The 144,179-nt window shown below is 45.3% G+C and overlaps 1 protein-coding gene and 1 long non-coding RNA gene across 2 annotated transcripts; one reads left to right on the forward strand and one right to left on the reverse strand.

The window, feature by feature from the left end:
• The first annotated feature begins 8,234 nt into the window (after nt 1–8,234).
• LOC139538934 (uncharacterized) lies at nt 8,235–9,354 on the forward strand. The gene is made up of 2 exons (XR_011667830.1): nt 8,235–8,497; nt 8,717–9,354. It is a non-coding gene; the product is annotated as an uncharacterized lncRNA (long non-coding RNA).
• On the reverse strand, nt 8,926–93,969 carry LOC139538933 (integrin alpha-V-like). Its single transcript, XM_071341518.1, has 30 exons — nt 93,353–93,969; nt 90,956–91,086; nt 72,136–72,227; nt 68,373–68,487; nt 68,098–68,159; nt 67,328–67,373; nt 60,383–60,505; nt 59,970–60,014; nt 57,626–57,669; nt 55,247–55,303; nt 52,627–52,679; nt 49,081–49,286; nt 47,502–47,693; nt 45,293–45,338; nt 44,063–44,170; nt 42,805–42,860; nt 40,769–40,923; nt 32,191–32,328; nt 28,746–28,813; nt 27,990–28,137; nt 24,611–24,703; nt 24,158–24,237; nt 23,274–23,354; nt 19,229–19,334; nt 18,365–18,523; nt 17,403–17,531; nt 17,054–17,167; nt 13,290–13,400; nt 12,941–13,060; nt 8,926–12,299 (listed from the first exon to the last, which is right to left on the reverse strand). Exons 1-30 carry the CDS (start codon nt 93,514–93,516, stop codon nt 12,201–12,203), a joined length of 3,141 nt encoding a protein of 1,046 aa, XP_071197619.1. The 5' UTR covers nt 93,517–93,969; the 3' UTR covers nt 8,926–12,200.
• Nucleotides 93,970–144,179: the final 50,210 nt, after the last annotated feature.

Genomic DNA, 144,179 nt, shown 5'->3' on the forward strand with positions numbered 1-144,179 from the left:
TGAGTATAGAACTCTGATTCATCATGCAGATAGCTGAGTATAGAACTCTGATTCATCATGCAGATAGCTGAGTATAGAACTCTGATTCATCATGCAGATAGCTGAGTATAGAACTCTGATTCATCACGCAGATAGCTGAGTATAGAACTCTGATTCATCACGCAGATAGCTGAGTATAGAACTCTGATTCATCATGCAGATAGCTGAGCATAGAACTCTGATTCATCATGCAGATAGCTGAGCATAGAACTCTGATTCATCATGCAGATAGCTGAGCATAGAACTCTGATTCATCATGCAGATAGCTGAGTATAGAACTCTGATTCACCATGCAGATAGCTGAGCATAGAACTCTGATTCATCATGCAGATAGCTGAGTATAGAACTCTGATTCATCATGCAGATAGCTGAGCATAGAACTCTGATTCATCATGCAGATAGCTGAGCATAGAACTCTGATTCATCATGCAGATAGCTGAGCATAGAACTCTGATTCATCATGCAGATAGCTGAGTATAGAACTCTGATTCACCATGCAGATAGCTGAGCATAGAACTCTGATTCATCATGCAGATAGCTGAGTATAGAACTCTGATTCATCATGCAGATAGCTGAGCATAGAACTCTGATTCATCATGCAGATAGCTGAGCATAGAACTCTGATTCATCATGCAGATAGCTGAGCATAGAACTCTGATTCATCATGCAGATAGCTGAGTATAGAACTCTGATTCACCATGCAGATAGCTGAGCATAGAACTCTGATTCATCATGCAGATAGCTGAGTATAGAACTCTGATTCATCATGCAGATAGCTGAGCATAGAACTCTGATTCATCATGCAGATAGCTGAGCATAGAACTCTGATTCATCATGCAGATAGCTGAGTATAGAACTCTGATTCACCATGCAGATAGCTGAGCATAGAACTCTGATTCATCATGCAGATAGCTGAGTATAGAACTCTGATTCATCATGCAGATAGCTGAGCATAGAACTCTGATTCATCATGCAGATAGCTGAGCATAGAACTCTGATTCATCATGCAGATAGCTGAGCATAGAACTCTGATTCATCATGCAGATAGCTGAGTATAGAACTCTGATTCATCATGCAGATAGCTGAGTATAGAACTCTGATTCATCATGCAGATAGCTGAGTATAGAACTCTGATTCATCATGCAGATAGCTGAGTATAGAACTCTAATTCATCATGCAGATAGCTGAGCATAGAACTCTGATTCATCACGCAGATAGCTGAGCATAGAACTCTGACTTATAATGCAGATAGTTGAGCATAGAACTCTGATTCATCACGCAGATAGCTGAGCATAGAACTCTGACTTATAATGCAGATAGTTGAGCATAGAACTCTGATTCATCATGCAGATAGCTGAGCATAGAACTCTGATTCATCATGCAGATAGCTGAGCATAGAACTCTGATTCATCACGCAGATAGCTGAGCATAGAACTCTGACTTATAATGCAGATAGTTGAGCATAGAACTCTGATTCATAATGCAGATAGCTGAGCATAGAACTCTGATTCATCACGCAGATAGCTGAGCATAGAACTCTGACTTATAATGCAGATAGTTGAGCATAGAACTCTGATTCATCATGTAGATAGCTGAGTATAGAACTCTGATTCATCATGCAGATAGCTGAGTATAGAACTCTGATTCATCATGCAGATAGCTGAGCATAGAACTCTGATTCATCATGCAGATAGCTGAGCATAGAACTCTGATTCACCATGTAGATAGCTGAGCATAGAACTCTGATTCATCATGCAGATAGCTGAGTATAGAACTCTGATTCATCATGCAGATAGCTGAGTATAGAACTCTGATTCATCATGCAGATAGCTGAGTATAGAACTCTGATTCATCATGCAGATAGCTGAGCATAGAACTCTTGATTCATAATGCAGATAGCTGAGCATAGAACTCTGATTCATCATGCAGATAGCTGAGTATAGAACTCTGATTCATCACGCAGATAGCTGAGTATAGAACTCTGATTCATCATGCAGATAGCTGAGTATAGAACTCTGATTCATCATGCAGATAGCTGAGCATAGAACTCTTGATTCATAATGCAGATAGCTGAGCATAGAACTCTGATTCATCATGCAGATAGCTGAGTATAGAACTCTGATTCATCACGCAGATAGCTGAGTATAGAACTCTGATTCATCATGCAGATAGCTGAGTATAGAACTCTGATTCATCACGCAGATAGCTGAGTATAGAACTCTGATTCATCACGCAGATAGCTGAGTATAGAACTCTGATTCATCATGCAGATAGCTGAGTATAGAACTCTGATTCATCATGCAGATAGCTGAGCATAGAACTCTGATTCATCATGCAGATAGCTGAGTATAGAACTCTGATTCATCATGCAGATAGCTGAGTATAGAACTCTGATTCACCATGCAGATAGCTGAGTATAGAACTCTGATTCATAATGCAGATAGCTGAGTATAGAACTCTGATTCATCATGCAGATAGCTGAGTATAGAACTCTGATTCATCATGCAGATAGCTGAGTATAGAACTCTGATTCATCATGCAGATAGCTGAGTATAGAACTCTGATTCATCATGCAGATAGCTGAGCATAGAACTCTGATTCATCATGCAGATAGCTGAGTATAGAACTGATTCATCATGCAGATAGTTGAGCATAGAACTCTGATTCATCATGCAGATAGCTGAGCATAGAACTCTGATTCATCATGCAGATAGCTGAGCATAGAACTCTGATTCATCATGCAGATAGCTGAGTATAGAACTCTGATTCATCATGCAGATAGCTGAGTATAGAACTCTGATTCATCATGCAGATAGCTGAGCATAGAACTCTGATTCATCATGCAGATAGCTGAACATAGAACTCTGATTCATCATGCAGATAGCTGAGCATAGAACTCTGATTCATCATGCAGATAGCTGAGCATAGAACTCTGATTCATCATGCAGATAGCTGAACATAGAACTCTGATTCATCATGCAGATAGCTGAACATAGAACTCTGATTCATAATGCAGATAGTTGAGCATAGAACTCTGATTCACCATGCAGATAGCTGAGCATAGAACTCTGATTCATCATGCAGATAGCTGAGCATAGAACTCTGATTCATCATGCAGATAGTTGAACATAGAACTCTGATTCATCATGCAGATAGCTGAACATAGAACTCTGATTCACCATGCAGATAGCTGAGTATAGAACTCTGATTCATAATGCAGATAGCTGAGCATAGAACTCTGATTCATCATGCAGATAGCTGAGTATAGAACTCTGATTCATAATGCAGATAGCTGAGCATAGAACTCTGATTCATCATGCAGATAGCTGAGCATAGAACTCTGATTCATCATGCAGATAGCTGAGCATAGAACTCTTGATTCATCATGCAGATAGCTGAGCATAGAACTCTTGATTCATCATGCAGATAGCTGAGCATAGAACTCTGATTCATCATGCAGATAGCTGAGCATAGAACTCTGATTCATCATGCAGATAGCTGAACATAGAACTCTGATTCATCATGCAGATAGCTGAGTATAGAACTGTGATTCATCATGCAGATAGCTGAACATAGAACTCTGATTCATCATGCAGATAGCTGAACATAGAACTCTGACTTATAATGCAGATAGCTGAACATAGAACTCTGATTCATCATGCAGATAGCTGAGTATAGAACTCTGATTCATCATGCAGATAGCTGAGTATAGAACTCTGATTCATCATGCAGATAGCTGAGTATAGAACTCTGATTCATCATGCAGATAGCTGAGCATAGAACTCTGATTCATCATGCAGATAGCTGAGTATAGAACTCTGATTCATCATGCAGATAGCTGAGTATAGAACTCTGATTCATCATGCAGATAGCTGAGCATAGAACTCTGATTCATCATGCAGATAGCTGAGTATAGAACTCTGATTCATCATGCAGATAGCTGAACATAGAACTCTGATTCATCATGCAGATAGCTGAACATAGAACTCTGACTTATAATGCAGATAGCTGAACATAGAACTCTGACTTATAATGCAGATAGCTGAACATAGAACTCTGATTCATCATGCAGATAGCTGAACATAGAACTCTGACTTATAATGCAGATAGCTGAACATAGAACTCTGACTTATAATGCAGATAGCTGAACATAGAACTCTGATTCATCATGCAGATAGCTGAGTATAGAACTCTGATTCATCATGCAGATAGCTGAGTATAGAACTCTGATTCATCATGCAGATAGTTGAGTATAGAACTCTGATTCACCATGCAGATAGCTGAGCATAGAACTCTGATTCACCATGCAGATAGCTGAGCATAGAACTCTGATTCACCATGCAGATAGCTGAGTATAGAACTCTGATTCACCATGCAGATAGCTGAACATAGAACTCTGTAGAGAAACCAGATTTAGACATTGCATATTATTTTCATTTCACGTCATGCTGTTCATAGATGTACATTTCTCGTAGTTACTTATCCTGGCAAACGCGAGTGGGTTTGGACGGTAAACGGGAGTGGGTTTGGACGGTAAACGGAAGTGGGTTTGGATGGTAAACGGGAGTGGGTTTGGACGGTAAATCTCGGTAACTCCGTTCTCTAACAGTGTGAGCTGATCGCAGATATTGCTACAGCAGATAATACTACAGCAGATATTGCTACAGCAGATATTGCTACTGCAGATATTGCTACAGCAGATAATACTACAGCAGATATGACTTTTAATTTGTTTTATGTAACGGGAACATAATCTAATGGGGAATAAAATTATCACAACATGTTCTTATTAAACGTGCTATAAAAATGTCCCTTGATGTTAGAGTAAATCATGGACACTCTTACTGACAGCTGTGGCTGCTTTGTGTGATGTACTGTTGTCTCTACCTTCTTGCCCTTTGTGCTGTTGTCTGTGCCCAATAATGTTTGTACCCTTTTTTTGTGCTGCTACCATGTTGTGTTGCTACCATGTTGTTGTTATGTTGTGTTGCGACCATGCTGTATTGTTGTATTAGGTCTCTCTTTATGTAGTGTTGTCTCTCTTGTCGTGATGTGTGTTTTGTCCTATATTTTTTATTTAATTTATTTTTAACCCAATCCCCGCAGGAGGCCTTTTGGTAGGCCGTCATTGTAAATAGTTAAATAAAGGTTAAATATATATATTTTTTTTTAAATAAGCCTGTCTCTTATGTCCTGTGCAGGATGGTGTGGCCTAGGTGGGCTCCAGTCACTAACGTCTCTACTGTCAGCATCAACACCACTGATGCCCCATCATGTACCCCTCCTCCTTCACCGCCACTGGTCTAGTGCTCTTCACCATCAACCCTCACTTCCTGGATACCGACCCTCAACAGCAGGCATGGCGCTGAGTACAGGGTCTGTGTCTGAACATTTTATCGGTTGTCAAATCTTTGCTTCCTCAAATCCTCTCAACGCCCAATCGGAATAGAAGAGCTAAGGTCCGCATCTCGGGAACTCCTCCTCCCAATGAGCTTTGAGAAGAAGGGCATTGTAAATGATGGGCTAAATTGACATGACATATCTCGTCTGACTTTCATCTCTCACCTGGTGAGGATGAGAGAAAGCTGGGATATATTACTGACCATTATGTATTCATAACTGATTAACTGACAGAGGGAGGCTGAGTAATGAAACCTAAAATTGTAGCCTAAATTTATCATCGCTATGTTATGGATTGAGATATCAGCTGATGTAAGAAGAGCTATATAAATCAATTTGATTTGATCAGTGATTGTTGTAAATTGTGCCATGTATTGACTGGTATATTGTATTGATTGTTGTCTCGGGGTCTGAGGGCTCCATGCTGCTGGTGGAGACCAGGCTTCTCTACTGGGAACTTGCAAGGCACGACTGTTCTCCAGGTACATGGAGCCTAATAAACAGGTGCACACACACCCAGCATTTTCTGCATGCATTTTCATGTCTATTTAAAGGAAAACTATCATCAAAAATAATATTTTGTGGTATTGGTTTCATCAGTCCATTGTTGATATAGCCCCAAAAGCCCCAATGTTTTCAAGACCATATAACTTTCAAAATACAGAAATGGAGACGGTATGATGCATTTTGCCTCACATGATGCTGCGTTGTGACCCACGACCCAACCTATCCATAAACAGACAGAACCAATCAGGGATCCACACTAACATTTACCTGGTGCCACTAAGTATTTTTCAGTTGGTGGCATCAGCCCATGAGTTGGTCGCACCCAATAGAAGAAAAAAAAAATGAGTCCTATCAAATATCTCAGTTGTAAAATAGTTGCTATTGAGCTCAAAATTGAGAGTTCAGAAATACAAATTATACCTACAGAAACTGATAACCATCCAACCTTTATGTCGGATAAAAAAAATGTCACAACTGGCCAAATGTCGACCAAACAAAATACGTTGGACAAAGTGGGATCTTTTTGTGTTGGTAAAATGTGTTATGCGAGAAATGGCTGTGTAAACGCTTTTATGCGCAAATATAACTACAGTACATTCGGAAAGTATTCAGACCCCTTGACTTTTTCCACATTTTGTCACTTTACAGCCTTATTCAAAAACATTTTTTTTACCTCATCAACCTACACGCAACACCCCATAATGACATCACAATACCCCATAATGACATCACAATACCCCATAATGACATCACAATACCCCATAATGACAATGTGAAAACAGGTTTTTAGAAATGTTTGCAAATTTATGAAATATTGTGCTCTGTCATGCACTGTCAACTGTCAGACCTTATCTTGACAGATGTGTGCCTTTCCAAATCATGTCCAATCAATTTAATGTACCACCGGTGGAATCCAATCAAGTTGTAGAAACATCTCAAGGATGATCAATGGAAACAGGATGCACCTGAGCTCAACTTCAAGTCTCATCGTAAAAGGGTCTGTTTTTATTTTTTTTTAATACATTTGCAAACATTTCTAAAAACCTGTTTTTGCTTTGTCATTATGGGGTACTTGATGAGGAAAAACATGTATTTAATCCATTTTATAATAAGGCTGTAACGTAACAAAATGTGGAAAAAGGTAAGGGTCTGAATACTTTCTGAATGCACTGTATATAGTGCATTTATGTCTGTTGTGTCTCTTTCGTTATGTGTCATACCCCAGGCAGACTAGCTGTCGTCATGGTCCGTGCAATTGGGATCTTTGGGACGTCCCTACCCCTTTGAAGTTAACATTTAAAATGGTACGGGTAGGGCTTGTTAGTGTTTAGGGTAGGGACGTCCCTAGGATCCCACATAGCTCTGACCAGTCCGCTTATGGGGATTCTAATCAAATATATATAGTTGACTGAGTATGAAGCTAATGGAAAATCAGATGTCATCCCCATTTCTCTACTTTTATTTCATTTAGTATTCAGTTCCCTGCTCTTTGTTCCGTCTGTCTGCAGCCTAAACACGAGCCTATGCACTAAGTTTATCTGATAACATTATCAGTTCTGTAACGGTTCAGGTCAGTTCCGTACCGGTTCAGGTCAGTTCCGTACCGGTTCAGGTCAGTTATCAGTTCCGTAACGGTTCAGGTCAGTTCCGTAACGGTTCAGGTCAGTTCCGTAACGGTTCAGGTCAGTTCCGTAACGGTTCAGGTCAGTTATCAGTTCCGTAACGGTTCAGGTCAGTTCCGTAACGGTTCAGGTCAGTTATCAGTTCCGTCACGGTTCAGGTCAGTTATCAGTTCCGTAACGGTTCAGATCAGTTCCGTAACGGTTCAGGTCAGTTCCGTAACGGTTCAGGTCAGTTATCAGTTCCGTAACGGTTCAGATCAGTTCCGTAACGGTTCAGGTCAGTTCCGTAATGGCTCAGGTCAGTTCCGTAACGGTTCAGGTCAGTTATCAGTTCCGTAACGGTTCAGGTCAGTTCCGTAACGGTTCAGGTCAGTTCCGTAACGGTTCAGGTCAGTTCCGTAACGGTTCAGGTCAGTTCCGTAACGGTTCAGGTCAGTTCCGTAACGGTTCAGGTCAGTTATCAGTTCCGTAACGGTTCAGGTCAGTTCCGTAACGGTTCAGGTCAGTTATCAGTTCCGTAACGGTTCAGGCCAGTTCCGTAACGGTTCAGGTCAGTTCCGTAACGGTTCAGGTCAGTTATCAGTTCCGTAACGGTTCAGGTCAGTTCCGTAACGGTTCAGGTCAGTTCCGTAACGGTTCAGGTCAGTTCCGTAACGGTTCAGGTCACTTATCATTTCAGATAAAGAGCAGATTTTCTCAGACAGCTAAGTTGTGTTAATAAAACAGGATCAAATGTTTATATTTTAACATTTCATTTATGAAAGAATAAGCTCAACCAGAAACCTGTTTGTTTCTTGTGGGAAAAGAATAACATAATTATCACCGTTGAACAAAAATACCCAAAGAGAAATATGACCGAGGATGGAAGAGGTGGAAGTCTGAATAATGACGGGTCACACCAGTCCATTCTCTGCTCACAGTGAAGTGAGGTGTAGCCTGCCATGGAACATCAAACTAAATGACGGGTCACACCAGTCCATTCTCTGCTCACAGTGAAGTGAGGTGTAGCCTGCCATGGAACATCAAACTAAATGACGGGTCACACCAGTCCATTCTCTGCTCACAGTGAAGTGAGGTGTAGCCTGCCATGGAACATCAAACTAAATGACGGGTCACACCAGTCCATTCTCTGCTCACAGTGAAGTGAGGTGTAGCCTGCCATGGAACATCAAACTAAATGAAGATACATAATAACATCAAAAGGTGAGAAGAAACAGGTGAAGTAGTGAATAAGTGTTACTGTTTGATTGGTTAGTGTGACTCCTGTGTTACTGTTTGATTGGTTAGTGTGACTCCTGTGTTACTGTTTGATTGGTTAGTGTGACTAATATGAACAACAAATGTGATGATCACCCAATATCGGTAAAATCATTCTGGGAAGACATTTTATACAAAACATTTACACAGAAACTTGTGATTTGTCGTACACCTACACACGTAGGAAAATAACATATTACAGTTGAAAACCCTAGTTATATATTAAACTGCCCTATATTTTTATAGAGCAGAAACAACACATCAATTAATTATTCATCAAAGAATTCATATGAATATACAACCCTTCCCATAGTATGTCCTGCTATCAAACACCTTGCAGTAACCATACAAAATTATTTTAACACCAATCATGCCGTGTCTTTAAAGACCTTACAATATTATTATTAAATAACTATCCCTCTGAATTACACCACATATCATAATTGCTGTCTCATATTCACATTGTTGCAGCAATTAATTTAACTGAAAGTCTAGTGCACCAAGGCTACGTCTATACAGGTAGCCCAAGGCTACGTCTATACAGGTAGCCCAAGGCTACGTCTATACAGGTAGCCCAAGGCTACGTCTATACAGGTAGCCCAAGGATACAGGTAGCCCAAGGCTACGTCTATACAGGTAGCCCAAGGCTACGTCTATACAGGTAGCCCAAGGCTACGTCTATACAGGTAGCCCAAGGCTACGTCTATACAGGTAGCCCAAGGCTACGTCTATACAGGTAGCCCAATTCTGATCTTTTGATCAACCACATCAGATCTTTTCACATCAGATGTTTTTCCCGAGCCGATCTGATTGGTCCAAAAAGATCAGAATTGGGCTGCCTATGTCGACACAGCTTCTAAGACGCAGAAAATAAACAGAAGAATAAAAAGGAGAGAGAGAGAGTCTGGAAGTCAAAGATTATATACAACAGCACTTAATCAAACCACTATTTTTCACTCCTCTCGTCCATATCGTACAGTAAGTGTCGTCCAGATGCAACTCTAAACAGCCAGGTGTCCAGGAGGAGTACTGGTACGGCTGATCCTACAATCACCACACTTATTCTGAGATGCTTTGTGAAAACATACAGGACCAAGGCCACGTATCCACAAACCATCTCAGAAAAGGTCATAGGAATCGTATTAGAACCTGGCTTAAAGAACAAAAACTCACAGCTCAGAGTAGGTTTTAGGATGTTAAAGACACTTATCTAGCCAAAAATCAACTCATAAAGTTTATCTCAGCTGGTAATCACGACAGTTTGAGGTTCTGCACAAGGGAAAAAGATGGTGATGACATTGACATGGTTGCAAACGATGGGGAATTAAACAATCGCGACGAGGCATCGGCCGCTGTGAAGGGTAAAGGGTAAAACGTTTATCATTTTCGCCTGACAATCACTTGACTTGCCTAATATGTTGGCAAACAAATCCCCTTTTTTAAAATGTTTTTTTTTTTTTTTACAAATTCAGATATTTTGGATAATGTGTGCATATTGCAATCATACAGTATGATGGTTGTTAAAATAAATATGTTACTATCAACACACTGGCCACTCCCAACAATTCTAAACCGCATCAAGTCACTTCCCGATAACGTTTCCTAAAACGTTTGAAAGGTCTATCATTAATCAGCAAACACATAGAAGCTGTCAGCGCCATCTTTTTTTTTTAACAACGTGATATGACGCTCCAAAGGGATGAACTTGAAATAACATGATGTAGGTTAATGAAATATTCAAAGGAAAAATTTGATTATTTATTAGCACTCTTCCTGGAGAACTACTGTCCTGTAAGTTATCAGTCCAACCCTAATTTAACACACCTGATTCTACTAATTAGCTGCTCATCAAGACCTTAACTTCTGAATCAGAACCGCTAAATTAGGGTTGGACTGAAAACCTACAGGACAGTAGATCTCCAGGAAGAGGGTTGGACTGAAAACCTACAGGACAGTAGATCTCCAGGAAGAGGGTTGGACTGAAAACCTACAGGACAGTAGATCTCCAGGAAGAGGGTTGGACTGATAACCTACAGGACAGTAGATCTCCAGGAAGAGGGTTGGACTGAAGACCTACAGGACAGTAGATCTCCAGGAAGAGGGTTGGACTGATAACCTACAGGACAGTAGATCTCCAGGAAGAGGGTTGGACTGATAACCTACAGGACAGTAGATCTCCAGGAAGAGGGTTGGACTGAAAACCTACAGGACAGTAGATCTCCAGGAAGAGGGTTGGACTGATAACCTCCAGGACAGTAGATCTCCAGGAAGAGGGTTGGACTGATAACCTACAGGACAGTAGATCTCCAGGAAGAGGGTTGGACTGATAACCTACAGGACAGTAGATCTCCAGGAAGAGGGTTGGACTGATAACCTACAGGACAGTAGATCTCCAGGAAGAGGGTTGGACTGATAACCTACAGGACGGTAGATCTCCAGGAAGAGGGTTGGTCTGATAACCTACAGGACAGTAGATCTCCAGGAAGAGGGTTGGACTGATAACCTACAGGACAGTAGATCTCCAGGAAGAGGGTTGGACTGATAACCTACAGGACAGTAGATCTCCAGGAAGAGGGTTGGACTGATAACCTACAGGACAGTAGATCTCCAGGAAGAGGGTTGGGCAGCCCTGGCCTAGTGGCTATAGTTATTTAGTCATATCATGTGAATTAAGCCTCTTGTGAAATCGTTGTCAATAGCGACAGATGTAAGTCTAGATTATTTATGGGTTGATCATAGACATAGCTAAACATTCTTTCAACTCAAAAGTAATTGACTGTCTATGGTGCAGGAACCTGTCTATGGTGCAGAAACCTGTCTATGGTGCAGGAACCTGTCTATGGTGCAGGAACCTGTCTATGGTGCAGGAACCTGTCTATGGTGCAGAAACCTGTCTATGGTGCAGGAACCTGTCTATGGTGCAGAAACCTGTCTATGGTGCAGAAACCTGTCTATGGTGCAGGAACCTGTCTATGGTGCAGGAACCTGTCTATGGTGCAGAAACCTGTCTATGGTGCAGAAACCTGTCTATGGTGCAGGAACCTGTCTATGGTGCAGGAACCTGTCTATGGTGCAGGAACCTGTCTATGGTGCAGAAACCTGTCTATGGTGCAGGAACCTGTCTATGGTGCAGAAACCTGTCTATGGTGCAGGAACCACAGGCTAAGCTGCCTTTTTCTATTATCAAGACACCAACTGGTAACTGTTAACTGGTTAGGACAGCGCATGAGGTCTCCTAAATATCTGCTGGCTAGATGGGACTCTTTTTTTTGTTGTTGTGTGATTTGCAAAATGTTCTACTCGTGAGATACTGTGTAGATGATGGTCCTGGTGTTGCATTGAAGTCTGGAGACCTCCAGGGGGTTGCTGGAGGTCTCAGGCTTCATTGTTCCTGTCGCCAATCTCCTGCGGTGCCAGCTGTTCCTTCTCCGTGTTGTCCTCCTGAGGGGGGCGTACACGCTTGAAGAAACCCAGCTGGAGGGAGGGAGGAGGCACAGACAATTAGGATCATACGTCCTCTAATTCTACTAATCACTTATTCAACTTCTATAGCGCTTTTCATTACAGAAGGAATCTCAAAGCGCTGTTATCTGAACAGGCAGATCCAGTCTACAAAAGGGCTATCGCAACGGCTAAGAAATCCATCCACTCCTTGTCAGGACTTGACAGGTGACAACAAGAAGGTTCAAAAATGACAATTTCTATTAAAAAAAAAAACATTTCAAGAAATTATAAAATAATTTGAAAACCTTGTTTGTAAGCTTTTAAATGATATCAATCTCAACCGTTATATATTTTCCAGTGATGAAAACATGGCTGTCTCATGGTACTTTGGGATACGCAAAAATCTACTTTGAGCCCCTTTTATCTCATAAATGCTTTGGCATTCAGGTCCAAAAAAGCGACTTTCTGAGCACTTCTACAATGGACAAATATGTATGGAAGGTTTTCGTTTCAAATCGAAAGGTGTGTGCTGTCAAAAAAAGGGATAGAATTTAAAACGAATTTACCCTACCAGTGTTTTTAGCTTATGCCTAATTTTCAACACCGACCACTAGATGGATTTTTAATGGAAACAAGAGAGGATAGGAGGCAAGGGAAGGGTTTGGACTCACCTTATACATGATGAAGATCAGGAGAGCCAGCAGCAGCAGTCCTGCCAGCACAGCCAGGGCCACCACCCACCCAGGGACAGGTTCAGGATCAGATTTCACCCAGATCACTGACATACTGACCTAAAGGACACATCACAGGGTTTTACAATACAACACATCTCTATTCAACCAATACACAGGAGAGACACAACGGAAATGACCTATTTGCTGTGGTAGTAGCCAGCCACATAGAACCATATAGGATCCTATGGACTCTGGTCAAAAAAGTAGTGGACTATATATAGAGAGACTGGGGTTCCATTTCAGAGGCAGACCTGGTTCATGTCCGTGATGCCTTCGTGTGACTCACCGTAATAGCGTTGGAGGGCAGCTCAGACACCAGGTTCTTGTTATAAGGCATCTCTATGACGCTGAAGGAAGCAGAGGATCTCACGGTGAACGATCGGTTCTGGCTCTCAGTCTGGATGAAAGAAACACATCATCACAGCTCGATTTTATTACATCAAAAGGTAGCCAACGTACTAGGCTTTTCTTTAAGTTATGGCCCATATAGCTAGCCTGGTGGTGCCAGATCTATTTGAGTTATGGCCCATATAGCTAGCCTGGTGTTGCCAGATCTATTTAAGTTATGGCCCATATAGCTAGCCTGGTGGTGCCAGATCTATTTAAGTTATGGCCCATATAGCTAGCCTGGTGGTGCCAGATCTATTTGAGTTATGGCCCATATAGCTAGCCTGGTGGTGCCAGATCTATTTGAGTTATGGCCCATATAGCTAGCCTGGTGTTGCCAGATCTATTTAAGTTATGGCCCATATAGCTAGCCTGGTGGTGCCAGATCTATTTAAGTTATGGCCCATATAGCTAGCCTGGTGGTGCCATATCTATTTAAGTTATGGCCCATATAGCTAGCCTGGTGGTGCCAGATCTATTTAAGTTATGGCCCATATAGCTAGACTGGTGGTGCCAGATCTATTTAAGTTATGGCCCATATAGCTAGCCTGGTGGTGCCATATCTATTTAAGTTATGGCCCATATAGCTAGACTGGTGGTGCCATATCTATTTAAGTTATGGCCCATATAGCTAGCCTGGTGGTGCCATATCTATTTAAGTTATGGCCCATATAGCTAGCCTGGTGGTGCCATATCTATTTAAGTTATGGCCCATATAGCTAGCCTGGTGGTGCCAGATCTATTTAAGTTATGGCCCATATAGCTAGCCTGGTGGTGCCAGATATATTTAAGTTATGGCCCATATAGCTAGCCTGGTGGTGCCAGATCTATTTAAGTTATGGCCCATATAGCTAGCCTGGTGGTGCCAGATCTATTTAAGTTTTGGCCCATATAGCTAGCCTGGTGGTGCCAGATCTATTTAAGTTATGGCCCATATAGCTAGCCTGGTGGTGCCAGATCTATTTAGGTTATGGCCCATATAGCTAGCCTGGTGGTGCCAGATCTATTTAAGTTATGGCCCATATAGCTAGCCTGGTGTTGCCAGATCTATTTAAGTTATGGCCCATATAGCTAGCCTGGTGGTGCCAGATCTACTTAAGTTATGGCCCATATAGCTAGCCTGGTGGTGCCAGATCTATTTAAGTTATGGCCCATATAGCTAGCCTGGTGGTGCCAGATCTATTTAAGTTATGGCCCATATAGCTAGCCTGGTGGTGCCAGATCTATTTAAGTTATGGCCCATATAGCTAGCCTGGTGGTGCCAGATCTATTTGAGTTATGGCCCATATAGCTAGCCTGGTGGTGCCAGATCTATTTGAGTTATGGCCCATATAGCTAGCCTGGTGGTGCCAGATCTATTTAAGTTATGGCCCATATAGCTAGCCTGGTGGTGCCAGATCTATTTAAGTTATGGCCCATATAGCTAGCCTGGTGGTGCCAGATCTATTTGAGTTATGGCCCATATAGCTAGCCTGGTGGTGCCAGATCTATTTAAGTTATGGCTCATATAGCTAGCCTGGTGGTGCCAGATCTATTTGGGCAGATCCAGTGTGATGCGTCTATAGTGAGCTTACCAAGCATACACTATGCTTCAACCTTGTGTACCAGGCTCTTGTTAATTAGGGCACACCAGTGGCGACCCGTCATTCAGGGTATTTTGGGTTGTCTGCATGTTATTTTGGCATTAATACGTGTCACATATCAGTTTGCAAACAATAAAAATAATTGAGTTAATAAACCCTCCATACAAACATGGTCTCTTTTTGTCTTTCTTGATTCAGGTGTTTCAGCTCTGTGCTTTCTGTGGTGTTGGGGCAGCCAGTGGAAAAGGGTTGGTCATGTTCTCTTGTTGCGCCGTGATTGGCTCAGTGTTCTGTCACTCGTGGGGACACTACGTCACTGCCAAATCTAAGGGTAGACCTCAAATGCAAGCCCCTTTGGGTGCTGCCATAGCGTTACATTAGAAGTGCCCATCCAAGAAGGCTTAAGGTCATTGGCCACAGATAAAATGACGTCAAATCACGTTATATCTATCGTAGCTTTGATTGGACTGATCATGTCAACATCATACTTTCAAAATCTTAGCTAACAAGCTAGACAAGCAGTCATCATCATGAATCAAGTCGACAATCTACTGTCAAATCCTTTTTAATCCTTGTCATATGAAGAGAAGTAATGAAGTGAAATTATAGATAAAACGTGTTGGTGCTCATCGGCCATTGGACATAAACATTACACAACAAGATGGGAATCGCAAATTCAACAATGAGTGGTTAGGAAGGAATCAGTGGCTAACTAAAGAACACTGACGTCATCATGATTCGACCTTGTTTTTTTTGCCGGGTTCCCAGTTGTCGTGAAAGCACCATAAATCCAGAGAACGCCAGACTTTGATGACAACATTTGCCCACGAAGGACCGTCGCACCATCTTCCTGTTCAAGTGAGCAACAAGGTGAGTCCAAAAATGTCTTGTACACTGCTTCATAAATGATGTGGGAGATATGGGAAATATGTATACTGTAGCTAAGAAAGTAATACTAAGTGTATGTTGTGTAGTAAGTTGTTAGTAGCCCATCCTAATAATTTGTTCTATTTTCCCATCTTAATTTCGCCTACTGTTCTGACTTGGTGGTGCACAAGTAGTCTATAACCTGTTTTAGAGAAATTAAATCATTGAATTGTAAGAGCTTTCATTGTCTGCTTGTATGCCCCCTTTATTTATCCTACGGTTCTGACTTGGTGTACAGGGAGAACACTGTGAGAACAGCCCATGTTCTGAATTCTGTCGCTGTACGTTTCAAAAGTGCCGAACAAATAGTTATATTGACAACGTCCGTCCTAGCTCGCTCATTAATGTCTTAATCGAAATTACGGATTGCCTCTTATCCACTTGTCATCCCCTTATGCCATAGTTTGTACATCTCCATTGTCTGTAGAAACCACATTTGTTTAAGCAAGTCAGCAATATCAGCTATGTTTTTTTCTAAAGCCAGTAAATGAGGCTGAATAATCTGTTTCTCTGCCAGACAAGGCTCTGCTGATAGTCAGGTGTAGCAGTGTTAAGGTGTTGGGAATGCTGTTGGGACTCTGCTGTTGGGACAGCTTTATGTAGGCCCTAACAGTTTGTGGGCACCGATTGTCACTGTTATAGTGTAATTCATGTATTGTTTAGTGTTGTTTTGTGGCTTTGCTGGCATGCAGTTTGCCCCACCAAGATTCACATGCTAAAATCGCCCCCGGGGCACACTGTAGCACCATGTCTTGAAATGGAAATCAGAAACTGTATTTCTCATTGGACAGATAGTACCTCCAATGTTTCAGTCCCGTTTGGTGCCTAATGATGCTATGCTTCAACTACAGTAGGTGGAATGTCTCATCTTGAGGAAGGTGGTCACCCCCCCAGTCTTGAGTGAACGTACAATACCACACAGCACAAACACATCTGGGACCACCAGGCGAGTATATAACCTCTAGGGCCCTTAAAACTAAACTCGATACCTCGAAGCCAGTTCCACTGTGTTTTTTATTTCTCCATTGTTCCCCTCTAATCAGGGAGTGATTTCGAGGGTACATTTAATTATCAGGTAGAAAAGAAACCCAGCAGGCTCCAGACCTGGTATGTTAAGAGTGAAAACTCCTGCTCTAGGGGATAACAGACTCACCTTGAGGAAGGTGGCCACTCCCAGTCTGGAGTAGATGTACAAGGTTGTACTCTGACCTCTCTCCAGACGGCCCACCTGACACCGGATCTTCAGGCACTGGGCCTTCGAACAGTCCTGAGTGAGCAGACACACATTCAGAGTGACATTAAAACACACACACACACACAATCCACATGGCTAATGCTATCTGTATGATTACATTAGTACTGTAGCCAACAGGGTTAACGATTCAGGAAGTACATTTCAGACTTTGCAGTTTACTTCCTGAATCAACTGAAATGAAATGGAATTGACCCGAAACCCTGGTGTAAATGACAGTACAGCATTAGCCAGGTAATCACGCCATTACCAGAGTTTCCAGGTCTCCCTCCATCTCTTTCCTCGCCAGCTCTCTGCGGTGAACATGGTTCCTGTTCCTGTCCTCTGTGTTGTCTCCACTGGTGGATGCTGAACCATTTGTCTCTCCTGACAGAGGATTCTAGAACGGACAAATAGATTATTATGTCACCAATAGCAACGTAGGCTCTATCTCAATTGTTTAACGATCTGTTCCCTCATTGTCTCCTCTTGTTCATTTGAACTGACGGAAAATACTGACTGGTGTAACAACGCAGTGGCAGCTTAGTTTATCGCCAGGCTGACGTCCACCTGGTCGCCAGGCTGACGTTCACCTGGTCGCCAGGCTGACGTCCACCTGGTCGCCAGGCTGACGTCCACCTGGTTGCCAGGCTGACGTCCACCTGGTCGCCAGGCTGACGATCACCTGGTCGCCAGGCTGACGATCACCTGGTCGCCAGGCTGACGTTCACATGGTCGCCAGGCTGACGTTTACCTGGTCTCCAGGCTGACGTTCACCTGGTCTCCAGGCTGACGTTCACCTGGTCGCCAGGCTGACGTTCACCTGGTCGCCAGGCTGACGTCCACCTGTTCTCCAGGCTGACGATCACCTGGTCTCCAGGCTGACGTACACCTGGTCTCCAGGCTGACAATCACCTGGTCGCCAGGCTGACGTTCACCTCTTTCAGTGTCACTTCTTTCAGATCAGTGCAATAAATGTGAGGAGCATCGAAGAGGACAGACAGTTTAAACAATTGAAAAAGAGCCAGTGTCTAGGCTGAATGGAAGGGTGAATGGAAGGCTGAATGGAAGGGTGAATGGAAGGCTGAATGGAAGGGTGAATGGAAGGCTGAATGGAAGGGTGAATGGAAGGCTGAATGGAAGGGTGAATGGAAGGCTGAATGGAAGGGTGAATGGAAGGCTGAATGAAATGGTGAATGGAAGGGTGAACGGAAGGGAGAGAATATCACATACTGAGACATTGAGTGGGTTGATCTCCATGTCTGTACTGCAGTTCATGCCTCCGTCCACATCTAGTTTAGTGATGTAGAGCAGAGAGCCGTTGTTGAACCTGTAGGGCCACTCGATGTCCAGCATGGCCTTGCTGAAGGTACTGGGACCTCTGTTACGCAACTGTAATAAGACAGATTATAGTTACCAGTAGTGCTCCAGGCTTCACTGACTTATAATGGTGATTAATGGTATTATGTGAAAGGTCAGCTATGTCCGTTTTTACATTTATCAGTTGACATTAATCTACAGGTAAATTACATGGCGGGTCTAATGTCACGACACGGCGGATCTAATGTCACGACACAGTGGGTCAAATGTCACGACACGGTGGGTCAAATGTCACGACACGGTGGGTCTAATGTCACGACACAGCGGGTCTAATGTCACGACACAGCGGGTCTAATGTCACGACACAGCGGGTCTAATGTCACGACACAGCGGGTCTAATGTCACGACACGCTGGGTCTAATGTCACGACACAATGGGTCTAATGTCACGACACGTCGGGTTTAATGTCACGACACAGCGTGTCTAATGTCACGACACGGCAGGTCTAATGTCACGACACGGCAGGTCTAATGTCACGACACGGCAGGTCTAATGTCACGACACGGCGGGTCTAATGTCACGACACGGCGGGTTTAATGTCATGACACGGCGGGTTTAATGTCATGACACGGTGGGTCTAATGTCATGACATGGAACCCAATATAGTGCATTACTTTTGACCAGCCTATATAGGGAATAGGGTGTCATTTGACCAGCCTATATAGGGAATAGGGTGTAATTTGACCAGCCTATATAGGGAACAGTGTCATGGTTGACCTCATAGATGTGCAGTATTTGTGGACCGATGTCGTCTCCTACGACAGGGTTCTCTTTGGGCTTCCAGTTAGCGATGGGCAGGAAGACCTGGTCAGGAACCGCCACCCTACAGCAGAGGGAAGGGATTGGGGTTCACGACTGGGCTATACATATCTATAAAGTACATTCTGCGTTTCTTCACCTTCTGTTACCGTGAATCAGTAAAGTCCTTACTATATCAGAGATGGTAAGGGACATCAGTACTGTCTTTGCTACTAAACCATTTATCATGGGATACATACATTCCATCAAACTAAACCATTCTGTAACAAACCCTCAGCTCTGAGGCACACACTCAGCTGAAGGTCCCACCTGGGATTTGAGCCGGCAGATATTTACTCATTACCTGCTAATTACCTGCTAATTATAATCTAAATGCAATTTGCACTTTATGATGCATGTTGGTGACCTCCCACCTGCCCATTAGGGTAGGAGGGATGTGTGTTGGTGACCTCCCACCTGCCCATTAGGGTAGGAGGGATGTGTGTTGGTGACCTCCCACCTGCCCATTAAGGTAGCAGACGTGTATGTTGGTGACCTCCCACCACCCCATTAGGGTAGGAGAAGATGTGTGTTGGTGACCTCCCACCACCCCATTAAGGTAGGAGAAGATGTGTGTTGGTGACCTCCCACCTGCCCATTAAGGTAGGAGAAGATGTGTGTTGGTGACCTCCTACCTGCCCATTAAGGTAGGAGAAGATGTGTGTTGGTGACCTCCCACCTGCCCATTAAGGTAGGAAAAGATATGTGTTGGTGACCTCCCACCTGCCCATTAGGGTAGGAGGGATGTGTGTTGGTGACCTCCCACCTGCCCATTAGGGTAGGAGAGGATGTGTGTTGGTGATCTCCCACCTGCCCATTAAGGTAGGAGAAGATGTGTGTTGGTTACCTCCCACCTGCCCATTAAGGTAGGAGAAGATTTGTGTTGGTGACCTCCCACCTGCCCATTAAGGTAGGAGAAGATGTATGTTGGTGACCTCCCACCTGCCCATTAAGGTAGAAGGGATGTGTGTTGGTGACCTCTCACCTGCCCATTAGCGTAGGAGAAGATGTATGTTGGTGACCTCCCACCTGCCCATTAGGGTAGGAGGAATGTGTGTTGGTGACCTCCCACCTGCCCATTAGGGTAGGAGGAATGTGTGTTGGTGACCTCCCACCTGCCCATTAGGGTAGGAGGAATGTGTGTTGGTGACCTCCCACCTGCCCATTAAGGTAGGAGAAGATGTGTGTTGGTGACCTCCCACCTGCCCATTAAGGTAGGAAAAGATGTATGTTGGTGACCTCCCACCTGCCCATTAGGGTAGGAGGGATGTGTGTTGGTGACCTCTCACCTGCCCATTAGGGTAGGAGAAGATGTATGTTGGTGACCTCCCACCTGCCCATTAGGGTAGGAGGAATGTATGTTGGTGACCTCCCACCTGCCCATTAGGGTAGGAGGGATGTGTGTTGGTGACCTCCTACCTGCCCATTAAGGTAGAAGAAGATGCATGTTGGTGATCTCCCACCTGTCCATTAAGGTAGGAGGGATGTGTGTTGGTGACCTCCCACCTGCCCATTAGGGTAGGAGAAGATGTATGTTGGTGACCTCTCACCTGCCCATTAGGGTAGGAGAAGATGTGTGTTGGTGACCTCCCACCTGCCCATTAGGGTAGGAGAAGATGTGTGTTGGTGACCTCCCACCTGCCCATTAGGGTAGGAGAAGATGTATGTTGGTGACCTCCCACCTGCCCATTAGGGTAGGAGAAGATGTGTGTTGGTGACCTCTCATCTGCCCATTAGGGTAGGAGAAGATGTGTGTTGGTGACCTCCCACCTGCCCATTAGGGTAGGAGAAGATGTGTGTTGGTGACCTCCCACCTGCCCATTAGGGTAGGAGAAGATGTGTGTTGGTGACCTCCCACCTGCCCATTAGGGTAGGAGAAGATGTACAGTGAGGGAAAAAAGTATTTGATCCCCTGCTGATTTTGTACGTTTGCCCACTGACAAAGATATTATCAGTCTATAATTTTAATGGTAGGTTTATTTGAACAGTGAGAGACAGAATAACAACAAAAATATCCAGAAAAATGCATGTCAAAAATGTTATAAATTGATTTGCATTTTAATGAGGGAAATAAGTATTTGACCCCTTCTCAATCAAAAAGATTTCTGGCTCCCAGGTGTCTTTCATACAGGTAACGAACGGAGATTAGGAGCACACTCTTAAAGGGAGTGCTCCTAATCTCAGTTTCTTACCTGTATAAAAGATACCTGTCCACAGAAGCAATCAATCAATCAGATTCCAAACTCTCCACCATGGCCAAGACCAAAGAGCTCTCCAAGGATGTCAGGGACAAGATTGTAGACCTACACAAGGCTGGAATGGGCTACAAGACCATCGCCAAGCAGCTTGGTGAGAAGGTGACAACAGTTTCTGTGATTATTCGCAAATGGAAGAAACACAAAAGACCTGTCAATCTCCCTCAGCCTGGGGCTCCATGCAAGATCTCACCTCGTGAAGTTGCAATGATCATGAGAACGGTGAGGAATCAGCCCAGAACTACACAGGAGGATCTTGTCAATGATCTCAAGGCAGCTGGGACCATAGTCATCAAGAAAACAATTGGTAACACACTATGCCGTGAAGGACTGAAATCCTGCAGCGCCCGCAAGGTCCCCCTGCTCAAGAAAGCACATATACATGCCCGTCTGAAGTTTGCCAATGAACATCTGAATGATTCAGAGGACAACTGGGTGAACGTGTTGTGGTCAGATGAGACCAAAATGGAGTTCTTTGGCATCAACCCAACTTGCCGTGTTTGGAGGAGGAGGAATGCTGCCTATGACCCCAAGAAACCATCCCCACCGTCAAACATGGAGGTGGAAACATTATGCTTTGGGGGTGTTTTTCTGCTAAAGGGACAGGACAACTTCACCGCATCAAAGGGACGATGGACGGGGCCATGTACCGTCAAATCTTGGGTGAAAACCTCCTTCCCTCAGCCAGGGTATTGAAAATGGGTCGTGGATGGGTATTCCAGCATGACAATGACCCAAAACACACGGCCAAGGCAACAAAGGAGTGGCTCAAGAAGAAGCACATTAAGGTCCTGGAGTGGCCTAGCCAGTATCCAGACCTTAATCCCATAGAAAATCTGTGGAGGGAGCTGAAGGTTCGAGTTGCCAAACGTCAGCCTCAAAACCTTAATGACTTGAAGAAGATCTGCAAAGAGGAGTGGGACAAAATCCCTCCTGAGATGTGTGCAAACCTGGTGGCCAACTACAAGAAACGTCTGACCTCTGTGATTGCCAACAAGGGTTTTGCCACCAAGTACTAAGTCATGTTTTGCAGAGGGGTCAAATACTTATTTCCCTCATTAAAATGCAAATCAATTCATAACATTTTTGACATGCGTTTGTCTGGATTTTTTTGTTGATATTCTGTCTCTCACTGTTCAAATAAACCTACCATTAAAATTATAGACTGATCATTTCTTTGTCAGTGGGCAAACGTACAAAATCAGCAGGGGATCAAATACTTTTTTCCCTCACTGTATGTTGGTGACCTCCCACCTGCCCATTAGGGTAGGAGAAGATGTGTGTTGGTGACCTCTCATCTGCCCATTAGGGTAGGAGAAGATGTGTGTTGGTGACCTCCCACCTGCCCATTAGGGTAGGAGAAGATGTATGTTGGTGACCTCCCACCTGCCCATTAAGGTAGGAGAAGATGTATGTTGGTGACCTCCCACCACCCCATTAAGGTAGGAGAAGATGTGTGTTGGTGACCTCCCACCGGCCCATTAGGGTAGGAGAAGATGTATGTTGGTGACCTCCCACCACCCCATTAAGGTAGGAGAAGATGTGTGTTGGTGACCTCCCACCTGCCCATTAAGGTAGGAGAAGATGCAGGAGAATATACTAAAGTGAAAAAGCATTCTTTGCACACTTCAAGTAGACGATATTTCTGTACTTAACGACTAAACTTCTGGTCAGTAATGACCTTCGTTGGAGAAGACATGTCAACATACCCTCTGATATCAACATTGGAAAGAACAGCCAGCTGTGTGATGCTGGAGACCAGACTACTGCTGCTGTTGAACTGGTTGGAACTGAAAGACAATATTATATTATTAACTTATACAACAAGACCAGATCGTGAAAACATCAGATAAGCAGTTTACACAGTACAGGTTGATGCTAAAACACAAAATGTCCACAGGGTGGAACCATTGCATTGTATTGTAACTTTTGTCCATGATTTTGAACTGGCTGCTAAAGCCTCATAAGATATAAACAAAAACTCCAGACAATTCCACCACAAGACACATGTGCTCTCAACTATATTCTAAACAATTTAACAATGACTTTGATCAACAGAATATAGTTTTATTTAGAAAGGACCGGCGTGACCTTGGGATAGCGGGAGAGTAAACGAGAGGTATTCCTTCATAACAACAAGGACAGACAAAGGATATAGCTACTCTGTCATTTACATGCTCCTTTCAATCCAACCAGGGAAAACAGAAACACCATGTTTGTTTTTTTTTACATTTGCTCTTGTCAAAGTGGTCCACTATAGGAAGTAGGGTGCAGTTTGGGACACATTTTTAGTCTCACTGTCTGTTACCACAAAGTCAGGACATGTGTGGGAGAAAGTACTGGGAGTCTCTTCTCTAAAAGGATTTTAGTTCAATTAGGTCCTAACTTTATGACCATTCGGCGATGTGTGAGACACCGTTTCATTATTCATACACGTTAGGCTCATTAAGATTTAAAAGTCTCGCGAGAGAGACGTGTATACATACCCCAGTTGTTTAAGAAAATAAAGCACAGGAAAAAGTCATTTTATTTCCAGAAGCCACACCTGTAAGAAAGACTGTGTTCTGAACCCGTTTTGTTACCAGCTCATTACCTCTGTATCTGCAGGTCAAACTTGACAAACGTGTCCTGCTCTGAGAGCTGATGAACACTGAAGCGGAGTCCGGCCAGCACCTAAAGACAACATCACACCATCGGGATCATCACCATTCTGATTGTAAGTCTCGTACTGCGTTTATACAGGCAGCACAATTCTGAAATGTTTTCCAAAAATGTTTTACTTTTGATCAATCAGATCTGATTTTTTGGGGGGGCCCAAAAAATGATCAGATTTGGGCAGCCTGTGTAAACGCACCTTCTGATCAGAATCAGAATCATCTTTATAACACCAAGTACATTCACATGTACCAGGAATTTGAACTGGGGAAATGGTGCTGACTAGGTGTCTAGTCAACCACCAACATAGAAATAGAATCCCTAGAACAGACATCGCCCCCCCATTCAGGTCAACGGGACGGATACCATCTGCATGCTCCCATCCACTCACCTTAGTTCCACCTTTCATGGGGTTCCCCAGGTCACACACCACCACCCTGGTCTGGTTCTCTGTCTTGTAGGCACAGGACAATCTAGACAGAGTCTGCAAGGGAGAAAGCGACAAAATGCATGATACTATGTTAATGTTGATAGCTAGTCACTTTAACTATACCTTCATGTACATATTACCTCAATTACCTCGACTAACCTGTGGCCCCGCACATTGACTCTGTACCGGTACTCCCTGTATATAGCCTCCACATTGACTCTGTACCGGTACTCCCTGTATATAGCCTCCACATTGACTCTGTACCGGTACTCCCTGTATATAGCCTCCACATTGACTCTGTACCGGTACCACCTGTATATAGCCTCCACATTGTCTCTGTACCGGTACTCCCTGTATATAGCCTCCACATTGACTCTGTACCGGTACTCCCTGTATATAGCCTCCACATTGACTCGGTACCGTAATACCCTGTATATAGCCTCCACATTGACTCTGTACCATTACCCCCTGTATATAGCCTCCACATTGACTCTGTACCGTAACACCCTGTATATAGCCTCCACATTGACTCTGTACCGTAACACCCTGTATATAGCCTCCACATTGACTCTGTACCGTAACACCCTGTATATAGTCTCCACATTGACTCTGTACCGGTACCCCCTGTATATAGCCTCCACATTGACTCTGTACCGGTACCCCCTGTATATAGCCTCCACATTGACTCTGTACCGGTACTCCCTGTATATAGCCTCCACATTGACTCTGTACCGTAACACCCTGTATATAGCCTCCACATTGACTCTGTACCGTAACACCCTGTATATAGCCTCCACATTGACTCTGTACCGGTACTCCCTGTATATAGCCTCCACATTGACTCTGTACCGTAACACCCTGTATATAGCCTCCACATTGACTCTGTACCGGTACCCCCTGTATATAGCCTCCACATTGACTCTGTACCGGTACTCCCTGTATATAGCCTCCACATTGACTCTGTACCGGTACCCCCTGTATATAGCCTCTACATTGACTCTGTACCGGTACCACCTGTATATAGCCTCCACATTGACTCTGTACCGTAACACCCTGTATATAGCCTCCACATTGACTCTGTACCGGTACCACCTGTATATAGCCTCCACATTGACTCTGTACCGTAACACCCTGTATATAGCCTCCACATTGACTCTGTACCGGTACCCCCTGTATATAGCCTCCACATTGACTCTGTACCGGTACCCCCTGTATATAGCCTCCACATTGACTCTGTACCGGTACCACCTGTATATAGTCTCCACATTGACTCTGTACAGGTACCCCCTGTATATAGCCTCCACATTGACTCAGTACCGGTACCCCCTGTATATAGCCTCCACATTGACTCTGTACCGGTACCCCCTGTATATAGCCTCCACATTGACTCAGTACCGGTACCCCCTGTATATAGTCTCCACATTGACTCTGTACCGGTACCCCCTGTATATAGCCTCCACATTGACTCAGTACCGGTACCCCCTGTATATAGCCTCCACATTGACTCTGTACAGGTACCCCCTGTATATAGCCTCCACATTGACTCTGTACAGGTACCCCCTGTATATAGCCTCCACATTGACTCTGTACAGGTACCCCCTGTATATAGCCTCCACATTGACTCTGTACAGGTACCACCTGTATATAGCCTCCACATTGACTCATTACCGGTACTCCCTGTAGATAGCCTTCACATTGACTCTGTACAGGTACCCCCTGTATATAGCCTTCACATTGACTCATTACCGGTACTCCCTGTAGATAGCCTTGCTACTGTTATTTTATTGCTGATGTTTAATTACTTGTTACTTTTATTTTATTTATATATTTTTTTACTTTACCCCTTATTTTTCTTAAAACTGCATTGTTGGTTAAAGGCTTGCAATTAAGCGTTTCACTGTAAGGTCTACAACACCTGTTGTATTCGGCCGCACGGGACATTTTTTATTGATTTTAATTTGATTTAACACCTTATGTAATGGATAACCTAGCCACCACTGTACCGGGTGATGCACAGGAAAGTCATACAGAGTCTGGGACGGAGAAATTAATAGGATCTATCAGCTTGACTAATGCAATCCATCGGTTTCATATTTCATTGTCAAAACCCACAAAACTGTTGTATTGTCCTTCCCTTTGGGGTGTGTCCCACACACACCACGATCAGGCAGTGGGAGGACACTCAACACACAGAGGCAAGACAACACTGAGTGAACAAACCATTAGGAACACCTGCTCTTTCCATGACACAGACTGACCAGGTGAATCCAGGTTAAAGCTATGATCCCTTATTGATGTCAATTGTTAAATCCACTTCAATCAGTGTATAATAGAAGGGGAGGAGACGTGTTAAATCATTATTTTTAAGCCTTGAAACAAAATATTTCAGTGCCGTTGAACGGGGTGTGGTAGTAGGTGCCAGGCACACCGGTTTGTGTGGGTCAAGAACGGCAACGTTGCTGGGTTTTTCCATGCTCAACAGTTTCCTGTGTGTGTATCAAGAATGGTTCACCACCCAAAGGACATCCAGACATCTTGACACAACTGTGGGAAGCATTGGAGTCAACATGGGCCAGCATCCCTGTGGAATGCTTTCGACACCTTGTAGAGTCCATGGACCCGACGAATTGAGGCTGTTCTGAGGGCAAAAGGGTATGCTACTCAGTATTAGGAAGGTGTTTCTAATGTGTAATTTACACTGAGTGAAGTTGATGAAAGCTGGTTGGTTAAGTTTCCACCTGACACTGCAGAAAAATCTATTCCATGTTTATATATTCCGATAGACACAGTATGTGTACAGTGCCTGTTAGATATTAAGAGCATCCGGGAATGTGCTTTTGTCCGTTATCGCTGTAAGAGAACGAGTTAGCTAGCATGCTCTAATAGTATGTTATCGCTGTAAGAGAACGAGTTAGCTAGCATGCTCTAATAGTATGTTATCGCTGTAAGAGAACGAGTTAGCTAATATGCTCTAATAGTATGTTATCGCTGTAAGAGAACGAGTTAGCTAGCATTCTCTAATAGTATGTTATCGCTGTAAGAGAACGAGTTAGCTAGCATGCTCTAATTGTAATGGTCGCATTAGCTCCCCCTTGCTAATTCACAGTTATTTCCCTGCTAAAAGACGTATCACGAATCTACAGCCATCAATATATACTGTTGTCCTGCACATCTATTCTGCTTCCTTGTGTCTATCGTCAGAATAAACACCAATCAACTGAGATCGCTGGCTGGACAGTACTTTGGTTTAAAAACAAAACGCAAGAGAGTTACGAAGTACGATCACATCTGGTGCCCGAGACCAGTCTAGTCGTCTTCACTGGCCTCTATTGTATTTTACCTCACTGTTGCGTACGACCCCAGTGAAGTCAGCCTGGGGAGGAAGGAAGACATGTAGCTCTGCCTCGTACGCCCCCTCTCCTCTGTTCTCCGCTGTCACCTCCAGGGTCAAGGGGTTATCATCTCCTATGTAGATCTCCTTCTGGTCACTGGGGAGATCAGAGATCAGATTAACAGACTGATCTCCTTCTGGTCACTGGGGAGATCAGAGATCAGATTAACAGACTGATCTCCTTCTGGTCACTGGGGAGATCAGAGATCAGATTAACAGAATGATCTGCTTCTGGTCACTGGGGAGGTCAGAGATCAGATTGACAGAATGGAGTTAAGACTACGGGAAAGTTTCCATAATTTTGCTATGCCAAAATTCCTAGGTTTGTCAGAAATCGTGGTTAGAGGATTGCCTCCCTGGTTATGATCGCCTGATTACGGGAATCCTCCAATTAGGATTTCAGAAAACCCTGGGAAGATTTCTGGGATTTTGTAACGTTACTCAGTCAGGACAATCTCCTCTGGTCACTGGTAGTAGAAAGAAAACCTTAATGGAAAAGTTAGGACCATCTCACTGATGCCTGATTCACACTAGATGGTCAACCACAACCTTACTGTGCTTTGTCCTTTTCCAACATGATTTCAACAACTACCAGACAACTACCAGACAAAAAACAGCTCGACTTGGCTAGCTGTGATAGGAATGAATGAATGAGGCATGAGATCCTGGAAGAAGAGGTAACTTAACAAGTGACGGAGCACTCACCTCACTACAGACAGCTTGAGGTCTGGCTTGCAGATGTTGTCATCTCCACAGTCCAGTAGGACATGGGCCTGAAAAACATTGTCACAAGCAGACAGTTTGTTTACCCAACAAACGTGTCCCACCTCTCCTACTAACCATGTGACCCACCTCTCCTACTAACCATGTGACCCACCTCTCCTACTAACCATGTGACCCACCTCTCCTACTAACCATGTGACCCACCTCTCCTACTAACCACGTGACCCACCTCTCCTACTAACCACGTGACCCACCTCTCCTACTAACCATGTGACCCACCTCTCCTACTAACCATGTGACCCACCTCTCCTACTAACCACGTGACCCACCTCTCCTACTAACCACGTGACCCACCTCTCCTACTAACCATGTGACCCACCTCTCCTACTAACCATGTGACCCACCTCTCCTACTAACCATGTGACCCACCTCTCCTACTAACCACGTGACCCACCTCTCCTACTAACCAGGTGACCCACCTCTCCTACTAACCATGTGACCCACCTCTCCTGCTAACCACGTGACCCACCTCTCCTGCTAACCATGTGACCCACCTCTCCTACTAACCACGTGACCCACCTCTCCTGCTAACCACGTGACCCACCTCTCCTGCTAACCACGTGACCCACCTCTCCTGCTAACCATGTGACCCACCTCTCCTGCTAACCATGTGACCCACCTCTCCTGCTAACCATGTGACCCACCTCTCCTACTAACCATGTGACCCACCTCTCCTACTAACCATGTGACCCACCTCTCCTACTAACCATGTGACCCACCTCTCCTGCTAACCATGTGACCCACCTCTCCTACTAACCATGTGACCCACCTCTCCTACTAACCACGTGACCCACCTCTCCTGCTAACCACGTGACCCACCTCTCCTGCTAACCACGTGACCCACCTCTCCTGCTAACCACGTGACCCACCTCTCCTGCTAACCATGTGACCCACCTCTCCTGCTAACCATGTGACCCACCTCTCCTACTAACCATGTGACCCACCTCTCCTACTAACCATGTGACCCACCTCTCCTACTACCCATGTGACCCACCTCTCCTACTAACCATGTGACCCACCTCTCCTGCTAACCACGTGACCCACCTCTCCTGCTAACCACGTGACCCACCTCTCCTGCTAACCACGTGACCCATCTCTCCTGCTAACCACGTGACCCACCTCTCCTGCTAACCATGTGACCCACCTCTCCTGCTAACCATGTGACCCACCTCTCCTACTAACCATGTGACCCACCTCTCCTACTAACCATGTGACCCACCTCTCCTACTAACCATGTGACCCACCTCTCCTGCTAACCATGTGACCCACCTCTCCTACTAACCATGTGACCCACCTCTCCTACTAACCATGTGACCCACCTCTCCTACTACCCATGTGACCCACCTCTCCTACTACCCATGTGACCCACCTCTCCTACTAACCATGTGACCCACCTCTCCTGATAACCACGTGACCCACCTCTCCTGCTAACCATGTGACCCACCTCTCCTGATAACCATGTGACCCACCTCTCCTCCTACTAACCATGTGACCCACCTCTCCTACTAACCATGTGACCCACCTCTCCTACTAACCATGTGACCCACCTCTCCTACTAACCATGTGACCCACCTCTCCTACTACCCATGTGACCCACCTCTCCTACTAACCATGTGACCCACCTCTCCTACTAACCATGTGACCCACCTCTCCTACTAACCATGTGACCCACCTCTCCTACTAACCATGTGACCCACCTCTCCTAATACCAATGTGACCCACCTCTCCTACTAACCATGTGACCCAACTCTCCTACTAACCATGTGACCCACCTCTCCTACTAACCATGTGACCCACCTCTCCTACTAACCATGTGACCCACCTCTCCTACTAACCATGTGACCCACCTCTCCTACTAACCATGTGACCCACCTCTCCTCCTACTAACCATGTGACCCACCTCTCCTACTAACCATGTGACCCACCTCTCCTACTAACCATGTGACCCACCCTCCTACTAACCGTGTGACCAACCTCTCCTACTAACCATGTGACCCACCTCTCCTGCTAACCATGTGACCCACCTCTCCTGCTAACCATTTGACCAACCTCTCCTACTAACCATGTGACCCACCTCTCCTGCTAACCATGTGACCCACCTCTCCTGCTAACCATGTGACCCACCTCTCCTACTAACCATGTGACCCACCTCTCCTACTAACCATGTGACCCACCTCTCCTACTAACCATGTGACCCACCTCTCCTACTAACCATGTGACCCACCTCTCCTACTAACCATGTGACCCACCTCTCCTACTAACCATGTGACCCACCTCTCCTACTAACCATGTGACCCATCTCTCCTCCTACTAACCATGTGACCCACCTCTCCTACTAACCATGTGACCCACCTCTCCTACTAACCATGTGACCCACCCTCCTACTAACCGTGTGACCAACCTCTCCTACTAACCATGTGACCCACCTCTCCTGCTAACCATGTGACCCACCTCTCCTGCTAACCATTTGACCAACCTCTCCTACTAACCATGTGACCCACCTCTCCTACTAACCATGTGACCCACCTCTCCTACTAACCATGTGACCCACCTCTCCTACTAACCATGTGACCCACCTCTCCTACTAACCATGTGACCCACCTCTCCTACTAACCATGTGACCCACCTCTCCTACTAACCATGTGACCCACCTCTCCTACTAACCATGTGACCCACCTCTCCTACTAACCATGTGACCCACCTCTCCTACTAACCATGTGACCCCTCTCCTACTAACCATGTGACCCACCTCTCCTACTAACCGTGTGACCCACCTCTCCTACTAACCGTGTGACCCACCTCTCCTACTAACCATGTGACCCACCTCTCCTACTAACCATGTGACCAACCTCTCCTACTAACCATGTGACCAACCTCTCCTACTAACCATGTGACCCACCTCTCCTACTAACCATGTGACCCACCTCTCCTACTAACCATGTGACCCACCCTCCTACTAACCGTGTGACCAACCTCTCCTACTAACCATGTGACCCACCTCTCCTGCTAACCATGTGACCCACCTCTCCTGCTAACCATGTGACCAACCTCTCCTACTAACCATGTGACCCACCTCTCCTGCTAACCATGTGACCCACCTCTCCTACTAACCATGTGACCCACCTCTCCTACTAACCATGTGACCCATCTCTCCTACTAACCATGTGACCCACCTCTCCTACTAACCATGTGACCCACCTCTCCTACTCACTATGTGTTACTCTATACCTGATCACAACAGTTACTGTCCTTCCCAAATGGCTCCCTACTCCCTATATGGCACACTAGTTTCGACCAGAATCCTGTGCACTATATAGGGAATAGGGAGCCATTTGGGATGTAGACTTAGTTAAAGACATATGTGTACTTGTTTGGAGATGTTGGTGGGGGTAGTCTGCTCCAGGATAGGCAGGAGGCCGGTCTTATCTGCAGCCTGCTGGTAGTCCAGACTGAACTCCATGAACACAGAGATGGGAGTGATCTTGTCCCGGAACTCAGAGTCCTCCTGCAGAGCAAGGAGAGAGGATTTAGTAAGAACAAAGTCAACAATATCATGGAACACAATCTAATATCAACTGGTTATATTATATCATGGAACACACTAATATCAACTGGTTATATTATATCATGGAACACACTAATATCAACTGGTTATATTATATCATGGAACACACTAATATCAACTGGTTATATTATATCATGGAACACACTAATATCAACTGGTTATATTATATCATGGAACACACTAATATCAACTGGTTATATTATATCATGGAACACACTAATATCAACTGGTTATATTATATCATGGAACACAATCTAATATCAACTGGTTATATTATATCATGGAACACACTAATATCAACTGGTTATATTATATCATGGAACATACTAATATCAACTGGTTATATTATATCATGGAACACACTAATATCAACTGGTTATATTATATCATGGAACACAATCTAATATCACCTGGTTATATTATATCATGGAACACACTAATATCAACTGGTTATATTATATCATGGAACACACTAATATCAACTGGTTATATTATATCATGGAACACACTAATATCACCTGGTTATATTATATCATGGAACACACTAATATCACCTGGTTATATTATATCATGGAACACACTAATATCACCTGGTTATATTATATCATGGAACACAATCTAATATCAACTGGTTATATTATATCATGGAACACACTAATATCACCTGGTTATATTATATCATGGAACACACTAATATCAACTGGTTATATTGTATCGTGGAACACACTAATATCAACTGGTTATATTATATCATGGAACACACTAATATCAACTGGTTATATTGTATCATGGAACACAATCTTCTACAAAGGCAGTAACCTCAGCAGAGGCGCTTGCTTGTAAAAGCCTATGGCTGTGCAAAGGCATACCCTTGTTGTGTTAATTTAGCAGACAAGACACACTTATTTCCTGAGCCCTTATCACAGTCAAGACAGACGTATTTTATATGTAAAAAAAACCATGATGTAATATAACAAAATAAAATAGAACAATATTTTTTCCCATCTCGTATCTGGAACAGTTATTCCCAGAGTGATAATTTGAAACGGATCTCAATTTGGCGAGTTGAAAGACAATTTCTTCAGGGTTACAAACCAAAAATAATTTATTTTTATATACAGATTTTAAATTTTGTTTATTCTGCCTGTTCTTCCGACAGTGAATCACGTGACCGTGGCTTGCTATATAAACCAGGCAGGCAGGCATTAAGGCATTCAGTTACTGTTTTGATTGAACGTTAGAATGGGAAAAACAAGGTGACCTAAGCAACTTTTAGCAAGGTATAATCGTCGGTGCCAGTCATGCCGGATCCAGTATCTCAGAAATGGCCAGCCTCTTGAGGGACAGAGAATAGTGCTGTAAACTCTAGGGTTTACAGAGAATAGTGCTGTAAACTCTAGGGTTTACAGAGAATAGTGCTGTAAACTCTAGGGTTTACAGAGAATAGGGCTGTAAACTCTAGGGTTTACAGAGAATAGTGCTGTAAACTCTAGGGTTTACAGAGAATAGGGCTGTAAACTCTAGGGTTTACAGAGAATAGTGCTGTAAACTCTAGGGTTTACAGAGAATAGGGCTGTAAACTCTAGGGTTTACAGAGAATAGTGCTGTAAACTCTAGGGTTTACAGAGAATAGGGCTGTAAACTCTAGGGTTTACAGAGAATAGTGCTGTAAACTCTAGGGTTTACAGAGAATAGGGCTGTAAACTCTAGGGTTTACAGAGAATAGTGCTGTAAACTCTAGGGTTTACAGAGAATAGTGCTGTAAACTCTAGGGTTTACAGAGAATAGTGCTGTAAACTCTAGGGTTTACAGAGAATAGTGCTGTAAACTCTAGGGTTTACAGAGAATAGTGCTGTAAACTCTAGGGTTTACAGAGAATAGTGCTGTAAACTCTAGGGTTTACAGAGAATAGTGCTGTAAACTCTAGGGTTTACAGAGAATAGTGCTGTAAACTCTAGGGTTTACAGAGAATAGTGCTGTAAACTCTAGGGTTTACAGAGAATAGTGCTGTAAACTCTAGGGTTTACAGAGAATAGTGCTGTAAACTCTAGGGTTTACAGAGAATAGTGCTGTAAACTCTAGGGTTTACAGAGAATAGTGCTGTAAACTCTAGGGTTTACAGAGAATAGTGCTGTAAACTCTAGGGTTTACAGAGAATAGTGCTGTAAACTCTAGGGTTTACAGAGAATAGTGCTGTAAACTCTAGGGTTTACAGAGAATAGTGCTGTAAACTCTAGGGTTTACAGAGAATAGTGCTGTAAACTCTAGGGTTTACAGAGAATAGTGCTGTAAACTCTAGGGTTTACAGAGAATAGTGCTGTAAACTCTAGGGTTTACAGAGAATAGTGCTGTAAACTCTAGGGTTTACAGAGAATAGTGCTGTAAACTCTAGGGTTTACAGAGAATAGTGCTGTAAACTCTAGGGTTTACAGAGAATAGTGCTGTAAACTCTAGGGTTTACAGAGAATAGTGCTGTAAACTCTAGGGTTTACAGAGAATAGTGCTGTAAACTCTAGGGTTTACAGAGAATAGTGCTGTAAACTCTAGGGTTTACAGAGAATAGTGCTGTAAACTCTAGGGTTTACAGAGAATAGTGCTGTAAACTCTAGGGTTTACAGAGAATAGTGCTGTAAACTCTAGGGTTTACAGAGAATAGTGCTGTAAACTCTAGGGTTTACAGAGAATAGTGCTGTAAACTCTAGGGTTTACAGAGAATAGTGCTGTAAACTCTAGGGTTTACAGAGAATAGTGCTGTAAACTCTAGGGTTTACAGAGAATAGTGCTGTAAACTCTAGGGTTTACAGAGAATAGTGCTGTAAACTCTAGGGTTTACAGAGAATAGTGCTGTAAACTCTAGGGTTTACAGAGAATAGTGCTGTAAACTCTAGGGTTTACAGAGAATAGTGCTGTAAACTCTAGGGTTTACAGAGAATAGTGCTGTAAACTCTAGGGTTTACAGAGAATAGTGCTGTAAACTCTAGGGTTTACAGAGAATAGTGCTGTAAACTCTAGGGTTTACAGAGAATAGTGCTGTAAACTCTAGGGTTTACAGAGAATAGTGCTGTAAACTCTAGGGTTTACAGAGAATAGTGCTGTGAACTCTAGGGTTTACAGAGAATAGTGCTGTGAACTCTAGGGTTTACAGAGAATAGTGCTGTAAACTCTAGGGTTTACAGAGAATAGTGCTGTAAACTCTAGGGTTTACAGAGAATAGTGCTGTAAACTCTAGGGTTTACAGAGAATAGTGCTGTAAACTCTAGGGTTTACAGAGAATAGTGCTGTAAACTCTAGGGTTTACAGAGAATAGTGCTGTAAACTCTAGGGTTTACAGAGAATAGTGCTGTAAACTCTAGGGTTTACAGAGAATAGTGCTGTAAACTCTAGGGTTTACAGAGAATAGTGCTGTAAACTCTAGGGTTTACAGAGAATAGTGCTGTAAACTCTAGGGTTTACAGAGAATAGTGCTGTAAACTCTAGGGTTTACAGAGAATAGTGCTGTAAACTCTAGGGTTTACAGAGAATAGTGCTGTAAACTCTAGGGTTTACAGAGAATAGTGCTGTAAACTCTAGGGTTTACAGAGAATAGTGCTGTAAACTCTAGGGTTTACAGAGAATAGTGCTGTAAACTCTAGGGTTTACAGAGAATAGTGCTGTAAACTCTAGGGTTTACAGAGAATAGTGCTGTAAACTCTAGGGTTTACAGAAAATAGTGCTGTAAACTCTAGGGTTTACAGAGAATAGTGCTGTAAACTCTAGGGTTTACAGAGAATAGTGCTGTAAACTCTAGGGTTTACAGAGAATAGTGCTGTAAACTCTAGGGTTTACAGAGAATAGTGCTGTAAACTCTAGGGTTTACAGAGAATAGTGCTGTAAACTCTAGGGTTTACAGAGAATAGTGCTGTAAACTCTAGGGTTTACAGAGAATAGTGCTGTAAACTCTAGGGTTTACAGAGAATAGTGCTGTAAACTCTAGGGTTTACAGAGAATAGGGCTGTAAACTCTAGGGTTTACAGAGAATAGTGCTGTAAACTCTAGGGTTTACAGAGAATAGTGCTGTAAACTCTAGGGTTTACAGAGAATAGTGCTGTAAACTCTAGGGTTTACAGAGAATAGTGCTGTAAACTCTAGGGTTTACAGAGAATAGTGCTGTAAACTCTAGGGTTTACAGAGAATAGTGCTGTAAACTCTAGGGTTTACAGAGAATAGTGCTGTAAACTCTAGGGTTTACAGAGAATAGTGCTGTAAACTCTAGGGTTTACAGAGAATAGTGCTGTAAACTCTAGGGTTTACAGAGAATAGTGCTGTAAACTCTAGGGTTTACAGAGAATAGTGCTGTAAACTCTAGGGTTTACAGAGAATAGTGCTGTAAACTCTAGGGTTTACAGAGAATAGGGCTGTAAACTCTAGGGTTTACAGAGAATAGTGCTGTAAACTCTAGGGTTTACAGAGAATAGGGCTGTAAACTCTAGGGTTTACAGAGAATAGTGCTGTAAACTCTAGGGTTTACAGAGAATAGGGCTGTAAACTCTAGGGTTTACAGAGAATAGTGCTGTAAACTCTAGGGTTTACAGAGAATAGTGCTGTAAACTCTAGGGTTTACAGAGAATAGGGCTGTAAACTCTAGGGTTTACAGAGAATAGTGCTGTAAACTCTAGGGTTTACAGAGAATAGTGCTGTAAACTCTAGGGTTTACAGAGAATAGTGCTGTAAACTCTAGGGTTTACAGAGAATAGTGCTGTAAACTCTAGGGTTTACAGAGAATAGTGCTGTAAACTCGAGGGTTTACAGAGAATAGTGCTGTAAACTCTAGGGTTTACAGAGAATAGTGCTGTAAACTCTAGGGTTTACAGAGAATAGTGCTGTAAACTCTAGGGTTTACAGAGAATAGTGCTGTAAACTCTAGGGTTTACAGAGAATAGGGCTGTAAACTCTAGGGTTTACAGAGAATAGTGCTGTAAACTCTAGGGTTTACAGAGAATAGTGCTGTAAACTCTAGGGTTTACAGAGAATAGGGCTGTAAACTCTAGGGTTTACAGAGAATAGTGCTGTAAACTCTAGGGTTTACAGAGAATAGTGCTGTAAACTCTAGGGTTTACAGAGAATAGTGCTGTAAACTCTAGGGTTTACAGAGAATAGTGCTGTAAACTCTAGGGTTTACAGAGAATAGTGCTGTAAACTCTAGGGTTTACAGAGAATAGTGCTGTAAACTCTAGGGTTTACAGAGAATAGTGCTGTAAACTCTAGGGTTTACAGAGAATAGTGCTGTAAACTCTAGGGTTTACAGAGAATAGTGCTGTAAACTCTAGGGTTTACAGAGAATAGTGCTGTAAACTCTAGGGTTTACAGAGAATAGTGCTGTAAACTCTAGGGTTTACAGAGAATAGTGCTGTAAACTCTAGGGTTTACAGAGAATAGTGCTGTAAACTCTAGGGTTTACAGAGAATGATGCGACAAACAAAAAAACATCTAGTCAGCGGCAGTCCTGTGGACAAAAACAGCTTGTTGATGAAAGAGGTCAAAGGTGAACGGCTAGAATGGTTCAAGCTAACAGGCCGGCCACAAACAGGCCAATAACGGCGCAGTACAACAGTGGTGTGCAGAACGGCATCTCGGACCACACAACTCATCTGTTCTTGTCACCGACGGGATACTGCAGCAGACGACCACACTATCAGCTAGAAACAAGAAGACGAGGCTCCAGTGGGCAGACGACCACACCGGGTTCCTGTCAGCTAGAAACAAGAAGAAGAGGCTCCAGTGGGCAGACGACCACACCGGGTTCCTGTCAGCTAGAAACAAGAAGAAGAGGCTCCAGTGGGCAGACGACCACACCGGGTTCCTGTCAGCTAGAAACAAGAAGAAGAAGCTCCAGTGGGCAGACGACCACACCGGGTTCCTGTCAGCTAGAAACAAGAAGAAGAGGCTCCAGTGGGCAGACGACCACACCGGGTTCCTGTCAGCTAGAAACAAGAAGAAGAGGCTCCAGTGGGCAGACGACCACACCGGGTTCCTGTCAGCTAGAAACAAGAAGAAGAGGCTCCAGTGGGCAGACGACCACACCGGGTTCCTGTCAGCTAGAAACAAGAAGAAGAGGCTCCAGTGGGCAGACGACCACACCGGGTTCCTGTCAGCTAGAAACAAGAAGAAGAGGCTCCAGTGGGCAGACGACCACACCGGGTTCCTGTCAGCTAGAAACAAGAAGAAGAGGCTCCAGTGGGCAGACGACCACACCGGGTTCCTGTCAGCTAGAAACAAGAAGAAGAGGCTCCAGTGGGGACGTCATCACCAACACTGGACAACTGAGGAGTGGAAAAACATCAGCCTGGTCTGACGAACCCCAGTTCCTGTTGCGTCATGCTGATGGCAGAGTCATGATTTGGCGTAAGCAGCATGAGTCCATGGCCCCATCCTGTCTGGTGTCAACGGTACAGGCTGGTGGTGGGGGCGGTGTTATGGTGTGAGGAATATTTTCCTGGCCCACGTTAGGTCCCTTGATACCAACTGAGCAACAAATGTTTTCGACAACTTGTAGAATCCATGCCCTGAAGAATTCAGTCTGTTCTGGAGGTGAAGGTGGGTCTGACCCACCTATCTTTTTACAATTTGTGATAAAACTGTCAGAATTTGACAAGGGAATGTAGTTTGTGTATAACATCAGGTAGATGTGTTTTTATAGGCATTTATTTCTGTAGGCCTACGGGAGCTTGTGTGTGCACATTGGGCATGTGTGTATAAAGGGAGCGATAGGAGTGAGACATGGAGGGGAAAGGACATTTAAGGATAAGAACTGTGTGATGCTTGGCTTGGGTTCTTTTTTGTTGTGCCCCGCGAATGCACATGTACAAATGGAACACTAGAGTCAAAGCAAATGAGCATCGTCTTTAAGAAAGCATTAATTAAAATAAAAAATAAAAACTGGGCAGCCACAAATTGGGCAGGAAACAAAGCACATTCTAATAAATAGCTTAGAATATCTCTGGTTAAAGTTTGAATACTCGATTACGCAAGACCCTCCCTTGTAGGGTTTAGTAAACAGCAAGCAAAGCAGTGAAGTTGTAAACGTAGGCGTCATGCCGACCAGAACCCTACTGTCCTGTCACAGCTATTTTCTTTCACATTGTCCTCTCCAGTATGATTAAGAGGAATTACGGGCTACGCCAGGCCAACATAGTACAGCTCGCCTTGGCTCAGCTCAGCACTGTGTAAAGGGTATTAGAGTGCTCAACACATTCCATGAACACATGCACACAGGACAATAAAACAAGTGTATTGCTCAGCATCACTCACTATAAGCAAGGCCTACAGCAGAGGTGTCAATCTCATTCCACGGAGTGCCTAGAGTCAGCTGGTGTTTGGTTTTTCCTTTCAAATAAGACCTAGACAACCAGGTGATGGGGAATTCCTTACTGAGACCTAGACAACCAGGTGAGGGGGAATTCCTTACTGAGACCTAGACAACCAGGTGAGGGGAGTTCCTTACTGAGACCTAGACAACCAGGTGAGGGTAGTTCCTTACTGAGACCTAGACAACCAGGTGAGGGGAGTTCCTTACTGAGACCTAGAGACAACCAGGTGAGGGGAGTTCCATACTGAGACCTAGACAACCAGGTGAGGGGAGTTCCTTACTGAGACCTAGACAACCAGGTGAGGGGAGTTCCTTACTGAGACCTAGACAACCAGGTGAGGGGAGTTCCTTACTGAGACCTAGACAACCAGGTGAGGGGAGTTCCTTACTGAGACCTAGACAACCAGGTGATGGGGAATTCCTTACTGAGACCTAGACAACCAGGTGAGGGGGAATTCCTTACTGAGACCTAGACAACCAGGTGAGGATAGTTCCTTACTGAGACCTAGACAACCAGGTTAGGGGGAATTCCTTACTGAGACCTAGACAACCAGGTGAGGGGAGTTCCTTACTGAGACCTAGACAACCAGGTGAGGGGAGTTCCTTACTGAGACCTAGACAACCAGGTGAGGGGAGTTCCTTACTGAGACCTAGAGACAACCAGGTGAGGGGAGTTCCTTACTGAGACCTAGACAACCAGGTGAGGGGAGTTCCTTACTGAGACCTAGACAACCAGGTGAGGGGAATTCCATACTAAGTAGTGACCTTAATTCAATCAAGGACAAGGGAGGAGCGAAAACCCGCAGACAGTGGGCCCTCCGTGGAATGAGTTGGACACCAGTGCAGACACTGGGCCCTCCGTGGAATGAGTTGGACACCAGTGCAGACACTGGGCCCTCCGTGGAATGAGTTGGACACCAGTGCAGACACTGGGCCCTCCGTGGAATGAGTTGGACACCAGTGCAGACACTGGGCCCTCCGTGGAATGAGTTGGACACCAGTGGTCTAGAGCAATACTTAACAACAGGAACTCACTATGAGGAAAGCTTCTTGCTCCTCGCAGGCTGGTCCTTGGCCGTTGCTGACTGTCATGTTTTTCGTGTACTGGGACGTTTTGCTGTGGAGGAACAGAACTCTCTTTGTCGCCCCCTTGTGTTTGAGTCTGTCCAGGACAAGGTAAACCTGGAACTCTGACAAGTACACAGACAGACGGTAAACATGAGGCCCTGGTTAGTGACTAACCCAGTCACTGACAGCTAGTTTTACACTCATGGCACTAGTGTGATACAATGCTTTCAGGAGAAATACTAATTTCTGAAAGACAAATCAAATCAAATGTTATTTGTCACATGTTTCGTATCAACAGCTGTAGACTAACAGTGAAACGCTTACTTACAGATCCTTCCCAACAACGCAGAGAGAAATAAAAGAGAAATTATAGAAATGTAATAATACAAGTAATATTAAATACACAATGAGTAAAGATAACTTGGCTATATACATGGGGTACCAGTACCAAGTCGATGTGCAGGAGTACGAGGTAATTATGGTAGATATGTACATATAACTAGGAATAAAGTGACTAGGAAACAGGATAGATAATAAACACTAGCAGTAGGGTATGTGATGAGTCTAAAAGGGTCAATGCAGATAGTCAGGGTAGCTATTTGGTAAAAGGGATACTTTGGGATGTTGGCAATGAGGCCCTTTATCCACTTCCCCAGAGTCTCTAACAGGCTGCACTGCTAGCCTGAAGCTACGATCTAACAGGCTGCACTGCTAGCCTGAAGCATTGATCTAACAGGCTGCACTGCTAGCCTGGAGCTATGATCTAACAGGCAACACTGCTAGCCTGAAGCTATGATCTAACAGGCTACACTGCTAGCCTGAAGCTACGATCTAACAGGCTACACTGCTAGCCTGAAGCTACGATCTAACAGGCTACGCTGCAAGCCTGAAGCTATGATCTAACAGGCTGCACTGCTAGCCTGAAGCTATGATCTAACAGGCTGCACTGCTAGCCTGGAGCTACGATCTAACAGGCTGCACTGCTAGCCTGAAGCATTGATCTAACAGGCTGCACTGCTAGCCTGGAGCTATGATCTAACAGGCAACACTGCTAGCCTGAAGCTATGATTTAACAGGCTACACTGCTAGCCTGAAGCTATGATCTAACAGGCTACACTGCTAGCCTGAAGCTACGATCTAACAGGCTGCACTGCTAGCCTGGAGCTATGATCTAACAGGCTGCACTGCTAGCCTGGAGCTATGATCTAACAGGCTACACTGCTAGCCTGAAGCTATGATCTAACAGGCCGCAGGGTTAGCCTGAAGCTATGATCTAACAGGCTACACTGCTAGCCTGAAGCTATAATCTAACAGGCCGCAGGGTTAGCCTGAAGCTATGATCTAACAGGCTACACTGCTAGCCTGAAGCTATGATCTAACAGGCTACACTGCTAGCCTGAAGTTATAATCTAACAGGCTACACTGCTAGCCTGAAGCAATGATCTAACAGGCTGCACTGCTAGCCTGAAGTTATGATCTAACAGGCTACACTGCTAGCCTGAAGCTATGATCTAACAGGCTACACTGCTAGCCTGAAGCTATGATCTAACAGGCTACACTGCTAGCCTGGAGCTATGATCTAACAGGCTACACTGCTAGCCTGAAGCAATGATCTAACAGGCTGGGTAACAGCCAGACATGATGTCTCAGAGGTGAGATGTGGCGCTATAGCTACTCTATGCATCCTACATGGCATCCTCATCCCGTTATAGTGCACTACTTTTGACCAGGTTCCACAGGGCTCTGGTCAAAAGTAGTGCACGATGTAGGGAATAAGGGTGTCTATTGGGACATAGGCACTATTTCAGAGAAGGTGAGGGACAGACAGCTGTGTTTTGTGATCTAACAGGAGTTCTATGAGAGAACAGCTTGTCGACAGGAGAGAAGAAAACGCTGTGCTTTAACACTATATCTCAGAGTAGCATTTGTTGAGTAGCAGAGCCCCGTAGGGATCCAATGTAGCGTAGAGTACTAGTAGTAGAAGATATCCTTCAGATACTTACTCAGTGAGGCTGGTGCACCTCTTCCACTCGCCTTAAGACAGTACTTCACTTTGAAACTGAGGGGAGAACAAGATATGACCAAAAACGAATCAGATTGAACTGTAAAGCAAAGGCTATAGTGTTCTCTACAGTTCTAAAAACAAGCATAAAGCACCGAAAGGTAGCTAGATAAACATGTTGCATGTTCTGACATCAGCTCTCTGTCTGTCAGACAGTTAGACATGACGTTACCCGAGAGGAAGTCTGTCAGACATGACGTTACCAGAGAGAAAGTCTGTCAGACAGTTAGACATGACGTTACCAGAGAGGAAGTCTGTCAGACAGTTAGACATGACGTTACCAGAGAGGAAGTCTGTCAGACAGTTAGACATGACGTTACCAGAGAGGAAGTCTGTCAGACATGACGTTACCAGAGAGGAAGTCTGTCAGACAGTCAGACATGACGTTACCAGAGAGGAAGTCTGTCAGACAGTTAGACATGACGTTACCAGAGAGGAAGTCTGTCAGACAGTTAGACATGACGTTACCAGAGAGGAAGTCTGTCAGACATGACGTTACCAGAGAGAAAGTCTGTCAGACAGTTAGACATGACGTTACCAGAGAGGAAGTCTGTCAGACAGTTAGACATGACGTTACCAGAGAGGAAGTCTGTCAGACAGTTAGACATGACGTTACCAGAGAGGAAGTCTGTCAGACAGTTAGACATGACGTTACCAGAGAGGAAGTCTGTCAGACAGTTAGACATGACGTTACCAGAGAGAAAGTCTGTCAGACAGTTAGACATGACGTTACCAGAGAGGAAGTCTGTCAGACAGTTAGACATGACGTTACCAGAGAGAAAGTCTGTCAGACAGTTAGACATGACGTTACCAGAGAGGAAGTCTGTCAGACATGACGTTACCAGAGAGAAAGTCTGTCAGACAGTTAGACATGACGTTACCAGAGAGGAAGTCTGTCAGACAGTTAGACATGACGTTACCAGAGAGGAAGTCTGTCAGACATGACGTTACCAGAGAGAAAGTCTGTCAGACAGTTAGACATGACGTTACCAGAGAGGAAGTCTGTCAGACAGTTAGACACGACGTTACCAGAGAGGAAGTCTGTCAGACAGTTAGACATGACGTTACCCGAGAGGAAGTCTGTCAGACAGTTAGACACGACGTTACCAGAGAGGAAGTCTGTCAGACAGTTAGACACAGACATCCATATCTTCTCTATTTAAAAAGTGAAAACGTAATTATATAATTATCTTACTCACCAGGACACTTTGGTGTCACTGTCAGGCAGCTTGCAGCTCCTTTCCTCTGGGTTGAGGATCTGAGGGCTGATGTCCAGGGTGGCGTTAACGCTGATGACGGGCCGGGCCCTGGGGATCAAAGGTCAGAGGTCAGGCCATAGGACATATACAGAACAGTGAGCACAGGGGGAGTAGGGGGGTCAGAAGTCAGGCCATATGCCATATACAGAACAGTGAGCACAGGGGGGGGGGGGGAGTGGGGGGGGTCAGAAGTCAGGCCATATGCCATATACAGAACAGTGAGCACAGGGGGGGAGTGGGGGGGTCAGAAGTCAGGCCATATGCCATATACAGAACAGTGAGCACAGGGGGGGAGTGGGGGGGGGTCAGAAGTCAGGCCATATGCCATATACAGAACAGTGAGCACGGGGGGGGGGGTCAGAAGTCAGGCCATATGCCATATACAGAACAGTGAGCTCGGGGGGGGAGTCAGAAGTCAGGCCATATGCCATATACAGAACAGTGAGCACAGGGGTGGGGGGGTCAGAAGTCAGGCCATATGCCATATACAGAACAGTGAGCACAGGGGTGGGGGGGTCAGAAGTCAGGCCATACGCCATATACAGAACAGTGAGCACAGGGGGGTACCTCAAGTCAACATTAGAGAGCTTCAATAGAGACTAAGATCTCATTGTGTTGAGGTCAGAGTTCACCAGTGACCGGTCAACAATCTGACACCGTACAGGGAAGGAACGTCGACAAAGCGTTTCAATAGAAAAAGAGAGCAATCTGGTGTTTTGTTGGAAGTCCTCTAGCAGCACAGGTCTCTGCTCTCACAGCCAGGCAGCCAGCGTGAGAGAAACTCACTCATCTATATGTGGGGTTAGCATTGCTATCCAAAGGCCATCGGTCACGACCACAACAACAGAGCTCAGCTATCGGCTCAATTCACCAGTTGATACTTTAGAGTTGTACAGTATTGCATGTCAAATCTATACTGTATACGTCTGTGTTGAGGAACGCCTCTATAATATGGACGATATATTAAGACTTCACGTGGACCTTGTTCACCAAACACATTTACTTTTTAAATGACAAACCGTTATTAAGGCTTAACGTGCCACTAATTGCATACAAGTCATGTGGGATACTTTAATGAAACAGAAACACCTTGGATGGTTGAGGTGGGTCACGAAGCACGTTACATTGAAGGCATGTGAAACATCCAAGGAAAACACAGCACTACTGTACCTGTATAGAACGGCTTTGTCTGCACCAAATACACCGACTATTAAGTCTGTGGTGGAGAGACAGAGAGAGAGGTAGAGGAGGGGGAGAGAGAGAAGGGAGAGAGAGAGAGAGTTAGAGAAGGGGGAGGGGGAGAGAGAGAGAGAGTTCGAGAAGGGAGAGGGGGAGAGAGAGGTAGAGAAGGGGGAGAGAGAGGTAGAGAGAGGTAGAGAAGGGAGAGAGAGAGGTAGAGAGAGGTAGAGAAGGGAGAGAGAGAGGTAGAGAAGGGGGAGAGAGAGGTAGAGAGAGGTAGAGAAGGGAGAGAGAGGTAGAGAGAGGTAGAGAAGGGAGAGAGATAGGTAGAGAAGGGGGAGAGAGGTAAAGAAGGGAGAGAGAGAGGTAGAGAAGGGGGAGAGAGGTAGAGAAGGGGGAGAGAGGTAGAGAAGGGGGAGAGAGAGTTAGAGAAGGGGGAGGGGGAGAGAGAGGTAGAGAAGAGAAGAGGGAGAGAGAGAGGTAGAAGGGGGGAGAGAGAGGTAGGGAGAGGTAGAGAAGGGGGAGAGAGAGAGGTAGAGAGAGGTAGAGAAGGGGGAGAGAGAGAGGTAGAGAAGGGGGGAGAGAGAGAGGTAGAGATAGGTAGAGAAGGGGGGAGAGAGAGAGGTAGAGAGAGGTAGAGAAGGGGGGAGAAAGAGGTAGAGAAGGGGAGAGAGCGAGGTAGAGAAGGGGGGAGAGAGAGGTAGGGATAGGTAGAGAAGGGGCAGAGAGAGGTAGGGAGAGGTAGAGAAGGGGGTGAAAGAGGTAGAGAAGGGGGGAGAGACAGGTAGGGAGAGGTAGAGAAGGGGGAGAGAGAGGTAGGGAGAGGTAGAGAAGGGGAGAGAGGGAGGTAAGGAGAGGTAGAGAAGGGGGGAGAGAGAGGTAGGGAGAGGTAGAAGGGGGGGAGAGAGAGGTAGGGAGAGGTAGAGAAGGGGAGAGAGGGAGGTAAGGAGAGGTAGAGAAGGGGGGAGAGAGAGGTAGAGAGATGTAGAGAAGGGGAGAGAGAGGTAGGGAGAGGTAGAGAAGGGGGGGGAGAGGTAGAGAAGGGGGGAGGTAGGGCGAGGTAGAGAAGGGGGGGTAGGGAGAGGTAGAGAAGGGGGGGAGGTAGGGAGAGGTAGAGAAGGGGGGGAGGATAGAAACACATCAGTATAATGACAGCAGGTTTACCAAGCAACAAACTAATCCTTTTTTTTTTTGTTAACTAAGGGCCAATCCGTAAGCATTCAGGAACCACAAACCCAGGAAAAAAACTAGCAGAGCTGGACTCATTTACGTTTTTTCAACAACACTCCCTCCCGTAAGTAAGCCTCGGTGTCCATTCTAGTATCAAACTACCTGGGTGTCCAATCTAGTATCAAACTACCTGGGTATCCATTCTAGTATCAAACTACCTGGGTATCCATTCTAGTATCAAACTACCTGGGTATCCATTCTAGTATCAAACTACCTGGGTATCCATTCTAGTATCAAACTACCTGGGTATCCATTCTAGTATCAAACTACCTGGGTATCCATTCTAGTATCAAACTACCTGGGTATCCATTCTAGTATCAAACTACCTGGGTATCCATTCTAGTATCAAACTACCTGGGTATCCATTCTAGTATCAAACTACCTGGGTGTCCATTCTAGTATCAAACTACCTGGGTGTCCATTCTAGTATCAAACTACCTGGGTATCCATTCTAGTATCAAACTACCTGGGTATCCAATCTAGTATCAAACTACCTGGGTATCCATTCTAGTATCAAACTACCTGGGTATCCATTCTAGTATCAAACTACCTGGGTATCCATTCTAGTATCAAACTACCTGGGTGTCCATTCTAGTATCAAACTACCTGGGTATCCATTCTGGTATCAAACTACCTGGGTATCCATTCTAGTATCAAACTACCTGGGTATCCATTCTAGTATCAAACTACCTGGGTATCCATTCTAGTATCAAACTACCTGGGTATCCATTCTAGTATCAAACTACCTGGGTGTCCATTCTAGTATCAAACTACCTGGGTATCCATTCTAGTATCAAACTACCTGGGTATCCATTCTAGTATGAAAATACTGGGGTGTATGATCTATTATGAAACTACCTGGGTATCCATTCTAGTATGAAAATACCGGGGTGTATGATCTATTATCAAACTACCTGGGTATCCATTCTAGTATCAAACTACCTGGGTATCCATTCTAGTATCAAACTACCTGGGTATCCATTCTGATCAATATCGGTGGCTCCGTGCAGGGAGTATCCAAAGCTGGGGGGCATGTAAGAGGAGGCCCACCTCCCCTCTAGGACCTGAGAAGGCACTGGGTCAGGCCCTGCAGCCCTCCCATTGTGGATGTACACTAATCCGCGGTGCTTCGGGCCGCCGTAGGGTGCAGCTATGGCGATGTCTGGAACAGAGAAACATTACAGGAAGAGGGAGATCATCAACAAACCGCCATGACGGTCATTGTCTTCAAACCAGAGGATCTCCCTGAATAGTATGAGGTAACTTTCCCCCCCAAAACCACAAAGCATTCTTAAAGGGTCTAGGAATCCTGGTTGGAGCATTCCCAGTTGGGCGACCGGCTTCTTTCCAACCGGGATTTCTATAAAAAAACCTGTGAACTTTCGGAAAGTTTCTGATATTTTGTTAAAGAACCAGGCAGCCTGAAGTTGCCTCATACCGTTAAGGCCTCGTGCATACCGTTGAGGCCTCGTGCATACCGTTGAGGCCTCGTGCATACCGTTGAGGCCTCGTGCATACCGTTGAGGCCTCGTGCATACCGTTGAGGTCTCGTGCATACCGTTGAGGCCATCGTGCATATCGTTGAGGCCTCGTACATACCGTTGAGGCCTCGTACATACCGTTGAGGCCTCGTGCATACCGTTGAGGCCTCGTGCATACCGTTGAGGCCTCGTACATACCGTTAAGGCCTCATACATACCGTTGAGGCCTCGTACATATCGTTAAGACCTCGTACATACCGTTAAGGCCTCGTACATACCGTTAAGGCCTCATACAGGCCTCATACATACCGTTAAGGCCTCATACATACCGTTAAGGACTCACTCATACCGTTAAGGCCTCATACATACCGTTAAGGCCTCATACATACCGTTAAGGACTCACTCATACCATTAAGGCCTCGTATATACCGTTAAGGCCTAGTACATACCGTTAAGGCCTCGTACATACCGTTGAGGCCTCGTACATACCGTTGAGGCCTCATGCATACCGTTGAGGCCTCATGCATACCGTTGAGGCCTCATGCATACCGTTGAGGCCTCATGCATACCGTTAAGGCCTCGTACATACCGTTAAGGCCTCGTACATACCGTTAAGGCCTCATACAGGCCTCATACATACCGTTAAGGACTCACTCACACCGTTAAGGCCTCATACATACCGTTAAGGACTCACTCAAATCGTTAAGGCCTCGTACATACCGTTAAGGCCTCATGCATACCGTTGAGGCCTCATGCATACCGTTGAGGCCTCATGCATACCGTTGAGGCCTCGTATATACCGTTAAGACCCCGTACATACCGTTAAGACCTCGTACATACCGTTAAGGCCTCGTACATACCGTTAAGGCCTCGTACATACCGTTGAAGCCTCGTACATACCGTTGAAGCCTCGTACATACCGTTAAGACCTCGTACATACCGTTAAGGCCTCGTACATACCGTTAAGGCCTCGTACATACCGTTAAGGCCTCGTACATACCGTTAAGGCCTCGTACATACCGTTAAGGCCTCGTACATTCGTACATACCGTTAAGGCCTCGTACATACCGTTGAAGCCATCCATATCCAGGTCCCCCAGTGTGGCGATAGAACTGCCGAAGCGTGAGTAGATCTCTGTCCCACTCAGTGTGATGGGTGTGTGGAAGGAGAAGCCTCCCTTCCCCAGGAACACAGACACCTGACCCACCTCCCTCAGCTTCCCATCACTACCACGGTCCATGAACAGAGGGGCCCCAACAAACAGATCCACCAGCCTAAGGAGAGACAGAGGGAGACATACAGTCAGGTCCATAAATATTTGGCCATTGACCAAGTTATTATTATTTTAGCTGTCTACCACAGCACATTGGAGTTTAAATTAAATAATGAATATGATATATATTCATTTGAGGGTATTTACCTTCAAATCGGGTGAACGGTGTAGGAATTACAGCACTTTTTATATGTGGTCCCTCCCCCTTTTTAAAGGACCAAAAGTAATTGGACAATTGTCTGCACAGCTGCTCCATGGCCAGGTGTATGTTATTCCCTCATTAGTTCATTTACAAGTAAGAAGATAAAATGTCTAGAGTTGATTTGAAGTGTGGCATTTGCATTTGGAATGTGTTGCTGTTAACCCTCAACATGAAGTCAAAAGAGCTGTCACTACCAGTGAAGCAAGCCATCATTAGGCTGACAAATCCCCCTCCCCCAAAAAAACATCACATTGTGGCCAAATCAACTATTTGGTACATTCCTAAAAAGACAGAACTGGTGAGCTCAGGAACACCAGAAGGTCTGGAAGACCAAGGTGGATGACAGAATAATCATTTCCCTGGTGAATAAAAACCCTTTTCACAACAGTTGGCCAGATCAGGAACACCCTCCAGGAGGTAGGTGTGTCTGTGTCAAAGTCAATAATCAAGAGCCGACTTCACCAGAGTAAATACAGAGGGTTTACCACAAGATGTAAACCATTGGTAAGCCTCTAAAAAAAGGAAGACCAGATTAGAGTTTGCCCCCCCAAAAAACGATCTAAAAAAGCCTGTACAGTTCTGGAACAACGTTCTATGGACAGATGAGACAAAGATCGACTTGTACCAGAATGATGGGAAGAGAAGAGTACGGAGAAGGGAAGGAACTGCTCATGATCCGAAGCATACCACCTCATCTGTGAAGCACGGTGGAGGTTTCCTTTTTTAAATTATTTAATTTAACCTTTATTTAACTAGGGCAAGTCAGTTAAGAACAAATTATTATTTACAATGACGGCCTACGCCGGCCAAACCCGGACGACGCTGGGCCAGTTGTGCGCCGCCCTAGGGGACTCCCAATCACGGCCTGGAATCGAACCACGGTCTGTTGTGACGCCTCTAGCAGTGAGATGCAGTGCCTTAGACCGCTGCGCCACTCGGGAGGTAGTGGTATGTATGGCTGTCAATGAAACTGGTTCCCTTTGTATTTAGTGATGACGTGACTGCTGACAAAAGCAGCATGGATGAGTTCTGAAGTGTTTAGGGCTAAATTATCCACTCAGATCCAGCCAAATGTTTCAAAACTCATTGGACGGCGCTTCACAGTTCAGATGGACAGTGACCCGAAGCGTACTGCGAAAGCAACGCAATACCTTTTTAAAGGCAAAGAAGTGGAATGTTCTGCAATGGCCAAGTCAATCACCTGACCTGAATCCCATTGAGCATTTCACTTTGCTGAAGGCAAAACGCCCCAAGAACAAGCAGGACCTGAAGGCCGCTGCAGTGAAGGGCCTGGCAGAGCATCACCAGGGAAGAAACACAGCTTCAGGCAATTATTGACTCCACCAAGTATCAAAATTCATAATTTAATTGATGCTTATGTTAGTTTGTCCAATTACTTTTGAGCGATTAAATGTTTTAAAAACATTTTGGCTTGGTTTCACACACTTACTGTAGATTGAGCCTAGTATTGGACTAAGATCCTCTATTGGAAGTGCATTTTAGTCCAGGAATAATGTTAGTCTATGCTCGGGAAACCAACCCTTTGTTCTGTTACAATTTATTTAGGGTTTAATGGCCCTGATCTACACATAATATTCCCTAATGTTAAAGTCATCTATTACCCACTGTAAATGATATAACCCCGGGGTTCCCAAAGTGGGGTACGCGGACTAACAACAACATATTAAACATATTTTGGCCAAGGGATCCGTGGAATATGTTTAGAAGGTGTAATACAATACAATATAATATTATTTTCCTACCATTTCTTTATTTGTGGGCAACTTGGGCCTGGGAGGCTCACAGGGATATTGGTATCGACCAATTATGCATTTCTCGACTCAATACTACTTGTTTTTCCAGCCAAAGTTTTAGTTTGATAATTTTTTTAAACATAAATACACTGTAATTGAAGCTTTTTCTGGCAAAATGTGTGTTATTGCAGGATATTAGCTTTAAAGCTGCAACAACAACAAAAAATCTGCCCCGTGACAAATGTGTAAAATTGCAGGAAATTTGATTGAAAACTGCAATATGTTAATCTCCCATGCCAAGAAGCAGGCCTTTAAAATGTCCCTTTCCAGGGTCCGAGACTTGTTTCATCCAGCCATGCATTGCTGAACTCACAGTAAAACTCCTTGTACGCTATTTGAATCCCACTCAAGATGTGTTCTGAATTTTGCTATCACAAAAGGGGTCCTCGCGGGCCGGAAAAAATTGTTTGAGAACTCTTGAAATAACCTACCAAAAAAAAAATCTGTCAAGATATTCAACTGCATCTGAAAGCAGTCAGGAGTCTGGAGAGTCTGTATCATTACCCGTCTACGGTCACGACTTGTGTCTTCATCTAGAGATTAATTAGCTAGCTCTGCTACCGGATGAGAACATCTATCGCCTTGAGCTGTTCCCAACAGTTTGTATAAGTCAGGCCCTCTATTTACCATCAACACACATCCTCCAGGAGCAACGCCGTGTTGACTAAACCGAAGAAAACAAACAAAACAAACAAAACTACCTGTACTTCACCAATAAGAAACGCTTGCTTTCCTTTTGCACCAATGAACACGACCCTGGATAGACTGTAAAGAGGTCACAAACTACTAAGATAGAACCCATGTCCCAAATGGTACCCTATGCCCTACGTAGTGCACTACTTTTGACCAGGGTCCATAGGGCTCTGACCTACGTAGTTCACGACTTTTGACCAGGGTCAATAGGGCTCTGCCCTACGTAGTGCACTACTTTTGACCAGGGTCAATCTGCCCTACGTAGTGCACTACTTTTGACCAGGGCCCATAGGGCTCTGCCCTACGTAGTGCACTACTTTTGACCAGGGCCCATAGGGCTCTGCCCTACGAAGTACACTACTTTTGACCAGGGTCCATAGGGCTCTGCCCTACGTAGTACACTACTTTTGACCAGGGTCAATAGGGCTCTGCCCTATGTAGTGCACTACTTTTGACCAGGGTCAATAGGGCTCTGCCCTACGTAGTGCACTACTTTTGACCAGGGTCAATAGGGCTCTGCCCTACGTAGTACACTACTTTTGACCAGGGTCAATCTGCCCTACATAGTGCACTATATAAGGGATTAGGGTGACATTTGGGACAAGGGAGTCAGTGTACCCATCATTACTTACCCATCGTTATTGATGTCGGTCGCTGCCACAGAATGGCCAAAGTAGGCAGCCATCTGAGGAAACAGAGAGAAATACAATGTGTGGTATATTCACCATCACCCCACAGAGACCAATACGGTGCTGAATAAGGTTTACTACAGTTCTACAGAGACCAATACGGTGCTGAATAAGGTTTACTACAGTTCTACAGAGACCAATACGGTGCTGAATAAGGTTTACTACAGTTCCACAGAGACCAATACGGTGCTGAATAAGGTTTACTACAGTTCTACAGAGACCAATACGGTGCTGAATAAGGTTTACTACAGTTCCACAGAGACCAATACGGTGCTGAATAAGGTTTACTACAGTTCTACAGAGACCAATACGGTGCTGAATAAGGTTTACTACAGTCATACAGAGACCAATACGGTGCTGAATAAGGTTTACCACAGTAATACAGAGACCAATACGGTGCTGAATAAGGTTTACTACAGTTCTACAGAGACCAATACGGTGCTGAATAAGGTTTACTACAGTTCTACAGAGACCAATACGGTGCTGAATAAGGTTTACCACAGTAATACAGAGACCAATACGGTGCTGAATAAGGTTTACTACAGTTCTACAGAGACCAATACGGTGCTGAATAAGGTTTACTACAGTCCCACAGAGACCAATACGGTGCTGAATAAGGTTTACTACAGTTCTACAGAGACCAATACGGTGCTGAATAAGGTTTACTACAGTCCCACAGAGACCAATACGGTGCTGAATAAGGTTTACTACAGTTCCACAGAGACCAATACGGTGCTGAATAAGGTTTACTACAGTTCTACAGAGACCAATACGGTGCTGAATAAGGTTTACTACAGTCCCACAGAGACCAATACGGTGCTGAATAAGGTTTACTACAGTTCTACAGAGACCAATACGGTGCTGAATAAGGTTTACTACAGTTCTACAGAGACCAATACGGTGCTGAATAAGGTTTACTACAGTTCTACAGAGACCAATACGGTGCTGAATAAGGTTTACTACAGTTCCACAGAGACCAATACGGTGCTGAATAAGGTTTACTACAGTTCCACAGAGACCAATACGGTGCTGAATAAGGTTTACTACAGTTCTACAGAGACCAATACGGTGCTGAATAAGGTTTACTACAGTTCCACAGAGACCAATACGGTGCTGAATAAGGTTTACTACAGTTCCACAGAGACCAATACGGTGCTGAATAAGGTTTACTACAGTTCTACAGAGACCAATACGGTGCTGAATAAGGTTTACTACAGTCCCACAGAGACCAATACGGTGCTGAATAAGGTTTACTACAGTTCTACAGAGACCAATACGGTGCTGAATAAGGTTTACTACAGTTCTACAGAGACCAATACGGTGCTGAATAAGGTTTACTACAGTAATACAGAGACCAATACGGTGCTGAATAAGGTTTACTACAGTCCTACAGAGACCAATACGGTGCTGAATAAGGTTTACTACAGTCCTACAGAGACCAATACGGTGCTGAATAAGGTTTACTACAGTCCTACGGAGACCAATACGGTGCTGAATAAGGTTTACTACAGTCCTACAGAGACCAATACGGTGCTGAATAAGGTTTACTACAGTCCTACAGAGACCAATACGGTGCTGAATAAGGTTTACTACAGTTCTACAGAGACCAATACGGTGCTGAATAAGGTTTACTACAGTTCCACAGAGACCAATACGGTGCTGAATAAGGTTTACTACAGTTCTACAGAGACCAATACGGTGCTGAATAAGGTTTACTACAGTAATACAGAGACCAATACGGTGCTGAATAAGGTTTACTACAGTTCTACAGAGACCAATACGGTGTTGAATAAGGTTTACTACAGTTCTACAGAGACCAATACGGTGCTGAATAAGGTTTACTACAGTTCCACAGAGACCAATACGGTGCTGAATAAGGTTTACTACAGTTCTACAGAGACCAATACGGTGCTGAATAAGGTTTACCACAGTTCTACAGAGACCAATACGGTGCTGAATAAGGTTTACTACAGTTCCACAGAGACCAATATGGTGCTGAATAAGGTTTACTACAGTTCCACAGAGACCAATACGGTCTGTGTGTGGACTGTAACGGACGCCATGTCTCTGTGAGGACTGTAACGGATGCCCTGTCTCTGTGTGGACTGTAACGGAGGCTCTGTCTCTGTGTGGACTGTAACGGACGCCCTGTCTCTGTGTGGACTGTAACGGACGCTCTGTCTCTGTGTGGACTGTAACGGAGGCTCTGTCTCTGTGTGGACTGTAACGGACGCCCTGTCTCTGTGTGGACTGTAACGGACGCTCTGTCTCTGTGTGGACTGTAACGGACACTCTGTCTCTGTGTGGACTGTAACGGACGCTCTGTCTCTGTGTGGACTGTAACGGACGCTCTGTCTCTGTGTGGACTGTAACGGACGCTCTGTCTCTGTGTGGACTGTAACGGACGCTCTGTCTCTGTGTGGACTGTAACAGAGATTCCAAGAGGAACGCTCAAAACAAATCAAATGAATTATGTCAACATTCCTTTCATCCTTCTGGCTCAGAGTCAGTATGCATGCACGCACGCACACACATGTAAAACCACTACCATCCCATACCGTACCTGTGTTCCTGTGAAGTTCAGGACAGACTGCATATTCCTCCCATTGAAGATGTTCACCTACATGGCAAGACAAAATAACTGACTCGGTTTTCCACCCACAACGACTTACACACTTGACTCTACGTAAGAATAGTCAACGTAGTTGATCTAGTCTGTGTGTGTTAGCCATGGCAATAATAGTTGCCTATAGCACACACAGCATAGATGCAGTAAAGAGATACATTGAATTGACCAAAACAATGGAAATGCCATGGCAACCCCACTCACCCCCCCCCATTACAAATGTGCCTACATTTAAGCTATTGTTTAAATGTGTATTTCACACTATTTGGGGTAAAAATCCGAGTGTAATGTATGGATGTAAACCCCAACACATGTTTATGTCATCGTCACTAATCAACTGTATTACATTTCAAAATGGCTTCAAGTACCACCACCGATTTCTATATGGCTAGCTATGCTACCAGCTTATATGAACAGAAGTTAGCGTTTAGCAGATATTTTTTAATAAACTGAAAATAACTATTTCTAAATATTAGTCTAAATAGATCTAAATTGGGATTTTAGTGACCACATTGTGGGCCTGTTTGAACACAAAAATCATGACGAATATGACGAATAATAAAATAATAATAAAATCTGAATTTTCGAAAATGCGCCAATTATGGAGTCCTTGTTCTTCCCTCACGGTCTGTGTGCCATTGACCTCTTTAACACATGTATAGTACAGCTTTCAAAAATATTTTAGCTCAATGTCGGGAAAGCATTCAGACCCCTTCACTTTGTAGCAAATGTATATAATAAAAAAATTATACAAAAACTGAAATTTCACATTTACATAAATATTCAAACCCTTTACTCAGTACTTTGTTGAAGCATCTTTGGCAGCGATTACAGCCTCGTGTCTTCTTGGGTATGACGCTACAAAAGCTTGGCACACCTGTATTTGGGGAGTTTCTCTCATTCTTCCCTGCAGATCCTCTCAAGCTCTGTTAGGTTGGATGGGGAGCATCGCTGCACAGCTATTTTCTGGTCTCTCCGGAGATGTTCGATCGGATTCAAGACCGGGCTCTGGCTGTGCCACTCAAGGACATTCAGAGACTTGTCCCGAAGCCACTCCTGCGTTGTCTTGGCTGTGTGCTTAGGGTTATTGTCTTGTTGGAAGGTGAACCTTCGCCCCAGTCTGAGGTCCTGAGCGCTCTGGAGCAGGTTTTCATCAAGGATCGCTCTGTACTTTGCTCCGTTCATCTTTCCATCAATCCTGACTAGTCTCCCAGTCCCTGCTGCTGAGTAACATCCCACAGCATGACGCTGCCACCACCATGCTTCACCGTAGGGATGGTGCCCGGTTTCCTCCAGATGTGATGCTTGGCATTTCGGCCCAAGAGTTCAATCTTGTTTCTCATGGTCTGAGAGTTTTTAGGTGCCTCTTGGCAAATGCCAAGCGGGCTGTCATGTGCATTCTACTGAGGAGAGCCTTCTGTCTGGCCACTCTATCATAAAGGCCTGATTGGTGGAGTGCTACAGAGATGGTTGTCCTTCTGGAAGGTTCTCCCATTTCCACAGAGGAACTCTAGAGCTCTGTCAAGGTAATTATCGGGTTCTGGTCACCTCCCTGACCAAGGCTCTTCTTCCCCGGTTGCTCAGTTTGGCCGGGCGGCCAGCTCTAGGAAGAGTCTTTGTGGTTCCAAACTTCTTCCATTTAAGAATGATGGAGGCCACTGTGTTCTTGGGGTCCTTCAATGCTGCAGAAATATGTTGGTACCCTTCCCCAGATCTGTGTCTCGACACAGGCAATTCCTTTGACCTCATGGCTTGGTTTTTGCTCTGACATGCACTGTCAACTATAGGACCTTATATAGACAGGTGTGTGCCTTTCCAAATCATGTCCAATCAATTGAATTTACCACAGGTGGACTCTGATCAAGTTGTAGAAACATCAAGTATAATTAAAGGAAACAGGATGCACCTGAGCTCTATTTCAAGTCTCATCGTAAAGGGTCTGAATACTTATGTAAATAAGTATTTTTTTGCGTTTTTATACATTTGCAAACATTTCTAAAAACCCGTTTTTTTCGCTTTGTCATTATGGGGTTTTGAGCATAGATTGAATATTTTTTATTTACTTAATCCATTTTAGAATAAAACATAACAAAATGTGGAAAAAGTGAAGGGGTCTGAATACTTTCCGAATGCACTGTAAATAAAGGTTAAATGAAGGTTAATATCTTCTTGACAGACTACGTAAATATTGAGCATCTGACAAAAATACGCATAATTTTGGTTCTGGGTTAACCAAGATTAAATGAAAGCTAAATAATAAATAAAAAATTGTTATATACACAATTCTGTTTGTATATATGAGCTCATAATACTTACATAGCCCAGAGCTTTGTCTCCCCTGGGTACTCCGGTAATGTAATCTGTACAACAGAAATAACAGAAATAATGAATGAGATCACCATTGAACTGTTCTATATAGAATGTTAAAAATAGATCACCATTGAACTGTTCTATATAGAATGTTAAAAATAGATCACCATTGAACTGTTCTATACAGAATGTTAGAATGAGGTCACCATTGAACTGTTCTATATAGAATGTTAGAATGAGATCACCATTTAACTGTTCTATATAGAATGTTAGAATGAGGTCACCATTGAACTGATCTATATAGAATGTTAGAATGAGATCACCATTTAACTGTTCTATATAGAATGTTAGAATGAGATCACCATTGAACTGTTCTATACAGAATGTTAGAATGAGATCACCATTGAACTGTTCTATATAGAATGTTAGAATGAGGTCACCATTGAACTGATCTATATAGAATATTAGAATGAGATCACCATTGAACTGTTCTATATAGAATGTTAGAATGAGATCACCATTGAACTGTTCTATATAGAATGTTAGAATGAGGTCACCATTGAACTGTTCTATATAGAATGTTAGAATGAGATCACCATTTAACTGTTCTATATAGAATGTTAGAATGAGATCACCATTGAACTGTTCTATACAGAATGTTAGAATGAGATCACCATTGAACTGTTCTATATAGAATGTTAGAATGAGATCACCATTGAACTGTTCTATACAGAATGTTAGAATGAGATCACCATTGAACTGTTCTATATAGAATATTAGAATGAGATCACCATTTAACTGTTCTATATAGAATATTAGAATGAGATCACCATTGAACTGTTCTATATAGAATGTTAGAATGAGATCACCATTGAACTGTTCTATATAGAATATTAGAATGAGATCACCATTGAACTGTTCTATACAGAATGTTAGAATGAGATCACCATTGAACTGTTCTATATAGAATGTTAGAATGAGGTCACCATTGAACTGATCTATATAGAATGTTAGAATGAGATCACCATTTAACTGTTCTATATAGAATGTTAAAAATAGATCACCATTGAACTGTTCTATATAGAATGTTAGAATGAGATCACCATTGAACTGATCTATATAGAATGTTAGAATGAGATCACCATTGAACTGTTCTATATAGAATGTTAGAATGAGATCACCATTGAACTGTTCTATATAGAATGTTAGAATGAGATCACCATTGAACTGATCTATATAGAATGTTAGAATGAGATCACCATTGAACTGTTCTATATAGAATGTTAGAATGAGATCACCATTGAACTGTTCTATATAGAATGTTAGAATGACATCACCATTGAACTGTTCTATATAGAATGTTAGAATGAGATCACCATTGAACTGATCTATATAGAATGTTAAAATGAGATCACCATTGAACTGTTCTATATAGAATGTTAGAATGAGATCACCATTGAACTGTTCTATATAGAATGTTAGAATGAGATCACCATTGAACTGATCTATATAGAATCTTAGAATGAGATCACCATTGAACTGTTCTATATAGAATGTTAGAATGAGATCACCATTGAACTGTTCTATACAGAATGTTAGAATGAGATCACCATTGAACTGTTCTATATAGAATGTTAGATTGAGATCACCATTGAACTGATCTATATAGAATGTTAAAAATAGATCACCATTGAACTGTTCTATACAGAATGTTAGAATGAGATCACCATTGAACTGTTCTATATAGAATGTTACAAATAGATCACCATTGAACTGATCTATATAGAATGTTAGAATGAGATCACCATTGAACTGTTATATACAGAATGTTAGAATGAGATCACCATTGAACTGTTCTATATAGAATGTTAGAATGAGATCACCATTGAACTGTTCTATATAGAATGTTAGAATGAGATCACCATTGAACTGTTCTATACAGAATGTTAGAATGAGATCACCATTGAACTGTTCTATATAGAATGTTAGAATGAGATCACCATTGAACTGTTCTATATAGAATGTTAGAATGAGATCACCATTGAACTGTTCTATATAGAATGTTAGAATGAGATCACCATTGAACTGTTCTATACAGAATTTTAGAATGAGATCACCATTGAACTGTTCCATTCTGGAACATTAAGTATCAACCACAGAACTAAGACATTCCACAACACATTACTGTACCAAACCCAGAGATTACAGTACGGAGCATTCCACTTTTACAAGTCACAAAATAACATGAGTAGGTGAAAGGTCATGTAAGCAGTACTAAACAGAGGAAGGAGTGTAGATGGAGACGGAAGAGACATCAGTAGATGGGAACAGCGTGATGGCCAAGTCTTACCATCTTCTCCGTCAGCATTGAAGTCACCGACAGTCACAGAATAACCTGGAAGTTAAACATAAAATAAATACCAAACAACCCAGAAGATATGGTGCCAGCGGAGTAGAGTACCGTTAACGTACTACATTCTACAAAAACAGACCACGCACAGTTTCACAACATTTACTAAATCCTCTGCCACAAAACCCTAAGAGCTCATTAAATTCTTGAACGATAGTTATGAGCCTCTTACAGAGCCAAAACAAGAGCTTCAACACCACTTGAGAAAACGCTAATCAAAATGAACAAACATATAATTAACCAGAAAATGAATACGTCCCAAACGACACTCTATTCCCTACGGGCACCTGGTTAAAAGTAGAGCACTATAGAGGGAATAGGGGACCGTTTGGGACTCAGCCAACAGGACTTACCTAAATAACTGTCATCGTACTGAGCGCTGGCAGACTTAGTGGTCAGCTGGTTACTGTAAGGAGTGTAGTATTGTCTATTGAACCTGGTGATGATCTCAGAGATATCATCACTTATCAGCTGACCTGTGGAAATAACATACAACGTCGTACATATCACCTCATGTTATTAATAACATACAACGTCGTACATATCACCTCATGTTATTAATGACATACAGCGTCGTACATATCACCTCATGTTATTAATAACATAAGGGCTTTCTACTCCTTAATGACAAAGGTTATGAAAGCAGGGTCAGGGGGGTGAGAGAGGGTTTATGTAGCCTAATTTGTTTTGGTCTAAATTGTGCTTCTGCTTACATTTTTGACCAAAAAAATGCTTCAAGGTTCACAGAATGTGAGAGTCTAATATATACCCGAGTGTACAAAACATTAGGAACACCTTCTACTATTGAGTTGCAGGCTGGCATGGCACCCATACAAATGTTGACAGTTGTTTAATTCCACCCCTCCCTATTCAAATTCTCTCAGTGCCTACCCAGCATCGCAGCAGCCAATGAGCTGCCCCGCTACGAACAACTTTGACAGCTTTTAAAAAAGGGCTGTATTTGCTCATTTGACTCACAACAGGATGTTGCAACTAGCAGCACACCCAAAGGAAAACAGCATCTCAAAATGTTCTCTGGGTCAGAGAATTTGTCACAGAATTAAAAGGAGACCACCCAGCTAACAATCCTAGGGAGAGAGAACAGTTGTGTAATGTTACACGGTTCTCAGAGTACAAGATATTAAATGTCCTAGACACATTTCGTGGGAATATTGCAAGAACATTCCTGTGTCCAGTTTCCTGAGGGTTAGGAGAAAATTCCATCAATGTCCCATCAAACATACACAGGACATGGCTGCTTTGTTCTCACAACATAAGATATTAAATGTTATAGAACATAAGATATTAAATGTTATAGAACATAAGATATTAAATGTTATAGACACATTGCAAGAACATTCCTGTGTCCAGTTGTCAGGACGTCTCCTGATGGTCCCAGAGTAAACCTATTGTTACTATTGCCCAGCCCATCAAGGCCCTGATTGGTCAACCATTGTTAACTGTTGCCCAGCCCATCAAGGCCCTGCTGATTGGTCAACCACTGTTACTGTTGCCCAGCCCATCAAAGCCCTGATTGGTGAACCACTGTTACTGTTGCCCAGCCCATCAAGGCCCTGATTTGTCAACCATTGTTAACTGTTGCCCAGCCCATCAAGGCCCTGATTGGTCAATCATTGCCCAGCCCATCAAGGTCCTGATTGGTCAACCATTGTTAACTGTTGCCCAGCCCATCAAGGCTCTGATTGGTCAACCATTGTTAACTATTGCCCAGCCCATCAAGGCCCTGATTGGTCAACCATTGTTAACTATTGCCCAGCCCATCAAGGCTCTGATTGGTCAACCATTGTTAACTATTGCCCAGCCCATCAAGGCCATGATTGGTCAACCATTGTTAACTGTTGCCCAGCCCATCAAGGTCCTGATTGGTCAACCACTGTTACTGTTGCCCAGCCCATCAAGGCCCTGATTGGCCAACCACTGTTACTGTTGCCTAGCCCATCAAGGACTTGATTGGTGAACCACTGATCCACATCACATCTTGTTACTGTTGCCCAGCCCATCAAGGCCCTGATTGGTTGGTGAACCTCTTGGTTCACGGCATTCAGATCTTCCTGCTACGTCAACATGTTCATCTCAGTTATCAGTTCATTAGAATATTCGAGAGCTTGGGACTATCAAACATTTTTTTTAGTTATTGACATCAGCCTTGTTCTGTTCAATGTTCTCTCCCTATATAGCAATCTAAATACCCCAATTCATGTTGTTAAGTTCAGAAGAATAGAAGATAATAAGGCAGAGATGCAAAGAAAAAGCCATATCTCAGATTGGCCAATAAAAATAAACAATTAATATGATAAAAGAGGAACACAAACACTGGACAGAGGAACTCTGCCTAGAAGGTCAGCATCCCGGAGTCGCCTCTTCACTGTTGACGTTGAGACTGGTGTTTTGCAGGTACTATTTAATGAAGCTGCCAGTTGAGGACTTGTGAGGCGTGTGTTTCTCAAACTAGACACTCTAATGTACTTGTCCTCTTGCTCAGTTCTGCACCGGGGCCTCCCACTCCTCTTTCTATTCTGGTTAGAGACAGTTTGCACTGTTCTGTGAAGGAAGTAGTACACAGCGTTGTATGGGATCTTCAGTTTTTGGGGGAATTTCTCACATGGACTAGCCTTAATTTCTCAGAACAAGAATAGACTGATGGGTTTCAGAAGAAAGTTATTTGTTTCTGGCCATTTTGAGCCTGTAATCAAACCCACAAATGCTGATGCTCCAGATACTCAACTAGTCTAAAGAAGGACAGTTTTATTGCTTCTTTAATCAGAACAACAGTTTTCAGCTGTGCTAACATAATTGTAAAATGTTTTTCTAATGATCAATTAGCCTTTTAAAATGATAAACTTGGATTAGCTAACACAACGTGCCATTGGAACACAGGAGTGATGGTTGCTGATAATGGGCCTCTGCACGCCTCTGTAGATATTCCATTAAAAAAAATCAGCCGTTTCCAGTTTCAATAGTCATTTACAACATTAACAATGTCTACACTGTATTTCTGATCAATTTGAAGTTATTTTAATGGATAAAAAAATGTGCTTTTCTTTCAAAAACAAGGACATTTCTAAGTGACCCCAAACTTTTGAACGGTAGTGTTGAAGTCTAGGAAGCTGAGCATCTCAAACATAGAGCTGAAGTCGGAAGTTTACATACACCTTAGCCAAATACATTTAAACTCAGTTATTCACAATTCCTGACATTTAATCCTAGTAAAAATTCCCTGTCTTTGGTCAGTTAAAATAAAGTGGTGATCCTAAGAATGTGAAATGTCAGAATAATAGTAGAGAATTATTTATTAAAGCTTTTATTTCTTTCATCACATTCCCAGTGGGTCAGAAGTTTACATACACTCAATTAGTATTTGGTAGCATTGCCTTTAAATTGTTTAACTTGGGTCAAACGTTTCGGGTAGCCTTCCACAAGGTTCCCGCAACAAGTTGGGTGAATTTTGTCCCATTCCTCCTGACAGAGCTGGTGTAACTGAGTCAGGTTTGTAGGCCTCCTTGCTCGCACAGGCTTTTTCAGTTCTGCCCACACATTTTCTATAGGATTGAGGTCAGGGCTTTGTGATGGCCACTCCAATACCTTGACTTGGTTGTCCTTAAGCCATTTTGCCACAACTTTGGGTCATTGTCCATTTGGAAGACCCATTTGCGACCAAGCTTTAACTTCCTGACTGATGTCTTGAGCTGTTGCTTCAATATATCCACATAATTGTCTTTCCTCATGATGCCATCTATATTGTGAAGTGCACCAGTCCCTCCTGCAGCAAAGCACCCCCACAACTTGATGCTGCCACCCCCGTGCTTCACGGTTGGGATGTTGTTCTTCGGCTTGCAAGCCTCCCCCTTTTTCCTCCAAACAGAACGATGGTAATTATGGCGAACAGTTCTATTTTTGTTTCATCAGACTAGAGGACATTTCTCCAAAAAGTACAATCTTTGTACCCATGTGCAGTTGCAAACCGTAGTCTGTTTTTTTCATGGTGGTTTTGGAGCAGTGGCTTCTTTCTTGCTGAGCGGCCTTTCAGGTTATGTCGATATAGGACTCATTTTACTGTGGATATAGATACGTTTGTACCTGTTTCCTCCAGCATCTTCACAAGGTCCTTTGCTGTTGTTCTGGGATTGATTTGCACTTTTCGCACCAAAGTACGTTCATCTCTAGGAGAAAGAACACGTCTCCTTCCTGAGCGGTATGACGGCTGTGTGGTCCCATGGTGTTTATACTTGCGTACTATTGTTTGTACAGATGAACGTGGTACCTTCAGGCGTTTGGAAATTGCTCCCAAGGATGAACCAGACTTGTGGAGGTCTACAATTTTTGGCTGATTTCTTTTGATTTTCCCATGATGTCAAGCAAATAGGCACTGAGTTTGAAGGTAGGTCTTGAAATACATCCACAGGTACACCTCCAATTGACTCAAATTATGTAAATTAGCCTATCAGAAGCTTCTCAAGCCATGACACCATTTTCTGGAATTTTCCAAGCTGTTTAAAGGCACAGTCAACTTAGTGTATGTAAACTTCTGACCCACTGGAATTGTGATGCAGTGAATTATAAGTGAAATAATCTGTCTGTAAACAATTGTTGGAAAATGTACTTGTGTCATGCACGAAGTAGATATCCTAACCGACTTGCCAAAACTATAGTTTGTTAACAGGAAATTTGTGGAGTGGTTGAAAAACAAGTTTAATTGACTTCAACCTAAGTGTATGTAAACTTCCGACTTCAACTGTAACTCTATCGTCTTTCTGAAATCAACACAACATACCATGGTGAACCACATACTGTTATACCATGGTGAACCACATACTGTTATACCATGGTGAACCACATACTGTTATACCATGGTGAACCACATACTGTTATACCATGGTGAACCACATACTGTTATACCATGGTGAACCACATACTGTTATACCATGGTGAACCACATACTGTTATACCATGGTGAACCACATACTGTTATACCATGGTGAACCACATACTGTTATACCATGGTGAACCACATACTGTTATACCATGGTGAACCACATACTGTTATACCATGGTGAACCACATACTGTTATACCATGGTGAACCACATACTGTTATACCATGGTGAACCACATACTGTTATACCATGGTGAACCACATACTGTTATACCATGGTGAACCACATACTGTTATACCATGGTGAACCACATACTGTTATACCATGGTGAACCACATACTGTTATACCATGGTGAACCACATACTGTTATACCATGGTGAACCACATACTGTTATACCATGGTGAACCACATACTGTTATACCATGGTGAACCACATACTGTTATACCATGGTGAACCACATACTGTTATACCATGGTGAACCACATACTGTTATACCATGGTGAACCACATACTGTTATACCATGGTGAACCACATACTGTTATACCATGGTGAACCACATACTGTTATACCATGGTGAACCACATACTGTTATACCATGGTGAACCACATACTGTTATACCATGGTGAACCACATACTGTTATACCATGGTGAACCACATACTGTTATACCATGGTGAACCACATACTGTTATACCATGGTGAACCACATACTGTTATACCATGGTGAACCACATACTGTTATACCATGGTGAACCACATACTGTTATACCATGGTGAACCACATACTGTTATACCATGGTGAACAAACGTGTGTCTGATTAGGAATCACATCAGCTCTCGTCATCGCATTTATATCTGGAACATTCCTAATTTGACGCCGAAACAGAAACACGGCCCAGGCTATCCCATCAACGCCTCTTACCTGTGACTGTATTTATGATGCAGCACCTCCTCTTATCTGTGACTGTATTTATGATGCAGCACCTCCTCTTATCTGTGACTGTATTAATGATGCAGCACAGCCTCTTACCTGTGACTGTATTCATGATGCAGTACTTCCTCTTATCTGTGACTGTATTCATGATGCAGCACTTCCTCTTATCTGTGACTGTATTCATGAAGCAGTACTTCCTCTTATCTGTGACTGTATTCATGATGCAGCACTTCCTCTTATCTGTGACTGTATTCATGATGCAGTACTTCCTCTTACCTGTGACTGTATTCATGATGCAGTACTTCCTCTTATCTGTGACTGTATTCATGATGCAGTACTTCCTCTTATCTGTGACTGTATTCATGATACAGCACTTCCTCTTATCTGTGACTGTATTCATGATGCAGTACTTCCTCTTACCTGTGACTGTATTCATGATGCAGTACTTCCTCTTATCTGTGACTGTATTCATGATGCAGTACTTCCTCTTACCTGTGACTGTATTCATGATACAGCACTTCCTCTTACCTGTGACTGTATTCATGATACTGCACTTCCTCAACCATGTATGCATGTTTGGTGGGACGTTGATGGATTATTCTCCTAACCCTCAGAAAACTGGACACGTGAATCTTCTTGTAATGTTCCCATGAAACGTGTCTAGGACATTTAATATCTTAAGTTCTGAGAACATAGCAACCGCGTTCTTGGTACGTTCTATTTGACATTAAGGGAATGGTCTCTGGTAAACATTCCTTGCACATCACAGGAACATTCCTATGAGACTCTTAAGGGAATGTTCTCTAAAGTTGTGGGAGCGTTTGTTGTTAGCTGGGCAGTCACTCCTGCAAGCCAGTGTCATGATCTCACAGACTACTGCTCACTTGTCAGCCGAAGAGCTGCATTGACCACAGCTGTAGTTAGGCAGTCAGAGCATTACCACATTGACAACAGCTGTAGTCAGGCAGTCAGAGCATTACCACATTGACAACAGCTATAGTTAGGCAGTCAGAGCATTACCACATTGACAACAGCTGTAGTCAGGCAGTCAGAGCATTACCACATTGACAACAGCTATAGTTAGGCAGTCAGAGCATTACCACATTGACAACAGCTATAGTTAGGCAGTCAGAGCATTACCACATTGACAACAGCTATAGTCAGGCAGTCAGAGCATTACCACATTGACAACAGCTGTAGTCAGGCAGTCAGAGCATTACCACATTGACAACAGCTATAGTTAGGCAGTCAGAGCATTACCACATTGACAACAGCTATAGTTAGGCAGTCAGAGCATCCCCACAAATTCCCTGAATCACTACATGCCTCATCTCAGAGGAGAGCCACACAGAGCCCAGCGTGTCTGATAATACCCTGGCATTGTAGACCTGATCCGTAAATATATAGAATTACACATCACTTACCTGCACCTGCTCAGTAAATATATAGAATTACACATCACTTACCTTGCCAGTAGAAACTACCAGGGCCTCCAACAACCACCCTGTTATTCTGTTGGAGAGAGCGAGAAAGAAAGAAAACAAATTTATTTGAAAAAGATAAAATAAAGAAAAACAAATATAAAAAGAAAGAAAGAGAGAGACATAAGTTATGTTATTCTGAAAGAAGGAACCAAGACAAGAAGGTCTGAAATAGAATCCAAGCACCGGAGAATAATAGTTTATAATAATGTTTTTAATTTATCTATTTTATTTATCTATTGTTGTATGGAACACTGCAAAGTATGCACCTTGGCAAAGAGAACACAAAACACAATACGCACCCTAACAAAGAGACAAAAAGGACACAAAACACAATACGCACCTTAACAAAGAGACCAAGAGAACACAACACACAATACGCACCTTGACAAAGAGAACACAAAACACAATACGCACCTTGACAAAGAGACAAAGAGGACACAACACACAATACGCACCTTGACAAAGAGACCAAGAGAACACAACACACAATACGCACCTTGACAAAGAGACAAAGAGGACACAACACACAATACGCACCTTGACAAAGAGAACACAAAACGCACCTTGACAAAGAGACAAAGAGAACACAACACACAATACGCACCTTGACAAAGAGACAAAGAGTACACAACACACAATACGCACCTTGACAAAGAGAACACAAAACACAATACGCACCTTGACAAAGAGACAAAGAGGACACAACACACAATACGCACCTTGACAAAGAGAATACAAAACACAATACGCACCTTGACAAAGTCAATACTGAATCCAGCCTGACAGAAGCCTTGTCCCTCTGGAGAGTTGGCTTCTGTTCAGATTAACACAAACACAGAACGATTTAATAATCTCTCAATGGTAGACCAGGGGGGGTTTATCTCAATCTGCAGTTATTGATATAAACAGATATACAGCCAGTTTCCCAGACAAGATCTAATCCCGGACTACAATGCACTTTTTAAATTAAAAATCTTTAGGCTTAATTTGCTGGGTCGAGAAAAAAACAATTTTCTCAGTCACTTACTAGATCGGCAAGGAGAATATTCAACAACTTCTGTTCCTTTCTTCAGGAAACATGTTCCAACAGGCTCTCTCTCTGATACGCTGTACGTGCTCCACTGGTAGAGAGGAGCACAGGCCTGGGAGAGACATAACACCTCATGAGTACAGTCAACTACAGCAAGGCCACGCAACAGTCAAAGAGACTCAATAGACTCATGGGTAATCTCTCGTTACAGACTGTTCGCTAGCTAGCGCACCCAATATTTGGTTCTGGATTCCAAGATAAGGACATGACAGTCACCAGGATGTGTTCACCATCTGACCGTAAGTTTCTGAGATAAGGACATGACAGTCACCATCTGACCGTAAGGTTCTGAGATAAGGACATGACAGTCACCATCTGATCGTAAGGTTCTGAGATAAGGACATGACAGTCACCAGGATGTGTTCACCATCTGACCGTAAGGTTCTGAGATAAGGACATGACAGTCACCATCTGACCGTAAGGCTCTGAGATAAGGACATGACAGTCACCATCTGACCGTAAGGCTCTGAGATAAGGACATGACAGTCACCATCTGACCGTAAGGCTCTGAGATAAGGACATGACAGTCACCATCTGACCGTAAGGTTCTGAGATAAGGACATGACAGTCACCAGGATGTGTTCACCATCTGACCGTAAGTTTCTGAGATAAGGACATGACAGTCACCATCTGACCGTAAGGCTCTGAGATAAGGACATGACAGTCACCAGGATGTGTTTACCATCTGATCGTAAGGTTCTGAGATAAGGACATGACAGTCACCAGGATGTGTTCACCATCTGACCGTAAGGTTCTGAGATAAGGACATGACAGTCACCATCTGACCGTAAGGTATGACAGGTTTTCCAAACCTTTGGGCTTGCTCTCCACCTGAATCTTCCTCTGATCCATCTGCAGCGTTCAGTGATCATTTTTCTTACTTTCTCCTCAAACTCCGTCCAGTTCTCATGAGAAGTCTCTGGTATCCACAACGATTTTATCCCTCCTGGATTGTCCCTCTAGATCCGGGTTTCCCATAAACTCGGTCCTGGGGCCTCACCTTGGTGCACGTTTTAGTTGTTAGCCCCCTACCACTACACAGATGATTCAAATCATCATAGCTTGATGATGAGTTAGTTATTTTGTATCAGCTGTGTAGTGCTAAGGGGCAAAAAACTAAACGTGCACCCAGGTGAGGCCCCAGGACCGAGTTTATGGGAAACCCGGATCTAGATAGTCTGTTTACCCAGTCTTTTGTAATACTGATTCACAGACAGTGCTGATGTCATCTCATGTGGACTTCTAGTTTGTTGCCCTCTTGCTTCAAGTCTCTTTCAGGACAACCACGTCTCCCTGGGAGAACTGCAAACCGCTATTAAGGTCTTGGACATCTCTGGTCAGCTCGTCCATTCTTTTGTTAGTTGAGTCAATCAGTATTTGGACAAATCTCTTGAAAATATGTTCCTGTTGTTGTAACAACTGTTAGTAAAACCCTTTTAGTTATTTGAAAAGATCCTTCACCTGTGATAGAGAAACACTGTCCTCGCCATAACTCCCACCTTTGGATTGGGATCCCATGGTATCAATGTAGGCTAACGCTGATACTCCACGCATTTGCAGATAAGGGGCAGGTCGCATGGCAGATTTAAACATCAACAAACAGCAGGGATTTAGACAATCTGCGGTCCCAGCTACAAGGGCTAACCGCGCCGTGGGCTGTGCTCAAGCTGTCAAGGAAACCTTGCTAGTTTGATAGCTAGGTAGCAGCTACGCTAGCTGCTACGCCAAGCAGCTCTTAAAACTTTTCGTTAGCAAGATCCCTGGATAGATATCCACGTCGCGGGATCCAAATTCAAGATCCCTGGATAGATATCCACGTCGCGGGATCCAAATTCAAGATCCCTGGATAGATATCCACGTCGCGGGATCCAAATTCAAGATCCCTGGATAGATATCCACGTCGCGGGATCCAAATTCAAGATCCCTGGATAGATATCCACGTCGCGGGATCCAAATTCAAGATCCCTGGATAGATATCCACGTCGCGGGATCCAAATTCAAGATCCCTGGATAGATATCCACGTCGCGGGATCCAAATTCAAGATCCCTGGATAGATATCCACGTCGCGGGATCCAAATTCAAGATCCCTGGATAGATATCCACGTCGCGGGATCCAAATTCAAGATCCCTGGATAGATATCCACGTCGCGGGATCCAAATTCAAGATCCCTGGATAGATATCCACGTCGCGGGATCCAAATTCAAGATCCCTGGATAGATATCCACGTCGCGGGATCCAAATTCAAGATCCCTGGATAGATATCCACGTCGCGGGATCCAAATTCAAGATCCCTGGATAGATATCCACGTCGCGGGATCCAAATTCAAGATCCCTGGATAGATATCCACGTCGCGGGATCCAAATTCAAGATCCCTGGATAGATATCCACGTCGCGGGATCCAAATTCAAGATCCCTGGATAGATATCCACGTCGCGGGATCCAAATTCAAGATCCCTGGATAGATATCCACGTCGCGGGATCCAAATTCAAGATCCCTGGATAGATATCCACGTCGCGGGATCCAAATTCAAGATCCCTGGATAGATATCCACGTCGCGGGATCCAAATTCAAGATCCCTGGATAGATATCCACGTCGCGGGATCCAAATTCAAGATCCCTGGATAGATATCCACGTCGCGGGATCCAAATTCAAGATCCCTGGATAGATATCCACGTCGCGGGATCCAAATTCAAGATCCCTGGATAGATATCCACGTCGCGGGATCCAAATTCAAGATCCCTGGATAGATATCCACGTCGCGGGATCCAAATTCAAGATCCCTGGATAGATATCCACGTCGCGGGATCCAAATTCAAGATCCCTGGATAGATATCCACGTCGCGGGATCCAAATTCAAGATCCCTGGATAGATATCCACGTCGCGGGATCCAAATTCAAGATCCCTGGATAGATATCCACGTCGCGGGATCCAAATTCAAGATCCCTGGATAGATATCCACGTCGCGGGATCCAAATTCAAGATCCCTGGATAGATATCCACGTCGCGGGATCCAAATTCAAGATCCCTGGATAGATATCCACGTCGCGGGATCCAAATTCAAGATCCCTGGATAGATATCCACGTCGCGGGATCCAAATTCAAGATCCCTGGATAGATATCCACGTCGCGGGATCCAAATTCAAGATCCCTGGATAGATATCCACGTCGCGGGATCCAAATTCAAGATCCCTGGATAGATATCCACGTCGCGGGATCCAAATTCAAGATCCCTGGATAGATATCCACGTCGCGGGATCCAAATTCAAGATCCCTGGATAGATATCCACGTCGCGGGATCCAAATTCAAGATCCCTGGATAGATATCCACGTCGCGGGATCCAAATTCAAGATCCCTGGATAGATATCCACGTCGCGGGATCCAAATTCAAAAAGGTAAGCAAGCAAACTTTTTCGCTATAACTCTTTTTCAGAGACTTTCAAAACAACAAAACGGGCTCTCCGTCATCCAACACGTGATCGAACCATGGAGATAAGGACACGAGGTCCCTTTCTTTTCTTCCTATTGTGTTATTGACTGTACTCTTGTTTATTACATGTGTAACTCTGGGTTGTTGTTTGTGTCGCACTGCTTTGCTTTATCTTGGTCAGGTCACAGTTGTAAATGAGAACTTGTTCTCAACTAGCCTACCTGGTTAAATAAAGGTGAAATAAATCAATATTAAATGACACTCACCAGGATGTGTTCACCATGTGACCGTACCGTGGCTCCAAACCACTGGTTGGACTTAAACTCCATCTGGAGCCCCTCGTTATTCTTACGATCATCTGTGAGGGAGAAATCATTGTGGTTTTAATGAAGAAACACCATCACTTTAGGGGTGCCTGCTTGAAAGAACCTCTACTTCGTGTTGTTTTCATTATGGCACACAAAATATATATTTATAAATGTACCCCCGTTAAACAAGCATTTATTCTTGTCAAGTCAAGGTACTCCTTCCCTGTTTCAGTCCCTTTTCTTCCATTTGCTGCCTAATGAACATGACCCAGTGTAGGCTGAAAACCCAACGTATCTCCACCTCCTGCCAAAAGGACCAACAACATGTACAACCGGTAAAGTATGAGTAAATATCATGTTATTCAACAGTCCGTCTTGTAGAGACTATTGTCTTTTTTTTTTACAGCTACTTTTATCGGACAGATATTAAATGGATTTACCATGGTAACCGATAAAGGAATAAGGTGTCACACAGGTTCCGACGCCCGCCACATGTGGCAGGGGGCTACAGTCCATTACGGATTAGAAAGGAACACCCAGCCGTGATCTGACCAACGATGCCTCTCTACCAGACGAACTCAAAACATTTAAATCCACGTTTCAACAAAAAACAACACAGAGCCGTGCATGAGGGCCCCTGCTGACCCAGAGGACTGGGTGATCTCGCTCCCCGAGGCCGACCTGAGTAAGGTTTTTAAATCAGGTCAACACTCGTAAAAGCCTCATGGCCGGACGGTATTTCAGGGTGTGTTTTCAGAGCATGCTCAGAACAGCTGGGAGATATATACACACTCATTTCCAACCTCTCCTTGTCCCAGTCTGTAATCCCCACATCTCAAGATGACCATCATTCCTGTTCCTAAGAACTCAGAGGCTTCATGCCACAATGACCCTGTAGCACTCACTTCTGTAATCATGAAGTGCTTTGAGAGGCTGGTTATGGCACAATGACTACCACCCTGTAGCACTCACTTCTGGAATCATGAAGTGCTTTGAGAGGCTGGTTATGGCACAATGACTACCACCCTGTAGCACTCACTTCTGGAATCATGAAGTGCTTTGAGAGGCTGGTTATGGCACAATGACTACCACCCTGTAGCACTCACTTCTGGAATCATGAAGTGCTTTGAGAGGCTGGTTATGGCACAATGACTACCAACCTGTAGCACTCACTTCTGGAATCATGAAGTGCTTTGAGAGGCTGGTTATGGCACAATGACTACCAACCTGTAGCACTCACTTCTGGAATCATGAAGTGCTTTGAGAGGCTGGTTATGGCACAATGACTACCAACCTGTAGCACTCACTTCTGGAATCATGAAGTGCTTTGAGAGGCTGGTTATGGCACAATGACTACCACCCTGTAGCACTCACTTCTGGAATCATGAAGTGCTTTGAGAGGCTGGCTACCATCATCTCAGACACCCTTGAGACCCACTCTAATTTGCATACCGCCCCAACAGATCCATAGATGACGCAATCTCAATTGCACTCAACACTGCCCTCACCCACCTAGACAAGAGGAACACCTATGTGAGAGTACTGTTCATTGACTACAGTTCAGCGTTCAACACCATTATCCCCTACAAGATTGTCACTAAGCTAAGGACTCTGGGTCTGAACACCTCCCTCTGCAACTGGATCCTGGACTTCCTGATGGCCGACCCCAGGTGGTGAGGGATAGGCAAGGATCTGATCATGGACTACAGGAAACGTGCGGAGAGCACCCCCCCATCCACATCGACGGGGCTGTAGTGGAGCTTCAAGTTCCTTGGTGTCCAAATCACTAAAAGACGTCAAATGGTCCAAACACAGACGCACAGTCGAAAAGAAGGCCCGACACTGCCTCTTCCCCCTCCGGAGGTGGAAAAAGTTTGGCATGGGCCCTCAAATCCTGAAAATGTTCTACAGCTGTACCTTTGAAAGCATATTGACTGCAGCACGGCAAGTGGTACCGGTGCATCAAGTCTGACACCAACAGTCTCTGGAACAACTTCTATCCCCAAGCAATACGACTGATAAATAGCTAACAAAATAGCTACACAGACCGAGTTCACCTTGTATTTTTATTTACCTTTTATTTCAGTACTTTGAACTGTCTCTATGCACATTCACAGAGCCCTACACACACACACACACACACACACACACACACTGTCACTCCAACATGCTCACACAAACACTCACTCCATCATCTGATCACTCACACATAATATGAACATAAATGTATACTGACTCTACAAACCCACTCCCACACAAGCTGCTACTGTGTTTAACTTAAATCCTGTTTGTCTAGTCTCCTTACCCCAAAACATACCTACCTCCATCACTCCAGTATCCCCGTCTCCTTACCCCAAAACATACCTACCTCCACCACTCCAGTATCCCCGTCTCCTTACCCCAAAACATACCTACCTCCATCACTCCAGTATCCCCGTCTCCTTACCCCAAAACATACCTACCTCCATCACTCCAGTATCCCTGTCTCCTTCCCCCAATACATATCTACCTCCACCACTCCAGTATCCCCGTCTCCTTCCCCCAATACATATCTACCTCCATCACTCCAGTATCCCCGTCTCCTTACCCCAAAACATATCTACCTCCACCACTCCAGTATCCCTGTCTCCTTCCCCCAATACATATCTACCTCCACCACTCCAGTATCCCTGTCTCCTTCCCCCAATACATATCTACCTCCACCACTCCAGTATCCCTGTCTCCTTCCCCCAATACATATCTACCTCCACCACTCCAGTATCCCTGTCTCCTTCCCCCAATACATATCTACCTCCACCACTCCAGTATCCCTGTCTCCTTCCCCCAATACATATCTACCTCCACCACTCCAGTATCCCTGTCTCCTTCCCCCAATACATATCTACCTCCACCACTCCAGTATCCCTGTCTCCTTCCCCCAATACATATCTACCTCCACCACTCCAGTATCCCTGTCTCCTTCCCCCAATACATATCTACCTCCATCACTCCAGTATCCCTGTCTCCTTCCCCCAATACATATCTACCTCCATCACTCCAGTATCCCTGTCTCCTTCCCCCAATACATATCTACCTCCACCACTCCAGTATCCCCGTCTCCTTACCCCAAAACATATCTACCTCCATCACTCCAGTATCCCTGTCTCCTTCCCCCAATACATATCTACCTCCACCACTCCAGTATCCCTGTCTCCTTCCCCCAATACATATCTACCTCCATCACTCCTTGTTAATATGGTACTGACACTGTATATAGTCACCTTCACCCTATACATATCTACCTCCATCACTCCAGTATCCCTGTACATTGTTAAAATGGTACTGACCCTGTATATAGTCACCTTCACCCTATACATATCTACCTCCATCACTCCAGTATCCCTGTACATTGTTAATATGGTACTGACCCTGTATATAGTCACCTTACCCCTATACATATCTACCTCCATCGCTCCAGTATCCCTGCACATTGTTAATATGGTATTGGAACTGACAAAAATATTTCCTGTATATAGTATGCTTACTTACTTAGAGTATTTCATATTTCTTATTTCTCATGTTTTTTTCTCGTAATATATTGTTATTGATTATTGCAATGTTGGATTTGCAAGAAAGGAATTTCACTGTACTTGTCTATGTGACATTAAAACAGTCTGATGTTTAGGCAAGACATCGAGTACCCACAGACAAATGGACTGGTTGATGTTTGGTATTCCTGACGGGAGCAGCAGTGATGAGTTTATCATCAGAGCCTGGAGATTAAACTAGATTTTCCCAAGAGGAAATGACTCACAACCAACACCCGTTAATACCCCCCTCTGTCTAGCCAATGCAATCTCTGACACACATGTTACTCAATGAGGAGGGACAGCCATGAGGCAATGTTTCCACTAGTGTGGTAGAGTTGGTTGTGTTGCAGAAACACAGTGCATTTGGAAAATATTCAGACCCTTTGGCTTTTTCCCCGCCCAAAAAAAATTTACGTTACAGCCTTATTCTAAAATGTATTAAATACAATGTTTTTTCCTCAATCTACACACAGTACTCAATAACGATGAAGCAAAAACAGGTTTTTAGAAATGTTTGCTAATTTATTACAAATTTAAAAAAATGAAATATCTTATTTACATAAGTATTCAGACCCTTTGCTATGAGACTCAAAATTGAGCTCAGGTGCATCCTGTTTCCATTGATCATCCTTGAGATGTTTCTACAACTTGGAGTCCACCTGTGGTAAATTCAATTGATTGGACATGATTTGGAAATGCACACACCTGTCTATATAAGGTCCCACAGTTGACAGTGCATGTCAGAGCAAAAACCAAGCCATGAGGTCAAAAGAATTGTCCGTCATGCTCCGAGACAGGATTGTGTCGAGGCACAACCGGCCGTGATCAGGAGACCCATGAGTTGGCGTGCAATTGGTCCAGCATCGTCCTGATTAGGGGAGGGTTTGGTCGGCCGGGATGTCCTTGTCCCATCACACTCTAGTGACTCCTTGTGGCGGGCCGGGCACATACACGCTGACTTCAGTCACCAGTTGTACTGTGTTTCCTCCGACACATTGGTGCGGCTGGCTTCCCGGGTTAAGAGAGCAGTGTTTCAAGAAGCAATGTCTTGGCAGTGTCGTGTTTTAGAAGACGCATGGTTCTCGACCTTCGACCTCTCCCGAATCCGTACGAGAGTTGCAGCGATGGGACAAGACTAACTACCAATTGGATATCACGGAATTGGGGAGAAAAAGGGGTAAAAAAAAAAGATAAAAAAGAAATATAATTACAACATTTTTGGGGTGTTATGTCATTAGCTACACTTTCTGATAGGAGGAGATAGTGAACATCAATACTTCCCAGTCTGATATTAACATGAAAACGGCACATTCTGAAATAGTGGGGGGGTCCGGGGGCATGCACCCCTGTGAGATTTTGTTTGTAGAACGACTGTGAGAAAGTCACTTCTGGTGACTTTTTAATAGGACATTCTACTTCAAAATGAATAAAAATGAATTAATGTTAAATATAATTAAAGCATTATAAACTGATGCAGCATAGTGGCTTCAAATAAATAGGCTGAAACTTGGCCATCAGCATTTACCTCATTGACAAAAATCTAAAGACTCTGAATGCATCAAATTCTACAATCGTTTTTTTTTTCTGGATCAAAATGGGGCTTAAGGTGTACACATGCTTCCCATGGGAAAAAGTTTGGACATTTTTGTGCGTTTTGCTCATCTGGCAAGGTTTTTTTCCAGCTGTTTGTGCACACACAAAAATTATCGAGAGACAAGCCGAAGTTTGGTAGCCGAAGTTTACGCCCCTTCATCAGTGATTGGTCAACTGTAGGGGTAACCAGAGTTCCTACTTCTTCTCGATTCAGCCGGAAACTCCATGGAGTCAACATTGCGAACAACAGCAATGACAACTTTGAGCATTGCTCGGGCCAACGGGTATAGAAGTAAGCAAGACGGAAAGCAACATACCGTCTTCAGAGGTATTTGGTTGTATTTTCTATTGTAGTCGAGGAAAAGACTAGCCATGTTTGCTAACAATAGCTAGCCGGCTAGCGCCAGCTACTTGTCTGGCTAGTTAGCCTAGCAGCATACTCGTGCAGAGATTAAGCAAGCCATCCAACTAAAGATCTTTACAACTTTTTGATCAAAAATTATTTTGTCAAAGAAAGCTTTCCACATTGCTAACACCGAAGTCAAAGTTCGGTATCAAGGTCCACCAGTGAATGGGGATAGCGCCAGGTTTTGTTCTCTGCATCCCAGCACTGCCTCGTCACCGGCCCCAAACATCTCAATACAAAGTGTTTCAATGCATTCTATTTGAACATCACTGACAACGTACCCGAAGAGCTGTGACAACGTACTGAAGAGCTGATTGTGCAACATTTGACCATTTATTATTTTCAAAACGTACCGAAGAGCTGTGGGACAACGTACCGAAGAGCTGTGTGACAACGTACCGAAGAGCTGTGGGACAACGTACCGAAGAGCTGTGGGACAACGTACCGAAGAGCTGTGGGACAACGTACTGAAGAGCTGATTGTGCAACATTTGACCATTTATTATTTTCAAAACGTACCGAAGAGCTGTGGGACAACGTACCGAAGAGCTGTGTGACAACGTACCGAAGAGCTGTGGGACAACGTACCGAAGAGCTGTGGGACAACGTACCGAAGAGCTGTGGGACAACGTACCGAAGAGCTGTGTGACAACGTACCGAAGAGCTGTGTGACAACGTACCGAAGAGCTGTGTGACAACGTACCGAAGAGCTGTGTGACAACGTACCGAAGAGCTGTGTGACAACGTACCGAAGAGCTGTGTGACAACGTACCGAAGAGCTGTGTGACAACGTACCGAAGAGCTGTGTGACAACGTACCGAAGAGCTGTGTGACAACGTACCGAAGAGCTGTGTGACAACGTACCGAAGAGCTGTGTGACAACGTACCCGAACAGCTGATTGTGCAACATTTGACCATTTATTATTTTCAAAACGTACCGAAGAGCTGTGTGTCACAGACTTTACAGGCTGGCTTCTACTGGTGGTGTAGTTCAAATCTAAATGAATGCACACAGACATCATAGAATCAACTTTCATTTTATTAACAAGATTAAAAATCTACATTTTAGTAGTACTTTGGTTCACAGTGCACACAAAGAAGAACTGTATGCATCCATCAAGGGCTATGTGTGTGTGAGCAGTGGAAAACAAAGGCCTATTCTGATTAGCTGGCCTTGGGTTGAGTTGTCCTCTCCTAACCATGTCTTCCTGCTATGGCACACGTCCAGGGGGGAGAGGAAGAAGTCCCTGAGCTTATTTCTTGTTTTGCTTGCAGGCTGTGTCACCCTGGCACGAGAGAGAGTCTCCCTGGCTTTTGGAGATGGTTGTCCCCTGCCACAAACCCTCCTCCACTCTCCAGGTTGGTAGTTGCCAGAAGGGAGGGGAGTGTCAGCAGAAGCGGGAGAGGCACGTATGTTGGCGTCGTGAGTTTCATCCGTGGAGGAGAGGTAGTTGTGGAGGGCCACACAGGTCTTCACAATGTCATTAGGCCCTTTTCAGCAGTGGTACACACGAATCCTCATCCTTGCAGTCATGACGCTGAATGCATTTTCTATGACTCTCCGACAACGAGAGTGGCGGTAGTTGTAGGTACGCCCAGGTTTATTGAGATGGACACCTGTGAATGAGAGGTGACAAGATAATATATGTCAGATATAAAATATAAACCTATTTTTGGTCAACAACAACAACCAAAACACCATATCATTTTCCAGGAAGCATATTCCAAAAGCCTTGATAAAATGTAATTACTCATAAACAGAGCCTTCAGAAAGTATTCATCCCCATTGACTTATTCCATAGTGTTTCAGCCTGAATAAAAAAAATGCATTAAATGTATATTTTTTTCTAACGCATCTATACACAATACCCCATAATGACATCACAATACCCCATAATGACATCACAATACCCCATAATGACATCACAATACCCCATAATGACATCACAATACCCCATAATGACATCACAATACCCCATAATGACATCACAATACCCCATAATGACAAAGTGAAAACCTGTTTGTAGAAATGTTTGCATATGATTGAAAATGAGATACAGAAACATCTCATTTACATAAGTATTCACACCCCTGAGTAAATACTTTGTAGAAGCACCTTTGGCAGTGATTACTGTTGTGAGTCATTCTAGGTAAATCTCTAAGAACTTTCCACACCTGGAATGTGTAACATTTGACCATTATTATTTTCAAAATACTTCAAGCTCTGCCAAATTGCTTATTGATCATTGCTAGACAACCATTTTCAGGTCATGCTATAGATTTTCAAGTAGATTTAAGTAAAAACTGTAACTTTGACATAATGGGGTATTGTGTGTAGATCTGTGACACAAAATCTCAATTAAAAAAATCAGGCTGTAACAACAAAATGTGGAAAAAAGTCAAGGGGTGTGAATCATTTCTGAAGGTGCAGTAGATGTGTACGCAGTAACAAGGGAAATTAGAAACAGGAAAAGTTCAATTGATTTAAACGTTGTATTAATCAACATACCTGGATAAGGGTGCATCCGGATTTGATGTGAGGGGAAACCTGTATCTCTCAGGACAACTTGGTGTTGTGGTACCTGGCAGGACAGCTGGTCGGTGGCAAATCGAGAATCTTCTGCAGCAGTTTGGAACCAAAATAACTCTTAAAACAGTCCACCAGCACTCTCTAGGCCGTGTGCCCTTATATCCATCCTCCGTATCTTGCCTATTATATATGTCTTGCTAGGTAAAGCATATCTAGTAGGGAAATGTTATTCTCCTACGCGTGTCTTTGTGTTCAGTTCTCCTAGTCGAATCGAAGCATGATGACTCCTTAAGGTTGCGGCGTGTGCGTGGTAGTGGTGCGTGGTAGTGGTGCGTGGTAGTGGTGCGTGGTAGTGGTGCGTGGTAGTGGTGCGTGGTAGTGGTGCGTGGTAGTGGTGCGTGGTAGTGGTGCGTGGTAGTGGTGCGTGGTAGTGGTGCGTGGTAGTGGTGCGTGGTAGTGGTGCGTGGTAGTGGTGCGTGGTAGTGGTGCGTGGTAGTGGTGCGTGGTAGTGGTGCGTGGTAGTGGTGCGTGGTAGTGGTGCGTGGTAGTGGTAGTGGTGCGTGGTAGTGGTGCGTGGTAGTGGTGCGTGGTAGTGGTAGTGGTGCGTGGTAGTGGTAGTGGTGCGTGGTAGTGGTAGTGGTGCGTGGTAGTGGTGCGTGGTAGTGGTAGTGGTGCGTGGTAGTGGTGCGTGGTAGTGGTGCGTGGTAGTGGTGCGTGGTAGTGGTGCGTGGTAGTGGTGCGTGGTAGTGGTGCGTGGTAGTGGTGCGTGGTAGTGGTGCGTGGTAGTGGTGCGTGGTAGTGGTGCGTGGTAGTGGTGCGTGGTAGTGGTAGTGGTAGTGGTAGTGGTGCGTGGTAGTGGTGCGTGGTAGTGGTGCGTGGTAGTGGTAGTGGTGCGTGGTAGTGGTGCGTGGTAGTGGTGCGTGGTAGTGGTGCGTGGTAGTGGTGCGTGGTAGTGGTGCGTGGTAGTGGTAGTGGTGCGTGGTAGTGGTGCGTGGTAGTGGTGCGTGGTAGTGGTAGTGGTAGTGGTAGTGGTAGTGGTGCGTGGTAGTGGTGCGTGGTAGTGGTGCGTGGTAGTGGTGCGTGGTAGTGGTAGTGGTAGTGGTGCGTGGTAGTGGTGCGTGGTAGTGGTGCGTGGTAGTGGTGCGTGGTAGTGGTGCGTGGTAGTGGTGCGTGGTAGTGGTGCGTGGTAGTGGTAGTGGTAGTGGTGCGTGGTAGTGGTGCGTGGTAGTGGTGCGTGGTAGTGGTGCGTGGTAGTGGTGCGTGGTAGTGGTGCGTGGTAGTGGTGCGTGGTAGTGGTGCGTGGTAGTGGTGCGTGGTAGTGGTGCGTGGTAGTGGTGCGTGGTAGTGGTGCGTGGTAGTGGTGCGTGGTAGTGGTGCGTGGCCAACGCCATGGTATCCGACTGAACATTTTAAAAGACCCTCTTCTTGACCGCAGAGACAACATTTTGCTATTTTTTAAAGCAAATTTTCTGCAATTCAACACATTTTTTTGCCTTGGTTTATTTTGTGTTCTTATGCCATCTGAATGACTCAGATGGGGGTTATGGCATTTTTATGTATTTTAGATTTTCAGAGTATTTTGGTTTTTGTATTTCGGTGTTAATCTTTTGTTCTCTAAGAGGATCTGATTAAAAAAAACTTCCCAGTTCTTTTTTTTTTCTTCTTCCAAATTTCACAATATGATGCATTCTTTATATGCTGCAAAACACATCATCATACTGTGAAACATCTGCCGTCTCTACATGGGCGAGGCAAGCGAGACTATGCTTAACATGTCTATAACGTTGTCTTAATATGGGGTGTGTCATGTTGATGTGGAAATTATCCATCTCTATCACAAAACACAAATCACCTGATATGACAAACCAAATGTACAGCTTGTTGAAATAGTCGGTGAGCTGCAATGTTGCACATTTGCTGGTAACGAAATACCACTGGTTGCTTGTTCAGGCAGAGTTGAAGTGGTTTCCTGCCTGGTGCCTACAGGGCTAATAATGTGGAGGGTGACCTCAGACCCAGGAACGTGCTGAGACACCATGAAGAAAGAAAACACCTGGTTGTTACAACAATCTGAACCTGCCTTAGTCTCACATCACAGACTATTACCAAAATGGTACCTCGACACCAAATCAAGTAGACCAGATTAGGTTGTGGGTGCAGAGATTATAGTTAGTTTACAAGCGTAAACAGTTAATAACAATAATATGGTGAAGGAGCCTATGAAGATATTGTTCCATGATAATCACAGTCTTTAAAACATAGATATTGTTCCATGATAATCACAGTCTTTAAAACATAGATATTGTTCCATGATAATCACAGTCTTTATAACGAAGATATTGTTTCATGATAATCACAGTCTTTGTAACGTAGATATTGTTTCATGATAAACACAGCCTTTATAACGAAGATATTGTTTCATGATAAACAGAGACACCAGAAATAAAGTCGTTTCCATAGTGATTAAGGGGGGGGGTGATTCAATCGCTTGGTGATTGTACGGGGAATGATTACGCCTACTGATTCAGTTCAACTTTTATTTCAAATAACTTCAGAGAATGGAATGTGATATTCATTGTTATACTACATTGGAACCACATTGTGTGAAGGTAAGTGCAGATAGAATGAAAGAGAGTTGCATTCTGACATATTCGAGAGGATACTCACTAACCTTCAGAGCATACCATCTAGCCAACCACAAAGCTCTGTTCTTGTGTAACCCTGAGTAGAGAAACAGTATTAGGAATAACTCTCCTGGCTAGCCCTACAGCAAAACACATAGGAATAACCAACCCTCCTGGCTACCCCTACAGCAAAACACATAGGAACAACCAACCCTCCTGACAAGCCCTACAGCAAAACACATAGGAACAACCAACCCTCCTGGCTAGCCCTACAGCAAAACACATAGGAACAACCAACCCTCCTGGCTAGCCCTACAGCAAAACACATAGGAACAACCAACCCTCCTGGCTAGCCCTACAGCAAAACACATAGGAACAACCAACCCTCCTGGCTAGCCCTACAGCAAAACACATAGGAACAACCAACCCTCCTGGCTAGCCCTACAGCAAAACACATAGGAACAACCAACCCTCCTGGCCAGCCCTACAGCAAAACACATAGGAACAACCAACCCTCCTGACAAGCCCTACAGCAAAACACATAGGAACAACCAACCCTCCTGGCTAGCCCTACAGCAAAACACATAGGAACAACCAACCCTCCTGGCTAGCCCTACAGCAAAACACATAGGAACAACCAACCCTCCTGGCTAGCCCTACAGCAAAACACATAGGAACAACCAACCCTCCTGGCTAGCCCTACAGCAAAACACATAGGAACAACCAACCCTCCTGACAAGCCCTACAGCAAAACACATAGGAACAAACAACCCTCCTGGCTAGCCCTACAGCAAAACACATAGGAACAACCAACCCTCCTGGCTAGCCCTGCAGCAAAACACATAGGAACAACCAACCCTCCTGGCTAGCCCTACAGCAAAACACATAGGAACAAACAACCAACCCTCCTGGCTAGCCCTACAGCAAAACACATAGGAACAACCAACCCTCCTGGCTAGCCCTACAGCAAAACACATAGGAACAACCAACCCTCCTGGCTAGCCCTACAGCAAAACACATAGGAACAACCAACCCTCCTGGCTAGCCCTACAGCAAAACACATAGGAACAACCAACCCTCCTGGCTAGCCCTACAGCAAAACACATAGGAACAACCAACCCTCCTGGCTAGCCCTACAGCAAAACACATAGGAACAACCAACCCTCCTGGCTAGCCCTACAGCAAAACACATAGGAACAACCAACCCTCCTGGCTAGCCCTACAGCAAAACACATAGGAACAACCAACCCTCCTGGCTAGCCCTACAGCAAAACACATAGGATCAACCAACCCTCCTGGCTAGCCCTACAGCAAAACACATAGGAACAACCAACCCTCCTGGCTAGCCCTACAGCAAAACACATAGGAACAACCAACCCTCCTGGCTAGCCCTACAGCAAAACACATAGGAACAACCAACCCTCCTGACAAGCCCTACAGCAAAACACATAGGAACAAACAACCCTCCTGGCTAGCCCTGCAGCAAAACACATAGGAACAACCAACCCTCCTGGCTAGCCCTACAGCAAAACACATAGGAACAAACAACCAACCCTCCTGGCTAGCCCTACAGCAAAACACATAGGAACAACCAACCCTCCTGGCTAGCCCTACAGCAAAACACATAGGAACAACCAACCCTCCTGGCTAGCCCTACAGCAAAACACATAGGAACAAACAACCAACCCTCCTGGCTAGCCCTACAGCAAAACACATAGGAACAACCAACCCTCCTGGCTAGCCCTACAGCAAAACACATAGGAACAACCAACCCTCCTGGCTACCCCTACAGCAAAACACATAGGAACAACCAACCCTCCTGGCTAGCCCTACAGCAAAACACATAGGAACAACCAACCCTCCTGGCTAGCCCTACAGCAAAACACATAGGAACAACGAACCCTCCTGGCTAGCCCTACAGCAAAACACATAGGAACAACCAACCCTCCTGGCTAGCCCTACAGCAAAACACATAGGAACAACCAACCCTCCTGGCTAGCCCTACAGCAAAACACATAGGAACAACCAACCCTCCTGGCTAGCCCTACAGCAAAACACATAGGAACAACCAACCCTCCTGGCTAGCCCTACAGCAAAACACATAGGAACAACCAACCCTCCTGGCTAGCCCTACAGCAAAACACATAGGAACAAACAACCCTCCTGGCTAGCCCTACAGCAAAACACATAGGAACAACCAACCCTCCTGGCTAGCCCTACAGCAAAACACATAGGAACAACCAACCCTCCTGGCTAGCCCTACAGCAAAACACATAGGAACAACCAACCCTCTTGGCTAGCCCTACAGCAAAACACATAGGAACAACCAACCCTCCTGGCTTGCCCTACAGCAAAACACATAGGAACAACCAACCCTCCTGGCTAGCCCTACAGCAAAACACATAGGAACAACCAACCCTCCTGGCTAGCCCTACAGCAAAACACATAGGAACAACCAACCCTCCTGGCTAGCCCTACAGCAAAACACATAGGAACAACCAACCCTCCTGGCTAGCCCTACAGCAAAACACATAGGAACAACCAACCCTCCTGACTAGCCCTACAGCAAAACACATAGGAACAACCAACCCTCCTGACTAGCCCTACAGCAAAACACATAGGAACAAACAACCCTCCTGACTAGCCCTACAGCAAAACACATAGGAACAAACAACCCTCCTGGCCTAAATCAAAACTCCTCCATGTTATGTGCTATAAAGCAACAGTCTTTAGAGCAACACCCCAGCTCCTCTTTAACCTTGACTCACACAACAGTCCCAACACCCCTCCTCTACAGCCCTGACTGCACCTGGTCAGCTCCTCTTTAACCTTGACTCACACAACAGTCCCAACACCCCTCCTCTACAGCCCTGACTGCACCTGGTCAGCACCTCTTTAACCTTGACTCACACAACAGTCGCAGTCCCAACACCCCTCCTCTACAGCCCTGACTGCACCTGGTCAGCTCCTCTTTAACCTTGACTCACACAACAGTCCCAACACCCCTCCTCTACAGCCCTGACTGCACCTGGTCAGCACCTCTTTAACCTTGACTCACACAACAGTCGCAGTCCCAACCCCTCCTCTACAGCCCGGACTGCACCTGGTCAAACATCACATCCACCCAGGGCCCATCTATAAGTATAGTTATTATGAGACTCTAGTCTGCTAATCATTGGGAGTAGTTATTTTTATTTTATCGAACCCTTATTTTACCAGGTAAGTTGACTGAGAACATATTCTCATTTACAGCAACGACCTGGGGAATAGTTACAGGGGAGAGGAGGGGGGGATGAATGAGCCAGTTGGAAGCTGGGGATGATTAGGTGACCGTGATGGTATGAGGGACAGCTTGGGAATTTAGCCAGGACACCGGGGTTAACACCCCTACTCTTACGATAAGTGCCATGGGATCTTTAGTGACCACAGAGAGTCAGGACACCTGTTTAACGTCCCATCCGAAAGACGGCACCCTACACAGGGCAGTGTCCCCAATCACTGCCCTGGGGTATTGGGATATTTTTTTTTAGACCAGAGGAACGAGTGCCTCCTACCGACCCTCCAACACTACTTCCAGCAGAATCTGGTCTCCCATCTAGGGACTGACCAGGACCAACCCTGTTTAGCTTCAGAGACAAGACAGCAGTGGGATGCAGGGTGGTATGCAGCTGTAATTAGAGAGTGCTCTCAATTTGTTTAGACTTTCCTTGTTCTGTTTTTTAAGGTTTGCCTGTCCACCATGAGTAGACTGACAGAGCTGGGAAAACAAGGACTGACTGGGACAGTCCAAGAAATAACAGAGCGCTGGAGGAAGACTTCCAGAACACGTGGTAAGACAGCTAGTTCAGTAATGGCCATGTGGGAGAAAACCCCCTGAGCACACACTAACTAATTACAGTAATTTCCCGCCTGGCCCTAGGCTGCTTGGACACAAACACTCAACTAGACCACTGACTGAGGCAGCCTCCCCTCAGTCTGCAGAAAGACTCACCTAGACCACTGACTGAGGCAGCCTCCCCTCAGTCTGCAGAGACACTCACCAAGACCACTGACTGAGGCAGCCTCCCCTCAGTCTGCAGAGACACTCACCAAGACCACTGACTGAGGCAGCCTCCCCTCAGTCTGCAGAGACACTCACCAAGACCACTGACTGAGGCAGCCTCCCCTCAGTCTGCAGAGACACTCACCAAGACCACTGACTGAGGCAGCCTCCCCTCAGTCTGCAGAAACACTCACCTAGACCACTGACTGAGGCAGCCTCCCCTCAGTCTGCAGAAACACTCACCTAGACCACTGACTGAGGCAGCCTCCCCTCACAGTCTGCAGAAACACTCACCTAGACCACTGACTGAGGCAGCCTCCCCTCAGTCTGCAGAGACACTCACCAAGACCACTGACTGAGGCAGCCTCCCCTCAGTCTGCAGAAACACTCACCTAGACCACTGACTGAGGCAGCCTCCCCTCACAGTCTGCAGAAACACTCACCTAGACCACTGACTGAGGCAGCCTCCCCTCACAGTCTGCAAAAACACTCACCTAGACCACTGACTGAGGCAGCCTCCCCTCACAGTCTGCAGAAACACTCACCTAGACCACTGACTGAGCCAGCCTCCCCTCACAGTCAGCAGAAACAGATCTGCCATTACAAGGCACCCATTGTGGCCATGTCGTCACTTACCGTATAATTACGAGGCCAGGTCACTAAGGCACTGACTGGCAAACCATCAGAAATGGCAGCAACGGTAGGAATAATATAGAAAGATTTTTTTTTTTACATGGAAATATATTTGCATGTAGCTTTGAACCTGTTTCCAAGTCACACAGACTAGAGTGGTTCAGACTTCCCAACAGACTAGAGTGAATCAGCCTTCCCAACAGACTAGAATGGTTCAGACTTCCCAACAGACTAGAGTGAATCAGCCTTCCCAACAGACTAGAGTGGTTCAGACTTCCCAACAGACTAGAGTGAATCAGACTTCCCAACAGACTAGAGTGGTTCAGACTTCCCAACAGACTAGAGTGGTTCAGACTTCCCAACAGACTAGAGTGGTTCAGACTTCCCAACAGACTAGAGTGGTTCAGACTTCCCAACAGACTAGAGTGGTTCAGACTTCCCAACAGACTAGAGTGGTTCAGAATTCCCAACAGACTAGAGTGAATCAGCCTTCCCAACAGACTAGTGTGGTTCAGACTTCCCAACAGACTAGAGTGGTTCAGACTTCCCAACAGACTAGAGTGGTTCAGACTTCCCAACAGACTAGTGTGAATCAGCCTTCCCAACAGACTAGAGTGGTTCAGACTTCCCAACAGACTAGTGGTTCAGCCTTCCCAACAGACTAGTGTGAATCAGCCTTCCCAACAGACTAGTGTGAATCAGCCTTCCCAACAGACTAGTGTGGTTCAGACTTCCCAACAGACTAGTGTGGTTCAGACTTCCCAACAGACTAGAGTGGTTCAGACTTCCCAACAGACTAGAGTGGTTCAGACTTCCCAACAGACTAGAGTGGTTCAGACTTCCCAACAGACTAGAGTGGTTCAGACTTCCCAACAGACTAGAGTGAATCAGACTTCCCAACAGACTAGAGTGGTTCAGACTTCCCAACAGACTAGAGTGAATCAGACTTCCCAACAGACTAGAGTGGTTCAGACTTCCCAACAGACTAGAGTGGTTCAGACTTCCCAACAGACTAGTGGTTCAGCCTTCCCAACAGACTAGAGTGGTTCAGACTTCCCAACAGACTAGAGTGGTTCAGACTTCCCAACAGACTAGAGTGGTTCAGACTTCCCAACAGACTAGAGTGGTTCAGACTTCCCAACAGACTAGAGTGGTTCAGACTTCCCAACAGACTAGAGTGGTTCAGACTTCCCAACAGACTAGAGTGGTTCAGACTTCCCAACAGACTAGTGTGGTTCAGCCTTCCCAACAGACTAGTGTGAATCAGCCTTCCCAACAGACTAGTGTGGTCCAGACTTCCCAACAGACTAGTGTGGTCCAGACTTTAATACTCATTTGGCTCCCGGAACTCAATTAGTCTGTCTGTTTTCAGTCTATATGAGGAAAAATATGTTGTTCTGCAGTTGCCTATTAATCACAATAAACAAACCAATGTAACTTCAATTGATTATCCAAATGTAACTTCCTGTTGATTAACCAAATGTAACTTCCTGTTGATTAACCAAATGTAACTTCCTGTTGATTAACCAAATGTAACTTCCTGTTGATTAACCAAATGTAACTTCCTGTTGATTAACCAAATGTAACTTCCTGTTGATTAACCAAATGTAACTTCCTGTTGATTAACCAAATGTAACTTCCTGTTGATTAACCAAATGTAACTTCCTGTTGATTAACCAAATGTAACTTCCTGTTGATTAACCAAATTAACTTCTATTGATTAACCAAATTAACTTCTATTGATAGAGAACGGTGTAAATAGCACAGGAGGTAGAGAGGGAGGCCATTGGTTTGAATGGGGATTGGAGCCCAGAGAGAGAGGGAGGCCATTGGTTTGGATGGGGACTTGGAGCCCAGAGAGAGAGGGAGGCCATTGGGTTGGATGGGGATTGGAGCCCAGAGAGAGAGGGATGTCATTGGGTTGGATGGGGATTGGAGCCCAGAGAGAGAGGGAGATCATTGGGTTGGATGGGGACTTGGAGCCCAGAGAGAGAGGGAGGTCAAAGGTTTGGATGGGGATTGGAACCCAGAGAGAGAGGGAGATCATTGGTTTGGATGGGGACTTGGAGCCCAGAGAGAGAGAGGGAGGCCATTGGTTTGGATGGGGACTTGGAGCCCAGAGAGAGAGGGAGGTCATTGGTTTGGATGGGGATTGGAGCCCAGAGAGAGAGGGAGATCATTGGTTTGGATGGGGATTGGAGCCCAGAGAGAGAGGGAGATCATTGGTTTGGATGGGGACTTGGAGCCCAGAGAGAGAGGGAGGTCAAAGGTTTGGATGGGGATTGGAACCCAGAGAGAGAGGGAGGTCATTGGTTTGGATGGGGACTTGGAACCCAGAGAGAGAGGGAGGTCATTGGTTTGGATGGGGATTGGAGCCCAGAGAGAGAGGGAGATCATTGGTTTGGATGGGGACTTGGAGCCCAGAGAGAGAGGGAGGTCAATGGTTTGGATGAGGATTGGAGCCCAGAGAGAGAGGGAGGTCATTGGTTTGGATGGGGGGGAGGTCATCCACATAGTTGTGTTTGGGTTCCAGAGAGGATCTCTGGCTCATTGTACTGCCTTACATGCATCCTAAATGGCACCCTATGCCCTACATAGTGCACTCATTTTAACCAAAGCCCTTAGATGCACTATATAGGGAATAGGGTGCCATTTAGAACGAGCCCTTAGTCTAACTTTGGCCTGCCTACCGCTGAGCTCTTACAGACACAGAATGTCAATGAGATCTGGGACAGAATAAATTGCAATATAGCCTTATGTCCCCCAAAATAGCTTAATTACAGTGGCTGTCTGAATGAGCGTTTGTCATTGATGGGGCTTGGTTTTGCATTGTGTTTTTGTTAGTTTGTGCTGGGTCAATCAAACTCCTAAAAACGCAGGGAAGTGCCGTAGTGTAGATATTACTAAAACGCCTTGACACATATTTCTGTCTGTACTGGATGAATCAACAAGGGAAATGACTAATGTCCTCTGTTACTCTGCAGAGCAGACAGTCCTTTAAAGGTGATGGGGTTCTTTCTGTCTATCACCCCCCCCCCTACGTAGTTCTGTCTCTCTGTCTCTCTCAAACTTAACATTGAGCATGTCGGCACATCTCCAATATAGGCGTCCTACATTCCTGGATGAGTCCTAACATGAGAGAACATTTGCCTGTGTTTACTCAACTCCTATGGAAGGACACATATCTGATTGACATTACATTTGATGAAATGTCCAAATCCCACACTGATGGATATGACCCTTGACTGAGTCTATTGACCTTCACCTTGGATATCAATTCATAGTGTTTCCCTCCCTGTTTGATACAATGCAGATGTAGATACCAGGCAATGTCAGAAATCAATGAACAGGATACTAAAAGTAACAGACCTTCTGTACTCACCAGTATTGTCAAACTGTACTTGGGTACAGTCACTACTCTTCTGCCACGGGCAGGTATAGACTGCCCCTCGCTCCACCACGGTGGAAGCTGAGGAGGTGTTGGCTTTGGGAGCTCCTATAAGAATGTTTGACCTGAAGAAGAGAAATGTGCTTTTAGTGTAAATACAAGAAACCATGCACCACCTGACTTCCTCTTCTACGGTAGCCTACTAGGGTCACAACAAGACTGTCACATGATGAACAGAATAGATACTCTACATGACCAAAAGTATGTGGACACCTGCTCGTCGAACATCTCATTCCAAAATCATGGGCATTAATATGGAGTTGGTTCCCCCTTTGTTGCTATAACAGCCTCCACTCTTCTGGGGAGGCTTTCCACTAGATGTTGGAACATTGCTGCGGGGACTTGCTTCCATTCAGCAACAAGAGCATTAGTGAGGTCGGGCACTGACGTTTGGCGATTAGGCCTGGCTCGCAGTCGGCGTTCCAATTCATCCCCAATTTGTTTTATGGGGTTGAGGTCAGGGCTCTGTGCAGGCACAGATTTCTGCATGGACCGACTTTTTATTGCCGATAGTAACACTAAAATGTGTGAATGTTGTGCGTGAATCGAAATAACCACAACAATATGATTCATTCAGATTTACCAACAATCATATAAACTTCCTCAAATGGAAACAGCTGTGTCTGTGTGGTGACTATCAAGAGTACAGTGATGGGCCTCAACATCATGTTCTAACAGGACAGCACTATAGAGGACAGAACCAGACCAATCAGTTATAAGTATATAGCGTGAGGGAATTCACAGCCGACCGTTCAGACGGGTGAGGGTATACCAGCCAACCGTTGTTAAGTATATAGCGTGAGGGAATTCACAGCCGACCGTTCAGACGGGTGAGGGTATACCAGCCAACCGTTGTTAAGTATATAGCGTGAGGGAATTCACAGCCGACCGTTCAGACGGGTGAGGGTATACCAGCCAACCGTTGTTAAGTATATAGCGTGTGAGGGAATTCACAGCCGACCGCTCAGACGGGTGAGGGTATACCAGCCAACCGTTGTTAAGTATATAGCGTGAGGGAATTCACAGCCGACCGTTCAGACGGGTGAGGGTATACCAGCCAACCGTTGTTAAGTATATAGCGTGAGGGAATTCACAGCCAACCGCTCAGACGGGTGAGGGTATACCAGCCAACCGTTGTTAAGTATATAGCGTGAGGGAATTCACAGCCAACCGCTCAGACGGGTGAGGGTATACCAGCCAACCGTTGTTAAGTATATAGCGTGTGAGGGAATTCACAGCCGACCGTTCAGACGGGTGAGGGTATACCAGCCAACCGTTGTTAAGTATATAGCGTGAGGGAATTCACAGCCGACCGTTCAGACGGGTGAGGGTATACCAGCCAACCGTTGTTAAGTATATAGCGTGTGAGGGAATTCACAGCCAACCGCTCAGACGGGTGAGGGTATACCAGCCAACCGTTGTTAAGTATATAGCGTGTGAGGGAATTCACAGCCAACCGCTCAGACGGGTGAGGGTATACCAGCCAACCGTTGTTAAGTATATAGCGTGTGAGGGAATTCACAGCCGACCGCTCAGACGGGTGAGGGCATACCAGCCAACCGTTGTTAAGTATATAGCGTGAGGGAATTCACAGCCGACCGCTCAGACGGGTGAGGGCATACCAGCCAACCGTTGTTAAGTATATAGCGTGTGAGGGAATTCACAGCCGACCGCTCAGACGGGTGAGGGCATACCAGCCAACCGTTGTTAAGTATATAGCGTGAGGGAATTCACAGCCGACCGCTCAGACGGGTGAGGGCATACCAGCCAACCGTTGTTAAGTATATAGCGTGTGAGGGAATTCACAGCCGACCGCTCAGACGGGTGAGGGCATACCAGCCAACCGTTGTTAAGTATATAGCGTGAGGGAATTCACAGCCCAACGTTCAGATGGGTCAGGGCATACCAGCCAACCGCTCAGACAGGTGAGGCATACCAGCCAACCATTGTTAAGTATATAGCGTGTGAGGGAATGCACAGCTGACCACTCAGAAGGATGATACCAGACAACTGTTTGAACGTGGTCCTTCTAGCGGCTAGCCGGATTTAGTGACCAACGTTTTATTTTTATTACATTGTCCGAAATTTCTCCGGATTTAGCACCAATCATTATTACAATACACCTGTCAGCAACGAGTGTGCCTGAGATACCCTAATCCACTCATTTGAAGTGGTGTCCACGTACATATTATATAGAAAATATACAAAAGTATGTATTGTATTTCAAATAGCATAATTCTACGTCATTCAATAAACTAAATAAAAGTGGAAAACATTTAGTTCTAAAAAACCCTGACATCCCAAACATTATTATATATAACTCAGTCTTACTGCTTGGCATCTGGCTGGAAGAAATCCACTGAAAATCCAAAATAACTTCCTTCTGGTCCAGAGAAAACATAGGGCTTGTCAATATCCAGATTGAAACAAGTTGTCCATTGTAAACAAGGCAGGAACAAAGCCAAAGATAAACTAAGTTTGCGAAGTCGTTCCATCCCGAAGTCCTCAGTAGAGTAGCTAGCCTTAACGGAGTGTGTGTGGCGTGTTTTAGTTTGGCGATAATGCACTACTGTGACGAATTCCCCTTTTTCTCTTTGTAGTCGTTCTAATGACGGTACAGCGACATCCCACACACCATGTGCATGTTAACTCGAACCAGCTCAGCAAAACCCTTCACGGCTACAAACTTTCACTTCTTCTTCTTTCCGGTGAAAAGTTTCCAGTTCAAAACACAGCGTGTCCTTAAAACCAACGTAACCAATCTGTGTTAAATGGCAAACACACCTCAGTAGCCAACAGCGATGTTTTGGGTTTAGTAGTCCTAAAAACCAACTGTACAGGAAGTGCGCGCGTTGTTCCCCATTAAAAAAAGGACTTCCGCAATGTTTCACACTATCCCAACAGCAGTTCTATTCCCTCATCGCTCGTTCCATAGCCATGTATGGGGCTACTGGGTAACAACTGGGTTACAACGAAATATTTCACTTGTAAAATGAGAGGCATCGAGTTTTTGGAGTATTTGACTAATGATCTCGCTATGGAAATATCACGTGACATTTTTGGAATCACCTCATCTGTGCCACTATGAAGGGTCAATGAGGGGATGTTGATTTACACACTTAGGCTCCAGCACCACGCACACTATAGCACACACAGCCAGGATTAAAATAAAATAAAAACAAAGATAACTAAATATTTAACCTTTATTTAACTAGGCAAGTCAGAAATTCTTATTTACAATGAAGGCCAACCAAAAGGCAAAAGGCCTCCTGCGGTGATAAACATAAATATAGGACAAAACACACATCACGACAAGAGAGACACCACAACACTACACAAAGAGAGACCTTAGACAACAACACAGCATGGAAGCAACACATGACGACAACATGGTAGCAACACAACATGACAGCAGCATAACATGGCAGAAGCACAAAACATGGTACATTCATTATTGGCCACAGGCAACAGCACAAAGAGCAAGAAGGCAGAGACAACAATACATAGTAATGCTACAGATGCATAACATAGGCAACTAAAGTACAGCGTTTCTCATCTTTTACGGCACCAGTGAAACATAGTCTCCAACTCCTCTTTTGACTAGTTCTCTTATTAACCAGCTCATGTTTAAGACAAATACAACATGTTAAAGCACTATTGGAGATACAACTCACCACTATAACTGTTCCTCTGGAGATACAACTCACCACTATAACTGTTCCTCTGGAGATACAACTCACCACTATAACTGTTCCTCTGGAGATACAACTCACCACTATAACTGTTACTCTGTCTGGAGATACAACTCACCACTATAACTGTTCCTCTGGAGATACAACTCACCACTATAACTGTTCCTCTGGAGATACAACTCACCACTATAACTGTTCCTCTGGAGATACAACTCACCACTATAACTGTCCCTCTGGAGATACAACTCACCACTATAACTGTTACTCTGTCTGGAGATACAACTCACCACTATAACTGTTCCTCTGTCTGGAGATACAACTCACCACTATAACTGTTCCTCTGGAGATACAACTCACCACTATAACTGTTCCTCTGGAGATACAACTCACCACTATAACTGTTCCTCTGGAGATACAACTCACCACTATAACTGTTCCTCTGGAGATACAACTCACCACTATAACTGTTCCTCTGGAGATACAACTCACCACTATAACTGTTCCTCTGGAGATACAACTCACCACTATAACTGTTCCTCTGGAGATACAACTCACCACTATAACTGTTCCTCTGGAGATACAACTCACCACTATAACTGTTCCTCTGGAGATACAACTCACCACTATAACTGTTCCTCTGGAGATACAACTCACCACTATAACTGTTCCTCTGGAGATACAACTCACCACTATAACTGTTACTCTGTCTGGAGATACAACTCACCACTATAACTGTTACTCTGTCTGGAGATACAACTCACCACTATAACTGTTACTCTGTCTGGAGATACATCTCACCACTATAACTGTTACTCTGTCTGGAGATACAACTCACCACTATAACTGTTACTCTGTCTGGAGATACAACTCACCACTATAACTGTTACTCTGTCTGGAGATACAACTCACCACTATAACTGTTACTCTGTCTGGAGATACATCTCACCACTATAACTGTTACTCTGTCTGGAGATACAACTCACCACTATAACTGTTACTCTGTCTGGAGATACAACTCACCACTATAACTGTTACTCTGTCTGGAGATACAACTCACCACTATAACTGTTACTCTGTCTGGAGATACAACTCACCACTATAACTGTTACTCTGTCTGGAGATACAACTCACCACTATAACTGTTACTCTGTCTGGAGATACAACTCACCACTATAACTGTTACTCTGTCTGGAGATACAACTCACCACTATAACTGTTCCTCTGGAGATACAACTCACCACTATAACTGTTCCTCTGGAGATACAACTCACCACTATAACTGTTCCTCTGGAGATACAACTCACCACTATAACTGTTCCTCTGGAGATACAACTCACCACTATAACTGTTCCTCTGGAGATACAACTCACCACTATAACTGTTCCTCTGGAGATACAACTCACCACTATAACTGTTACTCTGTCTGGAGATACAACTCACCACTATAACTGTTCCTCTGTCTGGAGATACAACTCACCACTATAACTGTTCCTCTGGAGATACAACTCACCACTATAACTGTTCCTCTGGAGATACAACTCACCACTATAACTGTTCCTCTGTTTGGAGATACAACTCACCACTATAACTGTTCCTCTGGAGATACAACTCACCACTATAACTGGGCCTCTTACCTCCCTATTGTGCAGTCTGTCTCTGCATCTTCTCTGCTGTCATTCTGTTGCTGTCTGTCTGTCCTTCTTTCTGTCACTCGGTCACTGTCTGTCTTTGCTTCTCCTCTGTCACTCGGTCACTGTCTGTCTTTGCTTCTCCTCTGTCTGTCTGTCTGTCTGTCTGTCTGTCTGTCTGTCTGTCTGTCTGTCTGTCTGTCTGTCTGTCTGTCTGTCTGTCTGTCTGTCGTGTTATTTGCTATTACATTTAGAACCAACATATTAAGTAACTGGCAGTACATCTGTGTTGTCTTCATACCTCCACTGCCCTCACCTCTGAAATGTCTCTGCTAAGCCTAGCGTCCTTTCCCACAGCACTGGGACCAGGAGACCACGGGATCACACTGCCTGTGCTGGGCCCAGCAACATCCAAGTTGTGAATGAATAAACACATTTATTAGATAAAGAAGAATGATTTCTGAAGAAATGGCTAATAGAATACCATTGGCTCATAATACCTTATGAAAGCCTAACTTCTTATATTGCAACTAAAGCTGCCCCCCCCCCCCCTCCTAAGGGTTAATTACTATGACATATATAATATAGAGCCAAAATAGATAGGTGTTTAAATATTAGGCTACATATAATTCAATAGTAGAAACTAGAGAGAGAGCAAGACTGCCAATTACTTAATGTAACGGTCATCGTTGCATGTAGAAGGATTGGACCAAAGCGCAGCGTGGTAGGTGTTCATGATTTTTATTTACACTGAACACTAAAACAAAATAACAAGGTGAGAAATGAAACCAAAACAGTCCTGTCAGGTGCTAAACACTAAACAGAAAATAACTACCCACAAAACACAGGTGGGAAAAAGCTACCTAAGTATGGTTCCCAATCAGAGACAGCGACAGTCAGCTGTCCCTGATTGAGAACCACACCTGGCCACAACAAAGAAATACAAAACATAGAAAAAATTACATAGAATGCCCACCCAAATCACACCCTGACCAAACCAAAATGGAGACATAAAAAGCTCTCTAAGGTCAGGGCGTGACACTTAATGGTTTTGGCTGTAGCCAATGGTTACATTAAGGAACTGGGAGTCTCTCTCGCTCTGTTTTTTTAATATATTGAATTCAATATTACAACCTTCTGTGTGATGCCGGGAGACTTGCTCATGAACTCACTCACTGGGCTAAAGAGACTGAGATTCAGAAGTGAATAATCTAATAAACATTGATAAAACAATTAAAATACCCCCAGTCCTCATCAGTCTTACCTATGTGTTATAAAAGCCTATCTAATGACTTGTTTGGCTATATTGCAAGTAGCCTAGTGTCTAAATGTTCCCCCGAATCCCCTTAGACTGTTTTAGTAGATATGAAATGTGTTTCATGCAATCTACAACCAAAATATTAGGCCTAACTGGCAGTAGTAGGCTACGAGATCAGTGTGTTTCTCTCGGTTTTCTTCTTAAATCGACTGCACCACAGCAGATTATCTGTCATCTCTCACAGACTCAGACATTCGGACAAGGAGAATCAGAACATTTAGCAAATAAGTCGGTTAATTTCACACATTTAGCAGCGTCGGCCTCAAGACTCCTTTCTTGGTGTCTTTACCTTTTTTCGGGCACCACCCTTCCGTTTTTCTGTTTTGACCGAATTGTCTGACGGAGTCAGAACGGGTCTCACTCTCTTTGATGATGCGCGCTTTTACTTTGAATGTGAATTTTTGCAACCCAGTTTAGCCAATCAGAAAATCGGGCCGGCCCGGTTGGTCAGCCAAATGCTCAATATAGACGATTAAAGAGAAATAGAAATAACGTTTAAAAAAACAGGCTCAAATGTCAAAATATTTTTTATATATAATGTATTTATTTATTTTTTACATTTTTTCGACCAGAACACCGTAATAAAAGATGGTGCTTCATTGGTCAGAATGGCCAGACGGCCAATAAGACCATGCCTGGTGGGAGGAGATTGCACCAGGTTTAAAGTGATTGCATTCAGTTTTGGAACTGGACTGCCTACTGGGTGCAAAGTCTGCTCAAATTCAAAAGTGGCAGTTTAAGCACGTTGAGTACTGAGTAGGATTCTGTTTGCATATGCTAAACATGCTTTATCTGCCTTCCCAATAAAAACTAGTTTGAAAATGTAAACATATATTTTATGGGAAATAAAACTGGCATGCTGACTGCAGGAATGTACAGTCGTGGCCAAAAGTTTTGAGAATGACATAAATATTAATTTCCACAAAGTTTGCTGCTTCAGTGTCTTTAAATATTTTTGTCAGATGTTACTATGGAATACTGAAGTATAATTACAAGCATTTCATAAGTGTCAAAGGCTTTTATTGACAATTACATGAAGTTGATGCAGAGTCAATATTTACAGTGTTGACCCTTCTTTTTCAAGACCTCTGCAATCTGCCCTGGCATGCTGTCAATCAACTTCTGGGCCACATCCTGACTGATGGCAGCCCATTCTTGCATAATCAATGCTTGGAGTTTGTCAGAATATGTGGGTTTTTGTTTGTCCACCCACCTCTTGAGGATTGACCACAAGATCACAATGGGATTAAGGTCTGGGGAGTTTCCTGGCCATGGACCCAAAATATCGATGTTTTGTTCCCCTGAGCCACTTTTGCCTTATGGCAAGGCGCTCCATCATGCTGGAAAAGGCATTGTTCGTCACAAGACTGTTCCTGGATGGTTGGGAGAAGTTGCTCTTGGAGGATGTGTTTGTACCATTCTTTATTCATGGCTATGTTCTTAGGCAAAATTGTGAGTGAGCCCACTCCCTTGGCTGAGAAGCAACCCCACACACGAATGGTCTCATGATGCTTTACTGTTGGCATGACACAGGACTGATGGTAGAGCTCACCTTGTCTTCTCCGGACAAGCTTTTTTCCGGATGCCCCAAACAATCAGAAAGGGGATTCATCAGAGAAAAGGACTTTATCCCAGTCCTCAGCAGTCCAATCCCTGTACCTTTTGCAGAATAGCAGTCTGTCCCTGATGTTTTTCCCGGAGAGAAGTGGCTTCTTTGCTGCCCAGGCCATCCTCCAAAAGTCTTCGCCTCACTGTGCGTGCAGATGCACTCACACCAGTCTGCTGCCATTCCTTAGCAAGCTCTGTACTGGTGGTGCCCCGATCCTGCAGCTGAATCAACTTTAGGAGACGGTCCTGCCGCTTGCTGGACTTTCTTGGGCGCCCTGAAGCCTTCTTCACAACAATTGAACCACTCTCCTTGAAGTTCTTGATGATCCGATAAATGGTTGATTTAGGTGCAATCTTACTGGCAGCAATATCCTTGCCTGTGAAGCCCTTTTTGTGCAAAGCAATGATGACGGCACGTGTTTCCTTGCAGGTAACCATGGGTGACAGAGGAAGAACAATGAGTCCAAGCACCACCCTCCTTTTGAATATTCCAGTCTATTATTCAAACTCAATCAGCATTACAGAGTGATCTCCAGCCTTGTCCTCGTCAACACTCACACCTGTGTTAACGAGAGAATCTCTGACATGATGTCAGCTGGTCCTTTTGTGGCAGGGCTGAAATGCAGCGGAAATAATTATTTGGGATTCAGTTCATTTACATGGAAAAGAGGGACTTTGCAATTAATTGCAATTCATCTGATCACGCTTCATAACATTCTGAAGTATATGCAAATTGCCATCATACAAAATGAAGGCAGCAGACTTTGTGAAAATTAATATTTGTGTCATTCTCAAAACTTTTGGCCACGACTGTACACCAGAGCTGTTGCCAGATAATTTAATGTTAATTTCTCTACCATAAACCGCCTCCAACGTCGTTTTAGAGAAATTGCCAGTACGTCCAACCGGCCTTACAACCACAGACCACGTGTAACCACACCAGCCCTTGGCCACTACATCCAGCTTCTTCAACTGCGGGATCGTCTGAGACCAGCCACCCGCACAGCTGATGAAGCTGTGGGTTTGCACAACCGAGGAATTTCTACAGAAACTGACCGAAACCTTTTGAAATGTACAGCAACAGAATTCAGAACATGGGCTATTCTTACAGTGTTCTCCCTGTACACAAAGTCAGAACCGTAGGATAAATGAAGGGGGCACATAAGCAGACAATGAAAGCTCTTACAATATTCAATGATTACATTTCTCTAAAACAGGTTATAGGCTACATGTGCACCACCAAGTCAGAACAGTAGGCTAAGTTGTGAGGAGGAAAGCGACTAAATTATTAGGGTGAGGCACATGGGCTACTAACAGCATATTAAACAACATGCAGTTAGTATTACTTTCTTAGCTACAGTATACATATCTCCCTGGAATATTACATCATTTATGCAGCAGCATACAATACATTTTTGGGCTCACCTTGTTGTGCAGTGCTCACTTGAACAGGAAGGTGGTGCAGCGATCATTGTGGGCAAATTTTGTCATCAAACTTTGTCATTCAATTCTGTCATTCTCTGGGTTTATGGTGCTTTCAAGACAACTGGGAACTTGGGAAAAAAACAAGGTTGAACATGCCGTCGGTGATCTTTAGGTCGGAGCTCTAGAATGAGGCCAGAGTTCCCAACTTAGAATTCAGACTTAAATGACCATTCAAAACTGATTTTCCCAGTCGGAGTTCCCAGTTGTCTTGAACTCATGGAAGTCTGAGATTTCCCAGTTCCGAGTTCCCAGTTGTTTTGAACGCAGCAGATGTCATGCTGGTTTGACAGCATGGCCAATGTATTCAAACTTTTCTGGCTGATGGTGTTGAATGTTTATCCTTTTAAGATTGGAAAAGAGACCCTTAAACTCAGACTTGGACCACACACCCACTCCACTGAATAGCAGGCTAGTGATTGCTTAGTTAGCCACTGATTCCTTCCAAACCACTCATTGTTGAATTTGCGATTTCCATCTTGTTGTGTAATGTTTATGTCCAATGGCCGATGAGCACCAATACGTTTTATCTATAATTTCTCTTCATATACCAACGATTGAAAAGGATTTGCCAGTAGATTGTCGACGTGATTCATGATGATGACTGCTAGCTTGCTAGCGCTAAGATTTTGAAAGTATGATGTTGACATGATCAGTCCAATCAAAGCTACGGTAGATATAATGTGATTTGACGTCATTTTATCTGTGGCCAATGACCTTAAGCCTTCTTGGATGGGCACTTCTAATGTAACTCTATGGCAGCACCTAAAGGGGCTTGAATTTTCGAGCTCTACCCATAGATTTTGCGGTGATGTAGTGTCCCCATGAATGACAGAACACTGAGCCAATCACAGCAGAACTGGAGAACATGACCAACCCCTACGCTCCGTATTTTCTCCTGGCTTCCCCACCACCACAGAAAGCACTGAACTAGGCTGAAACACCAGCATTTTGGAGCTGCCCTACTCATAAAAGCCAAAAAGAGACCATGTTTGTCTCAGATGTTCATAGGTGACCAGCAGAGTCAAATAATAATAATCACAGTGGATGTTAGTATTTGACTCTGCTGGTCACCTATGAACATTTGAACATCTTGGCCATGTTCTGTTATAATCTCCACCCGGCACAGCCAGAAGAGGACTGGCCACCCCTCAGAGCCTGGTTCCTCTCTAGGTTTCTTCCTAGGTTCTGGCCTTTCTAGGGAGTTTCTCCTAGCCACCGTGCTTCTACACCTGCATTGCTTGCTGTTTGGGGTTTTAGGCTGGGTTTCTGTACAGCACTTTGAGATATCAGCTGATGTAAAAAAGGGCTTTATAAATACATTTGATTTGATTTACATGTAGCTATCTTAACTGTAGTGTATCACGGCAGACTGAAACACTTTCAAAATAATCCTTCCCAGTGGGCTTCAAGCAGCCCAGACTGATTTAGCCACAGAAGACAGAGCTGTGTCTACACCAGTAGCTGTATTCAGGATAACACTGGTATTTGAAAGCTGTAGCTAACTTTGCATGTAGTCCATGATGAAAATATTAGTAAATCCTATGTATATTTCAAATATCTGCGATAATAGAGAAGGATGTGCCATTTGACAGAGAAGCCTTGAGTGACAGAAGGGTGTCGTGCACATTCTTGTGAATGACCCAGCCCCCTCATTATCTCAACCAATCACGGCTAGGCAAGATTCAGTATTTTCTCCATGTCTAAATATCTTCATGATTTCAAATTTTATTTGTATTTCCAGATTACGTTCGAGTTTGTTATTAAGGCATGCATGAGAACACCAGCTGTTCCGGACGACTGTGTGATCACGCTCTCCTTAGCCGATGTCAGCAACACCTTTTAAACAGGTCAACATTCACAAGGCCGCAGGGCCAGACGGATTACCAGGACGTGTACCCAGAACATGCGCGGACTAACTGGCAAGTGTCTTCACTGACATTTTCAACCTCTCCCTGACCCAGTCTGTAATACACCTACAGTTCTTGAATGAGACGAGGGAAATTCAATTCAGTCTATGTAGTACAAAGTCTATTCATTTACTCCTCAAATAGCACTCCAGACTATTTTTGAACAGAGTGGGCACAAAGGTAGTTAGTTAGAGCCTGTTTTGTAATAGCTGTGAGTCATTTGACTAAAGCCTGTCTAAATCCATTAAATCCTTTGCTGCTTGACAATTATAGATGACGAACGCCGGGGATATTTTCGTCATATTTGGCCATGTCTGAGTCTCATACAACCTCAATGTAAATAGTGCACTACTTTTAGCCAGGGCCAAAGAGCACCCTGCTCCCTACATTATGCACTACTTTTAGTAGTAGTGGAGGGATAGAGGAGGTTAGAAGTTATGGAGGGATGGAGGGGGGATGGAGGGGGTTAGAAGTAATGGAGGGATGGAGGGATGGAGGGGGATGGAGGGATGGAGGGGGTTAGAAGTAATGGAGGGATGGAGGGATGGAGGGGGATGGAGGGATGGAGGGGGTTAGAAGTAATGGAGGGATGTAAGGGGTTCAAAGTAATGGAGGGATGGAGGGATGGAGGAATAGAGGGGGTTAGAAGTAATGGAGGGATGAAGGGGGTTGGACGTAATGGAGGGATGGAGGGATAGAGGGGGTTAGAAGTAATGGAGGGATGGAGGGGGTTAGAAGTAATGGAGGGATAGAGGGGGTTAGAAGTAATGGAGGGACGGATGAGGTTAGAAGTAATTGAGGGATGGAGCAATGGAGGGATAGAGGGAGGGGGTTAGAAGTAATTGAGGGATGGAGGGATGGAGGGGGTTAGAAGTAATGGAGGGATGGAGGGATATAGGGGGTTAGAAGTAATGGAGGGATGGAGGAGGTTAGAAGTAATGGAGGGATGGAGGGATGAAGGGGGTTAGAAGTTATGGATGGATGGAGGGATGGAGGGGATTATAAGTAATGGAAGGATGGAGGAGGTTAGAAGTAATGGAGGGATGGAGGGGGTTAGAAGTAACGGAGGGATGGGGGGGTTAGAAGTAATGGAGGGATGGAGGGATAGAGGGGGTTAGAAGTAACGGAGGGATGGGGGGATAGAGGGGGTTAGAAGTAATGGAGGGATGGAGGGATAGAGTCTCCTTACAGTCTCCGTACAGAATATAGGAGGTTAACACCGTATACAGTCTCCGTACAGAATATAGGAGGTTATGACAACAGAAGGCCCAATGTTATTTATGAATAGCAGAAAGGAGATTTGGAGATTTGTGCCTGTCTTCACGATTATCAGTAGATTTGTCTCAGTGGTTTCAGATGTACTTTAAGTCATGCAGTTATTTGTTAAATGTAGTAATGTAGAAAGGCTTATTCTTTCCTGAATACATTGTTGCAGGCAGCGTTCTTAGCTTGACTGACCCGAGCGAGCCTCAGCCCGCCAACGACTACAGTATTTACAGATTAAAGGAGTGAGGCCTTCTCTTTTTCATTGAAAAAAAACAATCTGTCTTTTGTATTGTGGACCAGGGCAGTCATGCTTGTGGCCTTCTGGTTTTTGTGACCATGTGACGCAGCATGAATGTGTTCATTGGTTGAGGCCCAAATGGCACCCTACTCCCTAAATAGTCCACTACTTTTGACCAGAGCCCTATAGAACCTAGTCAAAAATAGGGGCCTGGTCAGAAACGATGCACTATTTTGGGACGTAGACTAATGATTGTGCTGGTCTCTGACTGACTGCCTGGCTACATGGGCACATTTCCTAATGACAAAAGACTACTGGCCCGTTTCAAAGGGTATAATCATAGGACATAGGATAGATGCCCGGGGGTAATGATGCCAAGCCGTACCATAGGATAGATGCCCGGGGGTAATGTTGGCAAGCCCTACCATAGGATAGATGCCCGGGGGAAATGATGCCAAGCCCTACCATAGGATAGATGCCCGGGGGAAATGATGCCAAGCCCTACCATAGGATAGATGCCCGGGGGTAATGATGCCAAGCCCTACCATAGGATAGATGCCCGGGGGTAATGATGCCAAGCCCTACCATTGGATAGATGCCCGGGGGTAATGATGCCAAGCCCTACCATAGGATAGATGCCCGGGGTTAATGATGCCAAGCCCTACCATTGGATAGATGCCCGGGGGTAATGATGCCAAGCCCTACCATAGGATAGATGCCCGGGGGTAATGATGCCAAGCCCTACCATTGGATAGATGCCCGGGGGTAATGATGCCAAGCCCTACCATAGGATAGATGCCCGGGGGTAATGATGCCAAGCCCTACCATTGGATAGATGCCCGGGGGTAATGATGCCAAGCCCTACCATTGGATAGATGCCCGGGGGTAATGATGCCAAGCCCTACCATAGGATAGATGCCCGGGGGTAATGATGCCAAGCCCTACCATAGGATAGATGCCCGGGGGTAATGATGGCAAGCCCTACCATAGGATAGATGCCCGGGGGAAATGATGCCAAGCCCTACCATAGGATAGATGCCCGGGGGAAATGATGCCAAGCCCTACCATAGGATAGATGCCCGGGGGTAATGATGCCAAGCCCTACCATTGGATAGATGCCCGGGGGTAATGATGCCAAGCCCTACCATAGGATAGATGCCCGGGGGTAATGATGCCAAGCCCTACCATAGGATAGATGCCCGGGGGTAATGATGCCAAGCCGTACCATAGGATAGATGCCCGGGGGTAATGATGGCAAGCCCTACCATAGGATAGATGCCCGGGGGAAATGATGCCAAGCCCTACCATAGGATAGATGCCCGGGGGAAATGATGCCAAGCCCTACCATAGGATAGATGCCCGGGGGTAATGATGCCAAGCCCTACCATTGGATAGATGCCCGGGGGTAATGATGCCAAGCCCTACCATTGGATAGATGCCCGGGGGTAATGATGCCAAGCCCTACCATTGGATAGATGCCCGGGGGTAATGATGCCAAGCCCTACCATAGGATAGATGCCCAGGGGTAATGATGCCAAGCACTACCATAGGATAGATGCCCGGGGGTAATGATGCCCGGGGGTAATGATGCCAAGCCCTACCATAGGATAGATGCCCGGGGGTAATGATGCCAAGCCCTACCATAGGATAGATGCCCGGGGGTAATGAGCCCGGGGGTAATGATGCCAAGCCCTACCATAGGATAGATGCCCGGGGGTAATGATGCCCGGGGGTAATGATGCCAAGCCCTACCATTGGATAGATGCCCGGGGGTAATGATGCCAAGCCCTACCATAGGATAGATGCCCGGGGGTAATGATGCCAAGCCCTACCATTGGATAGATGCCCGGGGGTAATGATGCCAAGCCCTACCATTGGATAGATGCCCGGGGGTAATGATGCCAAGCCCTACCATATCCCATGTCTCGTTCTCAAAAGTGAATACATGACTGACAATATAAAACAAAACATTAGAGGTTATATCTGCAATTTACAATTCGTCTTAGTATATTAGTGAGAGGTAAGTTAAAACCATTTAGTACAGGAAGATAGATTTCAGAAATCACCTCAACTCATCTCTGTCACCTTACCCACTGGGCACACACTGGTTAAATCAACGTTGTTTCCACGTCATTTCAATGAAATGACACAGAACAAACGTAGAATAGAGGTTGAATTGACGTCTGTTGCCCAGTCGGTAGATAACACCTCAGCTCAGCTCAGCTCACCGTTCTCCTTTGAATCCTCAGTTTAAGAGTCAAACCAGAGTTAGAGGTGGCATGTCATGGCATTAATTCATCCTTATATCAGCTTCTTGTCTATGGATCTGTCATTCGCTTCAAATCAAACTTGATTTAATATCCTCAAAAGACAAATCACAGCTACAGTGTTTACTGGTCACCCAGAGGTCTTGTTTTACAGAGTCATTATCCTGTCTGGCTGTCACCATGTCTTCTAGAACCTGATTTACACAGTCAATCTCCTGTCTGACTGTCACCATGTCTTCTAGAACCTGATTTACACAGTCATTCTCCTGTCTGGCTGTCACCATGTCTTCTAGAACCTGATTTACACAGTCATTCTCCTGTCTGGCTGTCACCATGTCTTCTAGAACCTGATTTACACAGTCATTCTCCTGTCTGGCTGTCACTATGTCTTCTAGAACCTGATTTACAGTCATTATCCTGTCTGGCTGTCACCATGTCTTCTAGAACCTGATTTACACAGTCATTCTCCTGTCTGGCTGTCACCATGTCTTCTAGAACCTGATTTACAGTCATTCTCCTGTCTGGCTGTCACCATGTCTTCTAGAACCTGATTTACACAGTCATTCTCCTGTCTGGCTGTCACCATGTCTTCTAGAACCTGATTTACACAGTCATTCTCCTGTCTGGCTGTCACCATGTCTTCTAGAACCTGATTTACAGTCATTCTCCTGTCTGGCTGTCACCATATCTTCTAGAATCTGTCTTCTAGAATCCTCTAGGATTCAGACCTGTCGTGAGTGAGTCCGTTTTGAATTAGTCAACAACACACATATTCATTCACCACATTACATTCTATACACTTTCATCCTGATACAGGTATGCAGATTATTTAAATCCAATGAGATTTCTGTAAGCATGAATGGCACAAAGACACATATCAAAGAGTAGGAAACTCAGTATTAACAGAAATATTCCAAACAGATAGTGCTACTGTATACATTTAAATGAAGCCGTCAGAAAAGCCAGAATTTATGAAACACTTAGTCGACAGTTTTGGGCCACGACTACAACTTATTAACAGCAAATCACAATCACAAGGAGTAAAATACCTTGTTTTAAATTAATACAAATACTCATGAAGCGATACAAACCAACTCAATAAATATTTCAGTTTTGAAACCATTCCCACTTCTTTAGATCATGTTTAAAAAGCCGTATGGAGGAAAAGACATGGCAGATCGACACGTAAAATAAGAATGAGAATCTCCTGTTATTAACTGTGATTCCAGAGGGGCAGACAAACCAGATGCATGTAAAACAATTGTATTTGTTAAAGGTGGAAAACAAAGATTTGTTGCAAAGTTGCCAACATCTATTACTCTAATAGTTTCTGCTGGAAAAAAGGATCTTTGTCTTTCAGATGGCAGACAGGAAACAAAGAGAGCTGCGATATTACCCATGCCCAGATTATTATTGTTATTGTTGGACATAGTCATTCACTTCAAGCCTCGTGTACAATTGTCCATGGAATTCAAAAGGTCTAGAGTGTCGAGCTCCTTCTCTAACTGATTCAGGTCCTTTCCTGTGAACAGGTTCTAGTCTACATGGACCTCTTCTGTTTCCCTGCCCTCCTCCGTTCACCTCCGTTCTCCTCCACTCCTCCCGAATCCTCACTTCTCAAGCTTATTGTCAGCATTGAGAGGCAGAGTAGAGAAGGCCATGAGCCAACAATATCAGTGGATGAAGAGATCATTGAAACCAGCAGACACAGTAAAAATGGTCTAATCTAATACATTTCCTGTTGTAATCATTTTATCTGACTAGGCGTAGTCATGTGGGGGGAAGGGGGGGGGGGGGCCCTTCCCCCCACATGACTACGCCTAGTCAGATAAAATGATTACAACAGGAAATGTATTAGATTAGACCATTTTTACTGTTCGTATATCATCTAGCTCCTCTAACATGCTCATCAGGGGACAGTAAGTGACATGATTGGAAGCCAACAGTTCCTCATTCAGTTCCTTATTTCAAAAGCAGTACAGTTTCTCTGAGAAAAAAACTTTATTGAACTGATATCCTGTAGAAAAGGCAATCAAGACCATTTTGTGCTCACCATCAGTGTCCTTAGCTGGCCGAGGTCTGGTCTGCTGACGCCACTGTGATCCCATCATTATCAAACCTCTTTAGGAACAAACATGGCCACATCAATGTTCTGGAAGCCTCCAGCATCTACTAGCTAAGACCGGGAAGCACATACAGATATATCTTAATTGTAACAGACGTATTACATCCAACATATCATTCAACAGGCCTATAGTCAAAAACACAACGATAATACTGTACCATTCAACAGGCCTATAGTCAAAAACACAACCATAATACTGTACCATTCAACAGGCTTATAGTCAAAAACACAACCATAACACTGTACCATTCAACAGGCTTATAGTCAAAAACACAACCATAATACTGTACCATTCAACAGGCCTATAGTCAAAAACACAACCATAATACTGTACCATTCAACAGGCCTATAGTCAAAAACACAACCATAATACTGTACCATTCAATAGGCCTATAGTCAAAAACACATGCCATAAGAGACATAACAACAACAATAGGATACTTTATAACCTTGGTTTTCATTCCACATGACATGACATTGATACATGGCATGACATTGATACATGACATTGACACATGGCATGACATTGATACATGGCATGATATTGATACCTGCCATGACATTAATACTGTACATGACATTGATACATAACATGACATTGATACATGGCATGACATTGAATACTGTACATGGCATAATATTGCTACAGGCAATGTTCAGGTCTGGACATTTCATTCCAAGAACTTTGTAAACACCTAGGAAATATATATTTTTTTACCTGGTAGCTGAACTCACCCCAAGTGACCTTCCCGTTGAGAAGTCATCCGTCTTTCTCTCCATATCCCGCTCATCCTTAGCGATCCTCTCCTGTCTCTTCCTCTTCCTCTTCTTCTTTCAGGCTAGGAAAGTCTGCAGGGTGATGCGGGTGACGTTTGGACCCAGGGATGATCGAGAGTGTTTGTGTTGTTGTTGTTGGTTGCCATTTATGAATAAGCATGAATAAACCATTTATAATCTATTAATTAATAAGCATTTTACAAGCATTTATAAAGGCTTATTCATGAAACTTGTTTTTCATAAAGAGTTAGTTACTGTCAATTTCATTTCACAACTCTTCCTCCATTACATTAGGAATGATCATAGAAACAGAATGACATAGATTCTATTTCTATGGTAATGATCATAGAAATAGAATGACATAGATTCTATTTCTATGGTAATGATCATAGAAACAGAATGACATAGATTATATTTCTATGGTATGCTCATAGAAACAGAATGACATAGATTCTATGTCTATGGTAATGCTCATAGAAACAAAATTATAAAGAATCTATTTATATGGTAATGATCATAGAAACAGAATGTCATAAATTCTATTTCTGTGGGAATGATCAACCTACCTCATTCTCGATCAGCTCCTCCAGTGAGACCTCTTCCTTCAGATGCTCTTCCTTCTTCTTGTTCTTCCTGAGGACAAACCCGGCAGGAAGAGGATGGAGGTACAGTTGTTCCCTCCCCCGGGACAGACCCAGAACCAATCATACTTGTTTTTTTCTATGACATCTAGGAAGTACTTACACACCTATGGGGGAAACGCAATACTTCAGTCAACTGGCTAAATATCCCTTTACGAGAGCAGACAAGCGTTAAAAAAAAGTATTGTTACAATATTTGCTTTCACCTTTATTTATCCAGTACGTCCCATTGAGGTCAGAATATTTATTTTACAAGCAAGACCGGTATTACACAAGATCGGTATTACACAAGACCGGTATTACACAAGACCGGTATTACACAAGACCGGTGAGTCTCCGTTTACATTTGAGTTCTGGTTGAATTTAGTGACCTCCATAGACCACTTTATCAACACCCAAACCAAAAGCACTGACACATTTAAAAACACAGATTTATTTATCAATAAAGCAGGGAGAGAAGAAATCAAAGATGGCGTAGCAGTGCAGACGTTGTTTGTCGTTCTCCCGTGTAAATCTGTTTTTTTAAATATTTTTTTGTATATTTTTCAATATATTTTCAATATCTTCAAATTAAATATACCTTCCGGCAACCCGCCAAACCCAATGTGTTACGGATCTGCTATTTTTAGACCTTATAGCCAGAACCTCCATGAGGAGCTAGCCATCAAAAGCTAACCAGCTAATTAGCTACTAGCTACTTAGTCATTGTTAGCCACTGCTAGCGGCCTTTACCTTTAGCACAGACACCAGCCGCTTTTAGCCTGGATAATACTTGCCAGTCTGCACAGCGCGTTATCAACCCTGAACATACCGGACTGTTTTTCTCCACTACAATACCGGATTCCTGCCGTGAGGCTTGGACCATTACTCCTGATCATCGCAGCTAGCTAGCTGCTACCGAGTGGCCCAGCCCCAAAGCTAGCCGTGAGCCAGGCCCATCTCCCGGCCTGCTCAATGGACCGTATGATCACACGGCTACACAGCTGATGCCTCCCGGACTCTTCACTAACAAGACTAGAATCCACTACACCATCGGATTCTTGCCGTAAGCTCTGGACCTTTGCATCGGATCATCGCTGCTAGCTAGCTGCTACCGAGTGGCTATAGTGGCTAACGCCCTTGTCACAAAGCTTGCACCAGTTAGCCACGAGCCAGGCGCTGTGCAATCCAGTTTCTGAGCTGGTCACGGGTGCACCTCAGACACGCTCAAGGTACTAAACGATATCCAGCCGTCTTCATCGACCTGGCCAAGGCATTCGACTCTGTCAATCACCGCATTCTTTTTGGCAGACTCAACAGCCTTGGTTTCTCAAATGACTGTCTCGCCTGGTTCACCAACTACTTCCCAGATAGAGTTCAGCGTGTCAAAACGGAGGGCCTGTGGTCCAGGCCTCTGGCAGTCTCTATGGGGGTACCACAGGGTTCAATTCTCGGGCCGACACTTTTCTCTGAATATATCAACAATGTTACTCTTGCTGCAGGTGATTCCTTGATCCACCTCTATGCAGACGATACCATTCTGTATACATCTGGTCCTTCTTTGGACACTGTGTGAACAATCCTCCAAACAAGCTTCAATGCCATACAACTCTCCTTCCGTGGCCTCCAACTGCTCTTAAACACTAGTAAAACTAAATGCATGCTTTTCTACCGATCACTGCCTGCACCCGCCCACCCGACTAGCATCACTACTCTGGACGGTTCTGACTTAGAATATGTGGACAACTATAAATACCTAGGTGTCTGGCTAGACTGCAAACTTTCCTTCCAGACTCATATTAAACATCTACAATCCAAAATTAAATCTAGAATCGGCTTCCTATTTTGCAACAAAGCCTCCTTCACTCACGCTGCCAAACATACCCTCGTAAAACTGACTATCCTACCGATCCTCGACTTCGGAGATGTCATTTACAAAATAGCCTCCAACACTCTACTCAGCAAACTGGATGCAGTCTATCACAGTGCCATCCGCTTTGTCACCAAAGCAACATATACCACCCACCACTGCGACCTGTATGCTCTCGTCGGCTGGCTACCTATTCGTCGCCAAACCCACTGGCTCCAGGTCATCTATAAGTCTATGCTAGGTAAAGCTCCGCCTTATCTCAGCTCACTGGTCACGATAACAACACCCACCCGTAACACGTGAACCAGCAGGTATATATCACTGGTCATCCCCAAAGCCAACACCTCATTTGGCCACCTTTCCTTCCAGTTCTCTGCTGCCAATGACTGGAACGAATTGCAAAATTCACTGAAGTTGGAGACTTATATCTCCCTCACTAACTTTATGCATCAGCTTTCTGAGCAGTTAACCGATCGCTGCAGCTGTACATAGTCCATCTGTAAATAGCCCACCCAATCTACCTACCTCATCCCCATATTGTTTTTATTTACTTTTTTGCTCCTTTGCACACCAGTATTTCTACTTGCACTTCCACTCCAGTGTTAATTTTCTAAATTGTAATTACTTCGCTACTATGGCCTATTTATTGCCTACCTCCTCACGCCATTTGCAGACTGTATATAGACTTTTTATCTGTTGTGTTATGGACTGTATGTTTGTTTACTCCATGTGTAACTGTCACGTTCCTGACCTGTTTTCTGTTGTTTTGTATGTGTGTGATGGTCAGGGCGTGAGTTTTGGGTGGGCATTCTATGTTGTGTGTTTCTATGTTGGTTTAGGGTTGCCTGGTATGGCTCTTAATTAGAGGCAGGTGTTTTGCGTTCCTCTAATTAAGAGTCATATTTAGGTAGGTTGTTTCACTGTGTTCGTTGTGGGTGGTTGTTACCTGTCTCTGTGTTTGTGTTCTGCACCAGATAGGTCTGTATCGGTTTTGCACGTTTGTTATTTTGTAAGTTGTTTGTAGTGTTCACTTGTTCTTATAATTAAACATGTTGAGCACTGGCTACGCTGCATTTTGGTCCTCTCCTTCACCCCAGGAAGAAAACCTTTACAGAACCACCCACCAAACCAGGACCAAGCAGCGTAGCAACGGGGAGCAGCAGCGGCCCAGTACACAGGACTACTGGACACAGGAGGAATGGTCTTGGGAGATCATGGACGGAAAAGGACCCTGGGGAAGGGTTGGAGAGAATCGCCGCTCTCGGGAGGTGAAGGAGGCAGCCACAGCCCAGGAGCGGTGGATTGAGGAGGCAGCACGTAAGAGAGGCTGGAAGCCCGAGAGGCTCACCCAAAAATGTCTAGGGGGGGGGGGGCTAAAGGGGAGTGTGGCGAAGCCGGGTTGGATACCTGAGCCAACTCCCCGGGCTTGCCGTGGAGTGAGAGAGCGTCGTACTGGTCAGACACCGTGTTATGCGGTAAAGCGCACGGTGTCCCCAGTACGCGTGCTTAGCCCAGTGCGGGCTATTCCACCTTGCCGCACTGGGAGGGCTAGGTTGGGCATCGAGCCGAGTGCCATGAAGCCGGCCCAACGTATCTGGTCTCCAGTACGTCTCCTCGGGCCGGCGTACATGGCACCAGCCTTACAGGTGGTGTCCCCGGTTCGCCTGCATAGCCCAGTGCGGGCTATTCCACCTCGCCGCACTGGCAGGGCTTTGGGGACCATTCAACCTGGTAAGGTTGGGGAGGCTCGGTGCTCAAGAGCACGTGTCCTCCTTCACGGTCCGGTATATCCGGCGCCACCTTCCCACCCCAGCTCAGTACCACCAGTGCCTACACCACGCATCAGGCTTCCAGTGCATCTCCAGAGCCCTGTTCCTCCTCCACGCACTCTCCCTATGGTGCGTGTCTCCAGCCCAGTGCCTCCAGTTCCGGCACCACGCACCAAGCCTCCTGTGCGTCTCCAGAGCCCTGTACGCACTGTTCCTTCTCCCCGCACCCGCCCTGAGGTGCGTGCCCTCAGCCCGGTACCTCCAGTTCCGGTACCACGCACCAGGCCTAGAGTGCGCCACGAGAGTCCAGTGTGCCCTGTTGTAGTTCCCCGCACTAGCCTGAAGGTGCGTGTCCTTAGCCCGGTACCTCCAGTTCCGGTACCACGCACCAGGCCTACAGTGCGTCTCAGCCGGCCAGAGTCTGCCGTCTGCCTAGCGGCGCCTGAACTGCCCGTCTGCCCAGCGGCGCCTGAACTGCCCGTCTGCCCAGCGGCGCCTGAACTGCCCGTCTGCCCAGCGGCGCCTGAACTGCCCGTCTGCCCAGCGGCGTCTGAACTGCCCGTCTGCCCTACGCCGTCTGAACTGTCCGTCTGCCATGAGCCTGCAAAGCCGCCCGTCTGCCATGAGCCTGCAAAGCCGCCCGTCTGCCATGAGCCTACAGAGCCGTCCGCCAGACAGGAGCCGCTAGAGCCGTCCGCCAGACAGGAGCCGCTAGAGCCTTCCGCCAGACCGGATCAGCCAGAGCCTTCCGCCAGACCGGATCAGCCAGAGCCTTCCGCCAGACCGGATCAGCCAGAGCCTTCCGCCAGACCGGATCAGCCAGAGCCTTCCGCCAGACCGGATCAGCCAGAGCCTTCCGCCAGACCGGATCAGCCAGAGCCTTCCGCCAGACCGGACCTGCCAGAGTCCCTCAGCCCGGACCTGCCAGAGTCCCTCAGCCCGGACCTGCCAGAGTCCCTCAGCCCGGACCTGCCAGAGTCCCTCAGCCCGGACCTGCCAGAGTCCCTCAGCCAGGACCTGCCAGAGTCCCTCAGCCAGGACCTGCCAGAGTCCCTCAGCCAGGACCTGCCAGAGTTCCTCAGCCAGGACCTGCCGCCCCTTATCCCGGTGCTGCCCCTTATCCCGGTGCTGCCCCTTATCCCGGTGCTGCCCCTTCATTTAGGTGGTTTTAGTTGGAGGGTGGTCATTGGGAGGGGGATACAGAAGCGGGGAGTGACTATGGTGGTGTGGGGACAGCGTCCGGAGCCTGAGCCACCACCGTGGTCAGATGCCCACCCAGACCCTCCCCTGGACTTTGTGCTGGTGCGCCCGGCGTTCGCACCTTGAGGGGGGGGTTCTGTCACGTTCCTGACCTGTTTTCTGTTGTTTTGTATGTGTGTGATGGTCAGGGCGTGAGTTTTGGGTGGGCATTCTATGTTGTGTGTTTCTATGTTGGTTTAGGGTTGCCTGGTATGGCTCTTAATTAGAGGCAGGTGTTTTGCGTTCCTCTAATTAAGAGTCATATTTAGGTAGGTTGTTTCACTGTGTTCGTTGTGGGTGGTTGTTACCTGTCTCTGTGTTTGTGTTCTGCACCAGATAGGTCTGTATCGGTTTTGCACGTTTGTTATTTTGTAAGTTGTTTGTAGTGTTCACTTGTTCTTATAATTAAACATGTTGAGCACTGGCTACGCTGCATTTTGGTCCTCTCCTTCACCCCAGGAAGAAAACCTTTACAGTAACTCTGTGTTGTTGTTTGTGTCGCACTGCTTTCCTTTATCTTGGCCAGGTCTCAGTTGTAAATGAGAACTTGTTCTCAACTGGCCTACCTGGTTAAATAAAGGTGAAATAAAAAAATAAGGAAATTACAATACGTAACAAACATTGTAGCAATGGTATGCAACAAGCATGTAACAAGCAATGTTACAAGATTTAGCCTACCAGTAATTTGTTTGTTGATATGTACAATCTGGGTTTTTTGAGTTTTGTCTTTCTCCTCCTCTTTGCCAGTCCATGTTTCTTGTTTACAACTTCCTCAAGCTTCTTTCTCATCCCATGTAACGGCAGCCTTCCTCCTCTTCAAGAGAGGAGAAGGTGTAGCAGGGATCGGACCAACACGCAGCGTAGCCAGTGCTCAACATGTTTAATAGACGAAAAAATGTGAACACTTACAAAATACAAAATAACAAATGTGGAAAAACCGCTACAGTCCTATCTGGTGCAGAGACAACACAAAGACAGGAAACAACCACCCACAATCCCCAACACAAAACAAGCCACCTATATATGATTCCCAATCAGAGACAACACAAAACACCTGCCTCTGATTGAAAACCATATTAGGCCAAACATAGAAACAGACAAACTAAACACACAACATAGAATGCCCACCCAGCTCACGTCCTGACCAACACTAAAACAAGCAAAACACACAAGAACTATGGTCAGAACGTGACAGTACCCCCCCTCCTGAGGTGCGGACTCCGAACACACCCCCTAAAACTCTAGGGGAGGGTCTGGGTGGGCATCTGTCCGCGGTGGCGGCTCCGGCGCTGGACGAGGACACCACTCCACCATTGTCTTTGTCCCCCTCCTTAGGGTCCTTTGAGTGTCGACCCTCGCCACCGACCTTGGCCTAGGAACCCTCACAAAAGGCCCCATCAGACTGAGGAGACAGCTCCGAACCGAGAGGTAGCTTAGAACAGAGAGGTATCTCAGGACAGAGAGGTATCTCAGGACAGAGAGGTAGCTCAGGACAGAGAGATAGCTCCGGACGAATGGCAGCTCCGGACTGAATGACAGCTCCGGACTGAATGGCAGCTCTGGACTGAATGGCAGCTCCGGACTGAATGGCAGCTCCGGACTGAATGGCAGCTCCGGACTGAATGGCGGCTCCGGACTGGAGGGCGGCTCATGACTGGAGGGCGGCTCATGACTGGAGGGCGGCTCATGACTGGAGGGCGGCTCATGACTGGAGGGCGGCTCATGACTGGCGGGCGGCTCATGACTGGAGGGCGGCTCTGGAAGCTCCTGACTGACTGGCAGCTCTGGCAGCTCCTGACTGGCTGGCGGCTCTGGCAGCTCCTGACTGGCTGGCGGCTCTGGCAGCTCCTGACTGGCTGGCGGCTCTGGCAGCTCCTGACTGGCTGGCGGCTCTGGCAGCTCCTGACTGGCGGCTCTGGCAGCTCCTGACTGACGGACGGCTCTAGCGGTTCCTGACTGACGGGCGGCTCTAGCGGCTCCTGACTGACGGGCGGCTCAGATGGCGCTGGGCAGACGGACAGCTCAGACGGCGCTGGGCAGGCAGGCAGCTCAGACGGCGCTGGGCAGGCAGGCAGCTCAGACGGCGCTGGGCAGGCAGGCAGCTCAGACGGCGCTGGGCAGGCAGGCAGCTCAGACGGCGCTGGGCAGGCAGGCAGCTCAGACGGCGCTGGACAGGCAGGCAGCTCAGATGGCGCTGGGCAGGCAGGCAGCTCAGATGGCGCTGAGCAGGTAGGCAGCTCAGATGGCGCTGAGCAGGTAGGCAGCTCAGATGGCGCTGAGCAGGCAGGCAGCTCAGACGGTGCTGGGCAGGCGGGCAGCTCAGATGGCGCTGAGCAGGTAGGCAGCTCAGATGGCGCTGAGCAGACAGGCAGCTCAGACGGCGCTGGGCAGGCGGGCAGCTCAGATGGCGCTGAGCAGGCAGGCAGCTCAGATGGCGCTGGGCAGGCAGGCAGCTCAGATGGCGCTGAGCAGGCGGGCAGCTCAGATGGCGCTGAGCAGGCAGGCAGCTCAGACGGCGCTGGGCAGGCGGGCAGCTCAGATGGCGCTGAGCAGGCAGGCAGCTCAGACGGCGCTGGGCAGGCGGGCAGCTCAGATGGCGCTGAGCAGGCAGGCAGCTCAGACGGCGCTGGGCAGGCGGGCAGCTCAGATGGTGCTGAGCAGGCAGGCAGCTCAGATGGCGCTGAGCAGGCAGGCAGCTCAGATGGCGCTGAGCAGGCAGGCAGCTCTGACCTGCTGAGGCGCACAGTAGGCCTGGTGCGTGGTGCCGGAACTGGTGGTACCGGACTGGAGACACGCACCACTAGGCGAGTGCGGGGAGCAGGAACAGGGCACACTGGACTCTCAAGGCGCACTATAGGCCTGGTGCGTGGTACCGGCATTGGTGGTAACAGGCTGAGGGCACGCACCTCAGGGCGAGTGCGGGGAGAAGGAACAGTGCGTACAGGGCTCTGGAGACGCACAGGAGGCTTGGTGCGTGGTGCCGGAACTGCTGGTACCGGGCTGGAGAGTGCGTGGAGGAGGAACAGAGTTCTGGAGACGCACAGGAAGCCTGGTGCGTGGTGTTGGCACCGATGGTACTGGGCTGAGGGCACGCACCTCAAGGCGAGTGCGAGGTGCTGGAACTGGAGGCCTGGTACGTGGCGCCAGCACCGGAGAGCTGGTGCATGGGGCTGCCACAGGAGAGCTGGTGCGCTGAGCTGGCACAGGACGTGCAGGGCTAGGAAGGCGCACAGGAGGCCTGGTGCGTGAGGCTGGCACAGTCTTCACCAGACGGCTAGCCCGCACCTCAGGACGAGTATGGAGAGCTGACTCAGGTGACATCAAATCCCCGACATGTTCCGTCGGGCGGATGTCGTGCCTCATGCACCAAACCAGCAAATCCCTCATTTCTCTCTCCTCCAATTTCCCCATTAGATCCTTCACAGTCTCTACTTCACTCACCTCCAATACCGCCCAGCTGGCTCTGGTTCCATCCTTGGCTCCTTACGGTAAGCAGGGGGAGTTGGCTCAAATCTCCTCCTTGACCCAGCTACACACCCCTTTAGCCTCCCCCCAATACATTTTTGGGGGAGCCTCTCGGGCTTCCAGCCGCTCTGCCTTGCTAGCGCCTCATAATGCCGCCTCTCCGCTTTTGCTGCCTCCAGCTCTGCTTTAGGGCGGCGACATTCCTCTGGCTCTGCCCAGGGTCCTTTTCCGTCCAGCTCATCCTCCCATGTCCACTCCTGAACTCGCTGCTGCTGCTGCTGTCGCTGCTGCCCGTTGCTACGCTGCTTGGTCCGAGATTGGTGGGTGGTTCTGTAACGGCAGCCTTCCTCCTCTTCAAGAGAAGAGAAGGTGTAGCAGGGATTGGACCAACACGCAGCGTAGCCAGTGCTCAACATGTTTAATAGACGAAAAAATGTGAACACTTACAAAATACAAAATAACAAATGTGGCAAAACCGATACAGCCCTATCTGGTGCAGAGACAACACAAAGACAGGAAACAACCACCCACAATCCCCAACACAAAACAAGCCACCTATATATGATTCCCAATCAGAGACAACACAAAACACCTGCCTCTGATTGAAAACCATATTAGGCCAAACACAGAAACAGACAAACTAGACACACAACATAGAATGCCCACCCAGCTCACGTCCTGACCAACACTAAAACAAGCAAAACACACAAGAACTATGGTCAGAACGTGACATCCCAGTTATCCATGGTATCAACAACAGCCGATTAATGTCCACAACGTGTCCACAATGTCCACAAACGTGATGATATAGTCCACAACAACAGACCTATGATTAGAAGGGTGAGAGAATACAGTGTTACCTTTTTCCAGGTCTTCATCTCTCCAATTTCAACGTACAGACTGCGCTTTTCACATTTCCTCTCAAGAGTCAGGTCGTGGGAAAACTTGCATTTATCCCCCTCGGTACACTGGCCTTGCTTGAAGAAAACACAGATCCACACCTGACAACAAGAATTAGGAGACATGGGGAAGAAGAATTAGGAGACAAGGGGAAGAAGAATTAGGAGACAAGGGGAAGAAAAAAACCATTGAAATACTCACTCTAAATGTAGCGTTGATTTGAATATAATGAGAGGCAGTTATTACACCATTTTATATCTCGTGTAGGCCTAGTATGTAGAGATGTGGAAAATAAGCAATTGGAAAATGAAAGAACTGGACACATTTTTACCACACTGCCTCCATCCTATTCGCTCTATCATAAGTAGTCCCGGTACCTTTCTGTGCAGCCAAGACAGGCTTGAAAAGCTTGTTCAACTCTCCTAGCTCCTTCTTCTTGTCAATCGTTTTATTCTTATCACCTTCAGCAGCTGCAACCTGGAAACATTACACACACAGACACACATTGTTGCTACAAGTGCATTGTTATACTATAAGAGGTGAGTTGGGGGTTGCACAGATTGGACCACAGACACAACAAAAGCCTATTGGATTCTGTTATAATCTCCACCCGTCATAGCCTGGTTCCTCTCTAGGTTTCTTCCTAGGTTCTGGCCTTTCTAGGGAGTTTTTCCTAGCCACACCGTGCTTCTACACCTGCATTGCTTTGCTGTTTGGGGTTTTGGGCTGGGTTTCTGTACAGCACTTTGTGACATCAGCTGATGTAAGAAGGGCTTTATAAATAAATATGATTGATTGTCTAGGATCTGTATAGAAATATTGGGGTCCTCGTTTGTTAGTTCTTCATACCCTCCTGTACAAACATGTATAGTACACATACACATGTCTTGCGATCTGCTGTCCATACTTGACTTGATGAGTGACAGTTTTGATGAACTTGTTCCTGATCTGCACTGATTCTGACAGCGTCTGCTGGGTCATGTCTAGATGGGATACAGGTTTTATCCTCACTCCTTCTGACAGCGTCTGCTGGGTCATGTCTAGATGGGATACAGGTTTTATCCTCACTCCTTCTGACAGCGTCTGCTGGGTCATGTCTAGATGGGATACAGGTTTTATCCTCACTCCTTCTGACAGCGTCTGCTGGGTCATGTCTAGATGGGATACAGGTTTTATCCTCACTCCTTCTGACAGCTTCTGCTGGGTCATGTCTAGATGGGATACAGGTTTTATCCTCACTCCTTCTGACAGCGTCTGCTGGGTCATGTCTAGATGGGATACAGGTTTTATCCTCACTCCTTCTGACAGCGTCTGCTGGGTCATGTCTAGATGGGATACAGGTTTTATCCTCACTCCTTCTGACAGCGTCTGCTGGGTCATGTCTAGATGGGATACAGGTTTTATCCTCACTCCTTCTGACAGCGTCTGCTGGGTCATGTCTAGATGGGATACAGGTTTTATCCTCACTCCTTAACCTCAATAATCTTTTCCATCTTCTTCGGTGTCAATAAATGAATCCAAGCTCTGCTAATGTGATGTTGTTATTGTTAGCAAACCTGGTTAGCACCAGCAAAGTGATGGTTTTGTCTAGAAGGGATAGAGCTTTTGTCAAAATGTACTTCTCGTTGCAGGTTTAGGAGAACATAGGCATCGGTTTAGAATAATTAAGGCTAGTAGGTTAGTAGAATTAGGTTAAGGTTAAGAAAATGGTTAAGGTTAGCTAAAATCCCCCAAAAATCTACTTTTGATGTCAATTTGATAAAACCTGTATCCCATCTAGACATGACCCAGCAGAAGCTGTCAGCTGGTTTCCACTAGTTATCACAGCCACAAAGTCAAAATAGGCTATATTGTAAAAATGTATGATTTTTTTGTTTGTTGCTTTTTGTTCTTAATTTAAGTTTTTTAAGGTTTTGGGTTAGGCATAAGGTTAGCAGTGTGGTTAAGGTTAGGGTTGGTATTAGGTTTAAAATCAGATTTTAAGAAGATAAAAATGGTGGAAATAGGGGTGCTTCGTATCTCTGCACATTGATCTGGTACCGGTGCTCCCTGTATGTAGCTCTATATAATGACGCTGCCGTTTTACGGGCTCCGAAACCAACTGTTTGTTTTTTCACATTGTTTGTAACTCATTTTAAACATCATGTTTCTGCTACCGTCTCTTATGACTGAAAAGAGCTTCTGGACATCAGAACAGCGATTACTCACCTCTAACTGGATGAAGATTTTTACTTTAATGAGTCCGACGCGATGTAGGCCCAAATCCGCGTCATCAGCGTGAAGAAAAAACGGAGGAAAACGGGGAGGAGGGCAGTGTGCCTTGTAAGAATTTGCCGACGTGTAGGTTAAACAACTTCTTTGGGATAGGTGGGACGGTAGCGTCCCACCTGGCCAACATCCGGTGAAATAAATTACTATACATATTTAACTTTCATGAAATCACAAGTGCAATACATCAAAATAAAGCTTAACTTGTTGTTAATCCAGCCAAGGTGTCAGATTTCAAAAAGGCTTTACGGCGAAAGCAAACCATGTGATTATTTGAGGACAGCGTCCAGCACACACAAATGCATAACAAATCATTTACAACCGACACGAAAGTCAGAAATAGCGATATAATAAATGTCTTACCTTTGAAGATCTTCTTCTGTTGGCACTCCAAAAGGTCCCAGTTACATTAGAAATGGTCCTTTTGTTCGATAATGTTCTTCTTTATATCCATAAAAACTCAGTTTAGCTGACGCGCTTCAGTCAATAATCCACTCGTTTTCCCTCCTTCAAAATGCATACAAAATGAATCCCAAACGTTACCAATAAACTTATCCAAACAAGTCAATCAACGTTTATAATCAAACATTAGGTACCCTAATACTCAAATAAACAATAAAATTTAAGACGGAGAATCGTTATTGTCTTTACCGGAGATAAACAAAAAGAACGCGCTGTCTCGGCCATGCACTTGGAAACACTACAGACAAAAAGGAACCACTAAGAAAAACTACAACTTCTCCCTCATTTTTAAAAAAATAGCCTCCAACACTCTACTCAGCAAACTGGATGCAGTCTATCACAGTGCCATCCGCTTTGTCACCAAAGCAACATATACCACCCACCACTGCGACCTGTATGCTCTCGTCGGCTGGCTACCTATTCGTCGCCAAACCCACTGGCTCCAGGTCATCTATAAGTCTATGCTAGGTAAAGCTCCGCCTTATCTCAGCTCACTGGTCACGATAACAACACCCACCCGTAACACGTGAACCAGCAGGTATATATCACTGGTCATCCCCAAAGCCAACACCTCATTTGGCCACCTTTCCTTCCAGTTCTCTGCTGCCAATGACTGGAACGAATTGCAAAATTCACTGAAGTTGGAGACTTATATCTCCCTCACTAACTTTATGCATCAGCTTTCTGAGCAGTTAAGCGGCGCCTGAACTGCCCGTCTGCCCAGCGGCGCCTGAACTGCCCGTCTGCCCAGCGGCGCCTGAACTGCCCGTCTGCCCAGCGGCGCCTGAACTGCCCGTCTGCCCAGCGGCGTCTGAACTGCCCGTCTGCCCTACGCCGTCTGAACTGTCCGTCTGCCATGAGCCTGCAAAGCCGCCCGTCTGCCATGAGCCTGCAAAGCCGCCCGTCTGCCATGAGCCTACAGAGCCGTCCGCCAGACAGGAGCCGCTAGAGCCGTCCGCCAGACAGGAGCCGCTAGAGCCTTCCGCCAGACCGGATCAGCCAGAGCCTTCCGCCAGACCGGATCAGCCAGAGCCTTCCGCCAGACCGGATCAGCCAGAGCCTTCCGCCAGACCGGATCAGCCAGAGCCTTCCGCCAGACCGGATCAGCCAGAGCCTTCCGCCAGACCGGACCTGCCAGAGTCCCTCAGCCCGGACCTGCCAGAGTCCCTCAGCCCGGACCTGCCAGAGTCCCTCAGCCCGGACCTGCCAGAGTCCCTCAGCCCGGACCTGCCAGAGTCCCTCAGCCAGGACCTGCCAGAGTCCCTCAGCCAGGACCTGCCAGAGTCCCTCAGCCAGGACCTGCCAGAGTCCCTCAGCCAGGACCTGCCAGAGTTCCTCAGCCAGGACCTGCCGCCCCTTATCCCGGTGCTGCCCCTTATCCCGGTGCTGCCCCTTATCCCGGTGCTGCCCCTTCATTTAGGTGGTTTTAGTTGGAGGGTGGTCATTGGGAGGGGGATACAGAAGCGGGGAGTGACTATGGTGGTGTGGGGACAGCGTCCGGAGCCTGAGCCACCACCGTGGTCAGATGCCCACCCAGACCCTCCCCTGGACTTTGTGCTGGTGCGCCCGGCGTTCGCACCTTGAGGGGGGGGTTCTGTCACGTTCCTGACCTGTTTTCTGTTGTTTTGTATGTGTGTGATGGTCAGGGCGTGAGTTTTGGGTGGGCATTCTATGTTGTGTGTTTCTATGTTGGTTTAGGGTTGCCTGGTATGACTCTTAATTAGAGGCAGGTGTTTTGCGTTCCTCTAATTAAGAGTCATATTTAGGTAGGTTGTTTCACTGTGTTCGTTGTGGGTGGTTGTTACCTGTCTCTGTGTTTGTGTTCTGCACCAGATAGGTCTGTATCGGTTTTGCACGTTTGTTATTTTGTAAGTTGTTTGTAGTGTTCACTTGTTCTTATAATTAAACATGTTGAGCACTGGCTACGCTGCATTTTGGTCCTCTCCTTCACCCCAGGAAGAAAACCTTTACAGTAACTCTGTGTTGTTGTTTGTGTCGCACTGCTTTCCTTTATCTTGGCCAGGTCTCAGTTGTAAATGAGAACTTGTTCTCAACTGGCCTACCTGGTTAAATAAAGGTGAAATAAAAAAATAAGGAAATTACAATACGTAACAAACATTGTAGCAATGGTATGCAACAAGCATGTAACAAGCAATGTTACAAGATTTAGCCTACCAGTAATTTGTTTGTTGATATGTACAATCTGGGTTTTTTGAGTTTTGTCTTTCTTCTTCTTCTTTGCCAGTCCATGTTTCTTGTTTACAACTTCCTCAAGCTTCTTTCTCATCCCATGTAACGGCAGCCTTCCTCCTCTTCAAGAGAGGAGAAGGTGTAGCAGGGATCGGACCAACACGCAGCGTAGCCAGTGCTCAACATGTTTAATAGACGAAAAAATGTGAACACTTACAAAATACAAAATAACAAATGTGGAAAAACCGCTACAGTCCTATCTGGTGCAGAGACAACACAAAGACAGGAAACAACCACCCACAATCCCCAACACAAAACAAGCCACCTATATATGATTCCCAATCAGAGACAACACAAAACACCTGCCTCTGATTGAAAACCATATTAGGCCAAACATAGAAACAGACAAACTAAACACACAACATAGAATGCCCACCCAGCTCACGTCCTGACCAACACTAAAACAAGCAAAACACACAAGAACTATGGTCAGAACGTGACAGTACCCCCCCTCCTGAGGTGCGGACTCCGAACACACCCCCTAAAACTCTAGGGGAGGGTCTGGGTGGGCATCTGTCCGCGGTGGCGGCTCCGGCGCTGGACGAGGACACCACTCCACCATTGTCTTTGTCCCCCTCCTTAGGGTCCTTTGAGTGTCGACCCTCGCCACCGACCTTGGCCTAGGAACCCTCACAAAAGGCCCCATCAGACTGAGGAGACAGCTCCGAACCGAGAGGTAGCTTAGAACAGAGAGGTATCTCAGGACAGAGAGGTATCTCAGGACAGAGAGGTAGCTCAGGACAGAGAGATAGCTCCGGACGAATGGCAGCTCCGGACTGAATGACAGCTCCGGACTGAATGGCAGCTCTGGACTGAATGGCAGCTCCGGACTGAATGGCAGCTCCGGACTGAATGGCAGCTCCGGACTGAATGGCGGCTCCGGACTGGAGGGCGGCTCATGACTGGAGGGCGGCTCATGACTGGAGGGCGGCTCATGACTGGAGGGCGGCTCATGACTGGAGGGCGGCTCATGACTGGAGGGCGGCTCATGACTGGAGGGCGGCTCTGGAAGCTCCTGACTGACTGGCAGCTCTGGCAGCTCCTGACTGGCTGGCGGCTCTGGCAGCTCCTGACTGGCTGGCGGCTCTGGCAGCTCCTGACTGGCTGGCGGCTCTGGCAGCTCCTGACTGGCTGGCGGCTCTGGCAGCTCCTGACTGGCGGCTCTGGCAGCTCCTGACTGACGGACGGCTCTAGCGGTTCGTGACTGACGGGCGGCTCTAGCGGCTCCTGACTGACGGGCGGCTCAGATGGCGCTGGGCAGACGGACAGCTCAGACGGCGCTGGGCAGGCAGGCAGCTCAGACGGCGCTGGGCAGGCAGGCAGCTCAGACGGCGCTGGGCAGGCAGGCAGCTCAGACGGCGCTGGGCAGGCAGGCAGCTCAGACGGCGCTGGACAGGCAGGCAGCTCAGATGGCGCTGGGCAGGCAGGCAGCTCAGATGGCGCTGAGCAGGTAGGCAGCTCAGATGGCGCTGAGCAGGTAGGCAGCTCAGATGGCGCTGAGCAGGCAGGCAGCTCAGACGGTGCTGGGCAGGCGGGCAGCTCAGATGGCGCTGAGCAGGTAGGCAGCTCAGATGGCGCTGAGCAGACAGGCAGCTCAGACGGCGCTGGGCAGGCGGGCAGCTCAGATGGCGCTGAGCAGGCGGGCAGCTCAGATGGCGCTGGGCAGGCAGGCAGCTCAGATGGCGCTGAGCAGGCGGGCAGCTCAGATGGCGCTGAGCAGGCAGGCAGCTCAGACGGCGCTGGGCAGGCGGGCAGCTCAGATGGCGCTGAGCAGGCAGGCAGCTCAGACGGCGCTGGGCAGGCGGGCAGCTCAGATGGCGCTGAGCAGGCAGGCAGCTCAGACGGCGCTGGGCAGGCGGGCAGCTCAGATGGTGCTGAGCAGGCAGGCAGCTCAGATGGCGCTGAGCAGGCAGGCAGCTCTGACCTGCTGAGGCGCACAGTAGGCCTGGTGCGTGGTGCCGGAACTGGTGGTACCGGACTGGAGACACGCACCACTAGGCGAGTGCGGGGAGCAGGAACAGGGCACACTGGACTCTCAAGGCGCACTATAGGCCTGGTGCGTGGTACCGGCATTGGTGGTAACAGGCTGAGGGCACGCACCTCAGGGCGAGTGCGGGGAGAAGGAACAGTGCGTACAGGGCTCTGGAGACGCACAGGAGGCTTGGTGCGTGGTGCCGGAACTGCTGGTACCGGGCTGGAGAGTGCGTGGAGGAGGAACAGAGTTCTGGAGATGCACAGGAAGCCTGGTGCGTGGTGTTGGCACCGATGGTACTGGGCTGAGGGCACGCACCTCAAGGCGAGTGCGAGGTGCTGGAACTGGAGGCCTGGTACGTGGCGCCAGCACCGGAGAGCTGGTGCATGGGGCTGCCACAGGAGAGCTGGTGCGCTGAGCTGGCACAGGACGTGCAGGGCTAGGAAGGCGCACAGGAGGCCTGGTGCGTGAGGCTGGCACAGTCTTCACCAGACGGCTAGCCCGCACCTCAGGACGAGTATGGAGAGCTGACTCAGGTGACATCAAATCCCCGACATGTTCCGTCGGGCGGATGTCGTGCCTCATGCACCAAACCAGCAAATCCCTCATTTCTCTCTCCTCCAATTTCCCCATTAGATCCTTCACAGTCTCTACTTCACTCACCTCCAATACCGCCCAGCTGGCTCTGGTTCCATCCTTGGCTCCTTACGGTAAGCAGGGGGAGTTGGCTCAAATCTCCTCCTTGACCCAGCTACACACCCCTTTAGCCTCCCCCCAATACATTTTTGGGGGAGCCTCTCGGGCTTCCAGCCGCTCTGCCTTGCTAGCGCCTCATAATGCCGCCTCTCCGCTTTTGCTGCCTCCAGCTCTGCTTTAGGGCGGCGACATTCCTCTGGCTCTGCCCAGGGTCCTTTTCCGTCCAGCTCATCCTCCCATGTCCACTCCTGAACTCGCTTATGCTGCTGCTGTCGCTGCTGCCCGTTGCTACGCTGCTTGGTCCGAGATTGGTGGGTGGTTCTGTAACGGCAGCCTTCCTCCTCTTCAAGAGAAGAGAAGGTGTAGCAGGGATTGGACCAACACGCAGCGTAGCCAGTGCTCAACATGTTTAATAGACGAAAAAATGTGAACACTTACAAAATACAAAATAACAAATGTGGCAAAACCGATACAGCCCTATCTGGTGCAGAGACAACACAAAGACAGGAAACAACCACCCACAATCCCCAACACAAAACAAGCCACCTATATATGATTCCCAATCAGAGACAACACAAAACACCTGCCTCTGATTGAAAACCATATTAGGCCAAACACAGAAACAGACAAACTAGACACACAACATAGAATGCCCACCCAGCTCACGTCCTGACCAACACTAAAACAAGCAAAACACACAAGAACTATGGTCAGAACGTGACATCCCAGTTATCCATGGTATCAACAACAGCCGATTAATGTCCACAACGTGTCCACAATGTCCACAAACGTGATGATATAGTCCACAACAACAGACCTATGATTAGAAGGGTGAGAGAATACAGTGTTACCTTTTTCCAGGTCTTCATCTCTCCAATTTCAACGTACAGACTGCGCTTTTCACATTTCCTCTCAAGAGTCAGGTCGTGGGAAAACTTGCATTTATCCCCCTCGGTACACTGGCCTTGCTTGAAGAAAACACAGATCCACACCTGACAACAAGAATTAGGAGACATGGGGAAGAAGAATTAGGAGACAAGGGGAAGAAGAATTAGGAGACAAGGGGAAGAAAAAAACCATTGAAATACTCACTCTAAATGTAGCGTTGATTTGAATATAATGAGAGGCAGTTATTACACCATTTTATATCTCGTGTAGGCCTAGTATGTAGAGATGTGGAAAATAAGCAATTGGAAAATGAAAGAACTGGACACATTTTTACCACACTGCCTCCATCCTATTCGCTCTATCATAAGTAGTCCCGGTACCTTTCTGTGCAGCCAAGACAGGCTTGAAAAGCTTGTTCAACTCTCCTAGCTCCTTCTTCTTGTCAATCGTTTTATTCTTATCACCTTCAGCAGCTGCAACCTGGAAACATTACACACACAGACACACATTGTTGCTACAAGTGCATTGTTATACTATAAGAGGTGAGTTGGGGGTTGCACAGATTGGACCACAGACACAACAAAAGCCTATTGGATTCTGTTATAATCTCCACCCGTCATAGCCTGGTTCCTCTCTAGGTTTCTTCCTAGGTTCTGGCCTTTCTAGGGAGTTTTTCCTAGCCACACCGTGCTTCTACACCTGCATTGCTTTGCTGTTTGGGGTTTTGGGCTGGGTTTCTGTACAGCACTTTGTGACATCAGCTGATGTAAGAAGGGCTTTATAAATAAATATGATTGATTGTCTAGGATCTGTATAGAAATATTGGGGTCCTCGTTTGTTAGTTCTTCATACCCTCCTGTACAAACATGTATAGTACACATACACATGTCTTGCGATCTGCTGTCCATACTTGACTTGATGAGTGACAGTTTTGATGAACTTGTTCCTGATCTGCACTGATTCTGACAGCGTCTGCTGGGTCATGTCTAGATGGGATACAGGTTTTATCCTCACTCCTTCTGACAGCGTCTGCTGGGTCATGTCTAGATGGGATACAGGTTTTATCCTCACTCCTTCTGACAGCGTCTGCTGGGTCATGTCTAGATGGGATACAGGTTTTATCCTCACTCCTTCTGACAGCGTCTGCTGGGTCATGTCTAGATGGGATACAGGTTTTATCCTCACTCCTTCTGACAGCTTCTGCTGGGTCATGTCTAGATGGGATACAGGTTTTATCCTCACTCCTTCTGACAGCGTCTGCTGGGTCATGTCTAGATGGGATACAGGTTTTATCCTCACTCCTTCTGACAGCGTCTGCTGGGTCATGTCTAGATGGGATACAGGTTTTATCCTCACTCCTTCTGACAGCGTCTGCTGGGTCATGTCTAGATGGGATACAGGTTTTATCCTCACTCCTTCTGACAGCGTCTGCTGGGTCATGTCTAGATGGGATACAGGTTTTATCCTCACTCCTTAACCTCAATAATCTTTTCCATCTTCTTCGGTGTCAATAAATGAATCCAAGCTCTGCTAATGTGATGTTGTTATTGTTAGCAAACCTGGTTAGCACCAGCAAAGTGATGGTTTTGTCTAGAAGGGATAGAGCTTTTGTCAAAATGTACTTCTCGTTGCAGGTTTAGGAGAACATAGGCATCGGTTTAGAATAATTAAGGCTAGTAGGTTAGTAGAATTAGGTTAATGTTAAGAAAATGGTTAAGGTTAGCTAAAATCCCCCAAAAATCTACTTTTGATGTCAATTTGATAAAACCTGTATCCCATCTAGACATGACCCAGCAGAAGCTGTCAGCTGGTTTCCACTAGTTATCACAGCCACAAAGTCAAAATAGGCTATATTGTAAAAATGTATGATTTTTTTGTTTGTTGCTTTTTGTTCTTAATTTAAGTTTTTTAAGGTTTTGGGTTAGGCATAAGGTTAGCAGTGTGGTTAAGGTTAGGGTTGGTATTAGGTTTAAAATCAGATTTTAAGAAGATAAAAATGGTGGAAATAGGGGTGCTTCGTATCTCTGCACATTGATCTGGTACCGGTGCTCCCTGTATGTAGCTCTATATAATGACGCTGCCGTTTTACGGGCTCCGAAACCAACTGTTTGTTTTTTCACATTGTTTGTAACTCATTTTAAACATCATGTTTCTGCTACCGTCTCTTATGACTGAAAAGAGCTTCTGGACATCAGAACAGCGATTACTCACCTCTAACTGGATGAAGATTTTTACTTTAATGAGTCCGACGCGATGTAGGCCCAAATCCGCGTCATCAGCGTGAAGAAAAAACGGAGGAAAACGGGGAGGAGGGCAGTGTGCCTTGTAAGAATTTGCCGACGTGTAGGTTAAACAACTTCTTTGGGATAGGTGGGACGGTAGCGTCCCACCTGGCCAACATCCGGTGAAATAAATTACTATACATATTTAACTTTCATGAAATCACAAGTGCAATACATCAAAATAAAGCTTAACTTGTTGTTAATCCAGCCAAGGTGTCAGATTTCAAAAAGGCTTTACGGCGAAAGCAAACCATGTGATTATTTGAGGACAGCGTCCAGCACACACAAATGCATAACAAATCATTTTCAACCGACACGAAAGTCAGAAATAGCGATATAATAAATGTCTTACCTTTGAAGATCTTCTTCTGTTGGCACTCCAAAAGGTCCCAGTTACATTAGAAATGGTCCTTTTGTTCGATAATGTTCTTCTTTATATCCATAAAAACTCAGTTTAGCTGACGCGCTTCAGTCAATAATCCACTCGTTTTCCCTCCTTCAAAATGCATACAAAATGAATCCCAAACGTTACCAATAAACTTATCCAAACAAGTCAATCAACGTTTATAATCAAACATTAGGTACCCTAATACTCAAATAAACAATAAAATTTAAGACGGAGAATCGTTATTGTCTTTACCGGAGATAAACAAAAAGAACGCGCTGTCTCGGCCATGCACTTGGAAACACTACAGACAAAAAGGAACCACTAAGAAAAACTACAACTTCTCCCTCATTTTTAAAAAAAACAGCCTGAAACTCTTTCTAAAGACTGTTGACATCTAGTGGAAGCCCTAGGAACTGCAATCGGGGTAGATTTCGCCCTATTATAAAAGTGCCAGTTATTGAAATCAGTGGTATGCTGATTTATTTTTATTTTTATGTTTTGTCCACTGGGTTTCAGTTCTGTTATACTCACATACATTATTTTAACAGTTTTAGAAACTTTAGAGTATTTACAATCCAAATCTACAAATTACTTGTATATCCTAGCTTCTAGGACGAGGAGCGGGGGTGTGTGCGTCTATTTGTCAATAACTGCTAGTGCGCAATGTTTAATATTAAATAAGTCTCAAGACAAATGCTCTTCTGAGGTAGAAAACCTGTAGACAACATTGTCTCATCAATATTATTCGTTGTCGTCTATTTACCACCACAAACCAACACTAAGACCTCACTCAACCAACTCTATAAGGCCATTAGCAAACAAGAAAATGCTCATCCAGAAGCAGCGCTCATAGTGGCCGAAGACTTTAATTCAGGCAAAATTAAATCCGTTTTACATCATTTCTACCAGCTTGTCACATGTGTAACCAGAAGAAAATAACTATTGACCACCTTTAATCCACACACAGAGACGCATACAAAGTTCTCCCTCGCCCTCCGTTTGGCAAATCTGACCAATATTCCTCCTGATTCCTGCTTACAAGCAAAATCTAAAACAGGAAGTACCAGTGACTCGCTCAATATGGAAGTGGTCAGATGAAGCAAATGCTACGCTACAGGACTGTTTTGCTAGCACAGACTGGAATATGTTCTGAGATTCATCCAATGACATTGAGGAGTATACCACCTCAGTCACCGGCTTCATCAATAAGTGCATCGACGACGTCATTCCCACAGTGACTGTACGTACATTTCCTAACCAGAAGCTTTTTTTTACAGGCAACATCCCCACTGAGCTAAAGGCTAGAGCTGCCACTTTCAGGGAGTGGGACACTAATCCGGATGCTTATATGAAATCCCACTATGCCCTCAGACGAACCATCAAACAGGCATATCATCATTACAGAACTGAGATTGAATCCTACTACACCGGCTCTGAACCTCGTCGGCTGTGGCAGGGCTTGAAAAATACTATGGACTACAAAGGTAAACCCAGCCGCGAGCTGCCCAGTGACACGAGCCTACCAGATGAGCCAAATGCGTTTTATGCTCGCTTCGAGGCAAGCATCCCTGAGGCATGCATGTGAGCACCAGTTGTTCCGGACGACTGTTTGATCACTCTCTCTCTCCGTAGCCGATGTGAGCAAGACCTTTAAAAAGGTCAACATTCACAAAGCCTCTGGGCCAGACGGATTACCAGGACATGTACTCAAAGACTGTTCTTTCCGCTACTGCACGGCAAGCGGTATCGGAGTGCCAAGTCTAGGAACCAAAAGACTCCTTAACAGCATCTACCCCCAATCTATTAGACTGGTGAATAATTAATCAAATGGCCACCCGGACTACTTACATTGACCCCCCTTTGTTTTTACACTGCTGCTACTCTCTGTTTATTATCTATATTATATAACAAAAAAAATCACCAAGATATTTTGTAAATGTTTTCTTAACTCTATTTCTTGAACTGCATTGTTGGTTAAGGGCTTGTAAACTAAGCATTTCACAGTAAAATGGGATTTGATTTGATTTGATTCTCTTGTATTTTGTTTTACTTGTTTTACTTGTGTTTCTATTTTCTTTTACTCTGCACCGTTGGAAAGGCTCGAAAACAAGCATTTCACTGTGAAGTATACACCAGTTGTATTCGGCTTATGTGACACATCAAAATTGATTTGATTTGGTTTATGACTTTGTGGCCGTGGTAACTAGTGACGACCCTGTCAGATCGCATGCTCAAAGTGGTCAGAAGGAAACGCAGTGTACGCTGGGTAGCGTAGTCTTTGGATTGAAATAAAAGCCTACTGTAAATCATTTGTTTCCCCCCCATCACAGGAGGCTTCTGAGGGGAGAACGACTCATAATAATACCTGGAACGGAGCAAATGGAATGGAATCAAACACCTGGTTTGATGTATTTGATACCATTCCACTAATTCCGCTCCAGTTATTATCAATTAAGGTGCCACCAACCTCCTGTGGCCCCCACCCAACATTATTTAAAATTGCACACTCAAATAGATTCATATTAGTACCATCATGGAATATTTGCACATGTTTGAACTACATGTAATCAATACAAGTATTCCATCATATATAACATTTCTTTAGGCCTACAACATCTAGGATAAATACATGCCAGCATTAATAACAGTGTGCTATCATTTGGAAGTCATTAGGTTTAATAACATCAAGCTTAATGTGTTCCCCTTGCCTGGCTGATGGCTAGTGGCTAATGCCTAATCTCAAATGGACAGTGACACCCTGCTGTGGAACCATCATTAACATGGTGTAATTCACACACGGGTCCTATCAACTCCCTCCATCTTCTGGACAGGGCTGAGGTACCTGATGACTTTCCTATACACCAGGCTAACTCCGCTACGGAGGGTTAATTATAATCTATTACACTGCCTGCATGTAGAGCTCGTAAAACGATATGCGTTAATGACACACACAGATTGGCAAACCAGAGCCTGTCTGGCTCATAAGCGTATACAGAGAAATGCATAAATGTATCATTTTTTGACACGGGAAAAGCTTGTAACAAAGGGCTTTTCTCTCTTAAAATCCCCTTAAAGTCCTTAAATGAAAATTCATAGCCTTTCCCGTGTGGTCATATTGTTTAATTTGAAGCAGCATGTCCATCTGTCCATCCATCTGTCCATCCGTCTGTCCATCCATCTATCTGTTAACCAGAACTGACTTGGAGCTGAAGGCTTTGACTAATCGCCTGGCTGAGTTATCTACAGTTCTTTTTGTGCGCTTGCTTCTTTAATCACTCATTACCTGAACATATCTGTCAGCTCCAGCTTTCTCTTAGATAATTGGAAAACAGCCACATGAAAACTTGGGATGGAGTGTCCATTGTCTGTACTGGAGAATCAGTGGTGAAAGTTTTTTTGCTCACACAATGCAAAACAAACAACAACAATATGTTGGACATGCCCAACACTTGAGCTATTTCGCAACACCTGAGCTATTTCCCAACACCTGAGCTATTTCCCAACACCTGAGCGATTTCCCAACACCTGAGCGTTTTCCCAACACCTGAGCGTTTTCCCAACACCTGAGCGTTTTCCCAACACCTGAGCGATTTCCCAACACCTGAACAATTTCCCAACACCTGAGCGATTTCCCAACACCTGATCGATTTCCCAACACCTGAGCGATTTCCCAACATGATTGCCCAACACCTGAGCGATTTCCCAACACCTGAACGATTTCCCAACACGATATCCCAACACCTGAGCGATTTCCCAACACCTGAGCGATTTCCCAACACCTGAGCGATTTCCCAACATGATTTCCCAACACTTGAGCAATTTCCCAACACCTGAGTGATTTCCCAACACCAGAGGGTTTCCCAACACCAGAGGGATTTCAACACCTGAGGGTAAATGGAAATTATACATATCCCGTAGCTGAACCTGATGTATGGCAGGACAACAGCAAATTGTTTTGCTGTCCAGTGACCAGTTATCAGTGTCTAGGTCACCATTGCAATACGGCAGTCAAAATGTGTATGTGGTGAATGAAATGAGTATGTTTGCTCTACCTGTTCTGCTGTAGACCTACCTGTTCTGCTGTAGACCTACCTGTTCTGCTGTCGACCTACCTGTTCTGCTGTAGGCCTACCTGTTCTGCTGTAGACCTACCTGTTCTGCTGTAGACCTACCTGTTCTGCTGTAGACCTACCTGTTCTGCTGTAGACCTACCTGTTCTGCTGTAGACCTACCTGTTCTGCAGTAGACCTACCTGTTCTGCCGCAGACCTACCTGTTCTGCTGTAGACCTACCTGTTCTGCCGTAGACCTACCTGTTCTGCTGTACACCTACCTGTTCTGCTGTAGACCTACCTGTTCTGCTGTAGACCTACCTGTTCTGCTGTAGACCTACCTGTTCTGCTGTACACCTACCTGTTCTGCTGTAGACCTACCTGTTCTGCTGTAGACCTACCTGTTCTGCTGTACACCTACCTGTTCTGCTGTAGATCTACCTGTTCTGCTGTAGACCTACCTGTTCAAATAAAATAAAATCAAGTTTATTTTATATAGCCCTTCGTACATCAGCTAATATCTCGAAGTGCTGTACAGAAACCCAGCCTAAAACCCCAAACAGCAAGCAATGCAGGTGTAGAAGCACGGTGGCTAGGAAAAACTCCCTAGAAAGGCCAAAACCTAGGAAGAAACCTAGAGAGGAACCAGGCTATGAGGGGTGGCCAGTCCTATTCTGGCTGTGCCGGGTGGAGATTATAACAGAACTATGCCAAGATGTTCAAAATATTCATAAGTGACAAGCATGGTCAAATAATAATCATGAATAATTTTCAGTTGGCTTTTCATAGCCGATCATTAAGAGTTGAAAATAGCAGGTCTGGGACAGGTGGCGGTTCCATAACCGCAGGCAGAACAGTTGAAACTGGAATAGCAGCAAGGCCAGGTGGACTGGGGACAGCAAGGAGTCATCATGCCCGGTAGTCCTGACGTATGGTCCTAGGGCTCAGGTCCTCCGAGAGAGAGAAAGAAAGAGAGAATTAGAGAGAGCCAAGATTTTAAAAATGTTCATAAATGACAAGCATGGTCAAATAATAATCAGGAATAAATATCAGTTGGCTTTTCATAGCCGATCATTAAGAGTTGAAAACAGCAGGTCTGGGACAGGTAGGGGTTCCATAACCGCAGGCAGAACAGCTGAAACTGGAATAGCAGCAAGGCCAGGCGGACTGGGGACAGCAAGGAGTCATCATGCCCGGTTTGCCGTGACGTATGGTCCTAGGGCTCAGGTTCTCCGAGAGAGAGAAAGAAAGAGAGAACGAGAGAATTAGAGAGAGCATACTTAAATTCACACAGGACACTGGATAAGATAGGAGAAGTACTCCAGGTATAACCAACTGACCCTAGCCCCCCGACACATAAACTACTGCAGCATAAATACTGGAGGCTGAGACAGGAGGGGTCAGGAGACACTGTGGCCCCATCAGAAGAAACCCCCGGACAGGGCCAAACAGGAAGGATATAACCCCACCCACTTTGCCAAAGCACAGCCCCCACACCACTAGAGGGATATCTTCAACCACCAACTTACAATCCTGAGACAAGGCCGAGTATAGCCCACAAATATCTCCACCACAGCACAAACCAAGGGGGGGCGCCAACCCAGACAGGAAGATCACGTCAGTAACTCAACCCACTCAAGTGACGCACCCCTCCCAGGGACGGCATGAAAGAGCACCAGTAAGCCAGTGACTCAGCCCCTGTAATAGGGTTAGAGGCAGAGAATCCCAGTGGAGAGAGGGGAACCGGCCAGGCAGAGACAGCAAGGGTGGTTCGTTGCTCCAGAGCCTTTCCGTTCACCTTCACACTCCTGGGCCAGACTACACTCAATCATATGACCTACTGAAGAGATAAGTCTTCAGTAAAGACTTAAAGGTTGAGACCGAGTCTGCGTCTCTCACATGGGTAGGCAGACCATTCCATAAAAATGGAGATCTATAGGAGAAAGCCCTGCCTCCCGCTGTTTGCTTAGAAATTCTAGGGACAATTAGGAGGCCTGCGTCTTGTGACCGTAGCGTACGTATAGGTATGTACGGCAGGACCAACTCGGAAAGATAGGTAGGAGCAAGCCCATGTAACGCTTTATAGGTTAACAGTAAAACCTTGAAATCAGCCCTTGCCTTAACAGGAAGCCAGTGTAGGGAAGCTAGCACTGGAGTAAATGTTAGCAACACCTCCGCCTTTGCGGGATGCACGGGGGATATGGTCACTAGTGTAACCAGGAGGTGAGGCCTCATTTAACACAGTAAATTCATCAGGCTTAAGCCATGTTTCAGTCAGGCCAATCACATCAAGATTATGATCAGTGATTAGTTCATTGACTATAACTGCCTTTGAAGTGAGGGATCTAACATTAAGTAACCCTATTTTGAGATGTGAGGTATCACGATCTCTTTCAATAATGGCAGGAATGGAGGAGGTCTTTATCCTAGTGAGATTGCTACCTGTTCTGCTGTTCTGCTGTCGACCTACCTGTTCTGCTGTAGACCTACCTGTTCTGCTGTCGACCTACTGTATCACGCTGAGCAGAACTTATGTCTGTCTCCAGGCAGTCCTTACAGTAACAAGCACTTAGCAGAGTTTACCAACCTGGATCCCCTCTTAGGCATGACAGATGTGATGCTGCTGTCACTGATGTCTCTTCTCTCCCTGGCTGCCTAATCCACTTACCACACTCTGGAACAGCAGCATTTAGCCAGACACATGTTCCTCAGCTCGGATTCGTCTCAAATGGCACACTATTCCCTATATAGTGCACTACTTTTTCACCAGAGTGAACAGTAGAACACTACTGTAAATAGAGAATAAGGCTGTCATTTGGGATGAACCCTGTAAAGGGAAAAGGTCAACACTATTGAGCAAGAGGAAGTGTAAGGTTCTGCACTGATAGAATGATATCGAATTTGTCTCATCACTCGTTACTCGTCTTCATGTGTTGGCAAATTGAATGAAAGAGTGGCTGTAGGGTTATACAGCAGCAATGTGTAACTTTTTTTAGGCGACCCAACCGAATTCACATAGAAACGCGTGCTATAGATCTGCCGTTCTCATTGGAACGCAAGTCTAAGAAGCGGTGTATTGGTTCTAATGTGCTCTATTTCTTTGCTTCCCGTTCTTAAGTTTAAATTATATGCCTTTTACTTTAGGTTTTGTACACCAGTTTCAAACAGCTGAAAGTACCAATTTTTTTTGGGGGGGGGTTAATGAAAATATATTTCACAGAGGTTTAGATGGTACAATGATTCTCCTCACTTTACTTGCTTGTTTTAAATCACATAAACTGAAATTAGGCAAACTATTGGATTTTAATCAACCAGGAAATAGCAGAAAGCCAGTTGAGGAAATATTGTCAGTTCAGAAAGTCTTAGGGTTCTATGAATAACATGGGAATTCAACTGGAAACTGTCCCTGTCATTTTTAATACACCTGTCTTGGCTTCAGCCTTTTACTTGATTTAACGAGGCAAGTCAGTTAAGAACAAATTCTTATTTTCAATGACAGCCTAGGAACAGTGGGTTAACTGCCTTGTTCGGGGGCAGAAAGACAGATTTTTACCTTGTCAGCTCAGGGATTCGATCTTGCAACCTTCCGCTTACTAGACCGACGACGCTCTAACCACTAGGCTACCTGCCGCCCTTTGACAGTTCTCCCATGTTATCTCACTTCTATAACCCCATAGAGGGCAGGAACTGCTCCACTTTCACACAGGCAATGGCCAGAGTCCAGATCTTACAGTACATTTTCACCACTAGTAGTATACGGCACATCTTTTCACGCTTTAAATGTACATATTGAGAGGGGGGATAGATTCCTTTGTGAAACAACTTGTTACTTTTTCCTGCTTGTTTACTTGTGTTTGTGATGCGTTATCGGTGCAGCAGGCACACATGAGTTCTGTTTAGTCGATTCCAAGGAAGCCTGCCTGTGGGCTGTTTGCTTACGTTTCAGTCATTCAGAGCCCAACTCCAGCTCAGAGTGGAGGTACTCCCTGCTTCAACACCTTGGCAACCGGTCTGGTTCTTCGGACGGAGCTCAGCAAGATGTCTAGCCTGATGCCTGGCGCCAGAATGACTCGTCCTCGCGTGGCTCTGTGTTTGTCTGTGGAGCAGGCCGGGTGTCTGTCTTATCTGCAGCAGCAGTCATGTTTAGTTTGCAGGGCTGCGTGTGAAGGGCAGGGGGAGAGGGAGAGTGGGAGGGGGTGAGGGAGTGGGAGGGTGGGAGGGTGGCAGAGGGAGAGGGAGGGTGGCAGAGGAAGAGGGAGGGTGGCAGGGGGAGGGGGAGGGTGGCAGAGGGAGAGGGAGGGTGGGAGGGGGAGAGGGAGGGTGGCAGAGGGAGAGGGAGGGTGGGAGGGGGAGGGGGAGAGGGAGGGTGGCAGAGGGAGGGCGGGAGGGGGGAGGGAGAGAGGAAGAGGGAGTGAGAGAGACAGGGGGGAGCGGGAGGGTGGGAGAGGGAAAGGGAGGGTGGCAAAGGGAGAGGGATGTGGCAGAGGGAGAGGGAGGGTGGCAGAGGGAGCGGGAGAGAGGAAGAGGGAGCGAGAGAGACGGGGGAGAAGAGAGAAAGTTCTGCCGCAGCAAAGTCTCCCTTTCTGCTCAGTGAGCACATTGAAGCTGACAGGTAGCTATCCCCACAGTGGGAAGCAGATGGCTTGAGGACGTAGCTCCCATCAGCAGAAAATCAGGAGCTCAGGCTGGTAGGCAGCAGCTCGACCTCTTGCTCTTTTACCACCACCGACCCTGCAATACCCGCCTCTCTTACTTTTTCAATATCTTTCTCTCTCTATCTTTTTTTGCGACCAAGTTTTTATTTGCATTTTTTTTACAGCTACAATATTCATATCAACTCATATATTCAGTTTATATAATATTTACCCGTGAGCTGCCACTCAACATAAAAAGCGAACTAAGATGATCATAGTGATCACACGTGGGTTGTCAGTCCCTCCCCCCCCGTATCTCTATCTGCCCACCTGCCTCTCCACCCCCCACCACTTATCCACTAAATACTCCCTCCCCCCCTCTTAACCCCAAAACATCCAAGGTTACTTGTCAGCCGATGATGTTTTGACAACCACCCTCCCACCCTTTTTTGGGGTTGTTGCTTCAGTGCTGCCTGCCAGTAGTAATCGTCTCTGATTGATTGACAGATTCAAGGACCTATCATCGACAAGTAACATACCTTAGTAAGTGCAAAGCATTGAATATTTACATTCATGCACTTTGAAATTAATGTTATTTCTTTCCCCCACCGAAGCATTGAACTGCAGGGCACTCTCACATCATATGAAGGAATGTGACTACCTGATTTAGGGGACACAGTGAACAGTAAGGGAGAACAAATGGTTTACGTGGCCAAAGAGTCAAAGTACTACAGCTGCACCATCGAGAACATCCTGACCGGTTTCATCACCGCCTGGTATGGCAACTGCTCGGCATCTGACCGTAAGGTGTTACAGAGGGTAATGCGTACAGCCCAGTACATCACTGGGGCCAAGCATCCTGGCATCCAAGACCTATATACTAGGCGGTGTCAGAGGAAGGCCCAAAAAATTGTCAAAGACTTCAGTCACATATAGACTGTTCTCTCTGCTACCGCAGGGCAAACGGACCAAAAGGACCAAAAGTCTCTTTAACAGCTTCTACCCCAAAGCCATAAGACTGCTTGTCACATCTACTCCAGCTCGTTGTCGCCAGTTTATTCATTATTACGCACACCTGCCACCATCATTACGTGCACCTGCGCTTCATGAGACTCACCTGGACTCCATCACCTCCTTGATTATCTTCCCTGTATCTATCACTCCCTTTGGTTCTTTCCTCAGGAATTGACTCTGTTTCTGTGTTTTATGTCTGCACATTACTCGTGTTTCTTGTTTTGTTCCATGTTTATTTATTTATTAAATTCACTCCTTGTACCTGCTTCCTGATTATTAGCATACACGTTACACTGCTGAACAACTAATCAAATGGCCACCCAGACTATTTACATTGACTCCCTCCCTCCTTTTAAATTTTGTTTTTTACTTTGGTTTTTTTAGTAAATATTTTCTTAACTCTATTTCTTGAACTGCATTGTTGGTTAAGGGCTCGTAAGTAAGCATTTCGCGGTAAGGTCCAAACCTGTTGTATTCGGCTCATTTGACAAATAAAATAGGATTTGATTTGATGTCATCCAACAATTGTAAACGCCTGGAGTAATCGGCATCGGCACATGGATTGGAAGCGGTGCTATGGTCAGATCAGATGACATGAAGATAGAGGTCTTTGGCCACACACACACACACCGGTGGTGGGTTTGGTATCCAAATAAGTATGAAATAAGCAGAAAATAACCCCATGCCTACTGTAAAATATAATGGTGGATCTTTGATGTTATGGGGCTATTTTGCTTCCACTGGTCTTGGGGCCCTTGTTTGTTAAGGTCAATAGCATCATGAACTTTACCCAGTACCAGGATATTTTACCCATAAACCTAGTTGTCTCTGCCAGGAGGCTAAAATTTATCTGCAAGTGTATCTTCCAGCAAGACAATAACCTCAAGAATACATCAAAATTCACAAAGAAATTGTTAATTGACCACAAAAACAACATTTTGCACCGGACTTGAACCCCATTGAAAACCTGTTGGTTTAAATTGAAGAGTGCTGTTCATAAACTCAAACCAAGGATATGAAAGATGAGTAAAGATGATGTATGGAGGACTGGTCTAAGATCCGTCCCAATGTGTTCTACAATCTCATAAAACATTCAGAGAAAAAGGCATCAGTGCTGTTATCTTTGCAAGGTGAGGAATTGAAAGTATTGAAAACAATAATTTTGACCTTTATCCTTTTGAGAGAAAAAAATATTACTATGAAATTACATCATTAATTTTTTTTAGCGTAAAATATAGCTCAGTATTTGTATTATTTATTTTATAGTCTTCTATGCTCTTTTTTTTAATCAAGGGTGCCAATAATTTTCGACCTGACATTTTATTAATGCAGGCTGAAGCTTATGTAACGTTCTACATTTACATCACTTCCTTTTAATTTTGTTACAGCTCATTCATTTTTTGTATCTACGATGTAAATAGTTTAAGCTACATTTAGTTTGTTTTCCTGGCGTCTGAGAGAGACACTTGAAATCCCTTTCTCTGGTGAGGCGTGTAGCATTTGGGCACCTGGAAGCTGAGAGAGAAGATATCAGTTGCTAACATATTTCTCTGGCTCGTCAGAAAAAAAGTCTGCGTCCCACAGGAGGCTGGTGAGAGGAGGACGGCTCATAATAATGATTGGAATGGAGTGGATGGAATAGTATTCCAGCAATTACTATGAGCCTGTCCTCCTTAATTAATGTGCCACCGGCCACCTGTGCTGCGTGCCTATATGAAGATGGGTGACTTGGCCTGAGTCATAGTCAACAGACCTCTGATTGGTATCAACGTACTGGCCAACTTATTGTTTGCCTTTATGCATATTCAGTCCAGAGGGCGACTGAAACAGACTTTCACCTTATGAAATCAAATCAAATTGTATTTGTAACATAAGCCGAATACAACAGGTGTAGTAGACCTTACAATGAAATTTTTACTTACAAGCCCTTAACCAACAATGCAGTTTTAAGAAAAATAAGTTTTAAGAAAGAATTTACAAAATAAACTGAAGAAAAAAAAAAATATTTGAAAAAGGAAAATAACAAATAATTTAACAGCAACAATAAAATAACAGTAACGATGCTATATACAGGGGGTACTGGTACAGAGTCAATGTGCGGGGGCACCGGTTAGTCGAGGTAATTGAGGGAATATGTACATGTAGGTAGGGGTAAAGTGACTATGTATAGACAATAAACAGAGAGTAGCAGCACCGTAAAAATGGGGGGAGGGGGGGGGGGGGTGCAAATAGTCTGTGTAGCCATTTGATTAGGTTTTCAGGAGTCTTATGTCTTGGGGGTAGAAGCTGTTAAGAAGTCTTTTGGTCCTAGACTTAGCGCTCCGGTACCGCTTGCTGTGCGGTAGCAGAGAGAACAGTCTATGACTTGGGTGGAGTCTCTGGCAATTGTTAGGGCCTTCATCTGACACCGCCTGGTATAGAGGTCCTGGATGGCAGAAAGCTTGGCCCCAGTGATGCACTGCACTGCACTGGGCTGTAGTGCCTTGCGGACGGAGGCCGAGCAGTTGCCATAACAGATGGTGATGCAACCAGTCAGGATGCTCTCGATGGTGCAGCTGTAGAACTTTTTGAGGATCTGAGGACCCATGCCAAATCTTTTCAGTCTCCTGAGGGGAAAAACGTGTTGTCGTGCCCTCCTCACGACTGTCTTGGTGTGTTTGGACCGTGATAATTTGTTGGTGATGTGGACACTCTCAACCTGCTCCACTACAGCCCCGTTGATGTTAATGGGGGCGTGCTCAGTCCTCCTTTTCCTGTAGTCCACGATCAGCTCTTTTGTCTTGATCACATTGAGGGAGAGGTTGTTATCCTGGCACCAGACTGCCAGGTCTCTGACCTCCTCCCTATAGGCTGTCTCATTGCTGTCGGTGATCAGGCCTACCACTGTTGTGTCATTGGAAAAATTAATGATGGTGTTGGAGTCATGCTTGGCCATGCAGTCATGGGTGAACAGCGAGTACAGGAGGGGACTGATGGGCCCCCGTGTTGTGGGTCAGTGTGGCAGATGTGTTGTTCCCCACCCTTACCACCTGGGGGCAACCCGTCAGGAAGTCCAGTATCCAGTTGCAGGGGGATGTGTTTAGTCCCAGGGTCCTTAGTTTAGTGATGAGCTTTGAGGGCACTATGGTGTTGAACGCTGAGCTGTAGTCAATGAATAGCATTCTAACATAGGTGTTCCTTTTATCCAGGTGGTAAAGGGCAGTGTGGAGTGCAATAGAGATCGTGTCATCTGTGGATCTATTGGGGCGGTATGCCATTTGGAGGGGTCTAGTGTTTCTGGGATAATGGTGTTGATGTGAGCCATGACCAGCCTTTCAAAGCACTTCATGGCTACAGACGTGAGTGCTACAGGTCGGTAGTCATTTAGGCAGGTTACCTTGGTGTTCTTGGGCACAGCGACTATGGGGGTCTACTTGAAACGTGTTGGTATTAAAGACTCAGTCAGGGAGAGGTTGAAAATGTCAATGAAGACACTTGCCAGTTGGTCAGCGCATGCTCGGAGTACACGTCCTGGTAATCCGTCTGACCCTGCGGCCTTGTGAATGTTGACCTCTTTAAATGTCTTACTCATATCGGCTACAGAGAGCGTGATCACACGGTCACCCAGAACAGCTGGTGCTCTCATGCATGCTTCAGTGTTGCTTGCCTCGAAGCACACATAGAAGTAATTTAGCTCATCTGGTAGGCTCGAGTCACACTGCAGCTCGCGGCTCTGCTTCCCTTTGTACTGTAGCCAGTGCAGTAGGATTCAATTTTAGTCTTGTATTGACGCTTTGCCTGTTTGATGGTTATTCGGAAGGCCTAGCAGGATGTCTTATAATCGTCATGGTATGAGTCCCGCTCATTGAAAGCGGTAGCTCTACCCTTTAGCTCAGTGCGGATATTGCCTGTAATCCATGGCTTCTGGTTGGGGTATGTGCGTACGGTCACTGTGATGACGACGGCATCAATGCATCGTGAAGCATGGGGGAGAAGGTGTGATGGTGTGGGGTGCTTTGCAGGTGACACTGTCTGTGATCTATTTAAAATTCAAGGCACACTTAACCAGCATGGCTACCACAGCATTCTGCAGCGATATG

This window comes from Salvelinus alpinus, chromosome 14, assembly GCF_045679555.1.
Source record: "Salvelinus alpinus chromosome 14, SLU_Salpinus.1, whole genome shotgun sequence".
In the NCBI taxonomy this organism is placed as follows: Eukaryota; Metazoa; Chordata; class Actinopteri; order Salmoniformes; family Salmonidae; genus Salvelinus; species Salvelinus alpinus.

Excerpts from the sequence above, each read along its gene's own strand:
- LOC139538933 (XM_071341518.1), bottom strand. The coding sequence starts at position 93,516 with ATGGAACGACTTCGCAAACTTAGTTTATCTTTGGCTTTGTTCCTGCCT. Across the intron at positions 24,704-27,989 it reads GGGTCGTACGCAACAGTGAG|ACTCTGTCTAGATTGTCCTG; the intron begins GTAAAATACAAT and ends TCTCCCTTGCAG. Across the intron at positions 23,355-24,157 it reads TTTGACCTGCAGATACAGAG|TTCCAACCAGTTCAACAGCA; the intron begins GTAATGAGCTGG and ends ATTGTCTTTCAG.